General features: G+C 32.5%; 14 protein-coding genes and 1 non-coding gene across 21 annotated transcripts; 5 read left to right on the forward strand and 10 right to left on the reverse strand.

Moving 5' to 3' along the window:
* Positions 1–19,431: 19,431 nt before the first annotated feature.
* LOC130969021 (ABC transporter G family member 1-like) lies at positions 19,432–24,647 on the reverse strand. The gene is made up of 8 exons (XM_057894574.1): positions 24,433–24,647; positions 22,242–22,321; positions 21,617–22,087; positions 21,283–21,369; positions 21,072–21,197; positions 20,805–20,999; positions 20,616–20,705; positions 19,432–20,361 (listed from the first exon to the last, which is right to left on the reverse strand). The coding sequence occupies exons 1-8, from the start codon at positions 24,479–24,481 to the stop codon at positions 19,762–19,764; spliced, it is 1,698 nt and encodes a 565-aa protein (XP_057750557.1). The 5' UTR covers positions 24,482–24,647; the 3' UTR covers positions 19,432–19,761.
* Positions 24,648–29,624: 4,977 nt separating this feature from the next.
* LOC130970177 (7-deoxyloganetin glucosyltransferase-like) lies at positions 29,625–31,345 on the reverse strand. 2 transcript variants are annotated; one of them, XM_057896170.1, is made up of 3 exons: positions 31,007–31,345; positions 30,782–30,928; positions 29,625–30,695 (listed from the first exon to the last, which is right to left on the reverse strand). In XM_057896170.1, exons 1-3 carry the CDS (start codon positions 31,287–31,289, stop codon positions 29,749–29,751), a joined length of 1,377 nt encoding a protein of 458 aa, XP_057752153.1. In that variant the 5' UTR covers positions 31,290–31,345; the 3' UTR covers positions 29,625–29,748. The 2 variants fall into 2 exon arrangements, with proteins under 2 accessions (XP_057752153.1, XP_057752152.1); XM_057896169.1 differs by having other exon boundaries at positions 30,782–31,345.
* A 6,262-nt stretch (positions 31,346–37,607) lies between these two features.
* LOC130965861 (metacaspase-3-like) lies at positions 37,608–39,638 on the forward strand. Its single transcript, XM_057890623.1, has 5 exons — positions 37,608–38,177; positions 38,417–38,747; positions 38,986–39,103; positions 39,300–39,482; positions 39,568–39,638. Exons 1-5 carry the CDS (start codon positions 37,628–37,630, stop codon positions 39,625–39,627), a joined length of 1,242 nt encoding a protein of 413 aa, XP_057746606.1. The 5' UTR covers positions 37,608–37,627; the 3' UTR covers positions 39,628–39,638.
* Positions 39,639–41,311: 1,673 nt separating this feature from the next.
* LOC130972334 (U6 spliceosomal RNA) lies at positions 41,312–41,414 on the forward strand. Its single transcript, XR_009083519.1, has one exon. It is a non-coding gene; the product is annotated as a U6 spliceosomal RNA (small nuclear RNA).
* A 29-nt stretch (positions 41,415–41,443) lies between these two features.
* Positions 41,444–46,261, reverse strand: LOC130967345 (outer envelope protein 64, mitochondrial-like). Its single transcript, XM_057892157.1, has 13 exons — positions 45,840–46,261; positions 45,367–45,519; positions 45,146–45,270; positions 44,835–44,960; positions 44,215–44,397; positions 43,977–44,118; positions 43,471–43,639; positions 43,025–43,159; positions 42,715–42,915; positions 42,493–42,620; positions 42,364–42,415; positions 41,882–41,951; positions 41,444–41,775 (listed from the first exon to the last, which is right to left on the reverse strand). The coding sequence occupies exons 1-13, from the start codon at positions 46,082–46,084 to the stop codon at positions 41,693–41,695; spliced, it is 1,812 nt and encodes a 603-aa protein (XP_057748140.1). The 5' UTR covers positions 46,085–46,261; the 3' UTR covers positions 41,444–41,692.
* Positions 46,262–47,133: 872 nt separating this feature from the next.
* On the reverse strand, positions 47,134–51,614 carry LOC130967871 (probable protein phosphatase 2C 9). 2 transcript variants are annotated; one of them, XM_057892908.1, is made up of 6 exons: positions 51,331–51,614; positions 51,033–51,127; positions 49,572–49,811; positions 49,010–49,286; positions 48,233–48,326; positions 47,134–47,637 (listed from the first exon to the last, which is right to left on the reverse strand). In XM_057892908.1, the coding sequence occupies exons 2-6, from the start codon at positions 51,066–51,068 to the stop codon at positions 47,634–47,636; spliced, it is 651 nt and encodes a 216-aa protein (XP_057748891.1). In that variant the 5' UTR covers positions 51,069–51,127; positions 51,331–51,614; the 3' UTR covers positions 47,134–47,633. The 2 variants fall into 2 exon arrangements, with proteins under 2 accessions (XP_057748891.1, XP_057748890.1); XM_057892907.1 differs by having other exon boundaries at positions 48,172–48,326; positions 51,331–51,612.
* A 10,524-nt stretch (positions 51,615–62,138) lies between these two features.
* On the reverse strand, positions 62,139–63,650 carry LOC130967245 (uncharacterized). The gene has a single exon (XM_057892061.1). It carries the CDS (start codon positions 63,648–63,650, stop codon positions 62,139–62,141), a length of 1,512 nt encoding a protein of 503 aa, XP_057748044.1.
* A 141-nt stretch (positions 63,651–63,791) lies between these two features.
* LOC130967246 (uncharacterized) lies at positions 63,792–64,763 on the reverse strand. The gene has a single exon (XM_057892063.1). It carries the CDS (start codon positions 64,761–64,763, stop codon positions 63,792–63,794), a length of 972 nt encoding a protein of 323 aa, XP_057748046.1.
* Positions 64,764–65,955: 1,192 nt separating this feature from the next.
* LOC130967739 (tobamovirus multiplication protein 1-like) lies at positions 65,956–69,761 on the forward strand. 3 transcript variants are annotated; one of them, XM_057892728.1, is made up of 11 exons: positions 65,960–66,340; positions 66,706–66,796; positions 66,892–66,944; positions 67,630–67,722; positions 67,827–67,898; positions 68,016–68,088; positions 68,275–68,320; positions 68,393–68,456; positions 68,609–68,662; positions 68,916–68,993; positions 69,161–69,755. In XM_057892728.1, the coding sequence occupies exons 1-11, from the start codon at positions 66,176–66,178 to the stop codon at positions 69,251–69,253; spliced, it is 882 nt and encodes a 293-aa protein (XP_057748711.1). In that variant the 5' UTR covers positions 65,960–66,175; the 3' UTR covers positions 69,254–69,755. The 3 variants fall into 3 exon arrangements, with proteins under 3 accessions (XP_057748712.1, XP_057748711.1, XP_057748713.1); XM_057892730.1 differs by lacking the exon at positions 65,960–66,340 and adding an exon at positions 66,368–66,609 and having other exon boundaries at positions 69,161–69,761; XM_057892729.1 differs by lacking the exon at positions 68,609–68,662 and having other exon boundaries at positions 65,956–66,340; positions 68,393–68,433; positions 68,923–68,993; positions 69,161–69,760.
* Positions 69,762–70,391: 630 nt separating this feature from the next.
* Positions 70,392–77,982, reverse strand: LOC130966226 (calmodulin-binding transcription activator 2-like). 2 transcript variants are annotated; one of them, XM_057891012.1, is made up of 12 exons: positions 77,796–77,982; positions 76,237–76,553; positions 76,065–76,153; positions 75,705–75,747; positions 75,216–75,393; positions 74,982–75,101; positions 74,543–74,838; positions 73,865–74,398; positions 72,658–73,349; positions 71,702–72,287; positions 70,870–71,190; positions 70,392–70,788 (listed from the first exon to the last, which is right to left on the reverse strand). In XM_057891012.1, the coding sequence occupies exons 1-12, from the start codon at positions 77,836–77,838 to the stop codon at positions 70,687–70,689; spliced, it is 3,321 nt and encodes a 1,106-aa protein (XP_057746995.1). In that variant the 5' UTR covers positions 77,839–77,982; the 3' UTR covers positions 70,392–70,686. The 2 variants fall into 2 exon arrangements, with proteins under 2 accessions (XP_057746995.1, XP_057746994.1); XM_057891011.1 differs by having other exon boundaries at positions 70,392–70,791.
* A 4,572-nt stretch (positions 77,983–82,554) lies between these two features.
* Positions 82,555–84,235, forward strand: LOC130968315 (alternative oxidase 3, mitochondrial-like). Its single transcript, XM_057893516.1, has 4 exons — positions 82,555–83,057; positions 83,319–83,447; positions 83,536–84,024; positions 84,108–84,235. Exons 1-4 carry the CDS (start codon positions 82,713–82,715, stop codon positions 84,165–84,167), a joined length of 1,023 nt encoding a protein of 340 aa, XP_057749499.1. The 5' UTR covers positions 82,555–82,712; the 3' UTR covers positions 84,168–84,235.
* A 252-nt stretch (positions 84,236–84,487) lies between these two features.
* LOC130968316 (alternative oxidase 3, mitochondrial-like) lies at positions 84,488–87,422 on the forward strand. Of its 2 annotated transcripts, XR_009081582.1 has the most exons (5): positions 84,488–85,455; positions 85,555–85,683; positions 85,774–86,262; positions 86,461–86,585; positions 87,404–87,422. XR_009081582.1 is itself a non-coding variant. In XM_057893517.1 (4 exons), exons 1-4 carry the CDS (start codon positions 85,204–85,206, stop codon positions 86,518–86,520), a joined length of 930 nt encoding a protein of 309 aa, XP_057749500.1. In that variant the 5' UTR covers positions 84,488–85,203; the 3' UTR covers positions 86,521–86,629. The 2 variants fall into 2 exon arrangements, 1 of the variants encoding a protein (XP_057749500.1); XM_057893517.1 differs by lacking the exon at positions 87,404–87,422 and having other exon boundaries at positions 86,461–86,629.
* A 345-nt stretch (positions 87,423–87,767) lies between these two features.
* LOC130968317 (uncharacterized) lies at positions 87,768–91,420 on the reverse strand. Its single transcript, XM_057893518.1, has 4 exons — positions 91,256–91,420; positions 89,956–90,110; positions 88,800–89,120; positions 87,768–88,723 (listed from the first exon to the last, which is right to left on the reverse strand). Exons 3-4 carry the CDS (start codon positions 89,112–89,114, stop codon positions 88,082–88,084), a joined length of 957 nt encoding a protein of 318 aa, XP_057749501.1. The 5' UTR covers positions 89,115–89,120; positions 89,956–90,110; positions 91,256–91,420; the 3' UTR covers positions 87,768–88,081.
* Positions 91,421–92,564: 1,144 nt separating this feature from the next.
* LOC130967247 (uncharacterized) lies at positions 92,565–94,441 on the reverse strand. The gene is made up of 3 exons (XM_057892064.1): positions 94,191–94,441; positions 93,635–93,864; positions 92,565–93,457 (listed from the first exon to the last, which is right to left on the reverse strand). The coding sequence occupies exons 1-3, from the start codon at positions 94,439–94,441 to the stop codon at positions 92,565–92,567; spliced, it is 1,374 nt and encodes a 457-aa protein (XP_057748047.1).
* A 1,477-nt stretch (positions 94,442–95,918) lies between these two features.
* Positions 95,919–96,626, reverse strand: LOC130967248 (uncharacterized). The gene is made up of 2 exons (XM_057892065.1): positions 96,519–96,626; positions 95,919–96,470 (listed from the first exon to the last, which is right to left on the reverse strand). The coding sequence occupies exons 1-2, from the start codon at positions 96,624–96,626 to the stop codon at positions 95,919–95,921; spliced, it is 660 nt and encodes a 219-aa protein (XP_057748048.1).
* Between the last annotated feature and the right edge of the window lie 5,033 nt (positions 96,627–101,659).

Here is a 101,659-nt window from a genome sequence, read left to right on the forward strand (position 1 = left end):
AGGTAAAGTTAATTTGACGTGGAGTTAATAACTAAGAATTGTTAGATAAAAATTTAGTCAAATCAATTAAATTATCTAAAAACTCTCAGATATCAACTTCACGTAAAACTTACTATATCTAAATTTCTACCTAAAAAAATATATTCTAAAAATACCTAATTAATAATCACAAATCACAATTATTTTCCCCTAGTAATAATTTGAACAGAGTGTTCATTATCATTGCTAGTAAAATCAGAACTTTTAATTTTATAATAAAAGTAAATTAAAAAAAAAAGGTGAAAAGGAGAGGGTGCAGGCATAGGTGGCGTCGGTAGCAGACATGGACAAAGGGTTTGGGTAAGTGTGGTTGGGACATAGCATACTGTTTCAGCAATGAACCAATTAAATGACATTACTACCCTCTAATGGATAACTCTAACTTCGTCAATGTACTTAATTAGTACTAAATACTAATACGCACGCACATAATTAAGCATGCCTCTGATCTGGACCGGTTCATTTAATCAAAGTGCATGAATGGTACAGTTACCATGTCCAAGTCCTATTTAAAGTTGTGACGTTGATATCAATCAACCTAGCAAATAATTAAAAATCCTCTTAATTAATTTATGCATGGTAGGTTTGTACTTCATTCTAAAACAAGAACAAAATTATTGTACATGCATGGTAATGTTTTCTTACCCATCTATATTAATGCAAAGCTGTATAGTACTGAAGAAACAGAGATTAATAAGTGATAAGATGTCCAAATTAAGAAGAATTAAAACATCTTTCCATGTAAAAATATATATATATATTTTTAATGGAACACAATCTATCAAAATCAGAGAATCTTGAAATCACTCCTTTGTGTAGTTTTGCATATTATAATAAAGTATAATGACTAATTAGCTGGCATCGTATATAAATACTCTAAGCTACGTTGATGTCAGAGCACATGCAATTTAATTAAAAGAAAATGAGATGTGTATTAGTCATATGTAGTAATTTATATATGAGTAGGTCTGACCTAGAAATAATTTTCACATGCATACGTAGTAATTAAAATTTTAGTGCAGATAAGATGTGTATGAATTTTGAAGAGACCAAAAGCAATTATAAAAGTTAGGTCCTCCTTATATACAGTAGGTGTAGACTACTATTTAAATGATCATAATACATAGCTAGCTTTGGTGGACAATGCATGATGCATGCATCTTTTGTGAGACCAATCAATTATATTCCTTGCATTATATTGTGACATAGTCTACTTCAATTCCAGACTGGTCGGACAACGCATGCATACTATTGCTATTGCTGTGTGTTCAGGTGGATCATTTTCAGCCATGCAACGCAAGGAAAATGGATCTGAATATATATTATTGCATTGTTAGAGGTCTAGCATATTATATTTTACATTATAGTATTCTATAGGAGTGTCTAGGAGCTATTTTGCTTAGTTTCTGTGCCGTAAGCCTAAAGAGATGTATAATTCTCAAGGTTTTGAGAATCACATTGGTTATCAAACCGTTTTAGTTATTAGTTTATTGATTTAATTGGTGATTTAATTAAAAAAATTATTTTAAAATAGAATAATAAATAAATTATAAATAAACATTCTAAAATATAATTATAATCTAATATAAATTTTAAAATATTTTTAAAATTTAAAATATTACATAAAATATCTTGTAACTGACTATCGTTGTAATTGAGAAAGGATTAGAATTACCAACATTATTCTAAATAGAAACACTAACAGATAAATTATTATTCATAGATACATTATTATTAGCAATTGCTTTTTGATTAATATTATCATCCATAATTAAAATTAATAAATCATTCAATAAAATAAAAACAACAGCAGCATTGAGCAACAAACATATAAAGGGTGACACTAAATTAATCATCAACACCACCATATTAAACTCAACAATCACCATTCAGAATCATGATAATTCGTCTGTCCAAGGTTGAATTATTTTTTGTTTTTATGGGATGAAATATACGTCGACTTCAAAAGAAACGCGATAGTAAATAAAACAATATTTTTACGAGAATATGTTTTAGTATTTTTATTGGAACTGCGGTCTATTTTTAAAACATATGTTAAATAACTTTTGAGTAACAGGAATTTTTTTATAAATAAATAATTTAATTATTTTATTTATCAAAATATATAATTTATAGTTTATTTATTAATTTACTTTACATTTATTTATCTTGTTTATTGTGTAAAAAAAATTATGAATATATATAGAATTTAAAAAAATTGCATATATCTCGTTTATAATATAAACAAAATATATTTATAATTATTTTATTTAGACTCTAAATGAGTTATGTGTATTATTATTAATGGTAATTTTTTAATAATAATATTCATATCTTGTTTATAATGTAATATGAATATATTTTATTTATATGATAAAAAAATAAATTAATGTATTATAAATTAATAAATACAACATAAATTACATATTTTAATAAAAAAATAATTAAATTATTTATTTATAAAAAAATCTGAACAATTGACAACGAGATTTTTGTATACTATTTGCACCGCTTGTATTAGAGCACCACTTGTATCAGAGCACCGCCTGTGTCTTCAATTGTTCACTAGCACCGCTTGTATCAGAGCACTACTTGTATCAGAGCACCGAGTATGTCTTCAATTATTCTCTCTTTCACGCTCTGCATACTGCACCGTTTGTTGTTCACGATCCACGTTGTGTATTGTGTAATCAACTAAGCAAACATCTTAAACGTGTTTATTAGTGTTGTTCTCTTGTCATTGGCACGGGTCGTGGCTTGGAACTTTTACTTACTGTTAAATTAGACAAATTTAGAATTATTTTTGTTCTAATAAATAAAAAAATATTATTTTTAAAAATAAATTATTTTAACTTTAATTTTTGAATTTTTATTATAAATTTAAAAAATTATTATTTTTCTAAAAAAATTCGACTTATTCCTATATACTCTTGTATTATTATGTACTCTCAAACAACGATAATAATAATTGCTATTATTAATCTTTCAACCTTTATTCTCAGCTAATCTAATATTTATGAAGATACCTAGTGTAATTTGGGAGTACAACAAATTCATTTTAAACAAAAAAAAATGCATCTCAAAAATTAAAATTAAAATATATATTTTTAAAATAATATTTTTTATTTAATCAACTTTTATTTTTTTTTCAAGTTTATTTTAGAAAAAATGACGCTTTTCTTTTCTGCAAATGCTTAAATGAATTTTTATTTTTAAAAATAGTTTTCAATAAAAATTAAATAACATATATTTTAGTTTATTTAATGAAAACATTTTTAATAATTATTATTATAATTATATATATATTAGTAATAATAATATAAAGTATATATTTATGATTAATATAATAAATTAATTTATTTTTAATATTTTTATTTGTTACAAAATATTTAATTTAAATTTTTGTATATTTTATGATTAATAATAAAATATAAAAATAAATAAATTTATTACTTTAATCATAAATATATTATTATTATTATTATTATTATTATTATTATTATTATTGCATAATATAAAATATTTTAAATTTTTACATATTTAATCTAAACTTTTTATATTTCATGTCTAATAATATAAAATTAAAAATAAATAAAATACATTATGATAATAAATATATTTTATATTATTAGTTTTACTACTATTACAATGTTGATGATAATATAAAATATATATTACTATTAATGTGATAAATTTTAGTTATTTTAAATATTTTGCATGAATCGTAAAATATATAAAAAAATTTGAACTAATATTTTTGTAACAAGTAAAAATATTAAAAATAAGTAAAAGTTATTAAACTAATAATAAGTATATATTTTATATTAGTTTTTTAAACAATAAAATAATTATTTTTCTCTTTCCTGCAGAATTTTATTTTTTATATAATTTTTAAATTTTTGCAGATTTATTTAATAATTTAATTTATTTATCCAAGGTTTACCTCAAAAACTTGTGCAATATATGTTTTAGGTAAACATTTATATATAAAAATAATTATCACTAATTTACATATAAAAATAATTATTAAAAAATATTCTAATTATATAGACTAAAATATATGTTATTTAATAAAATAAAATATATTTAAATATCTTACATGAAAAGAGTATCAATTTTTTTTACTTTTATTATTTAGTTTAAATTTAATTATTTAAGTTTAAATTCCACTAATTTGATAAGCGTTCATTAAAATTTCAACATACAATTTTCTTTCTCTTTTTCGGTTTTTCGCTAGGATTATTAGAAAAATTATCATTTTTCTTCTAAATTTAATAAAAAAATAAATTTTTATTTTTTTACGATAAAAAATTCTACTTTTATTTCGTATTAGTTCACAAAATTCTTAGTTATTTAGTTATAAGATTCTAATATCTTTTAATATGTTATTTGATTCGACATAATTCTAAAAAGTATATACATATATTTTAGGAAAAAAGTAATATATAAAATTGTATAATTAGATAAAATCTTGTGAGGATCGTGGTGGTGTAATGCTCACAATGACAGATATCGTGGTGGTGTACCGCTTATTAGGTGGAGATTGTGGTGGTTTATCACCCACCAGCTTTTTAATAGAACAATATCCGAGTTAGTTATCAGATATGTTGGATTCTGACAAATTAATCTACACATGAGCTCATGACCAATAGGACAGACATACATCATTTGCATTTGACTGATTTGTTTTGGTTTGCTACTTGTCATAGTTTATTTACTTGTACATATTAAATGATTATATGCTAATTACTTTATTTGAATTTACTTATGTATTACTTAATTGCCTTGCTTGTGTTTGTATATTTGAGAAGTTTCTCATACTGGTGTCGCTTGATGCTGAGGGCTATTCTATTTAAAATTTGGAAAATGATGAGTTAGATTATAATTTTCTATGATAGTTGCCTAATTTTGAAATAGTGAAAACTTAGGATGGAAATAATAATGGGTGAAGTTTAAGATTGGTTAATGAGTCTCCTGTTATCTTATATTATATTTATTTGACATTTTTAATGTACTAAAAATCGATGGGTCGGGAGAGTTCTCATTCCCCATATATTTTTCAGATGTAGGTCCTAATGCTTCGCAATGAGCTAGAGTTCGTTTGCAAGACGACGAAATTATCTTAAGTTCTGTATTTCATTTTATTTAGATATATCTCTCTTAAAAAAAATTAAAGATATGTATGTATATATTAACTGTTTTTATTTAAGATAGGCTATGTTGTATATTTAGGAGAGATAGAAATTGTTATCAACTGTTTTTATTTCTATAATCCTAGCCGATCTAAACTTTGCGGATTTTCTCCAAGTGAATGCAAAAACTAAGTTAAAATGATAGACAAATTGAGCATGATCGCTCGTGACTCGTGAGTCGTGACTCTCTTTCTCTTCATTAGCGAAGGAATCACATCTTCACTCTCGATTTTGTATGCTCTAACTTTTAATGTTTTATGTTGCAACAAAAAAAATATTTGTATTTTTTAAACACATTTTTAAGTAGGAATTAGGCTATTATCCTGTAGGGATTGTAGATGCTGTTGGACACAAGGGAGGAATTTGGTTCCTCTCTACTAATTTAAAATTTTCTTGTAAAATTCTTTGGGTCATGAATCAATGTGTAACTTTGGAAATTGATGGTGGTGGGCGAAGATGGATCTGCAGTGCGGGTTATGGCAGCCCTCAAGCCAGTAATAGAGTAGAATTATGGAGTCATCTGCTTGATACTGGTTTGTGCATTCAAGACTTTTGAGTGTTCATGAGGTGAAGGGGATAATTTATATTCAAATCGCAGTAGTATCTTTGCAAGTACTCTAGATTCTTGTGGTCTTTTTTATCTGACAACCTCTGGAAGACGATTTACTTGGTTTCGTAAAATTCAAAGAAAACAGAATGGCGCCTTCTTTTTCCAGAAGCTTTTGTTGAAGTTCTCAGCCGTTTCCACTCTGATCATTGTCCCCTACTTATCCGATGTCAAGGAGTTTCTATCAAGAAAGGAAACTGGCCTTTTAGATTTCAAGCGGCATGGGCAACGCATCCTGATTACAAGGCCATTGTTCAGAAATCTTGAGATAGTACAGAATTTGGCATCCATAGGAAGTTGCTGGGGGTCCAAGAAGCTTCGTTAGAATTCAACTCTACGGTATTCGACAATATTTTTATTAAAAAGAGGGAATTTGAAGGTTATTTGAATCGTTTTCAATAGAAAATGGAAGCTGACGATGATCTGATTCAGAAGCACAAAGAGGAAGAATTGAGAGCTGAGTATAATATAATTTTGGCCCAAGAAGAATTGCTTTGGTACCAGAAGTCAAGAGATCAATGGGTTCGATATGGTGATAGAAATACTAGCTTTTTCGATATGCAAACCATCCTTAGAAGAAAATCTAACAAGGTTCATGGGTTGCTAGTCAGTGATGGGTCTTGGTCTGATGATCCAGAAGTTTTGTAAAGGGAGGTTGTTCATTTCTTCAAAAATATTTTTTGTTCTACTGAGCCTGTTGAGGTTAATTGCCTGGGAGAAATTCCTATGCCATCTCTTAGCCAGGATGTTTGTGATAATTTGTCTAAACTAGTAACAATGTTGGAGGTTAAAGAATCTCTGGATAATATGAGCTCGTTCAAAGCTCCTGGGCCGGATGGTTTTTAAGTTTTTTTCTTCAAGGAATATTGGGATGTGGTGGGTCATGAGGTAGGGCGTACTGTTCAGAAAGCATTCTTAGGGGAGACGTTAAGCCATTCTTTGTTGGAAACTTTGATTGTTCTTATCCCTAAGTGCGACCCTCCAACTAGATTGAAGGATTTTCGGCCAATAAGCTTTTGTAATGTAATTTATAAGCTAGTGACTAAAGTGCTGGTTAATAGATTACGACTATTTTTGGATGAGATTGTTAGCCTAACTCAGGGAGGGTTTATTCATGGTAGAAGAGCACCTGATAATATTATTGTCGCCCAAGAAGTTCTTCACTTTCTTAAGCGGACAAAGTCTAGAAAAGGAGCTATGGCTTTTAAGATTGATTTAGAAAAGACTTATGATAGAGTTGATTGGAATTTTCTTGAGCACACTCTTGAATCTTTTGGCTTTTCCTCTCTAATTATTCGACTTGTAATGAATTGTGTTCATGCATCAAATCTTTCCATCCTTTGGAATGAGAATAGATTGGACAGCTTCCAACCTCGTAGAGGACTCAAGCAAGGAGATCCAAATTCTCTGTATTTATTTATTTTGTGCATGGAGAGATTGGCGTGCTTCATTTCCAAACAAGTTGATGAGGGTATTTGGGATGGTGTGACTGTTTCTAGAGGGGGACGTAGAGTTTCTCACTTGATGTTTGCAGATGACCTCCTCCTTTTTTGTAAAGCGAAGAAAAGTCAAGTTCAGAATGTTGTGCACACCTTGGAGTAGTTCTGTAAAGCTTCAGGTATGAAGGTTAACATTGAAAAATCTAAAACTATTTGTTCTAGAAATATCTCTAATAGAAGGAAGGAAATGTTGTCTGGTGTTTCTCATATTCCTTTTACTAGTGACCTAGGCAAATACTTGGGGGTGAACCTTAATCATCCTCGAGCTGCTAGATATATTTTTTCGGACTCTTTAGAAAAGATCAAGAATAGGCTGGCTAGTTAGAAAGGTCGGCTCCTTAACAGAGCAGGCAGGCTTTGCTTAATTAAATCTGTTGCTTCTTCTCTTCCTATTTATCAGGTGCAAGAGACTCTTTTTCCTACTTTGGTTTGTCAAAAGAGTGATTCTGTGCTTAGACAATTCTTGTGGAAGGAAAAGGTGGGGGAGCGTTGCTTAAATTTGGTCAAGTAGAGTAAAGTTGTCACTCCAAGAAAATATGGAGGCTTGGGAATTCGAGATACCTAATGTGTAAATTTTGCTTTACTCGGAAAGCTTGTTTGGCAATTATTGCATAATAAAGATAAGCTTTGGGTAAGAATTATGTTGGCAAAATATTTATTTGGGAGTTCTTGCTTTTCACCCAATTTTTCTAATAATGTTTCAAGCACTTGGCGAGCGATTTATAAGACAATAGAAAAGCTTCGTGATGGTTTTGATTGGTGTACAGGCAGGATGTCTCAATCCTTTTGGTATCATGCTTGGCGACCATGTGGAACGCTAGCTCCTTTAGTTCCTTTTGTGCACATTTCTGATTCTCACTTGAAGTTAGAATATGTCTGGTACCATGGACATTGGCGGTGGGATATTCTTTGCACAATGATTCCGGAAGAAGTTAAACTTGATTTGATGCTATTTGATCCTATCAAGCAGGCAGGAGATAAAACAGGTTGGTTTTGGACAAACTCAAATACTCTCACCTACTCGACTAAAAGTGGGTATGAATGGCTATTGAAAAAGAAATTTGGCTGGAATGATAATGAAAATTGGCTTTGGCTTTGGCGCTTGAGAATACCGGAGAAGATAAAGTGTCTGCTCTGGCTTTGTCTCAACAACGGAGTTTCCACAGCTAGTTACCGGTTTCAAAGAGGTCTTTCTACTTCTGATTTTTGTCAGAGATGTTATCTTGCTCTAGAGGATATTAACCACCGCTTTAGGACTTGCCAAAAAGCTCGTCAGATTTGGATTAGCTTAAATTTGGGAATGACCGCTGAGGACTCTAGTTTGGATTTTGTGTCTTGGATTCGTTCTAACCTCAACAAAAATGAGTTTCTTTTTGCAGCGGCATTTTGTGGATTTGAAGGGATAGGAACAATGACATCTTCCACCAAGATGATTCATGGAGTAAGGAGAAAATTGTTCACTTAGTTAAACATGCTGCTTGAGATTTCTCTAATATTGTTATCAACCAAAAACATATTATTCCTTCTTCTTTGAAATATAACTGGGAACCACCTCCAATGAATGTCTGTAAAGTGATCTGCGATGCAAGCAATTAGCTGGCTTTGGATGTATTATTAGAGACAGCATGAAAATTTGGATAAAAGGTTGTTCTACCAGTATATCTCTTTCTAGTGTTCTCTGTTGTGAGTTTCATGCTATTTGGAAATGGCTTGTTATGGCTTGGGATTGCGAGTGCAAATAGGTCATATGTGAAACTGATAATCTTGATGTGTTTCTTCTTGTTTCGCGAGGCACAACCAGCATGATTAGGAATGACTCTGATCTGCTTGACAAAATTAAAGAGATGCTCCAGCGCAATTGGACAGCTACTTTAGTGCTCATCCAGCGAACAGCAAACAGAGCGGCTGATTTAATGGCTAAGACTGCTGTTTTAAACAAGCAGGTGAATCTAGGATGGTTACTGCCTCCTAATAATTTAGACATTATTATTAGAGAAGAGTACTACTCTTTTTCTTAGGTCTTTTTTGTGTTATGTTCAGTCACAAAAAAACACATTTATAAGTATTTTAAGAATAAAAAATAAATTATGCTAAATCATGTTGTAATTATAATTGTTATTTATCTTTTTTAGTTTTATACATTTTTATAAATAAAAGATTTTTACTTTTTTTTTAAGAGTTAGAATTCTTGTTAGACATTCTCCTAGTAATATAAACTTATTCGTTTTACTAAAATCTATAAAAAAATTTATTACTTGTTTCCACCGTAACAATTTTACCTAATATTTTTAAATTATGTATTTTAATAAAATTTTATAATTATATTTATATAAAATTATTTTTTATTATTTAATAATAAATTATAATATTTAATTTTATATATTATTAAGATGTTATTTTTATTTAAAACATAATTACTCAAACAAAATATACTTTTTAAAGTGAATATTTTTATGAGAATATGTTTTAGTATTTTCATAGGAACAATGGTCTATTTTCAAAAAACATGTGTTAAATAAATTTTTAATATGTGAAATTTTTTTAAATAAATAATTTAATTATTTTATTTATTAAAATATATAATTTATAATTTATTTATTAATTTACTTTATATTTATTTATCTTATTTAATGTGTAAATAAAATAATTATGAATATATATAAAATTTTTAAAAAAATGCACCTATTTTATTTACATATAATTATTTTGTTTACATTCTAAATAAGTTATGTCTATTATTATTAATCATAATTTTTTAATAAGAATATACATATTTTATTATTTATATGATAAAAAAATAAATTAATATGTTATAAATTAATAAATACAACATAAATTACATATTTTAATAAATAAAATAATTAAATTATTTATTAATAAAAAAATCCTGAATAACTGACAATTAGGTTTTTTTATATTATTTGTGTCAGAATACCGTTTGTGTTCCTAATTGTACTGCCCTGCTTGTGTTTACAGTTGTTCACGATTTCACGCTGTGTATTGTATAAGGTAAAAACTTAGGTGAAATCGATTTCACATGAAATTGATATCTAAGAACGGTTAGATAAAAATTTAGTCAAATAAGTCAAATCATCTAACAGTCCTCAGCTATTAAATTAACTTCAGGTGAAGTCGACTGCACCTGAATTTTCACAATTGTATAAGCAACTAAGCAAACATCTGACACGTGTTTGTTGGTGTTGTTCTCGTGTCGTTGGCACAGATCGTGACTTGGAACTTTGCTTATTGTTTTGTCGGTTTCACGGTAAATTAGACGAATTTAGAAGGATTTTTGTTTTAATAAATAAAAAATATTATTTTTAAAATTAAATTATTTTAACTTTAATTTTTGGGTTTTTATTATAAATTTAAAAAATTATTATTTTTCTAAAAAAATTCGACTTATTCCTATATACTCTTGTGTATTCGTATGTACTCTCAAAGATAATAATGGTTGTCCATTATTAATCTTCAAACTTTTCTTCTCAACTAATCTGATATTTATAAAGATGCCTAGTGTAGTTTGAGGACTAAATACCCATTTTGGTCCCTGAGATTCACGCAATTACTCAATTTGGCCCCCAAAATTTAAAATTATCTATACTAGTCCTCTAGATTCAAGTTCGAGCACCAATATGGTCCCTCGATTCTTTCTCGCCATGACTAGGCAAACGAAGTGCTGAGAAAACACCCTCCATGCCACGCTGGATGATGAGTAACCGACGTCGTTTACCCTTGGCGCCCAAACAAGTCAGAAATAAAGAATAGTGGAGGTAGAGAAGAAGAAGAAGACTTTATTTTTTGTCTCCATCATTTCTTCTCCCTTCATATACAAAGCTACGATATTTCTGACTTGTTTGGACATCCTCTAGCATGGCAGGGAGGGTGCCATCTCAGCATTCCGTTTGTCTAGTCATCACCGGAAAGAGTCGTGGGACTACATTGGTGCTCAGACTTGAATCTAGAGGACCAGTATAGGTAATTTTGAATTTCGAGGACCAAAATGGATAATCGCGTGAATCTAGGAACTATAATGGGGATTTAGTCGTAGTTTGAGAGTACAACAAATTCATCTTAAACAAAGAAACAAAAATGCATCTCAGAAATTAAAATTAAAATATTTTTTTAAATAATAATTTTTATTTAATCATCTTTTAGTTTTTTTCATGCTTATTTTAGAGGAAATGATGCTTTTCTTTTCTGCAAAATGCTTAAATGAATTTTTTTAAAAATATTTTTTAATAAAAATTAAATAACATATATTTTAGTTTATTTAATGAAAATATTTTTTAATAATAATTATTATAATTATATATATTAGTAATAATAATATAAAATATGTATTTATTATTAATATAATAAATTAATTTATTTTTAATATTTTAATTTGTTAGAAAATATTTAATTTAAATTTTTGTATATTTTATGATTAATAATAAAATATTAAAAATAAATGAACTTATTACTTTAACTATAAATATATTATTATTATTATTATTATTTAAATCTTTTTAGTTTGATATTGTACACTTTTATAATTATAATTGTTGTTTATTATATTTATTATTATCTTTTTATCATATAATTTATTAATTTCATTAGATAAAATAAATTAAACAAAAAATTAATCATAAATAATAATAATAATAATAATAATAATAATAATAATAATAATAATAATAAATTATAACATACTAAAAAAAAGTACAAAGGGTACTAGAAAAAAACATTATATAAAAAACATACCAAAAAGATATAAAAAAAATATATTTAAAAAATAATATTATAATTTAATATCATGTCTTTTTTAATAATTATCTATTTAAAAGTGATTTTATCTAATATTATCCAAACAATATTTATTTTACCAAAATCAATTTTGGTATAGAATTACCAAGTATAAATTATGTTGACGCAAATACACTTCTATCCAAAATCAATTTTATAAAATTACTTTTATTCATATTCTAAGTTTAACAAATACTAATTCAAACACTCACTACAAAATGGGAAAGAACATCTTCAAATTAATTTATCCTTTATGCATCCAAAGCAAAAGAGATATACATATATTATGAAATAAGCTTACTCTATATAAATACATAATTACTATACAAAAATTGAGCAACATCTTTTTTGCGAATTAGGAACCAAAAAGCAAAGCACCACTACACAAGATATGTGTCACTTAGTTTTAGTATTCTCACATGGTAGTATAGGTTTAGAAAGTTTTTCCAAAGGGACAAAAATTTAAAAATAGAGGCCGTAGCTTTGAAGTTGGCTAGTATTGAAAATCTGTAGCTTCAAAAATATACAGTGTAAGGGAGGATTATTATTGGCTTGCTAAGAGAAGTTTTTTTTGGAATGATAGTATAGATTGGAGCTGAATTTGGAAAATGCTTATAGCTGAAAAGGTTAAAGTTTTCATTTGGCTCTCCCTCCATGAAACCTTGCCAACTGAGACTTTTCGGATAAAGAAAAATCTCATCAACTCTGACAATTGCCCGAGGTGTCATTAGGAGGCTGAAATCATCTCTCATTATTTCTTTGGTTGTCCTTTATCGAAAGAAGTGTGGTTCATCTTTAATCCTTTTCTTTTGATTTCTAGGCCCTCTATGTCTTTCAAAGATTTGTGCCGTAAGGTTATGGTTGGTAAGGATTGTACGGCTGCAGCGGGCCATATGGTGGATATGGAGGAGTATTTAATTCCGATGAGCATTGGTCTGCCAAAAAATTTGTGCTTCTTGCACACCCAATTGCCTAAGATCATATGAATGACGCACATTATTACAACAACATATCCCCTATCTTGCGTTTTTGCTTGGGTTCCTCCTCCTTCTAACGGCATTATGATTAATTGTGATGCTAGCGTTCATTTCGACCAAGATATTGCCGGCTTGGTTGCATTCTTAGGGATTTGGTTGGTTCTTGGATCAAGGGATGTTCTGGTCTTTTTTTTCTTGGAGAATCTTCTGTGCATAGATTACAACATATTATGAATAAAATCATTAGCGATAATCAAAGAGCGTTTATAAAGGGTTGGCTTATTATCGATAATATATTGATTGCTCCTGAATTTATGCACACTTTGAAGAATAAGAGGTTTGAGGATGAAGAATTAACATTGAAAATAGACATGAACAAAGCTTATAATCAAGTTGAATGAAAATTCGTTTGGGCTATTATAGAGAAATTGGATTTTTTAGAAGGTGAACGGAGTAGATGAAGAAATGTATAACGAGTAACGACCATTTCCTACTCTGTTGCTGTGGAAGGACAATCTTATGGTTACTTTAAGCCATGTAGTAGATTGCACTAAGGCGACCCCCTTTTCCCTATCTATTTCTATTCTGTGTAGAAGGACTCTCCCATATGCTCCACGGAGGAGAACAGATGAATAAAATTGCTGGAATACGTTTGAACTATAGATGTCCTTACATGATTCATCTATTTTTTGCAGATGACTCAATTATATTCAGTAAGTAAGGCAACACCCCAAGTATGTGCTAACATAGCACAAATTCTACAATCTTATAGTGAGGTGAGTGGACAAGTGGTTAATCTACAAAAGTCATCCTTATTTTTCATCAAAAATACTATTCCGATCCTAAAACCCGAGATACTTTATTTGATATTCTCAACATTCCAAATATTGAAAACCAACATAAATATTTAGGTCTGCCCTCAGTGATATAGAGATCGAAGAAGGCAACCTTTAATTATATCAAGGATCGGGTAACGAAGAAATTACAACATTGAAAAAAATTCCTCTTATCAACTAGCGGTAGAGAAACATTGATTAAAGTCGTAGTCACTGCCATTCCAATATATACGTTGGTGTATTTCAAGCTGTCTAGGACTCTTATAGAGAACATACAGCATATGATAATGAGATTCAGGTGGGACAAAAGGAGAATAAAAGAAGACAACACTGGATTGATTGGGATATAATCTGTAGACCTCAAACTTAGGAAAAATTAAATTTCAAGGATTTAAAAGCCTCTAATCTAGCTATGCTAGGAAAATAAGGCTAAAGAATCATCTCTCGACCTCACTCTCTATTAAGCAAAGTGCATAGATACACTTCCTTTCTAAGGGCAGAAATATGCTACAATCCTTCATGGGATGGCACAATATTTTGGAAGGACGAAAAATTCTCGAAGAAGGCTGTCTATGGATGAAAGGACGAGGTGACAACATCAGGTTCTTTGAAGATAAATAGTTAAAACAGGTTGATTATAGCTCAATCCACAGCAGTACTATTTTCAATAACCAAATTGAATGGGTTTCACAACTAATAAATCACAATAAATACTGAAAAAGAGATATTATAGAAGCAACATTTCAGCTAAACATTGCATAGATTATTCTACAAACTCTAATAAGCAGAGGAGAAGATTCATTAACCTGGCCAGCAGAGCAAACTGGACAATACTCTTTTCAATCTGGTTACATCTATGCTTTCAGAATGCTCTATGATCCACCGGAATTGCCAACAGCTCTGTCACAATGTTCTAGATGTCCAAATTCTTCTGAATCGATGACCCACTGCTTGACCTCATGCTCTCAATCAAGACAAGTATGGTGTTTGGTAAGGATCCAACCATTAGAAATGGCAGGGATGACGATATATTCTGGAAATGGTAGGTGCATGTGAGTGGAAGGATGATGGGAGAAGAGGGAAGAAACAGAAAAATAGCAAAGGCAGCCTTCACCCTTTGACAAATCTAAAAAATACATAATATGAAGATCTTCGAAGATAAGAGTTTCTCTCCTTTTGAGATTTTTTTCATAGCAGATAAGATAGAAGAAAAATTTGTTGTAAAAATACTACATTGATAAAGTAACTAGAATTTTTAGTCTCGATTTTTTAAAATAAGTAATGTGAGAGTGTCTCATTTTATTTTATTTTTTATTATTATTATTGTGCTGTCTAAAATTAGACCACCTCTATTTGTTACTTAATTCTTTCGATTAATAATATTATATTTTATCTTTGAAAAGAAAAACACACTCTTAGTTAATTTCTTAGCTTTTTTCTTCTATTTAGCCGAAATTCTATGCAACTAAATAATCCACGTTACTTATTTGTATTTTGATTTATGGGTACATTTGGGTTGGGTTATAACTAATGGACTAGTTTCATTTTACATTCAATTCAATTCATACATGGTTGGTTGCGTTCTGGCGAGCAATATATATAATTATGAGATATATATTGTTCCTCAATTTTGTATATGGCCTATGGCATAGTATGCATTAATGAAAGGGGTCAAGGATGGATAACCATACGTGCAATTTTATGATTATTATTGTAGATGCCAATCATTGGAATTTGGAAGGTACAAGAATGCATTAAATAAAAATGAAACCCACCAAAACATCGCATTGGCACCAATTTTGACAAATTAATTAAAATGAATAAGTGCACTGTAGTAGTATGTATAGAATGGGTACCCCTACAGCTGTCTTACAAAAGAGTGCATTATTATTTAGGTTTAAAATTCTTGGTTGCCATAGCAATAGCATTAATTAATTAATTCTCGTATATATCTTTAGCCATGCGTGTGTGATAGATTCATATACGTGACTCGTGTCCAATTAGAAATGGGAGGGGACCATGCAATATATGCATGCATGGATATGGCATCAATTCTAATCTCATAAAAGGATGGACATACACACAAATGAAGTCACCTACCCAAGAAGATATCATAATGCGTCCAATTCTTAAATTAATTTTCAGAATAAGACCAAGTTGTTTGTTTGGAATATGGGTGGTGGTTGATACTTGATAGTAGTACGGCCAATTAAACAACGTCAAAGAAGCTTATCTTGTTCATGCTTTTCAGGGGATTTCTCCTACTTTTTTTCCGTATTGCCCTCTTCTCCAACACTGCAAATAAACAATCCCTAATTTTATTTAATTTAGGACTTGGTTGTGAAGAAGGTGCAACAAGCATACATGTTATTCCATTCTCTCCCTAGGTAAGGTTGTTCTTGGATGGATGAGGATTTATGAAATTGATAGAGAGCCACATATTGCTAATTAATTTAGTCAGTTCCTTCTTCCAACTTGTCGGTTTAATTTATCATCTATGTAACTTATTTTACACATGCAAAACAGAAGAAAGCCAGTGTCATACATTTTCCATAAAATTATTGTTGCTCACTGTCTTTTCTTGTCAAAATTCATCAACTACACTGACTTTTACTGTGCTTTCTCTAATGATCTACAAATTATGAGAGGTCAAGTTTATTAAAATAAAAAAAGTATAGATAGACAATAAAAATATTAAATTTACATTAAATAATTAATGATTTGTTTACTTAGTGGTTCACAACTTTCAGAAGTTGTTAGAGATTGGAAAGTATGTGTTCCGAATAATCACTAATTAATGATAATTAATTAATATAGAATGCACTGTAAAAATATTTATTGATTTGTTGTTAACTAGATTTTTATTGATTTTTTAACTGGAATATTGAATTAAATATACTTAGATTTCTATAGTTATATACTTATAGGTGTGTAGTTATTATTATGGGTAAAGTATATTTTTTATTTTTAAAATTTGATAAAAATTTTAAAAGTATTTTTAAATTTTATTCTGTCTCAAAAATTTTTTATTTATATCGAATATATCTCTAACGGTTAATTTTTAAAAACAATTAAGACAAATTTAACAACAATTTTATAAGAATAACTCTCAACACAAACAAATTAAACATAATTTTTATGTATTATTATTAAATTAGTCTTAAATTTTTTAAAAATTTAGCCATTAAACATATATTGATACAAATAAAAAACTTTTAAAATAAAATTAAAATAAAATAAAACTTAAAAATATTTTTAAAATTTTTATCAAATTTTTATCCTCTTACTATTATTGTCTTTAAAAGTAATATTAACTAACGCAGTGGTGTCGTTTATATATAATTGAGTAACCTTTTTCAGCTAAAAGTAGGGTCAAGCTTAGTAAGCCAATATTGAAACTATAACTAATCACTTATCAACTTGCTTCCTTCTAAATTCCAAGTCCATTGTGTATTATTGATTGTTTATTTTAACTTGCGACTTCATAAATAAAACAGGAAGCAACTTTATTTGACTTATTCATGCTCTTTTGTCGCGGAGCCAGCCTCCAATATAGTGCACTCACTCTTGTTTTTATCAAAAGCAGATACTTAAAATATAAAAATATAAAATATATATTTAAAATAATTTAATTAATAATATATTCATTTATAAATGTATAATAATTAATTTTTAGTATATCTGTAATTCATTTTTTTATTTTGATTAGATTAACCTAGAGAGAAACGACCGGATTTCCAAAATCAAAATATCCCCAAGTTTGTGATTTTTAAAGGATTCCTTCCAAGAACCAGCTTGCAATCTTGCATTGTTGGCCTTAATCAACAAAAAGAAAATGTGAACATATAAAAGTTGTGTATATAATAATATGGGTTGAAAACTTGAAATAATGCAAATCAATTATTTAGGACCCATTTGACTTCCGATTTGTCTTCTTCTTGCCATTAATTATTTCTAGAAAAAAGGGGACTAATTCAATTTTTTGGAAAGTGTGCAAAATAATCATAATAATAATAATAAATCTTTATGTGAAGGGATTTTATTGTCTTGATTTAAAAGTAATTAATTTTTTTTTTTACTTGACCAACATTTTTACATTAGAAAAACTTATCCAAAATAAAATAAGGGATCAAAGTTACGCTCATCTATTTCCCCCAAGAGACTGGAGAAATAAAATCCAAAGCCATCCGTATGAAATCTCAGTTGAATGCTTCTGATGATTGATGAACCTAAATCAATCACGGCCTTACTATTTAATTAACTTCTTTTTCTGTTAGAATATGCGAGAAAAATATAAAATTGGTGAGAATGTTTAAGAATAGCATAAAACTACTAGGAAAATATAAATATTTGAAGAAAACCAAAAGATATGAAATATATTATTATGCTCAATAATTTAATAAATAAAATAAGCCTCAGATTGATACATGGATGCTCCTGAACAAAACTATTATTTATTCCAAAGTTAGGAATACAATAATAGCAAATGGAATGAATGATTGAATGAAACCATAAGCATCACAAACGCTGAAAATTGAAATCAGCTTAAATCTCGAAATTGCAGCACAGGCATAACTAGGCCAAGTATATATGAGGTGGGCAAGCAGCAAAAGAACCTATCTCTATCTCATTTTTCGATTTTTTATTTTTCGTTTCATGCATATTTATCTGATATTTCTACTAGATATTAGTCCAAATTAAATTAATAAAATATATAGCCATGTCTAAGATGCAAAAGGATGATTAATATAAAACGAGCTGGTTTTATTACTTATACAGACATGATGAAACTAATATGGCGATTATTATGATTATTGGCTCACCAAATGCAAACACACCAACATTAGTTGTTGATGCACACGGGTGTGAGTTCTAATTTGAATTTATTATTATTAGAATAATTAGAGCCTTATCTTTAAGGTTTGCAAATTGTTTGCCTAAACTCTACACTTACTAAACATCTTGCTCCCTGTTAAGAAAAGTTTGAACCTATTGCGTTTCGTGCGCTACAACTATAGTTCCACAATAATAAATAATTAATTTGCACGGGTTGGTTCCCCCTTTAACACTTATTACTTTCTGTTGTGACTAAAAAGGAAATGTCTATATTTGTATTTTGTAATGGTAAAACATCATATATAACAAAATTATATTATTTATAGTTTTGTACCTTTTACTGTCTGTAATTGGTATCAAAATTGTTTCTTGTAATTTAGGTTGGGAATGTAGATGAAATAGAAATAATATGCTAATTTATACTTTTTATTTTCATATGTTAATTTAGACGTTTTTTGTGTTCTTTTATATGAATTGGCGTGTGAGTATCAGGAAAATATGCTATATATTATTTTTTATTTCTGAGAAATAAAGGTATATACTCATATTTTATTACTCAATTTTTTTAAGGTTGAACTACAAATTATTTACCATAATTACCAATAAATTATGAATAAGTATAAAAAACTAATTTTTAATTAATCAACATTAGCTAATTTTTTTATTATTATAAAATTATTTTTTTAAATCTCATTGGGGAGGAATTGAGGATCATAAACCTCAAACCTAGGTGTGGGCAATTAGGAGGCAATTCATTTGCCAATCAAACCAGGCCTCCTATCCACTAGGCCTGAACATGATCATGGTCATGTATGTGTTATTGGTCCCATCAAGTTTCATTTACTTTAAATAAGCCCATGTCATTGCATTGCAAAACTAGCAAGGGTTTGGACGTTTGGTGCTGGTGGCCTGGTACTGATGCAGTGCAATTCCAAATATATGATCCCAACCCAATGCAAGCCTAAACACTTATTAACATTTGGGCTTTCAAGCCTTTATCTTCTCTTTAATCTTGGTGATTGCCAAGAACATGACCCTATAAAAAACAATTATCCCAAACATGATAGCAAGATCAACCCACTTATTGTGTCCCATTTCCACTTGCCATATATTTCTCAGTATCTCTTTATCACCAATATAGGTGCCTCTGTCTCCACCTTGATCTCTAGCCAACGTTAATCCCAGAAACTCATTCTTGAACAATCCTTGGAATGCATACTTATGAAAAGAAACAAAGTACATGGGATATTTCCAAAATGGTTTTGGAAGATCATTTGGCAGCCTATAGAACCCAGCAGTTAGGATCATCACTCCCACAATTCCACCACAGATTGTGATTCCCATGTTGGGGTTGGAGAAAACACTTGAAACAACCATCATGAGGCTTTCAACCCACATCACACATGCAAATAACACAAAAGAGAAGTACATGAAGCGTTCAAAGCCTCTGTGGAGTCCAGAGAGGTAGTAGGCTATTACTCCCGGAATCAGTGACATTAATAGCACATATGGAACAGGAGATAGTGTTTGGCTGATCACAAATGCAGAAACACCATAATGGCCATTCAATCTCTCACGCTGGTATACCTAAAAGAAACAGTCACCAATATTGTAGATAGGGTGTTATATATATATATATATATATATATATATATATATATATATATATATAGTGTTTACATTATTGACAGGATTTGTGTTATGCTTACATTAATTGATTGAATTGAATTCTCTAGTGTAACAGGTTCAATTTACATATTCTATCTAAAACATCCATCAATACATCCTAAACTAGGAATTAAACCAATTATTCAACTACATTGTTGAGAGCAATTCTTTACCTTCATTTGCTCCACAAATGGGGGGAATCCACCAAGAAGGGTTATGAAAGTTAGGACTGATGCAACAAAAGAGACCAGAGATCCTCTAGCCTGCAATATATATGCATAATAAAAATAACTATTCATATATGCTGTGATGCTTCAAATGCCATGATTGCTTTGTTTGTGGTTTGTGTCCGTGTTCGTTACCTGAATTGATGCATCACTTGAAGTGACATCTAAGAAGATAGTGCCCAGACTTACAGCTGCTATGATAAAGATTGCTATGCGTAACCAGTAATTGCTTACATCACGAAATAAGTGTAGCGAAGATCTTCTCAAAAGAATGTTGCACTGAGTTATAAACGAAGCTTGTCTTCTTTTCCTCTCCACAAAACCATATTCCTGAATTCATCAAAAAGTTAGTCCTTCATGTACATCGCTGCTCTTCGATCAAAGAATGTGTTAACTGCATACTTTTTCACATATTGTTGCTACTTCCTTCCGAACTTGCTTACTAATTTTAGATGATGAATAAAACTTCACAAGGATCTTAACGGTATCTTCATTCTTCATTCCTATGTGGAAACAGTCTTCTTCGACCTAGAAAGAGTAAGACATATAAATTTGCAGTTGCCACAAATAATGCGCTCTAGTTAAGCATTGAAATCTTTAATTACTTTCTCACCATTTTGAAATCCTTGTTTATGATCCTCAAGAAATGGTCAGCAGGGTTGTGGAGAGGTGGACAAGGAAAGCCACGTGAAGCAAAAAACTATATTCAACCAAAATAGGGAATTTCTTTACATTAATAAAAGACAAAAAAAAAAAAACAAGATTTTCCTGATTGTCCTTTACAACATTATTCACCAAAATGCCTTGTCTCTACTTATGAAGTTACAACGATTTAGTTATTTACATTTTGCAATATAACTCTTGGAAAGTTACAATAATTTACACTGTAAGTTATAAATGTGGAAAGCATTGTGCTGCTATACATTTTTGAGAACTAAACAACGAACCTTTGTAGCTGCAGAAGTGGGGCCAAAATATACAGTTTCACCGCAAGAGAGAAGGCAAAGGTCTTGAAAGAGTTGAAAAAGCTGACTACTAGGTTGATGAATGGATGCAACAATGGTTCTTTTGATGCCATCTCTTGCCTTTAGACTTGCAATTCTGGTCATGACATAGTAGGAAGCAGCACTATCAAGTCCACTAGTTGGTTCATCAAGAAGGAGAAGGCTTGGGCTGGTGAGAATCTGAATGCAAATGCTGAGTCTCCTCTTTTGTCCCTCACTGAGGCCTTTCGACAAACACCCTCCAATCATTGTGTTGGTGGCATCTTGCAGACCCATTTGGGTGATTGTAGAGATTGCTCTCTCTTCCTTCTCTCTCTTCGACATTGAGTTTGGAAATTGAAGCTGTGCTGAGTAGTTCACTGCTTCTCCAACTGTCAGTGTTGCTAATACGGCATCATCATGTGTTACGTATGCCTCATTTCAAAATATAAACAATTAGTTAATTAAGTAACTAATAGGATTTAGAGAGACTAAACTAGATTGAACCAAATTGGACCGGATTGTAGTGAATCAAATAAAACCGAACTAACTTGGGCTATAACATTGAACGTTGGTGTGTTTTACTCACCGATGTTCCATAAGCCAGTGCTTCTCTCCGACCATTAATCAGAATCTTCCCTGTTTGCTTTGTGTTTGAACCCAATCTTCCTATGGTGTAAAAAATGTTGAGAATGCAATTGGTGTACTGATTTAGTTAAATTAGACCTCAAAATTTATAATTGTAATTCATATTAATTTTTAAGTTAATCTCCATTAACAATGTACTGATTTAGTATATTAACCTATTATAATAAAATTTTTTACTTAATTTTTATGTGATTAAAATTTATTAGAACTACAAAAATTTGATTGTTATTTTTAGAGTCACAAAATTTTTAAATTGAACTTGTCAGCATTATGAGGATGTTGGAGAGTCAATCAAGCTTATAAGAGATCTAGTAGGTTTTAATCATATGAAATTTGGGCAAAAAATCCAAATCTTAACAAATTAACATACAGAATCAACATGCTATTTATAAAAATTAATTCAAAGACTAACATGAGTTATTATTGTAAATTTCAGAGGTCAAATTGAGTATTAACTCTTCAATATTGTGTTTGGTAGTTAGAGATCAGAACACAAAATTTCAATCTCTTCGGTATTTCAAGAAAATAAGGAATCAGGAACTGAAATTTTTTTTAGAGACAGAGCTCAAACACAAAAGTATCGTTTTTGTCCCTAACGTTTGGGGCAAGTCCCAAAGTTGTCCCTAATGTTTCAATCGTTCTATTTAAGTCCTAACGTTTCAAAATTGACTCAATGTTATCCTGTCGTTAGGGATCCGTTAACAAAAATGACGGCGGGACAAAATTGAGACGATTTTGAAACGTTAGGGACTTAAATAGGATGAAAATGTTGGGGACAAAAACGATACATAAAAATAAATTTTAATTTAATTTTATCTTTCAATAATATCAATTTTTTACTGTACATAGTATTCAATTATTTTTAATTACATTTAAGTAAATTACACTTAATTATATTACTTTCATTTTAAATAATTTTTTTTATTTTAAATAATTTTGATACATTAGAGACAAAATGTATACTTTATATTTTATTGTATATATATATTATTTTTTTCTTTTACGCAAATTTATATACTAGTCATTCTATAAACATTTAATGATAACTAAAAATCTTTAAGAGTAAAATTATAAAAAAATTTATTTAAAATAAAAATAATATGATTAAGTGTAATTTATTAAAAAATAATTAAATACTATGTATAGTAAAAAATTGATATTATATATTGAAGGATAAAATTAAAATTTATTTCTATGTATAATTTTTGTCCCAACGTTTTCGTCCTATTTAAGTCCCTAAGGTAGCGTTTGGTAGAGAGACAGAGACTGAAAGACTGAGACTGAGAAACAGAGACTAAGAGACAGAAACCGAAATAAATTTAAGTATTTTGTTTAGTGCAAAGTGAGAGACAAAAATTGAAACAAGAATAAAACTCTAATTTAATTTGTACAAAAGATAAAATTGGAATTAATTAATTGAAATTATGGTATTTTAGGTATAAAATGTTATCAAAATTTTAGTCTTCCCGTCTCTAAAAATTTCAGTCCCCTGTGTCCCTACTTTTTGGAGGTACTGAAATACTGAAATTTTAGGTATAGAGACAGAAATTTTAATACCAGTCTCTGAACTAACAAACATGATACTTTGTCTCAATCTCCTAATCTCTGTTCCAATACCTCAAAACAAACGCTACCTAACGTTTCAAAATCGTCTCAATTTTGTTAACAAATCCCTAACGGCAGAACAACATTGAGTCCATTTTGAAATATTAGGGACTTAAATAGGATGATTAAAATGTTAGGAACAACTTTGGCACTTACCCAAAACGTTGGGACAAAAACAATACTTTACTCTTTTAAATTTTAAATTTATTTCTCAATCTCTATATTTATCTCAAAGAAACATAATACTGAAGTATAACTAAATTCAATACATTTTATATCAAATACAATACAGAGAATAAATTTAATCTCTGTCTCTCAATTTTTATCTCTGTCTCTCAATTTTTATCTCTCAGTCTTAGCCTTACTTCTAAAAGTAGATTTAAATACTAATATTGGTTATAAAAATTCTATCAGCTAATATATATATATATATATATATATATATATATATATTTGATATAAATAATAAATTTTGAATATATAGAATAAAAAAGTTATTTAGGTGGAGCCCTAAGAAAAGGAATTACCAGCTAAGGCATCAAGAAGGGTGGACTTGCCGCAGCCAGAAGGACCCATAATAGCCAAGAGTTGGGCTGGCTTGGCATAGCCAGTTAGGCCCTTCAATATTGGTTTCCGACCATATGCATATTTCTTTCCACTTGGAACACTCACATGCAAATCCTTCCATGTCAAAAATATACCCTCCTCCTCAATGGTAACAAATTCTTGTTTATTAATAGAACTAGGCTCATAGTAGTCAGGGAAGGTCATGCTCACTTATAATATGCTCTTTCATTACTGTACGCTATTTATCATACACACACAATGCTCTGCTCATTTGGCTTCTTCTCCAAACTTGCTATATCCTATGAAAACCTCTTAGTGCTACGGAACAATCAAAGCACATATATATCATTATTTCAATTTAATATTCATCTTTTCAATCCTCGGAATCTTTTATCTTATATCATCAAGGACAACCAGCACTAATGAGGGTAAACCAACCTTTGACTACAGAAAATGTTATGGATTTGATTATATATACATAGTACATCATAATAAAAATTAGAGTTTAAAAAAGCAATTCGATAATAAAAATTTTGAAATTAATTTCCTATACTTATTCTTAATAACATTATCAAAATTAAAATAACAATTTATAGAACAAAAAATTTTAAATATAAAGACTGAAAATAAAGTTAGTACGATTTTGCAGGTTGAAAATATAAAGGATAATTACGGTGGTTAAACTCAATTTGGACAAAATTTTGACTCAATTTTCAACTCGAGCCATCCTCAAATTTTAGAACAGTGCTATAGTGTGGAAGAGTTTTTTTCGCATGTACTAAAAAAGACGTGGCGTAACTGGAGTTTGATCGTGTGTTGAAGTTATTTAAGCACGCGCAAACAGTATTTATTGGGACATTTGTGAACGAGTGAGCTCATTATTCGACCAACTCAAGTTAGTTAGATTAATGTGTTGTTAATGATGATAATTATGGTGCTGGACTTTTTTGTTGTCCTTTGACATACACATTTTTTACTTGGATCATTATTTTTGTGGAGGCTAGTTGTAGATATAATTCTTATTTTTTGTTTTGCGAAAATAACAAAAAAAAGTCATGTTCTTTATTACCAGAAAGAAAAATACTTTTTATTATTTTGTAGAGTTTTGACATAGCAATGTTTAATTTATGAAAGATGTTTTAATTTTAAATTTAATTTCTGAAGAATGAAGATGTTTAAAAAATCTAATAGTATTAAACCCTATAATCATGTTATGTTTAAATAATAACAATAAATGCAGTTCATGATAAATATAATAATATTAATAATTTAACCTATGATAAAAGCTTAGGTTGATTTAGACGTGATTTAGTAAAATTTTTATTTTTAAAAATAACTTATAAAAATTAATTTTAAAAAAATATTTTTTTAAAATAATAATATTTATATTTGATAATTCATATAAAAAATAAGTTTCAATAAGTATAAGTAACAATAATTATGTTTAGTAAAATAATTTTTAAAATTTAAAAATATTATAATAAATATAAATATAAGAGTTAAACTTATGAATATTTTAGATTTATTAAAATGCAAGAATAAAAATATAATAATTTAAAAGCCTTTAATTGAATAAATGAGTTGTTTTTTTTTGTAGCAAAGAAAGAAAAAAATTAATATGGTAGGGTTTACATTGTAGGCTTTAAATTTTAGAATTTATAATTTAGAGTATAAAATTTATGTAAATAAATTTTTTTTGTTAAAACGAAAGCTAAATTATCATTTATCGAGTGCTTCTTATTCGATTGAAATTATATTTAATCTCAAAATCTACGTAAGAGGTCGTTCTTGACCAAAGTAAGATGTTATAATTCTCGACATACACTCACCTCTCACCAGAGAGTATATTCTACATCAAAACTCATGTAAATAAGAATTTTTTTTTTGTCAAAATAAGGACTAAAATATCATTCATCGCGTATCCCTCACTCGATTTAAACTATATTTAGCTTCAAATTTTTGTACCAATGTGTTGAATTAGATTTAGAGAAATTCTCTACATACAAATGTTTTTTTATACAAATCTTTACAAGTCCACCTTCTTCTTCTTCTTGCGCACGTTCTTCTTCCTCTTCTTCTTTTCTTTCGTTTCTTGCCTTCTCTTTCTCCTTCTTCAACCATTACTGCACGTTTTTACTGCACCTTCTTCTTCTTCTTGCTACACGTTCTTCTTTCTCTCCCTCTTATTCTTCTTCTTTTCTTTCATTTCTTGCCTTCTCTTTATCCTTCTTCAATCGTTACTGCACATTTTCACTGCACCTTCTTCTTCTTCTTCTTCTTCTTCTCTTTCATTTCTTGCATTCTCTTTCTTCTTCTTCATTTACGTGTTTTTCTCTCTGTTTTCTTTCTTCGTTATTCTCGATTTCCATTATTTTTTGACATCAAGCTCTGAAATCATTTTTGAAGAAGAAGAAGCAGCAGAAGATGAGGAGGAGAAAGAGAAAGAGCTCTGAATTATACATAAGGTGTACTTCAACAAATTTTGGGTGTATTTCTTAAATCCTTTGGGTGTAGTTTTTGTAATCCTTTGGGTGTATTTCTGTAATCCATTTGGTGTATTTCTATAATCGTTTGGGTGAATTCCTGTAACCGTTTGGATGTATTTCTATAATTCTTTGGGTGTATTTCTATAATCGTTTGAGTGTATTTTTGTAATCGTTTAGGTGTATTTCTGAAGTTTCATTATCTTCAAATTTGGCAAGAAATTCGTTTTCATGGAGGAAGAAAAATAAGAGTCATTTATAATGCATGGTGAGTAGCGCGTTTTGGAAACAGGAAGTGGTTGAATAACATGCGTTTATTTACTCTTAAATGTGGAAGTGTAATGTCTATTTTTTTGGTCTTGTACCAACTTGTAAAACTTGTAAGCCAAAAAGACTTACATGTATAATAAACCTCTTAGATTTATACTAATTTTCTAAAAAAAAACATGGAAGACCATCTTGCTGTCAAAAATTTTTGTAGTTGGATGTGTTGAATTGGTTTAATAATAAGGATTTTATAATAGAAAAAAATCTTGCACCAATATTTTCATCATTTAACTACATTTATTATTTCAATAATGAACAACTATATGATTTACTCTTCACAATTTCTTCTTCTCTATTATTTTTTTCTCTTCAACATCAACTTCTTCTTAAAATCTTAATTAATTGATTTTAAAATCCTAAACATCCATGAGAATTTCTTTCCTATTATTTTAATGGCATAAGACTATAAATTTAGAAACTTAAAAATTGTGTTATAAAATATAAAATTTTAGTAGGTAATAAAATTGACTATATTGTATTAACTTTAAGAATGACTATGATACTAATAAATAAAATTGTCACGAATAAATTTTAACAAAGACAAATCTTCATAAGTATTGCTATCAATGAGAAATTATTCTACTTTAAAGACAAATACTATTTTTTTTTCATAGTATTTTCTATCTCGGTAGGCTGAATATTAATCCGCCATTGATTAAGAGTATGTCGTTAGGCAATGAGATACTACATACATAACATGAGATTCAAATTTCTAATATTCACTTAAATGACTAACTCAAATTAGTTAAGATAAATACAAATTATTTTTAATTTAATATTTTTAATATTAAAAATTATTAAACTTTGATTTTAATTATAATTTTATAAAATATTTATAGTCATAATTATTATATATATTTGTTTAATTTTTTAATAAAAATTTTTATATATTTTTATGTATACTCACGAAAACACATACTAATACATCATAAAAATAAACTTATTTGCATAAAAAAAATTTCAGTGATCACACTTTTTCAAAAATAAATAATTATATTACTTATACAAAAAAAAAAACACTAGATACCAAAAATAAGGATGCCCATCATCTTAATTGCTCGGACAACATAAAATATAAATTTTTCATGCCAAAAGAAGGATAATTTACATATACTTCCAAAAAGTCCAACAATTTAATCAACATCATTAATCGTACGTTAATCTAATATACTTAATTTAAGTTTGTGCCAACACAACCTGTATTTTTTGCGCCCCTAGTTTTAAATCTGTAACAATGTCTGTGTAGACAAAATAAATATGCGTCGCAAAAAAATTACTCCACGTCTTCTCATCATATGCGAAAGGAAAAAGCCTTTAGCATGGCAGCATTAGCTCAAATTTTAACCGACCATGAGTCTATGACCAAAAGCTGAAACTTTAACCCAAAATTCAATGTTATACTCGTGGTTGAGGCTTGTGTTCTAGTGGCAAATATGTTTGCCACTTTTTTTTTTTTTTCCAGAAATTCAGAATGTCTGCCTCTTAAAGAGTCACGTTAAATTCTAACCTTAATGGTTGAAAAAGAGTTTCTAGTGTACTAGGTGGGAGTGAATTATGTATGAAAAAAAAATGTTGTATTCTGATTTATTCATTAAAAGCATAGTTATTAGAATCGGATCGAACGATCAATTCGACCAGAAAATTAATGAATTGGTGATTTAGCTGGTTCGGTTTGTATTTAGAATTGAATCTGCAGTTGACTCGGTCAACGATGGTCAAACCTGTTAAAAATCAATCGATTCATGCTTAGAATCACTGTTGACCTGCATAAATTCATCATACATCCGCGTGTTGCTGAACGCTGAAGGAGCTCCACATGTTTGCTTCAAGCCTTTAACAGTAATAAAAATTAAACTAAAAAATGTTGACTTTAAAGTTAGGAGACATTGTGGATGCAATGCTCCCTCCATTTATTCAAATCTTAAAGCCAACATTTTTTAATTTAATTTTTACTACAAAATTGTTAAAGGCTTGAAACGGACATGTAGAACTCCTTTGGTGGTTCGGTGGTGCGCGAGTGTATGGTGGACCCGCGCAGGTCAACAGCAGTCTTAAGTACGAACTGGTCAGTTTGCAATAAATTTGACTACCGTTGATTAGGTCAATTGCAGGTCCGGTCCTAAGCACGAACTGAACCGGGAAATTAAAAGTAGCGAGTTTTTCACTTTTTCGTGACTATGTGTTGATTCACATTCCTTAGTTTTACATTTGTCTCTGGGTAAGGAGAAAACTCTTGTTTTTTGCTTTTTTATTTTTTATTTTGGAAGGGTTCAGGGCTGTGATCTGTCTCATAAGTCATAACTTCTATTTGAAGAAGAATTGAACTGACACATATCATGCAAATAAAATAGCAGCCCTAATTTTGAGTGAATTACTGAACCATATAACAGCAACAACATCAAGAAGGAAAACTTAAACAACTACAACTAAGAAACTTGATCTTGGCCCTTTTTCACACAAAATGACTTATTGGCCTTTCAATTGCAAAAGCAAGCTGTTGTAGTTATTGTAAGAGGAACCACCAATTGATGTGGCTGCTTCAGCCTTGTGCTTCCACTCCATGGCCTTGTCCCTCATTTCTTTCCCTTTTTGCCCCTCCATGAGTTCCCTCACAAGCCCCTCAACCTGCTCTCTCTTAACATCACACTCAATCTCCATCCCAATCCCCCATTTCTTGCATGCATAGAAGCTATTTGTTTGTTGTTCTGCAAAGAAAGGCCAACATGCCATTGGAACTCCCTCACATATGCTCTCCAATGTTGAGTTCCACCCACAATGTGTTAGAAATCCGCCAATTGATGCATGACGCAGAACTTTCTCTTGTTGGCACCACCCCAATACCAATCCCCTCTCACATCTTTCAATCACATTCACATATTCATCACTTAATTTTCCATCACCATTATTATTATTATCATGCACAAGATTAGGCCTTATGACCCACAAGAAATGGTACTTGCTATTAACCAAACCCCAAGCAAATTCACTTAGTTGCTTTGGTGTCATAATCACTAAGCTACCAAAGTTCACATACACAACAGAACCTTTCTCTCTGTTATCCAACCATTCTAAGCATTTGCTGTCTTCCTTCCACAGATTCAGATCAATTGACTCCAATTGAGTATTTGAAGAGAGCTGTTTGTATAGCATTGATAATGGACCAATGGAGTAGACATTGGAGTATTTGGCTCTGATGGCATCCAAAACCTCTGATTCCAAGTCTTCAAAGGTGTTCAGGATAACCCCTTTGGCATGCATAGCAGTGTTCACTTTTACTATGTTGTAATTGAACATTACATCAGAAGGATTAGTAGTCCTAAGAAATGTGGGAAGGTCTTTTAGTCTTGCTCCTTTCATTGCTGGAATCCAATCAACTTCAGTATCAAGATATCCATCAAGCAGATTCTTCTCATCTGAAAAGAATAAATTTTTACTTTATTCTATTAAAAAATTGTATGATACAAATAAAAACTTGTCAAAATAGAATACGAGAGAGTACCTTTCAGTGGGAAGTAACCTCTTTTCTGAATCTCTTCAAAGTTAATGTATCCCAGCATGCCACAGGCACTAGGAGTGAAAAACACAAAGTGAGGGATGTGGAACTCTTGAGCAACTTTCAAAGTGAACCACATAGCACCATCAGAAACTATGCAAGTAACAGGAGGCACATCATCATGGTTTGGAGAAACAAGGCTGGCAATGAGTTTTCTGAAAGAAAACAAACCTTCAACAGGAATTGTTGTGCACAGTTGTGGGAGGTCAAGTATCCCTCTTTGGTTTCCCTCAGGCAAACCATCAGATATGGTGTCAAACCTGAAATTTTGGAGACCCTTTAGAGAGGTTAGGCCTCTTGATTTGAGCAAGCGGTCAAAGTTGAATTGTGTGTGGACAAAGGTGACATAGAAGCCACTGAGGTGAAGGAGTTTTGCTAGCTTTAGCATTGGGTTTATGTGGCCTTGTGCTGGAATAGGAACACAAACCACATGAGGCCTAATTGCTGCATCCATTTCCACTCAAAGTTGAGTTATGACTTCAATTTGAGTGTTGCATACAACATGATAAGTGTTGCTTTCTTGTGCTTCATTTTTATAGGAGAGTACTTTTTCTTTTTATTTACATCCTCTAAAATTTGAATTTCATTTTAGAGAATAAAGTGTGATCTCTCACTATTTATTTCATATGTAGAACTAAGAATAAATATGAAAAAAAAACTATTTAATGATAGAAAGATAATACTTTACTCTTTAAAGTGAAATTCAAACTTTAAAGGATCTAAATCCCTTTTTTTTCCTTCAAAATTTAATGATAATGACAAAACCGGGTCATAGGATTTACAAATGCAGCACAAATAATTCTGATTTTATATACTTCAATAGCCGCCATTGAAATGGATTTAAAGAATAAACTTTTAAAATGGTCTTCGAAAAATTTTGTAATGAACCGATAAATTAATTATTATTGTTACAATCTCGTCCAATTTGTATATCGTTTTGTGTCATGGTTTGTCTTTATTTTCACTTTTCATTTAGATCATGTAGAGGTAAGCTAAGGTTGATGGTTTGTTTCTGGAATATTCATTACGGCAGTTTTTGTCCATTCTTAATCTTTACAATAAACAATTTTTATTAATGTTGATAAATATTGGATTTTTACAGTAATTCATTATTTTCAAGTTCATATTTGCTTAAATTCTTTTATTCTTTATATGAATTTATTATGTATTTTTTATTTTATTCATATATTATAAAAATTAATATATGAATATAAATTATTTACGTCTAGATTTTAAATGTAATAATATAATAATTATCCGATTTAAAAAACAAGTTAATTTTATAACAAAGCTTATGCATGGCTAATTAAGATTTATATATAAAAACAAAAACAAAAACAAAAAATTAATCCTATATGGGGCTCATAAAAAATCTATATTGATCTATATTGTACTACCTTTTATTAAATATATGAATTTAATTTTAATATATTATTAATATAAAATAATTTTATAAGTATATTTAGTTACATAATATTATATTAATAAAAATAATTACTTTTTATTATATTAATGACATAAATGATCATTTAAAAAGACAAATGTAATTACACAATTCTATAAAATATTTTATATTATCAACATATCAAAATTAAATTCTAAATATATTAGTCTTTAATAGAATAAAATAATGGTTTGATGCTAAATATTTATAAATTGGATAATATTAGGTAATCAATAATTTTTTTGAACAACATGAACAACCACCAATCAAATCAAAACATATTACATCTCTAAATTATTCACCTAAATCTTAATATTAGAATAATCATCTCTATACTTAGTAAAATAAACATCTAATATATCCATTGTTCACATTTTTATTATCTACCTATACTTTTTTTTATAGATTACAAGTTAACCTTTATTCTTTGAAAATATTATTTGAACAGAAAAAATTAAATTATTTGAGATTTTAAAAAGTAGTCAATTAATTTGTCAATTTTATTTATTTAAAGGCATATATATTCAATGACAATTACTTTTAAAATTATTGTAAGGGTTTAGGATTTAATAATTTAATTCAATGCTGCTAGGAACTAATTAATAACATTAATCGTCATTAATTAGCGGTTATTTTTTTTAAAAGATACAAAACTAATGATAATTAATTGCTTCTTATTTTAATTCACCTTTTATCATTTATTATGCAAACATTAATTCCTCTTTTTAAAAAAAATTTTTGAAACTCTAAAAAATAAAAAATACCAAAACATAAGATAAAGAATCATCCAAATCCTAAAAAAATATACAAAACATAGGAAAAAGAATCATCCAAAACTAATAAAAAAATCATCCGAAATGTAGAAAAAAACATAAAAAACTAGTTGAAAAAATCATCCAAAATCAAATAGGAGGAGGAGAAGAAGAGCCGCAGGGTGGCCGGCAACGACGTCTTGGACGCGTTGCATGGATAATAGAGGAACTCACGGTGGCGTGTTGCGACGAGTGGAGGAGTCAGCATAGATCAGAGTAATTGATCGCGCGTCACGGATGGGGACCTAATGGTGGCTGCGTCGTGACGGATGGAGAGTCGTGGGGTGCGAGTGGCGAGCGATGGGGAGTCGCGATGGGACGCAAGGAGGGTGAAGTAGAAGCGTGATGGTAGCTGTCTTTCCTGCACGAACGGCAGATGAGGTGGCGGAGAAAGATACAAGGACGACCAGTGATGGTTTATCAAACAAACAGACAATTGGTTTATCAAATTTCGCGTGGTTCGTCTATGAAAAACATTAATACCCACAAATGAAGAAGAGTTTCTTTATTTAGAAATGATTATATTAGATGAAAAGGTATAAAACAAACATATTTATTGTATTTTTAAATTGAACATTTTCCAACACTATTTTGAATTTGCAATACTTGAGACATTGTCTGACATAGTGGGTTAAAGAAAAATATTAACAGATATTTTCACTTTATACCATTTTAATTATTCTTATTAAAAATAATTTATTTAATAAAAAAATTCTACACATTTTTTTCTTTTTATTGTAGATGTCATTAGAAAACTGCATACACGTCAAGAGATTAAAGAGAAAGAAAACCATACAAATTCAATACACATCTTTAGAAGAAGAACATACATACAAAGATGGAACAAACAACACAATAGAAAGTGCATACAACTCAACAATTCATAACGAACATGCCTTCACAAGAATCTAAGACAGAAAAAAGGACAACTAGCGCCACATAAGGAGACTAAATTTATCGACCAAAACAAATGTAAAAATCAAGCCACCAAATAAAAATATCATTTTATACAACTCTAACATTCAAATCTTTAGTACTACAAATTATTTTAAACAAAATACTTTTTAAATTTAACTTTAGTTTATACATATTTAATTTAATTCTATAAAACATAACCTTTTTAATATTTATTATATACTACCATTAATTTATCGTCCGCGTATATTATGCGAGTCTCATTGTAGTTAACATAATATCATTACATACAACTGATACCTTCCGTGATGGATCTAGTTAAGGTTTTATACCAAAATAACAATTCACCAACATCAATTCATTCCAAACGGATCTAGAAAATTTTAACAATGTGGTAAAATACACATAATGTAATAATAATTTTTGTAATTATGTTATATTATTGTAAAATATAATTAGTCTTTAAATTATTTAATTAACAAATTAAAACAATAAAATAATAATTTAAAACTTTTTTAGTCCCTAAAATATAAATTGAAATTTTTTATCATTTTTAATTTTTTTTATACAAAATCGTCCCTAAAGTTTAAAACCAAGTTTTAAAATCGTCATTTTTACTTAAATCTTAAAATTTTGGACCAAATTATATATAACAAAAAAATTATAAAATAAAAAAAAGAGAATGAGAGTATTTATGGTCCTGCAAATGTGGAAGAAAAGAAGAAGAAGAAAGGAAAGAAGAAGAGGAAGCTGTCCACGATCCACCTCTATCTCCGCTTTTGTCGCAAAAATTTTAAAACCAAGTCAAACGTTAGGGACAATTTTAAAACCAAATTAAATCTTATGGACCATTTTGTATGAAAAAAATGTTGGGAACCAAAAAAATTTTCGGCATATACATTAGGGATCAAAATCGTATTTAACCCTAATTTAAAATAATAACAAATAATTTAAAATTTATTCTCTTGAATTTTATATTTTCAAAAATTAAATAATTTTTTTATTGTCAATACAATCAAATATCTCTTTTCATATATGTTACTAAATATTCATTTAAAAATTTATCTCCCACATAATTATGAAGCAATTTTTTATGATGTTTATAGTAGAAATAGTTCTTTCAACTGATGCAGTTACTATGAGCAAAATTAAAACTAACTTAAAAAAATACTAATAAATAATATTTTTTCGAGTCTCAACTAATTTTTGAAAAATAAACACCAATTCATTTTAAATTTAAAAATTAATCATCAAAATACACATTAATATGAAGTTCTTAAGTCAAAAATTAAATAAAAAAATTAATAAATAAAATAGAACATTAGTAAAAAATTAGGGACTTTAAAAGTTGGGATAATTAGAGTAATTGTAAAGCTATAATTTATTTTGACTTCTAATTTTTTATGTTTTTATTAATTTTTTAATTTAATATTAAAATAAGTTTAATAAGATAATTTTTTTAATTTGGGATTAATTAACACAATAAATTTATATATTAGTAGAGTTAATTTTAATAAAATAATTTTTATAATAATTTAATATAATAGGGTCAATATTAATAATATAGTGGGAAAAAAAACTTCTTTACTAAGAATTATTCAAAAAAATTTAAAATTTCAGTAGGGACATTTGCCCCATTCCCTTGTGAATGAATCCGTCCTGATTCTAAATCACCACTCATTTATTTCAAGATTTTTAGCAGAAAGAAATATAAACAGTGACGGCTTCAGAATTTAAGTGATATGGGCCAGATATAAATATAAGAATTAAAATAATTTATAAAAATTGTTAAAAAGAAAGTAGTAGTTGAGACAACAATTTAATAGTTTTTTTTTTTTTTTGTATATTTCATTTGAGGTTAGAATTATATATATTTGACACTCAATTCATCCCCCTTAGTAGTTTTGTTCAATGGGCTTGCATGAGAACCACAAATTAAGCATCAGTCCACTGGTAATTGGACAACTCAAAACCAATCAATCCATCATTTTTGTAACAAAAATTAAGAGAAGAGAATTGTTAAGTAAAGTAAGATATTTGTTAATTTTCATGTATGGGTTTTTATAATGATATTTTTACATAAATATGTTAAAAATGATAGTGACATCATTAAAATTTAAAATAGAAATAACATATCCATTTTGTAAGATATACTTACGGTGAAAATTCAGATGAAGTCAAACTTCGCGTGAAGTTAATATCTGAGAGCTGTTAAATGAAAATTTAGTCAAATCAGTCAAATCATCTAACGGTTTTCAGGTATCAACTTCACGTGAAATCGACTGTACCTGAGTTTTCACGTATGCGTATTCATGAGTTAAGAAAATCATACTTATACAAAAGAATAAAATTTTGGTTCTTAGATTTTTGTATAATAATTTTGTCTATTTGATTGGAAAACTACTTGCATATTGCATACCATGCATGCCCCTTCTACAAAGAGAGTTGAGTTGAGTTGCATGCCTAGAAAAACTCAAAACAAACCATAATAACTGTGAAAGCAGCTCGTGATTCTGTAGTGTTGGAAAGTGGAAAATGAGTACCCGTGAAAAGTGAACAGCGAACAGTTTTGACTTTTGACATGCAACTCATGATAAAGAGTGGCTTCATGCCTTCATCAATCATTGGTGTTAATTTCCAACTCATGATAGAGATAAACACTACCACAGTCACTGCTTTGTAACGTTAAACAAAGCCTGTCACATTTTGTTTTGGCTTCAAACTTTGGTTGTCTTAATGAAAAGACTAATTGAGGGAAGGAATCTACTAGAGAGATGCCAGCTTTTCATTTTTTGAGAGGATGCAAAACGTGATTTTATAAAATTTGCTGTAATTTAGTCTCAGTTTTTTTAATGTTTGCCATTTTCAGCTCAAAAGATTTTTATTTTTCCTCCCACTCAATCATAGTTAGGCACTTTATATTCTTGAATCCAATAAATCAGGCCAAGTTGGAAGCCAGACTGTAATAAATTTTAATTTTTTTGTAGAGGAGAAAGAGAAATTGTAGGTTTGTAACCCATTTTGAGAAGCAAAAGAAATTAAAGTCAAGAGCATCTGGTTCCAATATGCCTGCTTTAGTTGTGAGAATAAAGAATAGAAAGAAGCATATATATTTATATCTTTACCAAGATGCTAATCAGATACGCCATTCAGTACAACACATATTTCTATTTTCTCACTGTCTTAACTCTTAAATTAAAGTGGTTGATCAATAATTATTATTCACTGGTGTGGGGTTCCCCTTATAACACAGAATTGACTAACCTTCAAATGGGACCCTGTCAAAAGTTAGCATTTGGATTCTACATTTTCTGTGTCTTTCTTTAATCATCAAAACACGCTATTTGGGTGCCACACTTTCTAGTTTTTGAATAGACAATGCAATGGACCACAATTTTCAGGCATTGGAAAAGTGTACTTCACGTTAATGTAAATGAAATGCATGCAAAAAGGTGATAGATATATTGTAGCCTAATCTGAAATTGCGTTTACCGTTCATTCTATTTAGAGCTATAGATTTCTTAATCCAACACTCTGCATTCATTATGTATATATATGTTGGTGATTCCTGCATAATTGGCATATAGCAGAAACTAATTATAATTATAAGTACTGCAAAAAATGGAAGCTTCACTTAAGAACAAAAGATACAAAAAGATTATTGTTTCATCCCCCACAAACACTACTATTCAACGTTGCTATGCTTGCAAAAATGTTTGTAATAGTTCTCAGCCTAGTGCAGAAGCAAGGTTCTTTTGCAGATGGTGTAAATCTGAGTGTGTAAGTGTAGTTACTTCAAGAACAACTCCATACCTGTGTTCTACATGCCACAATGTTAGTATTCCAACTCTGGGACAAGAGAAATCCAGGGAAGTGTGTGGAATATGCAGCCAAGTGAAGAAAATTGGAACAAAATTTTTCAAACATGGATATCCGGATAATCGAAACAAAATTGGAACTTTGCTAAGCAGAGAAGCACCATCTTCAATGGCTTTGTCTTCCTCCTCATCATCCTTCCCAGGCAGACATAGCAAGCGTGCGGTTCTCTGTGGAGTTTCTTACACAAAAATGAAATTCAAACTCAAGGGAACTGTTAATGATGCTAACAACATGAGGGAGTTGCTGATTAAGAATTTCAAGTTTCCAAATGAGTGCATAAGAGTCCTCACAGGTATCTCACAAACTTTTATCTGGCTACTATAACTAGCATGTAAAAATTATTCTCTGCTTTCTGTTCATTTCCATGTGACATATTCCTTTTCAACTTTAGAATACTAAGAGTTGCACCAATGCTAAGGGATTGAGATGGTGATTAATTCAACCAACAATAGTGACTTCTCATGCACTGCAAATGTTACCATGTCTTTTAGACCATGTTATTGAAATTGAATGAACTAAAATGAAATGCAGAACAAGAGAAGAATGCTGATTTAATACCAACAAAACATAACATCATGGAGTCCTTAAGGTGGCTTGTGAAGGACTGCCAGGCAGGAGACTCCTTGGTCTTTTACTTCTCGGGGCACGGCCTGCAACAACCGGATTTCAAAGAAGATGAGATTGATGGATTTGATGAAGCTCTCTGTCCGGTTGATTTTATCAAAGAAGGAATGATCATTGACAATGATATAAATTCTACCATTGTTTGGCCTCTCAAGAGTGGTGTCACACTCCATGCCATTGTTGATGCCTGTCACAGTGGAACCATTCTTGATCTTCTCTATGTTTATAATCTTGAAAGGTAACTACATTTTCAGTTTCTCTTATTTCAATTATTGATCTATTGTATGCTTATAATCATGATTCATAAAAATTAAGTACAATTTTGTGGGTTTCTACTTTTGTTATGTTTTGTAGACTTTGTTTAGTAACTAGTTAGGATAGAAAATACAAAGATGTAAGATAATTAAAAATATATTGCATTTGAGCATTTCAACCTCATCATAGCCCTTGTAAAAGTTTCTGTTGCATGCTTGAAGGAACATTTGGGAGGATAACAAGCCACCATCAAAGGAACCTATCAGAAAACATACAAGTGGGGGAGTGGCAATTTGTCTCAGTGCATGTGAAGATAGCCAATCAGCTAATGATAGCACAGTAAGCAATATTAAATTATGGTAATGCTAAGGAGACAAAAAAATAGCTCGAACTTATCTTATGCAGCATTTATTAATTCTAGCAACAATTAATGAATACTAAATAAGGCAAATTCTGGCTGGTTTCAACTTTTTTTTTGTTACCAAACATTTAAGATACTCATTCACACACTTGTGGGTTTTGGCAACCTACATAGGTCTTTGGTGGAAAGGGAATGAACGGTGTTCTTACTTATCTTCTCACAAAGGCAATAAGGGAACACCCTCAAATAACTTATGGGGCATTACTAGACAAGTTACAGATTGAAATTAAAAAGATTAATAGAAGTAGATGCCGTAGCAGCATCTTGCAACGTATCTTCCATCGTAAAATTGTACAGGTTTGATTTCAACTAATATTTAACTCTTTAGTTTCTTAACAGTTTATGATATAGTTTTTGTGATGAGACTAACTATACTTTACAGGATCCCCTTCTCTCATCATCAGAGAAATTTGATGTTTCTACAAAAATATTCGCATTGTGAGCATGTAAGAGGATCTGAATTGCTTTTTTTATTGCATATTCTTTGATTAATGTGGATCAGCATCTGTATCTAATTTGAAGCTTTGCACCAACAACTATGGTGTAGTGTAAAGTCCAAGTTTTTATTATGTTCGGTTCTAATAAATGATTGAAACGTTATGAATGAATGAATGAATGAATATTTTCGCTTTTCTAAGTATAGCTTAGTTAATTAGTAGTGTCGTGTAACCAACTTGGGTTGATCAAGTGGTCAGTTCTTTTGTTCGCTCAAATAAGTGACTGTTCAAATTCAGCTTTGGCATGCAGCAACCTATTGCACAGCAACAACGGACCTTTAAATGGAGTTCAAATTCGCATCTGATTAATTTTTGACAATTCAGTTATTAAATACTGTGGACAACAAAAAAAAAAAGGTTTAGTAGTGTTGTGTACCTCTTCTTTCAAATCTGATTGAAGAAGCAGTTGGTTGCCACCAACGAGAAGATGGAGGGCTTGGCGGTGGATCGGAGGAGTCTCCGTCGTACCCATTTCGCGCCAAATTTAGGTGTGTATAACGGTACACAAGCATTAAATAAGAACAAAAAAAAAGGAAAAACAAAAATTCTTGGTTATTTTTCTTTTAAACATTTTAATAATTAAAAGGTTAAATACACTGTGATTTCAAGTGTTCAAGTCAACCTTGAAAAGTGTTTGGTTAAAACACAAACTATACGTATACTAATTGTCTAAAAATTAGATGTGTTAAAATTTTATTTATAGAAAAATTATAGATATAAATATTAATATATTTAAAAGTGATCAATTTTACATATAATCTTTTTAATAAAATCGTAATATAGTTACAAAATTTTTTAAAATACTATTTTTAATTAACTAAATTATTAAAAATTTAAAATAATAAAACAATTTTTTAAAGACACGATTAGAATTAGATCTTTTAAGAAAAAGTTGAAACATTTAATTATTTTGATGGACCACAAGTCCACTACATCTCATCATTAAGCGGCAAATTTTAACCCTCCATTTTTCTATATTTTATATGAATAGTTGATATTTAAAAATATGAATTTTGTTAACATATGTTCTAAGAAAATATTTTACGGAAAAATTTTAATAATACTAGAGAAAAATGTTTTACTAATTATTGCAAAGATTTTTTTGATTTCAACATATTAAATACACCAAAAAGATAATTGAATTCTAAAATTATAACCAGGTTAATCATATCTTTTTAAAGAGCATTGCACTTTTTACTTTAGCTAAAATAAAAAGTTAATTCCCCGTGAGAATTTGTTACGACCCAACTAATGTTGAATTGCTTAATTAGTTGGTTAATCTATTAGAGATTGTTAAGAATATAAATAAGAGTAATTAAATCATTATATTGAGTACGAAAAAATTAATGAATTGGTGAATTCTTTAGAATTCTTTGAAAATTGGTAACTCCTTGCAAACAGAATTGCAACAGAATTATTGGGTTTGTTTGGGCTGAGCTTAACATGAATTTTTTTTTTAACAAAAGAACTGAATATTATTCCAAAACAAATAGGTCCACCTTTCACTGAAATGTGACGAGAACGTTTTTAATGTCCAATATTAGGTCTCACAGGTCTTCACTGAAATCAGCATGCTTTGCACGTTTGGAACCCTGGGATTTTAGAGCCTCGACAAAAATGTTTGGTGAGGTCCCTTCGGGGACATCCGATAAAATTGGAACGATATAGAGAATATTAGTATGGCCCCTACACAAGGATAACACGTGCAAATCGATAAAAAATGCTTGGTGAGAGATTAGGACAGGACATGTGATACAACAAGAACAAAGTGCTCTGTACCCGCCATAAGGCAAACTTGTACACACACTAATCTGGCATTATTGGCATTCACCAAATAAGAGTTCTAACAAAGATATACACAAACATGTAGAAACCAAAAATGCAGCACCTCATCATCATCAACAGAGGCTCATCTTTCTTTAACTCCTCCTAGAAAAAGGAGACAATCAATCACAATTTATACAAATTCTGAAATTCTCTCGATCATCTAGGTAGAAACAACACCAATGATCAAGCCATCGATTTTCTGACTCTTCTCTCACCCTTACTAGCATCCTTGTTCTGTGGTTCAAGAACTTGCGCATGCTTGAAATCTGTTCATCACAAAAATGGCAAGGGAAAATGGAACAGCATTATTAAGAATATAAACAAAGTTTGGACTATCTTCAAAAATATTTAAGTAAATAAATTAATACTCACCTTCAAGGGCCTCCTTATAGCGTAGTAGTGATTCTCTAGCAGCTCCACGTCTTAGATACGCCTTCACATTCTGCAGAAAACATAAAACGAGCTACACTTGACAAAACGGATACTTTCTATAGATGTATAAATATTAAGATTGTTAACACACAGCCCAACAGATGTGCATTAACAAGAAAAAGAATACAAGCAATTTCATAATCTCAAAGATCCCAGGAAACTATCGGAATATGGAAATGAACATTATGATCATTATCAAGAAAAAGAATACAAGCAATGAAATCAGGTCCATTTTGAACTTCTCTGGCAATTGCAAAAGACAGATGTGCATTAGGTAACAGGATGTTATCGGCAGTTCTCAACGTATTAGAGGGTATGGTAACACTTCAAATAGGTTATCAAAGTTTAGAAACCAATTACAAATCAGATATTAGAAAACAAGATTTGTAAAAAATGTCACTGTTACATGCTTATCTTCTCACCTTCTTATCAATCAAAATTGCATTATTGCAGTCATCTTCTGCTTGCTGAAAACTGCATAATTTCGTGGGAAGCCGTTTAAATAGAGAAATGGACAAAATACCAATTGACAAATAGGAGAAACCTCATACCATGCTAACTTTAAGTAAGCAGCCGCTCGGTTACAGTAGTAAGTCGCATTCATGCCATTCAGTTTGATAGCCTCAGTGTAGTAATTGAGTGCCTTATTCCACTGGCTTCCTTTAAAGGCTGCATTTCCCTGAAGAATATGTCTTTTATCAGCTTATATCATATTATCCACCTTGCACATATAATGCAAGCTGCTGCTCTTAAAGTAGCAAGATAGAACAAACCTTCTCCTTTAGAAGCTCAGAAGTTTCAATGTTGCCATTGGTATCTGGTAGTGGCAAAGAATAGGAAGCAACACTAACTTGCTCTTGAAGAGTTGAATACATATCCAAGACCGTATCAAGCAGAAATTTATCAGCCCCGTGGAATGAGATGAATGAAACAGAAACACAACCACCATTATGAGAACCTAATGGAACTGTAACCTGCAACAAACAGTATAAAAGTTAGCAAGCAGCTCAAGCAAGGTTTCAGAACAAATGAAACTGAGAAAAGGAACAGGATCAACTCTAGCACCTAAAGATAGTAAATTACCTGACAACATCCAGACACGCTAGCAATGCTCGACAATGCAAAAGTTCTGTCATGAAACTCAGAAGACAACCCTTTCTTTGTATTAAGCTTTAATGGACTGTCTGCTACAGAAGGAATAACGAGTATTCCATCATCCTGAGGGACAACTAACCAAAATCAGGATGTGTTTAATTGGATGGGATGGAAAGTAGACTTGCCAAAATTTTTTGGTCATTTCATTGTAAAAATCAGAGATCTAAGTAATTTTGGCATAAATAATGAAATTCCATGACAAGTCATGCCACTTATTCAAAATATTAAATAATAAGAACAGCTTACTACATTATTTTATTTTTTGTCTCCTATGATAGAATTAAGATTAACATCACTAAAATCTTCAATATTGATAACACTAACTAGAGAGCACAACGGATATAAATAAAGAATAACTACAGATGTTATAGTACCTTTAGTAGACTTTGAAATGCAGCTCGCATCTCAGTCCGGACTTTATACAAGGTTTTTATATTATCATGAGTAGTATTAATAGCAGCAATAACACGATCAAAAACATCACGACCTAATTTGGGTTTGATGGATTTGACCCAATCTTCATGATTGGTTTTAAATTCGTATCTGAAATCAGATGAAAAAACACATTTCTAGATTAAATACATGCCATAATATTATTTGTTTCTTATAGACAGAATACAAAACAATATAAGCATATAAATAAATAAGACATGATTTACACACCACAAAGCATTCTGCAGTTAAGAAAGAAGTAACCATTCATTGCAAAGGATGGTTCTTTGAAACTTAAGTTCAAAAATGTTTGAGAAAAATATCCCAGGCAAAGGCATCAATTAACAAACAAAAAAGTTTTTCTAATATCAAAATGAAGAATAGATAACCACATGGTACAACATTGTCTACTACAATAAACCAAATCATAAAGCATATAATAGAATACCCTTGTAATGTAAGCATAACTGAAGAAAGAGCTTTCAATATAGATGCTCCATTTTCTTGGTCTGTTGATGCTGGATGAAGCTTTAGGCTGGGCACTTTAGAAGCAATGTACGGACAAAGATTCATATGCTTTGGAACTTGATCTGCAAAACCAAAATGATCAAACACTGTAATTTATAACACACATTCTTTTGGGAGACTGGTTTCACCAATTAGCCTTCACAGGAAAAGAAACTTACACCCAGACATATTCTCAATAGCTTTACCAACAACATATACTGTTTTCTGTGTAGGGACTTTAGATAACTGAAAGAGATCATCAGCAAATATAATGCTTCTTGACCTTTTGGTCTCTGCAGAATTCAACTTAAGTAAAACATGTCCAACACGATGCAGGACAGACGGATCACGGGCAAACCATCCTGTAATGCAGTTATGCAATAAAGTAATCAACAAACCGAAGAAAAAAGATTAACCATTTTTGGAAAAAAAAAGATTAACCATTTTTGGAAAAAAAAAAATATTAACCTTTTTTGAAAAAAAAAAAAGGTTCCAAAAATGCTGATTCACCTCACTATGTAGTAATTTCTTATTAAGCTAATCATATATTCAACTGGGATGGACGATCAAGACCTAGAGCATATATATTCAAATTTCAAATATAGAAGTTTACTACCAGCCATATTCTTTTTTAATGATAGTACTCATGTAAATTTATTTAGTATTAAAAACAGGCACCTAATTGCTCCAGTTTCTTTTCACAAAGTTAGTCACAAGGAAACGATGACGCAGAAACTTATTATTTAAATATATAACCAACTAAAAGCATCGCAATAATTGCATATAATTATGCACTTACCCACAGTGTCTAAGCTCTGTGCATTTGGAAGAACTCCAACAGTAGAAACAGTACCATGAGATGACCGGAAACCAAAAATACCACAGAATGATGCTGGAATTCTCACACATCCTGTAGTATCAGTACCTACAAAGATCCAATATTCTTTATTTCTTCTATGTTTACATATAGAGATAAGAAATAAAATCAAGCAAGTAGTTTTGAAGCTCACAATTTATTATTATCACAAGTGTCAAAGGCAATAAACAAACCAATAGATTAGCAGTCTAGCACTTCAAGCAATTCAAGGTCCACTAATCACAAAGGCTTACCAATGGCAAAGTCAACAAGCTCAGTAGCAACTGCTACCGCTGAACCACTAGAAGACCCTCCCGGGATACAAGATGGCATTTGAGGATTCGTCGGAGTTCCATAATGGTTGTTCTCACCAGAAATCCTGACATAAAGAGCGTCTTAAGTAAAATCACATTTGAGCAGAACAAGTTTTTTCAGTTAGTACACAAAACTAAAGAACTTCTAACCGAGTCCCTACCCAATAGACAATTCATCCATAACGGTTTTGCCAACACAAGTAGCACCATTTTTTAACAGTGCAGTAACCACAACCGCAGTCTTTTCTGCCTCCTCATGTGTCCTCTTCCAGTCAGGATTCCCAAACCCCGTCACATAGCCCTTCACATCAAACCTTCGAACCAGAATAAATCTAATTAGACCCGATAAAAGTATCAACTCTATATCTCTAAGCAAACCTATTCCTTCAACCTAGACAAAGAAAACCAAAAAAGGTCCATTCCTTTATACAAACCATTAGAAAACCTGAACCAAAGCCAACATAAACATGAGCTGAAACAAGCATGGCCTTCATAACAAATCAAATGTTATATACAGATACAGCAAACTGTAGCTATCAGGTAATTTTTCACATGAAAGGGGAACTAAAAAAATATTAAAAAAAAAACACTCAAATTGAAGCAAAGCTAAAAAGTATGATGTGTAGAGACGAACATGTCGCTGATGGCAAAAGTTAGAGAAGAAAGCATCTGTTTGGCAGCAGGAGGTGGAGGCTGAGGAAATGGTAGAAGCTCGAAACGCTCAACAAAAGCACCGAAGTCTTGTTTGTGTGTGTTCCGGCGCCGTCTTCTCCGGCGTGTCTCTGCCAGAACAACGATCCCGGCAACTCCCACTCCGACGACCAACCAGAGCTTGGGGTTGGAAGCACGCTCCTTGATCAGCTCCAACGATTTGGACATGATCGAAGATCAATCAATCAAGAGAGAGAGACTAATTCAGAAGCAGTGTCAACGAATTTGTGTGCGTGTTTGAGAGAGAGAGGGGTTTTGGAAGGGTTTTAGCGAAGCGAGAAAGGAGTGAAGAGAGGTTTGGTGGCGGGTGATACTGAATTAGCATATAGCATCGCGTAGCGTATTATTCTTGACACAGAAAAAAAAGGTTAAGAATTTTCCTGAACGGCCATGATTTGCAAATGCAATCAAACTATTACATCATCATTTCTTCTTCTTTTTTTTTTGGGACAAACATTTTTAATTTTACTTTTACGCAAACAAAAATAGTTTAGTAAAATAATTAAATCTACAATACGACTTATTTTTGGAGACGACGACTAGATTGATAATTAATATAATCAATTTCGCTATCTTACCAACGACATTTCTATCCACTTCTGTCAACTTTTATTTATAACTGTGTTTAATAGATGTGTCTAATAAATATATTTTTTTTATAACTTTGTCAAATAGAAGTGTCTTTGTAAATATATTTTTTGGATGTGTCTCTTTATATATGTTTAAAATATAATAATTAATTATTATTGACAATAAATTAACAGATAATATATTAATACCCTATATTTTTTTTAATATAATTAATTTTGTAGTATATACGTAATATAATTATATTTTTTACTTATTTGTTTGTTTAAATTAGTGTATTTTATGTTTTTTTTTACACAAATAATCTTAAAATATTAACAAAAAATACAATTTTTTTTTATTATTTTTATTAATTTTTTTAAATTATTTTTTTATTATTATATTTTTTTAAAAAAATTTTATATAAAAAAAATAAATTAAACTTTCCTAATCTATTCTAATTTATCACCAAATAAAATACAAAAACACTAATTAATAACAACGTTCTTGCATAACCCTCCCAATAAAGTTGAAGCTGTTAAGACTAGGATAATTGTTCTTTTGTCACTACGAATAAAACCAAGTAATCATACTTAATCTTTCATTCATAATTAACATTTATAGCCTGTAGAAAGGGGATAAAAAGGGAATTGAAACAAATCTCAAACATCGGTATACTCACTTGAATTGCAGCTGAAGCAACTCAAGCTAGTGTCATTTGAAGTATATCATAAAACAAATGTCGAGTGTATAACTATGCTCATCTTCACACTGCTACTCCAGGTCATTAAGCATATTACAAAAGAAAAATTATGGTATGGAATCTACACAGCCAAGAAATCAAGAAATACTAAAAGGCACCACCTAAAATCCAATAACTTCAATTTTACATATCAAGAAGGGAAGGAGCAAAAGCTATTCTCCATAAAATACCAAAATGATATATATAAGTAGGTATGGAACTGCACCCCCATATTATGTACCCAAAACCCAAGTAGGTTTTTTTCCTTATTTCATCCCTTGAAACGAACTACAATGCATGAAATGTCATCTTTACTGTCTCTGTTCAATGCCTCAGTGGCTAGTTGTTTGGCTGCCCTTTGTGGATCCTTTATCCTTTTCGCAATATCTACAGCCTCTTGGTTTCCCATTACCTGGATTTAATGAAAAATTTTTAAGTACAAACATAATTACTTGTGTTGTGGAAGGCCAATTTTCTTCCCATCACTTATCTTTATCCAATTCATTTTCATTCTGTATCATTTCAAAACCTCATCAAATTCGTCCAGATTGTGCAGCCAAAATTAAACATGCTCCAATCAGATGCCAAAGATCGGGCTCCTTTTCCGTGCAAGGTGCACTTTAGAAAGTAAAGTGCAATATTTGAATAAAAAGTGAGAAACCAAAATATGGATTACTACATGTAGCATGGTTGAATGTTTAAATGTTACACTCTACCCTCTAAAGTGCATCCTGCATGGCAAAGAGCCGGATACCACCACCATTGGTATTTCTATTGGAGTTAATGTGGAAGAAATTTGTTGAATTTTGGAAAGAAATGGAATGAGAATGAATGTATGATTGTGGGGAAAATAAAATAAAAAACCAAATGACAAATTTATGTGATTTTAGAAGTGCATTTTTGCCTTTTAAGAAATAAGGGAAACAAAAAGAGATTAATAGAAAACCTTCCATAGACCATCACTAGCAAGTATCAAAAGCTCAATATTTGGGTTAATATCGGCATACTGGATGTCAGGATCCGATCGCAGATGTGTTTTGAGGTTTCTGTCTCCAAATGCTCGCGAAACTGCAAGCTGCCCATTCACCCTTGCAACATCTCCTGATATGATCCACACACAAATAAATTACAACAAAAATGAATAAGACTCGAACATAAAGTAGTGACACTATTAGGATGCGAGTGTGCATTGCCAAATATTTGGTCTCTCCTCAACATGTAAACCTTGGAACAAAATTGAATTATCAAAATGAGAGGCATATTGCACTGGGAGCACAATATGTCATAAAACACTGGTATTGAAGCCAAGTTTAGAATTCCATTTGCTACATCACTTGTCAATACAATTCTAGATCACTATGACAGATGTTTTAGCATCCCCTATGCAATTCTTGAAATTGGATGGTCAAACTAAATAAAATAGGATGCACAATCCCTTCCATCAACAATCAGATTACTTAGAGTATTGGCCTCAAAATATGTCAAACACATGTCAGATACATAATTGAGAAGATACTTCTAATTCCAAAAGACAGCAACTTATTGTTTCATTCAATTCATCCTTTCCATTTCTAATGAATGCATTGCATACAGTGAAATCAGAACTACTCCCCATATCACTCATTCATATCATAATTTGAGAAGGCACAAGACATGAGTTACAATCTCCCCCACAAGAATATTGTAATACAAAAAAAATGCAACTGAGATGTCATAGAAAACACAAAAATCAGCACTGAATATCAGTAGCAACAAAGCATAGAAATCAGGGTTAGTTGAAGAACCTGGCATGTTTGAGACAAAGCCACCTCTGTTCTCAATGCTGCCCCGCTCAGTATTAGGTTCATGGTCAGTAGTCATCTGTACAGCCACCCCTCCCCTTGACAGAACTGCTCGTGAATCTCCAACGTTGGCTACCCATAATTTCTGACTATTTATAAGAATTGCAGTCACAGCAGTTGACCCTCCTCGTCCCAAATCAGGACTGTGAGAAAGAATTGCTTGATCTGTTGTCTCATAAGCTTTAGAAATAGACATGAACGGATCTTCCCAAAAGTCCTTCTGGATAATCAATCATAAATAAAATTATGGGAAAAGGAATACGAAGAATCCACACAATATTCTTTTGACAGGAAAGGTATACTACTGGTTGCATCAAGACAGTCAACCAAAGTGGATTATCTTTTTACATGGTTGATATCTGTTGCCAAAAAAGTATGGGAAGTTGGCCAGTTGGTAATAGAAATAAAATTTTCAACTTATAATACTTCATTCGACATAAAATAGAAAGTGATAACAACAACAACAACAACGACGTTATATTTTCTGTTTGATCAAACAACTTACTTCATCCAAGATATTTGAAAAAAGATGCTTTTGTAAATATGCTGGTACGCTATCTCCCAAGTGTCCATCATATATAGCAAAAAGTCCCAGCTCTTGCCCCTTGAACTGGACAAATTTCGCTACATGATAGTCCTCCATCGGGTGGTTTGCTTTCCCTTTAACAAGGCTATAGCCATACTTGGTTGTAGACTGATGGCTCTTGCCCTTTCCAGAGTTACTTGAAGAATGCCCTCCAACCACCTAAAGATATGAAAGTTCAAATACAGTGAACAGAAGTGTTTTACGTCTTTTTTAACATATTTCAAGTTTCAACAATATGTATATTAAAGAAAACAAAAAATTTTACATCCATGATTACAACCGGGAGCACAAGTATAGATATGTCAAGCCACAACCATATTTAAATGGAGAAAAACAATCCATAGTCCCCACTCAAAGTTGAACCAAACCCCACTTAGCTTCAAAAGGTGATTGATTGCTTAGAGCATTTTATCTTGCATATCATTAGACACAACTGCCAGTTCCATCTTTACAGCGAGGGATAACAACATTTCTGAACCAGTTCTCTCATTTTATGGATTATTCAGCTCAAGAAACCAACCTATTCTCTCTCATGATGCACTAGCTTTTCATGATCGATATTTTCGGACAGCAAGTTCATAAACTCTGACATGACCAGGCCTATCTGGTATGCCCGAATCTTGGAATGGGACAACATCTCCTCTCTTACTAGGATTTTCTGTACTAAATACCAAACCAACAGCAGGTGCTCAAATGGAACTATTATCTATGTCTTTGTATTTCCACGTAGCTTTTGGTGAATATATGATAACGTGTAGCTATTACCTATGCCTTCAAGTTCCCTTGTTGCCTTGTACACAAATTGTGGCAAAAGATTAACTACCATAAAAATAGCTGGGCCTTTCTTGTGTTTGTTCAGGAAAATTTTCTTTTGAGAGCTTTCAATAACACAAAATACATGAAGCATTCTTCCGTTTCATCCACACGCACACCTTAAAATCTATGATTTACATCCCTTTTCCATAAATTTGTACAATAAATCCATGATACTTTAACAGTCCGCAACTTGTCCATATAAAGCCACTACTCAGACTCCACCTAACAGCTTATGTATTGAAAAGAATTGGTTCTTGGTAGCCATAATCACAAACAATCAACAATAATCTATATGATCCAATTCTTTCACCAAATAAGCTCAGGAAGACAAAAATCAAGGAAGTTCCAAGTCCATTCCCTATACCACCAGAACTTAATCTTCAAATAGACAAATGATACATGATATATAACCAGATCATATGCCTCCTAGGCTCTTCCATATCCAACCAAATCCCTTAAAACTTCAAGCAATAATATAAGCATAGAGATTAATTATTCTTAAGATTAAAAGAAATTAAAGTAGAGAAGTAAAATTATGATAAGAAAGCGGGAAGAATTGCTTACCCCTCTAACAGAGCTGAAGCAACAGAGACTATCCATATAATTCAGCCCCACCTCACCTTTTCCTTCTATTATTCAACATCTAATTCTTCTGCCGTCTTCAAACCACACAAATATACAAACAGCACAGAAAACCAAAGTCAAACAAACTCCACAACTCTGAATAAACAGGAATTAGCATCACAAGTCACAACCACCCCACCCGGATCATTCAAAACATTTTTTTTTAAAAGGCGGGATTTTAATTTACAACACCAACACCAAGATAATCAACCGGTAATCCAAAATTCACTTCACTTACCGAAAAAAATCTAAACTTTGTGCAACAAAAATAAGTTGAAAGATCTGAGGAGGAAGGGGTCGTCTCTAATTCTACCGTCAACTTTGAGGGGGAGAGAGAGAAAGAGAAACTAAGAACACAAAATAAGAACTAAAATAATAAGAAAAGGGGGATGATGGGAGTTAGAATAGGGTGAGAGAGAGAGAGAGACGATGGTTTTAAGAAAGAGTGAGAAAGTAACCGTCTGGAATTTGGTATGTGTGAAGAGAAAGAAGTGTTCGGTGTTTGCAAGCAGCAAATAGGGGAAGTGGGGATAATACATACGTAGGTTGCCCTTATTGACTTTTTTTTTTCTCCTCTCTCTCTCTCTGCGTGTTGATTTGTTTTTTATTGCTGACACTGTTTGTTTGATTATTACAGCTGATTTTGAGGTTTCACTCAATTCTTTTCCGTAAAACTGAAACCTTGTCATTGCTTTTGGTTGGGTTTCTCACCCCCCGGCCGAGTGGATCTTACCGTGGGCTCCACTCAAAAGTCGGCCGATTTTTTCTTATCAAATTAACTTCAATTTATTAATCAGTAATAAAAATTCAAATGCACTCAATCTTACGTAAAATTAATAATTAAAAATTTTTAAATATAAATTTAGTCAAATTATTTAATAATTTTTATTTATCAACTTTATTTAAAGTCAACGAAATCTGAATTTCTTCTTTAATCAATTTAATTTTAATGCATTCACTAACATAATAATTTAATTTTATTCATTTATATATATTAATAATATATCAAAAATAAATTCTTTAATTATTTATTTTTGTGGCATGTAAAAGTTTTAATTTTAAAATTTCTTAGGTAAAAAATTATTTAAATTGACCAATATAATTAAATAATTGTATAAAATTTTTAATATATCAAAATTAAATTTTTATTTTATATAAAAATACTATACTATAAAAGAGCTAGTGTACAATTTTTTTCGAAAATACATTTTATTTTATATATATATATATATATATATATATAATCATACAAAATTTGCTATTTCTAAGAGATAAAGTCAAGTCCTCTTAATTAAGTTATATACGACTTGTCATCTCAATTAATTTTATTTTTATATTTTTATAATATTTAATAAATAAAAATAAATTAATAAATATATTAATGTCTATTGATACACTAATATAAAATAAAATAATTAGATTCTAAAACATTTTGTGATGAACTTAGGGTTTTTAAGTAAAAATCATTAAATAAGTTTCTAAAAAAATTAATGATAAATTTATAAAAATTTGAGAATAAATTAAGTATGTCTAGAAGAATTTAGGTCTTGAAAGAGTTAAAAAATTAAGTGTGTTTCATCATTTTTATCAATCTTTTATAAATTTAGTGATGCAAAGATTTATAGATTTTTGAAAAATTATACCGTTGCCTCTTTTTTTTTTGTCATAATCAATTAGTAATTTATAAATTCGCTAATATAATTTTTCAGAGACTTCATTTTTTTTTCCAAACACCTCTAAGTCAATGTAAAATTTTCTCAAATACTTATCTAATACTTTTTTCTTAAAAATATATTACAAACATTTTTAAGAACTTGTTATTCCACTTTTTAATAGTGTCAAACATATTTTTAATCTTTTTCCTTTATTTATTTATTTATTTATTTATTACTTTTACACTTCTCAAAATGAAAAATAAAATATGCCTTTTGTCGGATGAAAGTAGAAAATTAATAACCTATCATAAAGGATAGAAATTATTCTTAAAAATGCTTAATCTTAACTATTTTTTAATTAAGTAAATTTTATGATGTATATAATAGTATTTAATATTTTTTATAAATTAAACACTATTTTTTAAATATTATAGTAATTATTTTGTAATTAAATATAAAATAGGATTTTAATTATTGATGATGATAAATTGGAAAAAAGAAAAACGCGTTAACAAGTCAAAGCTGAGGTTGCATATAGTTGATATTTTCTCACATGGGTCATTGAACCCTCCTGCTTGTACCACGTACGTGGTGGCATAAAAACCCGTTTGGTTAAAGGTACCAAGAGGCGATGACATAGAAATATAAACACATAAAATTATATCTGGTAAATAAAATATTTATTAAAAAATATTAAAATTTTAATAAAAATATAAATTATTTTTATTAATTTTTTGTTATTATATTTTTAATATTTTTTAAATAAAAAATAAAAATAATTAAACTTTTTATAATTTATTTTAATAATATAAAAATATTATTTTTTATATTTCTATTATTTATATTTTATACTTAATATATTGTCTTATCTTCTTCTTCTTATAACTAGAGGTAACATAAGTGATTAACAACAAATAAACACCACATATTTAAAACCTCTTTCCGTTTTGGGTTAAGAGAAAATATCTGGAGGGAAGAGGAGTTGCGGGGTTTAATTTTTGGCGCTTTTTATTTTTAATATGATTGTTTGATGAGTGTAATACAGTAAAATAAAGGTTACAACGTATTATGCATAGATATAAAAAGAGTAACGTTTTTATTGAAATCGGTATTAACATTTTTATAGAAATCGTAAATGACGCTTTTAGGAAGAGAGAAAATAAAAAGAAAAAACAAGAACCGATCTTTAATTAATAGCTAAAATTTATTGAAGAAATCGGCATTGCCAATTTTATTTGTTAAATATTTCAAATAAATCGTGGTTTTCATTTTCTTTAAAAAGGAAATTTTATTGTTTTTTATAAATCGGTAGTCTCACTTTATATATATATTTTTTTGTTGCTTACTTAAATTGTCACTCACATTTTATTCCAAATCTATCCAATCTCATATGGATACATTATACTAAATTTGTATCATATCTCCATATTACGCAAAAAGTTTTACTATAACCAAATTTGTATCATATCTTCATATTATTAGTTGTAAATTTTTTTGACAAGTTTGGTGTGCATGGTTGTTTTTTTGTAGAAGACAATGGTCGTGCCCAAAAACATTAAAGGAACATTTTTAAAATTGGACTGAACTATCAATTCATAAGGAGGAACGCAAGAAATGAATGATGTGTTTTTGTGCGATAATCTGAAATATTTGATTAGAAAGGATTAAAGAAATAAAAGAATTTTTTAAAATAAAAAAAAGGAGTTGAAAATATTATTCATTGGTCTTTTATGAACTATAAAGAGTGATTAGGTGTGAATTTTTTTTGTTATTGATGACAATAACAAAAATGACAGAAGAATATTTATTAATGTTTTTTATTTTGGTTGCTTTCTTTTATTTGTTTTAAATTGGTATTTTGTGTTACTTTCTTATGCTCTACTCGTTATGTTGAACTCTTTCTTTCAAAAAAAATAGCCGATTTTTTTATGCAATTATTCAATGCAACTGACAATTTCTTAGAAGCTCCATAGTCCATACCATCTTCCTGCACTTGTTTCAGTTCTTGATGGCATGGAATTTCCATCAGCCGAGTCAGCTACATTATGGACACCTCAATGGGTCTTCATGGATTATATTGGGAGATTTTACAGTTCAAGATCCAGCCATGTTGTTTCTTTTTTCGTTTTTACCGTCATTATTACTTTGAGGAGAAATTAAAGACATTATGTGATGTGTAAACTGTAAAGTAAACAATATTGATCACGGTATCTATACACAGTAGCATTTTACCTAACACTACTTAATGCTTTTCTAGTTATATGTATATTTAAATTTCTTTTAATGGGTTAGTGTTCTTTATTATTATTAAAGAAATTAATTTACTTCTTAATTTTTTATATAATTAAAAAATATTTTTTTCTTTAAAAAAATATTAGATTTACTATGAAAATCGATCATATTATTTGTAATTAAAATAACTTACTTTATTTTTATTATCTATTTATTTGAGTAATATTTTTTTTAAATTAATAATAAATTATTACTCAAATAAATAAATGATAATTAATTTAAAAATATATAATGACTAATAATTATTATTTTTTGAACAAATAATACACTATAAAAAAATGCTAAGTATCATCGAATTTATCGGCGGATTTATTATTGGAATTCGCCGGTAATTCTTTTACCGTTAGATTTACGACAGAATGCATCTGAGGTATAAACGGTTTTGGAAGATATTTACCAGCGAATTATTTTGTCTGACGCTAATTACTAGCGGATTTTGCATTTGAAATTTGCAATCAACACGATGAAAATAAGCAGTTTATGGTAACCGGCGGATTTTTTCGACGGTAATTTTGGCGCCATATTATGTTTTGTGATGTCTAATTATCGTAAGATTTTTTTGCCGATAAATTCGACTGTAAGTAATTTTTTTCGTAATTAGTGCACAATTAGTAGTTAAATTCATTTTTTTTTACAAAATTAGTGCGTAAAATCCTTAAACCCTATGAACCCCGGTAATCTTAATTGTCGTCGTCTTTCCCCTGCTGAGGCGGCGGTCTAGGTGATGATGTCGGTGCCCTACCAGCAGCGCCGCTACTTCTAGTGCGCATCTGCTCATTGTACACTACTCTCGCAAACGCTCTAGATTGCGGATAAAAGACATTCAAATACATGCTGACATGCCATCAGGTCAAATCATCATCCGTATGACAGGCAGTAGTGGAAGGACATCTAGTTGGGACGCATTAGAGAATTTCGACGCCGCGGTCTCTGTTGCTGGAGTTGGAGGGACATAGCAGAAGGAGCCACGTAGTTGGGATTCGGGATCATGATGAACTGCTGGTCTGGTGGACCCACCTGTGAGGGTCGACGGGGTAATCGAGGTAGAGGGAGATGACTAAGAAGTTCCTGGGGTACCGGTAGAAACCTTCCCTCTACCACGACCACGAGACTAACTCATGACACCTCTGCTACCTGTCGTCATGTCTCCAAAGAGAATACCAATTAACACTAATAAACACAGATTCTTCAATATTTATACTATTTTAAGAAAAAAATTGACATAACATTTCCTAAAATTGGATATATATCCACCATCCCACAAATCAAATCAATTTCAATCCACAACATTAGTCAAAACTCAGTTAAATTCACTAAATCTAAAAATATTAATACACATACAAAAGATAACAATTTATGGTAAATTTGTGTAAAAGTAAAGTTTTAAAGTATGATATGTAGTAATTAAAAGTAAGTTCACAAACAAACCAATGTGACATTATATCACTGCATACACACCAAAAATTCAATTATTATAATATGCATATTTTCGAACACTTGGTATTCAAAAGCATCAAACATATCAAATAACACAACCAAGCATTCTTTCAACTCTAAATGACAAGAAGTCAATATTAACAATATACTAGCTACAGTAATTTACAACATTTTCAGCAGAATATCCAAACAAATAATTTTAATTGATCACTTCATTCACAATTCCAAACACTCTTTAACAACTTAAAATCTAATACTTTATATCTAACAAATCTTAACAACCTAAATTCTCTAAAATTAAAAATTAAATCTAACTCAAACATAATACTAATTAATAACTAAAACATATAATAATACTACGGATAACTAAAACAAAGAGTGAAATTAATATTAAAATGAAGAATAACCTAAAATGTAGGAGTAGAGAAGAGAAAAAAAAGGGAGCAGCGACGGCAATAACGGTAGCAGCAACAACAGCAGTAAAAACGATAACAGCAACAACAGTGACGACGGAAGAATGTTGAAAGGTCAGTGTTGTTGGTGGCAGCTGGCAGAGGTGAATGGCACGGTGAGAGAGAGAGAGAGGTCGCGTGGAACAGATGTCGAAGGAGAGGGTGAGAGAGAGTGTGGGCTGCAGAGGGTGAGGCGTAGAGAGGAGGCGATGAAAGTGGACTGTCAGCGGTGGCAGGACTGACAGAACAGCGAGGAGAGGGTTAGAGAGAGAGAGTGGGAGGAAAAGAGAGGGGAGAGAGAGAAGGAAGATTCGAAATGAAAGAAAAAAGGTTCACGCTTTAAATATTAAGGTTCGTTATTATTGAATTTATTGGCAAATAAATTCGATAGTAATATTTTTCGGGTAACTAAAATACTGCACTACACTAAATTAAATTATCATTGAATCTATTGATAATAAATTCGTGCCAAATTTCTCATTTTTCTTTTAATTATTACTAGTCTAACGGCAAATGTTTGATACGATAAAATAATTCTAATTTTGTCTGTTAAACTGAGAGTAACACACGATGCTAAATCTGACAAAAAAAAATTTAATGGTACTCAATAATATTCTTGTAATGATGACTATATAGTATACTAGATATTTATTTTATATTATGAATGAATAGTAAATTTAGGGAGCTAGTGTAGTAAAGTAGCCTTATAATAGCATTATAGTAAGTGAGTATAATACTATAATATAACGCTCAGTAGCCACCTTTACTGTTCATTCCACTTCATGGTCGTTGTTGTAGTAGAAAATGAGTAAATCAAATCAAATAAAATCAATTTACTACTTTTTTATTTGTATTTGTTAGTAAATCAAATCGTATTAATTTGATTTACTTGAATTTGATTAATTCGATTTATGTGTATATATTTAAATTAAATTTGTCTTATTTATTTTACATAAATTTATTTAAAATAGATATATAACCAATTTCTATTCAATACATTTATATAATATTAACCTCTAATTAATTTATTAATGTAAATTATCCTCACAACATATATAAATATTTTTTATTATAGTTAATATAATATTTTAAAATTAATTTATGTAACTTAACTTATATCAACTAATATCATAGTATTCATATGAAGTTGATTATTTTAAAAATTAACAATCTAATTCATAACCATCAATTTTGAATAACAAAATGAAGAGGCATGTCCTAATACATTTTGGAAAAAGTAAAAAAATGTAATATTAAAAAATATTATTAAAAATAAAAAATTAAAACACTATAAAATTTAAATTAAGAATTAAAATTTAGGGTAAAAAATCTAAATAAACCAAGAAGAGCTCCAAATTACCCAAATCAGCCAAATCAAAAATCCATACCTGAATCCACCCGGACGAATTATTATATAATTCGAATCAATAAGATTCGAATTATACTCTCAAGTAATTCGAATTGATATAATTCGAATTATATGCATGCAACGAATTAAAGTAATTCGAATCGATATGATTCGAATTATACACATGCAACAAAATGAAGTAATTCGAAACAACTCGTTTCGAATTATACTTAACTAATTCGAATTTAGTTAATTCGAATTACTAGGAGAAGTGCACTTTAGAGAGGTTCGAATCTAGTTGATTCGAATTAGGTGAAAATTGATATGCATAGTAATTCGAATCAAGTTGATTCGAATTACAAGGGTTTCGGCTATAAAAGGAGTTCGAACCAAGTTCATTCGAATCACTTTCTCATTCTCCAACCCCACCAAATCCCAGAGAAAAAGACCAACGTTCAGTACGAGCAAGACCAGAGCGGCTTTTTTTGTCGATGGGGGACGATCCGGAAAGGCTTTATCGTTTGGATGGAGTAGCTCATATCGCCGGTGTGATCAACGACGAGGTTAGTGGTTTATGAAAGCGGTTTATGATAACGGTATTTGTTAATGGTTTTTGATAATGGTTTATGTTACTGTTAGTGGTTTAGGATAGTGGTTTAGGATAGTGGTGTAGGCTAGTGGTTTTTGTTAATGGTTTTTTATAACGGTTTATTTAAGTGTTAGCGGTGTAAGCAAGTGGTTTAGGCCAGTAGTTTTTTTCAGTGGTATTTGAAATTGTTTTTTGTAAGCGGTTTGTGTTAATAATTTTGGATAGTGGTTTCAGTGATGGTTAGCGGTTTGGGGTCGTGGTTTAGGTTGGTGGTGTAGGACAGTGGTTTTTGTTAATGGTTTTTTATAGCGGTTTATTTTAGTGTTAGCGGTTTAAGCAAGCGGTTTAGGCCAGTGGTTTTTGTCAGTGATTTTTGTACTCGGTTTTTGTTAACGGTTTTGGATAGTGGTTTCAGTGATGGTTAGCGGTTAACGGTAGTGGTTTATGATAAATGTGAAAATGCATCTGTTTTTGTTAATGGTATTTGCACGTGGTTTGAGTGAGCGATTTGTGTATAAAATGTTGGTTGTTTGTTTCATATATCTTTTACCCATCACGATTTATTTTCTGGTTCCTTATGAAATATATTGTATATGTTAGTGGTTTGTGCATCTGTTCTAATTATGCGGTTTATGTACTGGCCAGCCTCGTCGTTGCATATCCAGCGTTAGGCGGCAGCAGGGGATGCGTCTTGATGAGAGGTACGTTCCGTACTTGCAGATGGCCGAATTGTACCATCTTGCGAGACTGAACGACAGATGGTTCCGACTAGACAGCCCCTAGTCAGCGCATTCGGAGAGTGCACCATCACGCTTTAGGACGTCGCATACCAGCTGGGGTTGCCAGTCGACGGAGATTACGTTAGTGGTTGCCTGACAGACTTCCACCTTTACATTGAGGGTGGGAGACCTGCTTGGCAGTGGTTCCATGAGTTGCTCGGTGTTTTACCTCCCGAGAACCAGGTGCAGAAATTCGCAGTCAACTGCACCTGGTTTCAGGAGACATTTGCAGAGTGTCCAGACGGGGCTGATGAGGAGACAGTTAGGCGCTTTGCCCGGGCCTATATCATGATGTTATTGGGCACGCAGCTGTTTGCCGACAAGTCCGGCAATCGTATACACATCAGATGGCTACCTTATGTTGCTCGGCTTGAGGAGATGGGTCGCTACAATTGGGGGTCGGCGGCACTAGCATGGTTGTACAGGTGCATGTGCCGAGTCGCCAACAGACATGTGGTGAAGTTAGCTGGCCCTTTACAGTTACTACAGTCTTGGATCTTCTGGAGGTTTCCCACTCTTAGACCATCTGGGTATGATGAGATTAGCTGGCCCCTTGCCTCGAGGTACCGTTATTGTTTTGTACTATATATTCTTCTTGTATTTATTTTCGATTATGCAACCAATTTTTATGTTTCTCGTACGCAGATGGTCTGGTTACAATCCTGGGATTAGCAACAAGGGACCTCGGGTACAGATGGCTCGCATGAAGATCGACTTGTTACAGCCTCGGCAGGTAAGTACGCAGAACATATGTGTATCTGAAGTCGTTGTTTCAGTTTATAGTGTCTAACATAAGTGTACAAACGTTTTTATTTTGATTTTTTCAGTTCATATGGATGCACTATAGCGCACTCGACGTCATCCAGGTTGTCCATCCAGAGGTCTTGGAGCCTCAGCATACGATGTTATGGCGGTGTAGGACGTCCCTGATTTATTTTGCGGTTGTCAAGTGGCATCAGGTTGATAGAGTTTTACCTCAGTTTGGCGGCATTCAGCCCACACCGTCTCCCGCCCTGAACATCGACTTCTTGATGTCGAAGGACGGGAGAGGAGGTGACCGTTGGTTCCCGGCACAGTACGCTGAGTGGCATCTTCACTGGCAGGAGCGTGCGGAGCACATTCTACAGTTTGACATCGTGCCCGACCCCGGTCCGTCACATGATTTCTTGACATGGTGGTATCAGCACGGAAAGAGGTTTTTGTCGCCGGAGATGTTATTGGGGGATCCGAGAGGTATTCCTATTCCAGATGAGGCGACGCAGAGGGGTGCAGGCCGACTTCTAGATATGGACCGGGTCGAGGATGTTCCTGACAGACGTCGTATTGAGCGGAGAGCACGAGTTGGGACACGTCGTAGCCAGCGTGAGTGGAACTGGATGGATCGGGCTATGGATGACGTCGACGACCCAGTTAGGGGTGAGGGGAGAGTTCGTGGTCGTGGAGGCAGGAGGAGGGTGGGTGCTGCTATAGAGGGTGCCCAGATGCCTGGGGGAGGTGATGTTGCGGGGGTTGATAGGGCCCATCAGAGCGGGCATGATGGTTGGTCGCGTGGATCTGGTATGGGAGATCCCACGAGTCACACTGATGCTGGGCTTGGTGGTGGAGGTCTTGGAGATTATTTCGTAGGTGTTCCCGGTGATGATCATATCCTTCAGGAGAGTACTCCATGGGTGAGTCCGGGCTCGATGTTTGGAGACTTGCTTGCTAGTGATGGCATTGTGGCCGAGTTCGGTGGACCGCATTTCCTTGATGATATCCGGACCATCATGCAGGAGGATGAGGCTGCAGCCGGACGGGTTCAGACGACAGGGACACAGGCACCGCTGGATGTAGATCTGAACGAGCCTGCCACGGTAGCTCCTGCGCATCCTTTTGCCATGGGTGGGACCCCAGCATCGGCCCAGACTATTGGGTCACATTCAGTTGCCGGCCCGTTATCATCCAGACCCGTGCATGTTGCGCCTATGACCCTGAGACAGCCAGTTTCGGATGACAGCGACGAGTCGATTGAGGATGAGGAGCCACTTATTCGTAGGGGTTACCGGACACGGGTGCCACGCCGTTGCGGCACTGGATCGCACCTATTTAGATGATTTATGGATAGTGGTGTATGTCATGTTGTTATATTTATATTGTGTACCTTATTGGTTGGTTATCATTGTTATGGTATGTACTTTGTTGTTATGTTATTTGATGTTATGTTATGTACTTTGATGTTTTGTTATGTTATTTACTTTGATGTCTTCTACTTTTATGTTATGATATATAGTTTGATGTTATGTTATTCATTATCAGTCATCCCATGATATAATGTTGTTTGTTTTAGATATTAATTTCACTCATTTAAAAGACATTCAACAAAAATATTTGGTACGAATAACAAGTTTCATTACTCATTTGAAACAACTTAGTTGCACGGAGAACAATGGTTGCTAACTGAAGTAAAAGACAAGTGCTAATAGATTAACAAATAAAAACAGACAAACCAAATCTCCTATTGATTTCCAGCAGTCCTGCTGGGGCCTGCGGCTTGTGGACAACTACGCCTGGTGTGACCTGGCTGCCTGCAGAGGCCACATCTCTTTGGCCGGTTCGGATCTGCTTCATTCATGTTGGTGCGAATTCTTGTGGATCTAGGATGACCCTCCCTCGCACGCCTCATATTCGGATCCGGTATAACGGTAGGCCCGGCATAAGGTGGCCAGAAACCCTCTGGAATGGGAGGTGTAAATCCCATCTGATAGACACCGAAAACGAAACTCAGGCGATAGACCTCGTGGACGTAAGGCTGCCATGTAAGTCGTGAATAAGCACAGCATGCCAGTGCGTGCGGACAGGGAAAATGAAGTGCTTGGAAGTATCCACAATCACAAGTCTTAGACCCTAATGAGACCCTGTACGTACCAAGAGAGAATGAACCTGTCGAAGTCGTCTCAGCAACGGTGTACTCCGAGTTATCCCTGTCATAAACAGTCACCGTGAAGCACCTGGCTGTCTTCAGGTTGGCCTCGATACACTTTACTAGGTATTGACTGAATTGTTGTCCAGTACCCATCTGAGCCTCGGCCTCCCTACCCTTACGGACAAATAGCTCAGCTAGCCTTCCGTATGTGGCCTTCACCAGCGAGCAAACAGGGAGGTTTCTTACCCCCTTCAGGATTGAGTTGACACATTCCGAAATATTGGTCGTCATGTGCCCAAATCTCCGACCCTCATCACAGTACTGTGTCCACAACGAATACTCGATTCGGTTCGCCCAGTCACACATTGCCGGATTCTCAGAGCGCAGAATGTCAAACCAGTAGTCGAACTCCACTTCGGTCTTGGCATATGCGGCGTTAACAAGAAGCCTCCGGGCATCTTTTCCCTTGAACGTCAAGGCAAAATTCGCTGCAACGTGTCGAATGTAGAACGCCTGGTACGCAGCCGGGGGTAGCCATCCCCCATCCGGAGCCTCGAGGGCTGCCTTGATGCCGTTATGCCTATCTGAAATAGCTAACAGACCCGGCTGAGGTGTCACGTGCTCACGGAGGTGGGAAAGAAAGAAAGACCATGACTCAGCATTCTCACCCTCAACTAGTGCAAATGCCACGGGGAGGATGTTCGAGTTTCCGTCCTGTGCAATGGCGACTAGCAATGTTCCCCCATACTTCCCATATAGATGGGTGCCATCAATACTCACCAAAGGCTTGCAATGACGGAATGCCTGGATACAAGGGGGGAAAGTCCAGAACAGCCTATGAAAATAAACCTGAGACTCGTCAACCTGTCCCCCAACTCGAACAGGGCAAGTCCTGAGGACGGCTACAGTGCCAGGCATCGTCAGCTGAACTCCTAAAACCCACCTAGGGAGCTCATTGTACGACTCGTCCCAGTCCCCATATATGATGGCAACGGCCTTCTGCTTCGCCATCCATACCCTCATGTACGTTGGCCTGAACCCAAAGTGTGCGGCCGTGGCATTTTGAAGCACCTTGATGTTCACAGCTGCATCAGCCCTAACCATCGGCATAATGAAGGTGGATATCACATGGTAGTCCAGACTCCTATGGTCGCTGGAGATGGCACTGGCGAGACATGTATGCGGTCCGTTGTATCGCTTAACTTCCTAGATACCCTTTCGCTGTCGGAGACTCAACCGAATCAGCTATGTGCACCCATTCCCAAACTCAAAACACTTTCCCACATACCTGCGGTAGTCAGACTCAACGACCTTGTACTGGACCCCTCGGCGGATATTGTACGTCTTCACACTCAACAGCGCCTCATCTTTATCCTGAAATTGTTGGCCAACCTGGAACTCGTTCATACCGGCAGACCCCTCGGTATCTCTAGCGCCAAATCCTGAGGGCTGCAGAGCATTTTCGTCCTGCCGCATGGCATCCAGGTCCAACGAGGGAAAATGGGGTGGATACTGCTGTGTGCCAGAACTAGATCCACCTGTAGCCCTTCTCGGAACACTAGTTCCAACATCATCGCCGCTTTCATCAGCGATCATATCCGGCTCCACGTCATCGTCATCTGGATCATCAAACAAACCATCACCAACACCAGCCGGTGTGGGACAATGTACCTCGGTGGGAATATGCCCATACCGAACCTCGTCTCCAACATTGCCGCTCAGATCAACGGCAAACGAAGGGGACGCAACAGGCTGCATCGGTGGCTCATACACAGGAGCAGAGGATGAAGCAACAGCAGGTCTCGAGCTCGAGCCGGCAACCGCGGCTATAGTATTGGCATTCCGGTTCGAACCACCCGAGCTAGATACCACATCAACCAACTTTGCCAACAACTCTGGTGTCCTTACCTCGGGAAACTGCCTACGACAAAGAAACATAACCTGCAAGTCCTCGTCACTACCGATTGTGGAACAATCAAACTTCATGGTGTCATGGAGCACCGCTGTTGGAATGCGGTAGAAAAATTTCTTGACCCTTTTAACTCCTTCAAGACCAAGCTTCTCCAGCACAGAGCTAACAAGAGCATCGTAGGTGGTTGTTGGCGTCACGATAATACATAGGGGATCCTTATCAGTGAACTTCACGCCGGACCGAGTTTTTCTCTTAATCGACCCTCTGTAATGTACCAGAACTAGGAAACTCTCCTCACTAGCCATCTCCCCTCTTTGTTGAGAGCATGAGTTCACAGCATATATATACAGCTCTGGTTCGCACTATATATATAATTCGAAACAATTTGTTTCGAATTAACTAAATTCGAATTAGTTAAGTATAATTCGAAACAACTTGGTTCGAATTACTTTATTTTGTTTCCTTCCTAGTAATTTGAATTAACTCAATTCGAATTACTTTAATTCATTGCATGCACATAATTCGAATTATATCAATTCGAATTACTTGATAGTATAATTCGAATCTTATTGATTCGAATTATATAATAATTCGTCCTGGTGGATTCAGGTGTGAATTTTTGATTTGGCTGATTTGGGTAATTTGGAGCTCTCCTTGGCTTATTTGGGTTTTTTACCCTAAAATTTATTTAATATTTTTGCTTAATAAAGATCTTTAAAATGAATTCGAATTTTATCCCTTAAATAGTTTAATAGAAATGGATTATATATAGGGTTGGAAGTGAGTCAAATCAGTTCATGAGTCAGCTCGAATTCGACTCGTTAATAGCTCGATAAGCTAAACTCATAAGCTAGTGAGCCAAACTTGAGCTTAGAATTGAGCTCATAAGTTAAATAAGCCGAACTTAAACTTAGATAAGATCAATTCATTAGCTCATAAGCTGATTTAATTACATATATATATATATATATATATATATATATATAATTTATTGATAGATAAATAATATATAAAATTAATTTTTTAAAATATTTTTAAAATATGTAAATTATAATTTATTGATAAAAATTTATAGATTATGTTCTTATTATTTGAGCTGGTTCGTAAGTTTTCGGTGAGCCAAATTTAAACTTAAGAAATAAATTCGATTATTAATGAATCGAATGTGAGACAAACTCAACTTTTATGAGCCGAACTTGAATTTAGTCATCTCCACTCACTTCCAAGTTACAACCCCACTTATATAGATGAAAAGAAAGAATTTAAAAAAAATCCTTGAAGGAAAATAGGAAAATGCAAAATACGGATGAAGTTGAAAGGGTCAAATTGAAAGTAAATAAGGAAGCGTGTGCAGTGCACTGATTGATCGGAAGAATTAAGAATATGATAATTAATTAATTATTGATTTGATAAGGTCAATTCAAAAGAAGGGGCATCACAAATCACCATCATCACTTCACCTTTCTTTCTTCCAACAAAGCAAGGCATCGTCCTCTCACTCAACAAAAGAATATGCCACGCTTTCACACGTGTCTCAACAACGTCCTCCACCTGTCCCTTCTCCCCTCTCGCCACGTGTCCCACCGGTTCTCTTCTCATGAGTGATGAGTGACGAACACACACAAACAAAACTTCCTCTCTTCTTCTCCGTCTTCTTCCTCCTCCTCTTCCTCCTTCTTCTTCATCGCTTTCCTTCTGCATTTGCAGCTCCACGTCAATGGCGTCTTCACTGAGGACAAAGAGTTTTGTGTTCGGAGAAGGAGGACCTCAGATTGATGCTGTATCTCACTGGTGGAACGACGTTGATGAATCGGATGAATGGCAAAGAGGCATTTACTATGCTCTTTGTGCCACTTACGCCACCGTTTCCATTGTTGCCATCGTACGTCATTTTCTTTCATTTTCCCGGGAAAATAAAAAATAGAAGCTCTACCTCTCTCCTCAACTGATGACTGTTCACAACGTGAAATTGAATGGAATTTTTCAAGGATCTGCATTGGTGTTTTGCAATCGTTTTCAATCCCTTTTTAGGCTTCAAATTGTAGCTATTGTTAATTTTCTTTTGAATCTCGATGTTCAAACACTAATATTTCTCTCTTAGCATAACTGTTTTTTGCAAACCCTATGAACCTATTTAGCTGTGGAAAAATTGTTCGTTTTTGTAGATTATATTTAATTTTTTAGTTTAAGATGAGGATTGTATCAAAAGGATTCAATGATCATTGGTTTGATTTATGGTGATGTTAGGTGCAACTGGTGCGCATTCAAATGAGAGTACCTGAATATGGATGGACAACACAGAAGGTTTTCCACTTAATGAATTTTATTGTCAATGGATGTAAGAATTGTGAATTTCTTTTGTTAAGAGAGCTATATTAGCGTTGTATTCATATTTTATGTTTGCTGATTAATGAACCTTTGTTACATTTGCAGTGAGGGCTGTTATATTTGGTTCATACGAAACTATTTTTGCAATTAAACCCAAGGTAATTTCATTTTCAGAATTAGAAATACTGACACTTGTGCATTAATTCCCTTTCACTTCCTGGTTTGGTAAGTTAGAGAAAATAGAACGTATAGTGGTTTTTGCAAAGAATGAATTTGGCAAGTGTAAAATTGGGAAATGTGTTACGGAATTAATTGGATCAATTTAGGACTTGTTTTCTTTAAATGGGAGAAAAATCTGTTAGTACAATTGATGACTCTTAGAGGGTGTGTGTATGATCATTGATAAGATCCCTCGTGACAGGTACATAGACACTGAAACAAGATAGAAAAGTTATTTCTCTAGCCTTGACTTATTGTTCCCAGTTTCTGGATGGACAAAGACTTCAGTGGATTTTGTCTCACAGAGACATCTTACTTCTTTGTGTGTCTCTGATACTTCAAAAGTTTGTGACTTTGTATCTCCTATTTTTTATGTATTTCTGTCCCTACACGTTGACCATATGGGGGCTAAATCTATAGCACTTTTGGTACCCTTTATTATGAGAGATTATATTTTCTACTGTAATTTATGACAAGGAAAAAGAAAAAGTAGTTCAAGTAACTGCACAGATACAATATAATATCAGAAATTTTATTGTATCCTTTGTTTTTCTTTCATTTTGTTTCTGCCTACCTTGTTTCCTCTCTGTTCTGACCTTTTATCATATTATGTTATTATCGTAGTCACTGGAGAGGGTGCTAATGGAGATTCCTAGTCTTCTGTTTTTCTCTACTTATACGTTGCTTGTCCTGTTCTGGGCTGAGATATACCACCAGGTATAATTACTTACTTCTGGAAGTACTAAATAACTAAAACAACAGTCATTTTTATTAATTCTCTGTATATTATATTCTGTTCATGATACCCAAATGTATTTTAGGCAAGAAGTGAACCAGCGCAAAAACTTAGGCCTGCTTATTTTGTTATCAATGGGTTTATTTACTTCATACAGGCAAGCACTGAATTTATAGCCTTGTCCTTCAATTTTAGTCCTGAAAAACAAAAAGTGTTCTTAAATTTAGTTCAAAGAGATTGAGAGTGCTTTTATCTTCTGACCTGATAATTATAGATCTGCTTTTGGATTTTCATGAGCGTAAGCAGCGCTGACACTGGCGCAGAGATTGCTAAACTCTTCCTTGCAGGTTATTTACTTCTAAGTTCTATCAACTTTGTTTTGGTTGATGTTCTATTTAGCATGCAAAACTGGGGGGTGGGGGGAATGTTTTTGATATGTTAAAACATCTATACGGCTTGGAGTATAAGTGCCTAGAAACATCTTATGCGTAGTTGTTTAGAATTGTGAATTTCATTCTAATGCTGTGTTGCAGTTGTTTCATTTTGCGCTGCTCTTGGATTCTTGTTGTATGGTGGAAGGTAAGCTTTTCTCTTTGCAATAGCACCATTCTTCTTATGTCATTCAACACTAAGCTGCTTGCAATGGTTTAGGCTGTTTTTCCTGCTGAGGCGCTTCCCAATTGAATCCAGAGGTCGTCAAAAGAAGCTTTACGAGGTTCGTATCTAAACTTTGAGTTCCTCTAAGCTATTCAACCTTAGAAGAAAAATATACACTTGCAGTATCAAATACAGCCATGCAGCAAGTCTCACTGGGGGAAATTTCAGCAAACTCTGAAGTTTTCAGTGCCTAACTTCTCGCTTTTGCAGGTTGGCTCAGTGACAACTATTTGCTGTACATGTTTCTTGATAAGATGTACTATGGTTAGTTCCTTTCATTTTAAAAGCTATACTATGCGCTCTGTTCTCTTTAATCAATCACCGTTGGTTTTTTGTTACATCATTGGATCAATATATCTAGATGTGAACTTGGACAAATGTTTTTGGATACTCATGATGCATTGTTCTGATGATGTTCAAAAACTGACACCCCGACAAATAAATGGAAATGATGCAAGTATATTGTTGAATGATTTTTGGTTTTACAACATGGTCTTAGTTGTCACCTTCATTGTAGCTTGCAGTATCTGCATTTGACGAGGAAGCAGATCTGGATGTGTTGGATCATCCCATTCTTAACCTCATCTATTATTTGGTAGGTTTCAACATGATCTTAGCTTAGATTATCTTTCTTATAGAGGGGATCAAATCTTATTACATCATGTGACAAATTAAAAAGGCTTTCTGAACCTTCCATGTAGTAATGTAGTACTTTCTAATGGTTATCTATTTTTTGTTTAATTGTTGTTAATGTGCGTGCAGTTGGTGGAGATTGTTCCATCAGGGTTGGTGCTTTTCATACTGCGGAAGCTGCCACCAAGAAGAGTTTCTGATCAGTATCATCCAATCAGATGAGACTTTAAGCACCAATCGGTCTCTTTCCCTTTTCTCACAAGTAGATCTTTTCTCTTATGTCTCAGATCGTCCATAAAAGTAATAGAACTGTTATGTATATTCGTAATTTGATTTTATTGAATTAACACCAATTATTCTCTAATCTGTTTCAGTTCAGACCATTTTTTCTAAAAGAAAAATATATACATAAAATTGGAACTTTTTCCATGAAAAATTTCACCTATGTTTACCCTAAACAAACACAATTTGGAAGGAGAAATATAGCAAGAAGAGAGGAAAAGCAAAATTTGACCGAGACGTCTGCTAACAATTGTTTTCTGTTTATAGATTCATAAACCAAACAAATAAGCTTCGAACAGAGAAAAGGTCTTGACTAAAATTTGGATTCCAGCATTTATAGCATAGCGCCTGACGGATACAAATAGCCCCTATTGACTATTAGATTATGGCCAATTTTGATAAAAGAAAAGAAAATAATATCTGAAAAATTATAGTGAAAAACTGCAAGCTGAACCCAATTATTTTTCTTAGATTTCAATTCTGTTATTGTAGGAATTTATAAGTTCACTATTATAATTTTTAGAAATTATTGGATAATTTTTTTTCCAAGGGTTTATTGAAAATTTATGAATTCATTTAAATTTTTCAAGAACTTATTATTATTATTATTAAAGTAAAAGTAGAAATTTGTTGTGTTTGGATGTTGAAACGGGATTTTCATATATAAAATATAAATGTACCTTTTTATTGAAACAAAAGTAATTAAAAAAAATGAACTAAGGCCTTACTTTGGCAGTAAATTTTTTATTAATAGTGAGGGAGCTGCTCATCTACATAACCAATAATAAAATAATTTCTTTTATTAATTTATATTCTTACTAATTAAAAAGTTAATAGCATTAATAGTTTAAAATAATATTCAATTTTTTAATATAAATTCCTTTTAATAAGTTACAAATATTTAATATATTTTAAATATTTAACTATATAATATAATATAATAGTTTAAACTCAAGAAATTTGTTTATGAACATGTATTAACCCAACAAGATCAAGATCAGCAATGAAGTATAATTTTTAAACTACCTTTGTGTTTGTATAAGTCCCCGCCCAACTATAATTAGGATTTCCTTGCGTATAAAAAGTAAAAACCACCATATATAAAAGTCAAACCATATCTAAATTACAGTATATGACCTGTGACAACTATCAAACCTGAATGTATTCTAGCTTTTACAATCTATTTTGAATTCAGCCAGGGGTCCAACAAGGATTTTGATACAGAACACGACAGCCAAGGACCCAAGCAGAGTTCTGATTAGAACTATATACAGCAAGAGATGTTAGAGCTGTTCCAATGCCAAATAAAACCAACTGGCCATGTATGTATTTACACTGGGAAGTGCAGTAGTAGTAGTAACCACTGCAGAGGATCAATCATATGCTATAGGCAAGAAGTTCTCATCGTCCAAAAGCATATCAATATCAATCAAATCCGCCACCCCATCAACAGTGTCTTCCGAATTGGTATATTCCTGCTAGATAGTAAAAGAACCTATGATTAAGCTAGATATTCAGAGTTTCGTCATTAATCCATATATTAGAAAATATAATACCTTGGTTTGACGAAAGTCCTCTACTACATTCAGCACCCGCCGGTATTGAGCACGTGCCTCCGGGTACTGGACCATGGATTTCACCCTTGAAAGGGCCTTTTGGAACCTTTCTTCACTTTGCTTCCTTCCTTCTTTGAGAACATCATAGTCATCCTCTTGTGAAGGATTGCTTGGTGGGTTGGGGACCATGTTAAGGGTATCTGGTCGGAATCCACGTAAGCCTCTGCCCTTACGTCTCCAGCGTAATATGACCTTCTCTAGGATTCCAACAGACCAGATTAATTTGTATTGCTTCCTTACCTGGTGACCTCTTACGTGGGCCTTAACAACATGGAATTCAAGTCAGTGACAGGATGTCTCAAATGTACAGAGGCACAAAATAAAAAAGAAAAAAGAAAAAAGAAAAAATCAACTTGTGAATAATCCAGAAAGAACACCCGGGAAAGAAATAACGCATAAAATGACTGGAAGGATGCGACTAATACAAATCTTTTTCAAATCCCTGAATTTTCCTTACAGGATAGAGGTTGGAAACAATATAAATGCCGATGTTAGAAGTAATCCCCATGAAAAGATGTGTAGCAGTATTTTTAACAGGCAAAAGAATATAGTATTCCCAAGTGAGTTCTCATCAAATGAACTCCATTGAAAATTATAAAGGTTGCACTTCCAATATCCCAAATAACAGAAAGAGAAATAGGATAGTTCGAATTGAATCCAACACCTAAATGCACCCAAAAAAAAAAAAGAAGAAGAAACCAACATCTAGAATATCCAGTGTACTCGAGAATATATGAAAAGACAAATCAAGAATGAGAACAGAACAATTAACCTGGATTTTGACAACTCTTTGGCGAATGATCAGGAATTCTTTTCTCTTCTTCCAACCACGAAATTTTTTCTGAATTTGTATTGCAGCAGCATTCACTAAACCCTCTCCTTGTCCAGATTTGCAAGCCCTAGAAGCTATAAAGGAAAGAACTTGTTGATCTGACAATCCAAACTCATCATCGTCTTCACACTGAGCTAACTGCTTCCTCTGAAATGACTGCATCCTAAATACTTGATGTATGCGATCAGCGGCTTGTGTAGCATTACGGACAGCAGAAAGAGAATCCTTAAGGCAGAGAGTATCCGATACATCACCATAAAGTAGAGGTGTTGCACTTCGCTCCGAAGCTGTCTGCACTGCTTTCCCACCTAAAGTTTTATTCCTACCATCTTCACTTGGATCATCCATGGTAAGTGACGCAAGGTGGCTAGTTAATAATGACTCTCCAAGAAAACCAGAGATTCCTTTATGTCCATTGCTAGAAGCAAGATCAGCAGCTGTTCTACCAGAAGGAAATGCTGGACTTGGATCTGTCAATGCTCCAGCTGCTGCACCCATGGAGACAAGGACAGCAACTGTTCGCTCTCTGAGCACCGGACAAAAAATTACATAAAGATGTGTTATGCTGAATGAACATATATTTTGCAATACTTTTGAGAAGTACTACTATGGAGTTTTACTAATACTGACAGCATAACAGTATATAGTCTATATAGAGATTAGAAAGATCAATTGACCACAGCAGTTGCAGTAAAAAAAAACGTGAATGAACTTGTGATGTTTAACATAAAAGATGTTTAAATATGAAGGGGAAAATTATGGCCAATCAAGCAGTTTCCAGAACTCTATCAAAAAGGAATAATCAAGGTAGTAAAAGAAACGTTTACGCAAAGTAGTAGTTGCAACATATGCACAATCAACTCAAATCAACAAAGAAAACAATGTTGATCCCTTACCTGCCACAGGATGCAGCCCAATGTAAAGCTGTCCATCCATTCACATCACGGAAGTTGATATTAACCCCAGCAGTTATAACTGGAGTTATGGCCCAATCATAACCAAGAGCAGCAACTAAATGTAACACACCCTGACCATCCTTGTCTAATACATTTGGCCCTTTACCACCTTCAGTTACCTTGTGAAGAAGCCATGAGTAGAGCTTCTCTTTAATCTTCCTGTGAAACACATGCTCCTCCAATTTGTGTTGTGATACACTCAACCCTGCAGTTGCCTCTTCCTTATGTGAATATTCCTCTTCCTCTTTAAGTGAGATGAGCTTAAAAATTAAGTTTCTTGTCTCCATATAACCCTCAAAATCTTGATTAGTAGATAGCACTGATTTCAAAGAAAGTAACTCATCAAGTCGCAAATGAAGCATCATTTCAGTTGAACTGTAGAAAAAATCTGCAAAATCTACATTCCTAGCAAATCCCTCTCTGAACTCAAATTCCCTCACTTCACTACAAGCAAACCTATTGGAACAGGTCACATAGAAAGGTACACGTCCAACCTGATGAGGTGGAGCTTGACAGCACATAATTCCATTGGCTAAAATCTCAGCAGGAACCTCCACTTCACCAAACATACAGGACCAGTGACAGGCTTCCACCTCCAGTTGACTCTTCAAAAATGCTCCAATAATCAACACCTGTGTGATAACGAATAGGATAGGATGTAATCAAACTACAGGTGCCTTCTTTACACTTATATTTAAGCAAAGAACAAGGAAAAGGAATAAATATAACCAGTAGTTTCTTGGCAGGAAAGAGTAAAACCATCCTTCACATATAATAAAGTACTATAGAAGACAGCAAATTAACATATACATCATAGAATACAAGAAAGGAGTAACAGAGGACGAGATATGGCACGGAAAACATCCAAAAACAAAAGCGCGTAAGACAGGGTCAGTTGATATCACATGCAAATAAAAAATGTGTTGGAAAAAAAATTCAAAAAAAGATTTTTAAAAAATCAATCAAATCTTCACTTATCATATTTTTAGCACAGAACATATGAGATAAATATATTATTAGAGCCAACAATAATTGGCTAAAAAAGTAGTTATATATCTCTGACTAAATCTCAAATCAAAGTCACCTCTGTGGTCTCTTTCTTATTGAAAGAATTAAATAACATGATAAGTTGATAACTAACAAGTACCTCAATCTCGGAATCTGCATAAGCCCATTTAGGTGAAAAATCACTTATGCTGAACAGCTGATCTTGGGATAAGGACAGGTTCAATGATGTATCATCTATTACATGCCCACACTCATCTGTGCTCCATGAAATACCAGGGGAAGACTGCAGATGCAGATCATCCACCTCTCCAAGTTCTTTAGTAATCCACCTTGAGAAGCTATCAACCTTCTTCAGGTTCTCCTCTCCATCCAGTAATGAATGCTTTGCATTCAAGGAATAGCCAGCACTATCCTCCCGAGGAAGTTCATATTCACTGTCGGATCTTGGTGCATGCTGAGATTGTGCATCTGTAGACTGCTTTGGGAACTTCTGTTGCACAGGTTGCTCTTTTAGCTCTCCATTAGAAGTGAACAAGTCAGGGCAAATCTCTGGAATTGCATTATCAGTTTCACTCCCAAATAAAGCCATGCTATAATCAGATTCAAATTCCAAACCCAACGATTCGGTTAGGCTCCATCTTGGCAAAGGTCCAGTATTCTCATCAAAAGTAATCTGATAAACAATTAAAGTAGCATATGCACGTGTTATACATTGCTGACAAAATCTAAACTACTCGTCTATGTCCTGAGAACTGCAATTTAACACAAGCAGCAATGCAATTTTATCAGAAGATTGCATGTAAGGAGGAGTGAGTACCTGCCAATTTGACTGGGTAGACTGAGAACCCCTTGACTCCTCATTGAGGCCACTTTTAGATCCGAAGAGATTCTCAGGAATAGCTTTTTCTTGTTCAAGGGTGCTTCCCATTGAACCGGATGAAATGGAAGAACAAGGTGTATACAATCCAACAGATTTCTCTGTGATAGTGTCCCTTAATGGCATGACATGTGATTTTCGGTCCTCAATGTAAGCAGTAATACCTAATCTAGATTTATCCCCTTGGACATGTGGAATGTAGTCTGTTACAGAAATTGTTGATTGTCCATGATCACCTGAAATATTTTATGAATACACAATAGAGATTCCCAAAAAAGGTTACAAGTCGAGACTTTGACTTTCTTATTAACATTAGGCGCGGAACTTAAGTTAGAAGATAATCATGCAAAACAAATTGAAGAAAGGAAGACAAGTTAACCTGAAATGGGATGCATAAAATATGATCTATTTGAACAAGTATCAAGGCTATCCATTGCCTGACCACTCCCCAAAGAGTTGCCAAACGAGTGCATTCCAGAACTTGCTTGACGAATATCCTCTGGTATGAAATTTGATCAAAGCTTTTAAATGGTAAACAATGAGCCATGGACCAAACTCCAATGCAGAAAAAAAAAATGTAACAGTACATCAAGATATTTAAAGCCTTGATTACCAGAATCAGCATCTTCACATAATGACGTCAAAGTGCTAGTCGGACTCATGGAATCTGTACTTCGAGAAGGCATGCTGTTATAACTTGTGGGGAAGCCAGATAACACAGAACTGCCCTTCTGGGATTCTGACATAGCCTCCTCTGTATCAATATTTCTACCGATATTGGTCTTGTTAACCTAAAAAAAAGGAAATTAAAATAATAAAGAACCCACAAAATATCAATTAATCCAAAAATCGAGTCAATACCAGCTTTACAAAATTAAGAAATAATATTAAGTCAATAAAATATTATTTTTAAGATTCTTTGGTAAAGATATATTAACAAAAAAAAATTATCTACTCCTAAAACTGACGCAGGTTAAAAAGGGGGTGGGGTGCAGGGGAACTTATAACAAACAAAACAAAATTACCAACAGCAATAACAACAGCATCTCTCTCAGCCACACACAAATAAGGAGGAGGGAGAAGTACAAGAAGAAGAAAATACCTTAACATCCAAATAGTGGACAAATACTATATGCATCATATCCCTGCAAGCAAACAAATTAATCATAACATTGTACCTGATTTTAAAGAAAAATAATATTTACTTAAGCAGAACTATATTGAAATTTGAAAACTAAAAGAATTTCTAAGAAACAGAAACAGAAACAGAAATTAAATGTGCAAGTGTATATTACTATATTCACTATCAACAAATCTTTTCAAGACTAATTACAAATGCAACAATGTAATACTTAGAAAGAAAACCGAGCCAGCAACTGCCATGGGAAATATTGATGTACTTTAGTTTCAACATATCAATTCTCATAAAATATTTTATAATAAATAAATAATTCATACTCACGGTTCAAGCATCCAATAGCTACGCCTCTGAAAATTTTCATTTTCTTCTCCATGGGCATAGTAGCAGTGTAACACATCAACACTTCCCACCTAAATTTGTAAGCAAATAAATAAATTCCCTCTTACAAAAACTTTATCAATCACAAACTCGAAACAGAAGTATGTTTACTAACCTTCAACTTCTCATGAGCTTCCTTCACAGTCTTTCCGTCCTTTTTCTTTCTCCAATTATGTCCATCCTTTCTGAAGTATCTCAAAACCTTCCGATCAAAAAGAAAAAGCGAACCACCTGCAATCACCACACATGTGTTAAGTACATGTGATGAGAATTCAGCAATAAACTTATGAGCAACACATTTTAGAACCATACTTGGTGGCCTGTTTGGTGGTTCTGATGTGATATGAAACATACGATAGTTACGAAGAATTTCACATATTTCTGCAGGGCGCAACCACCGATGCTGTGCTTCAAACTGCAGTTGCTGAAGATCTGCAAATTGATAAATGATATAATATGACATTCAGCTAAGTATCTTTTTGAATACTAGATTAATGACATACAAGGGCAACGATTAACCACAGAGGTTACATGCATTAGTAAGAAAATATTTAGGTTCTATTTTTATTTTCATTCCTTTTAAGAAAAAAATTGTCTCGCATGTATAAGAAATCTAACATTCAATATTCATGCTATAAAACACCTGTACGAGACATGATGTGGACCGGTGCTACTAATTTAAAATTCCAATATGTGCTTCATATCCTATATTTCGCAACAAATGTATCATTGCCACTTTGAGTTAAAAATGGTAATCTGCATGGATTTATTATTGATGCATTCGTATTAGGGGATAGGAACTGATAACAGATGAAGCACTATAGCCTACAATTTGGGTGAAAGTGCTGAAAGTTGACATCTCAACTACAAAATCCATTTCAACACTAAAACAGAAAAATAATGAAAGAAGGAGCAAGCCTGCTGGAAATTAATCATCAAGAAAACTAATAAAAAGCAATAAAGCGGAAATTTTCTCCGAAATATTCAAAGGGGAGTTTATATCTTGCCATGTAAAACTTCTGTGAACCACATAAATTGCTGTGCATTTGTTTGTTCTTTATTCTACTTTTCATTTGTTTTCTTGATTCTATATTGGCACAAATATTCCAACCTAACAATGCCCTCAGCAGCAGTGCTCTATACAATTTTTTCTTTTTTAATCAACACGACCCAGCCAGCTAGAAAATCAGATGCTCAATGTAGCAGAATTTCTTAGACAACATAGATTTTTTCCCCAAAAGAGACACAGAACTACAGAAGCCTGTCTGCCAATTAGCATAGACTATCCCAATTCTTCCACAAAAATAATAGCTTTCTTCGGCGGATACTCAATGAAACCTACCTCTGCTACTGCCAGACATAGTGGCACAAATGGCATCAATGACGCCTGTTCTCTTCTTTCTTCAATTTTCAAGATACTAAACCCAACTGAACTAACACATTCAAGAAACAAAAAGACACCAACTTCTACAGAAAGCTACAGTGACGGACAATGGTAAAACAACAAACCAAAATAGCCGAAACTTCATGAAGCTGCGTAAAGCGGCAAGAAAATGAACAGAAATTACAGTATCCAACAATTCCACAAATCGTAAAATAGATATCAATATAAGATATAATTTAAAAACAACAAAAAAACCAATCATGCTATCAATCAATGACGAGAAATCTGACCTAATCGAGGACCAAGTCCAAAAGAGGAAGAACGCTCCGCCATGTCGAAGTGTCGAGAATCAGCTAGAGACACACGCGGTGAGAGAAATAAGAACGAGAGTGTATCTTTGAATGAATTTCAGCGAAAGAAAGAGATTTTCTTCTTAGTGTCCGTCTGTCTGCGCTTTTTCGCTCTTTCCAGTCAGCTTCTTCTGCACCTTGCTTTCTCTCTCACTGACGTAGAAAAATTTATAACCCAAAATACGCACATTTTTTTTTTTTCAGAAATGAAAAGTATTCTTTTCTTTTTTTTTTTTTTTTTACCAAATGATAAGTATTCTTGTATAATGAAAATATTAATAAAATATTATGAATTTACTGCTATTTTTAATTTAAATTTTAAAAATATTAATAAAATAAAATTGTAAATACTAAAATGAAAATTAATATTCAATTGATAAAATAAATAATACAAAATAAAAATATTTTTTCAAGATATAAAAAATCCTTTTTTTATTCACAGAAACATATATATAGTAATTGAAATTATTTAAATAATTTAATATATTTAATTAAACTGTTTAATAAAAAGATTTTTTTGGTAATTATTTAATGAGTAAAGTATATTTTTGTCTCTAAAATTTGACAAAAATTTTAAAAATATTTTTAAAATTTATTTTGTTTCAAGTTTATTTTATAAATTTTTAATTTACATAAAAATATTTTTAAAATTAAATTTTAAAAAATTTAAGACCAATCTAATAATAATGCATGAAAATTATAACTAATTTACTTATATTAAAAATTATTCTTACAAAATTATTATCAAAAATTTATAAAACGAAATTAAAACAAAATAAAATTTAAAAATATTTTTAAAATTTTTATCAAAATTTTAAATATAAAAGATATATTTTATCCTTGTTTAATGAAAAGTTGATGAGTAGATTATTTTAAAGAATATCTGTCGCCAATAATTCTAAGAGCCGTGTCGGGTAGATGGATACCCAATTGGTACCCTTAAGCGCATATTTTCGGATCCTGCGCCGAGTGTTTCTGACAAGAGAATATATGCTCCAAAAAAAATTTCTCTCACTTTTAATAATGTGGTGTTAAACTTATTCTTAAAAGAGGGTGGGTTGATTAGATGAGTAAAACATGAGTGAGATTCACAATTTCTTCTAATGATTAGATGCGCAGGGACAGAGCTACATGGGGTAATCGGGGCACTTGCCAACGCTTTCATTTCAATTTTTTTTTTAAAAATACATATTATATAATATATCTCTATTTTTAATTTTAAATAATTTTATTATAAATAAATTAAATTTAATTATTTAAAACTTTAAATTTATTTTATCTTTTTATCATTTTGACTATTAACTAATTTAATCAAATTTAATCTTTTTTCATTAAATTTCAGTCGTCACCATTTTTTATTCTCTTAAATCCTCTCTTCATTTTTATATTTTCAACTTTCTTTTTCTATTCTTTTTTTAGTAGTTATCTTCTCTTCGTAAAAAAATAAATTTAAATTTTTTATTTTTTTATATACCTCTTTATAATTCTATATATCTTTCAATTTTATTATTTCTCTTTTTTATATTTTCAATTGCAAATTTTAATTTAACTCATTATAATTTAGGTATTAATCTAATTTTTTATTCTCTTCATGAATTTATATATTTTATTTTATTTTCAATTTAGTGATCCTTATTAGGTTGACTTTTTTTCATATGAAAAAAATTTTCGTGTAGTGCAATGAAATGGACAGATAGAAACAATTTTCACTACTATGGTGTCAGCATAAAATGCAACCTGCGTTTTACCACTTTTTTTTTTGGTTATGAAATTAAACAAACACAACCTGCTTATGGATTCCTACTTATCGTATGCAGGTATCTCTCTTTCCTAAAGGGGTAACTAATAAAAAAGAATTTATGATGCAAAATTTTTTATAGAAAGGTCAAGCTAATGGTAGAGGCCTGAAATGTCAAATTTTTTTATAGAAACGTTTATAATCTAGCTAACTAAAAGGTTTCACTCCTAAGAAATTTAGGGGCTCGAAATTAGAGATTCTTTTTGTGCTAATATTTCTCTTCTTGAAAAGCTATCTTGATTCTTGACAACTTTTTTACCATCCTAAAAGCTGTGGCTTTAACTGTTGACGGAGAAATACAATTCTTCTAAGAATGAATGCTTCAGTTGGTCTCGAGGCAGGGGATCTTATGTTTGGAAGAGTATATGTCGAGTTCGAGATATCTTAAAGGAATGTTTTATTTGGTGTATTGAGAATTTAGAATAGAACTTTTAGTTTTCTAAATGAAAAAGAGAGAGGCGACTGTGTCATGAGATAGATTATGTTAATATTTTTTATTCGAATATCCGGATCTTGAACCTTTGGTCATCTGGACAGTGAAACCTTGAAAATATCTATTTTCCTCTTAATCAGTCTACAGAGCAACATCAACTCTTACAATTCGGATGTTCAAACTGGGTCGGAGGTTGGTTGTTGTTGGACTGGTGCGACTTCAAATATTTATAACGCTCGTAGTGGTTATTTGTGACTTAGTAAGATGTTTAGTTGGGAGGATAGGGGGAATTGACTTTGACTTTGGCGTCAACGTATTCCAGAAAAGCACAAATTATTGGCCTATCTATGTCTTCGAGAGGCTCTTCCTTCTGCTGCATTTCGTTTTAGGAGTGGTATTTCGCTCACGGATAGCTGTTCACGATGTTTTTCAGGTCAGGAATCGATTTTACATTGCATTTTTGATTATCCAAAAGCCCAGCTAGTTTGGCAAGATTTGGGATCTCTGATCAACCACTGGATTTGATGAGTTAGTTCTGACATAATAGCAAATAGCGCCCCTTTAGATTATTTTCTGGTCTTTGGTGGATTTGGCGTTCGAGGAATTACAAGATCTTACATCCACACGAGCCTTGGCCTACGAACAAGGTTACTAGTATGACTTTGTCCTTGAAAAAGGAGTTCATGAATATTTTTGAGTTGCAATGAATGTCTATCCCCTCCACTATTATTGGCTCTTGGATTCCCTCCTCGGTTGGTACCTTTCTTTTAGCCTGAAACTCGAGACAAAGAGATATTATATGTGAGATAGGTTGTTTGGAGGCCTTTATTATTGTCAATAATTTTATAGGATTGCTCTGATTTTATTGATCCTTTAGTGTTAAAAATCTGAGATATCATGTATTGAAAATAGTGTGCTGATCTTCGATTGATCTTAAAAGATGCAAACACAATAACAGACATCATGTTAAAGACTCCAAATTATTTTCTATTTATATAGCACTAATAATAATAATAATAATAATAATAATAATTAAGTAACTATTTTATTCTATTCTAATATTTATACTTCTAACATAACAAACAATCTCAAGTAACTATTCTATTCTATTTTAATAACACAATAATAAATCATTAATCCTCTATTAAATATCTATATTATACTCATAATAAAAATAATTAATTCAATAATTTTTATATATCTTCAATATTATACTCATAATAATTATTTTATTATCGTACCTACATCTTAACAAAAATTAATACTACAATAAATTTATTACTAACAATTAATATTAATTAGTTTATTTATTATCACACGTATAATCTAAATAAAAAATATTACTATAATAAATTTATTAATAGCAATTAGTATTAATTCTTTTATTATCATACCTACACATTTTAATAAAAATTATTACTACAATCTATTAATAACAATAATTAATTTATTATCATACATCCATAATCTTAAAATAAATTATTACTACACTAATCTCTAACATTATTACTATAATTTATTACTACTAATCTCTAAAATGATCACTATTATTTTAATTAAATTAAAATATTTAAAAATTATTACTACACTAATATCTAATATTATCACCATAATAAACTACTAATCTCTAACATTATCACTATTATTTTAATTAAATCAAAATATTTAAAAATTATTACTACACTAATTTCTAACATTATCACTATTATAAATCACTCATTCTTAATATTATCACTATTATTTTAATTAAATCAAAATATTTAAAAATAAAAACTTACATAATTAAGATGATCAAGATAATTAGTAATATGGAATTCCAGACGATTGACATCTTTTATTTTCTTTTTTCTTGGTATTGTTGAAGGTTAGTGGTCTATTTTTTTTTTCTTTAATGGTCCGATTTCATATCAATGGAGAGTAAAAGTGAAGGTGGGGTTAAAGAATCAAAGAGAGTTGGAACGAAAGTGAAAGGAGGAGATGGGATATTCAGATGAGAGCGTATACAAGCAAGAAGGATTAAAGTGCATGCATGTTTGACGCGTGACTGGGACACAAATCGAACAGTCCGATTTGTGTACCTTAATTAGACTGTTCAATTATTGAACTCCAAATCGAATCGTCAAATTTTTTTATTAAAACCATCACATTCTTGTAAACCTTCCTACACTCCGATAACCTGATTATACTCCTTGTTTCTCCTAATATCAAAATTAAAAAACTCTATAAGTACCAACAAGTTTGGTCCTTAAAACAAAAACTGTTTGATTAAGTAAAAATTGTTGTGCCCAAGCGCAGTCAGCGCAGACCAACTTTTGTAGATCGTGGCAGTCATACTACATGAAGCCAATCAGTGCCGGGGCCAATAATCCAATCCAACGGATAAAAAATGTAGCAGCCAGATAGAAATAATTGTAAAAGCACATGGTCACGATCCCTCTGACCTTCCTCGGACTTTTCCTCCCTCATTCATGGAATAATGAAACTATTCTCTTCAAAATGGCAAATTCAAAATTGAACACAAACATCGCTAAACAAATATCTGCAACTTGTCAATAACACTGCAGTATAAATTGCGCCAACTCCCACCTAATCTGCTCACACACATCAAGATTCTAGTTAATTCAACATGAAGTACATCGTTTTAGCAAGGTCAACGGCACGAGCTCTATTCACCGGTGGCCGGATCTACCACCGCCAATTCTCCACGGTGACGATCGCCAGACAACTGGAGAACGTGGAGGCCACACACCACCATGGTGGCAGCGCCTTCGGGGGAAGCGGAAGCTTCTGGTGGCGGAAGATGTCCTCCCTGCCTGAGATAAAGGATCAGCATCACTCAGAAGAGAAGAAAAAAGAGGACACCACCACCACCAACAACAACGAGAACGGCGTTGTTTCTAGTTACTGGGGGATCACGAGGCCTAAGGTTCAGAGGGAAGATGGTACCGAATGGCCTTGGAACTGTTTCATGGTAAGCATCTTGCAACAGGACACTGATCAGTTATGTATTTTTTTTTTTGGAAGATCTGGTGCAGTTAACTTAACCTGAAGTTATAGTTGATAGTCCTTAAATAATTTGATAGATTTGACTATTAATTTCATACGAGATAGTCCTTAAATAATTTGATAGATTTGACTATTAATTTCATACGAAGTTAAGTTAACTGTACCTGATTTTTTGCCTCGTAGTTTGTCCTGTGAATCTGTGATAACTGATGTATGCCACTTTCAGCCATGGGACACTTATCGCGCAGATGTGTCCATAGATGTGAAGAAACATTACGTGCCAAAGACGTTTTCGGACAAGGTTGCCTTCAGGAGTGTCAAATTTCTCAGGGTTCTCTCAGATTTGTACTTCAAGGTCTGTCCTACAAATGATTTGATTTGATTTGATTTGGTGATTCTTTGGTAGATAGAATTTAAAGAGATGTATATGATTGTAATTTCAGGAGCGGTATGGATGCCATGCCATGATGCTAGAAACAATTGCAGCTGTGCCAGGAATGGTGGGAGGGATGTTGTTACACCTCAAGTCACTAAGGAAGTTCCAACACAGTGGCGGTTGGATCAAGGCACTGCTCGAGGAAGCAGAGAACGAGAGGATGCACCTCATGACCATGGTTGAGCTTGTGAAACCAAGCTGGCACGAGAGGCTTCTTGTTATTACTGCTCAGGGAGTTTTCTTCAATGCCTTCTTTGTGTTCTACCTTCTCTCACCAAAGACCGCACACAGGTTTGTTGGTTATTTGGAAGAAGAAGCTGTCATCTCTTATACACAGCACTTGGATGCAATTGTAAGTGGCAAGGTTGAGAATGTCCCTGCTCCTGCCATTGCCATTGATTATTGGAGGCTTCCAAAGGATGCAACTCTCAAGGATGTTATTACTGTCATTCGCGCTGATGAGGCTCACCATAGAGACGTCAATCACTTCGCTTCTGTAAGTCTCAATCAACAACTAACTCTCTATCTTACACTTCCATCAAACATTCTTTCATTTCTTTCCGCTTCTCCTTTATGCAGGATATTCACCATCAAGGAAAGGAATTGAAGGAGGCTCCAGCTCCTATTGGTTATCACTGAGTCATTATTTTTGCTTTATAAACGATTTCTGTATCCAAAGGTTAAATAAAATGTATCCCCATTGTGCATTTTCGGACCAAATAATTCATTAATTAATTCTTAATTATAACATAGGAGTCATAATTGATTGAGTGGCTCATCTCACTCTGATAGGGTAATTTTGAAATATGCAAATCAAGTCCGCTTGAATTGATTTAGTTACAATCGTAATCGACCCAACCTAGAACAAGTATGCATTATGATTTATTTTTATGAACTACAAAAAAGGTCTAAAATTTTATCTTTGTTACTTTAAAGAAAAAAATTTTAACATAAGATAAATGAAAAAAACTAATGCGAAATTCGATTTTACATAAAACAAAATTGACCTAACTTAGGCCTATTTGCATCTGATTCAACAATGAAATTGAAATTGAATACTTGTTCATGTTAGTTTATCTTAAGCACTGAAGCTATTCTTGATGAAGCATGTTGAATAGTAAATAAAAATATCCAATATCATGTTGAAGACAGGGCAACAGTATACAGTGTATACGGAATACGGCCTCTCTTTCCCTCCCTCATTCACAGAAATCGGTACAACGAAACTTCTTAGCAAATAATCTGTTAGTTTGATATATTGGTTTTAAGAAAAACTTGGTGGACAAGGTTAAAGGAAGGATATTATAAAATTAACAAACCAGTCAAAAGTTGAAATGCTAGCTTCAACTTTCTAATATTTAACTGCCAATAACAATCACACAACTATGTTGATTCTTTGATGATGTCTAGTTCTAGAATCCTCTGATTGTTCACTTTTATATTTGTTTACTTATAGGATTAGTTTGCTGATGGTTTCATTACAATATTTTATCTAGTCTGGAAGCTTCATAATCATAATTTTCCAACAATAAATTAATATATAATCCCATCATCTTGCGGAAATGGCAAATTTCAAAGTGAACAGATATCTGCATAATGATGCATTCATGCATATATAAAATGGAAGAGTCTCAGCCACTTTGGTCACACACATTGAGATTGAAGCTCTCTCAACATGAAGTATATAACTCTAACAAGGTTCGCGGCACGAGCTCTGTCTAATAGTGGCCGGAACTACCAGCGCCACTGCTTCTCCTCCTCCACCATGCCTGAGATAAAGGATCAGCAGCACTCGGAGGAGAAGAAGAGCGAAGTCAACAACAACAATAACACCAACAACAATGGTGTGGTTTCAAGTTACTGGGGGATCACAAGGCCAAAGGTTAAAAGGGAGGATGGTACTGAGTGGCCTTGGAACTGTTTCATGGTAAGAAACTAAGAATCTTGCAACAGAACACAGTGTATATGTAATGTCTATTATTATAGTTTGATGAGAGAGGATGTTTGTAAATGATGTCTCTTTCAGCCATGGGACACTTACCACTCAGATGTGTCCATTGACGTGACCAAGCACCATGTGCCAAAATCCTTTGCAGACAAGTTTGCATACAGGAGTGTCAAGTTTCTTAGGTTTTTCTCAGATTTGTACTTCAAGGTGTGTGTGATTATTCCACATGAATTTGAATATTCTGTTGAAATAATAAAATAATTAAAAAGACTAAGCTCCTAACAATTATAATTGCAGGAGAGGTACGGGTGCCATGCCATGATGCTAGAAACAATTGCAGGTGTCCCTGGAATGGTAGGAGGGATGTTGCTGCACCTCAAGTCTCTGAGGAAGTTTGAACACAGTGGAGGTTGGATTAAAGCACTGCTTGAGGAGGCAGAGAACGAGAGGATGCACCTGATGACCATGGTGGAGCTTGTGAAACCCAGCTGGCACGAGAGGCTTCTTGTTATTACTGCTCAGGGAGTTTTCTTCAATGCTTTCTTTGTGTTCTACCTCATCTCACCAAAAGCAGCGCATAGGTTTGTTGGGTACTTGGAAGAAGAGGCTCTGATCTCTTACACACAACACTTGAAGGCAATTGAGACTGGCAAAGTCCAGAATGTCCCTGCTCCTGCTATTGCAATTGACTATTGGAGGCTTCCTAAGGATGCAACTCTCAAGGATGTTATTACTGTCATTCGCGCTGATGAGGCTCACCATAGAGACGTCAATCACTTTGCTTCTGTGCGTAAAAACTCACATGCAGTTGTCTTCATGTAAAGTTGATAGTTGAGAACAAATTGTTATCTAACCGTTCTCGACTTTCAACTTTACATCAAGATAACTATAAGTGAGTTTTCAGCTCGTCTCATACTTATTTTAATTTGTTTCCATATATTTACTTGCATTTTGGTCTTATATATTATATTCTTCCCTATGCAGGATATTCATCATCAAGGAAAGCAATTGAAACAGGCTCCAGCACCTATTGGCTATCATTGACTCATTATTTTTGTATTCTTGGACTAGAAAAATAAAAGCTAGCTTTTGTTTTCTTTACCATTTTTGTAAGTCAAGGTTCAATAAAATGTATTCCCATTTTCAGTGTGCATTTTGAGACCTAAAATAAAGTTTAGAGAAAACAAAAATAAAAAATCAAAACCTCCTTCCTTTCTCCTATTAGGGGCCCTCTCAGTTCTCCTTCTACTCATTCTTTTTTCTCAACTAATTACTACTACGAAAAGTGCTAAGGATTATGCATATAACACAATGTAAAATGCTAAAGATGCAAATAAAAAATTCATATATTTTTCATAATGCAACTAAGCACATCTAAAGTTATCTATACCTACTAAAATATCTAACTATGCACTCTGAAAGTCACCACCAAAATTAGATAAAAAAGAAAAATAAAATGTCTATTTTATTCTTAAACTACTAATCATGCTCTGGTATGCAAAATAGTTGGGACAAAGTGGAACTACAAAGAGAAGGGATATTATAGTGCAGAAAATGAGGGTTTACGAAAGAAAATAAAATGAGAAGGGAATTAGAGAGTTCAAACTCTTAAGAAAGGAAAATAAATCAAAATCAAATTCAATTTTATTAGAATTTATTGCCATGTGGGATTTGAATGTTGGTTGACTAGTAATTGGAAAAAAGGATATTCGTGTTACTTAGGTAGCGTTGGAAGAAGGACTGAGACTGTGAGATAGAAACTCCAAAATAGAGACAGTTTCTGTATTGTGTTTGATATAAGATGTATAGAACTGAGTTATGTCTTAATATTTTATTTGGTTTAAAATAAAAATAGAGACTGAAATATATAAAATGACTAAATTACCCTAACTATATTTTGTTTAAGCTCTTTCTTTCTTTGTTGCAGATAGTCCAGCTGGCTGCAAAGATTAATTTCATGGATGAAAAATCACCGAAAAGGTTCTTGTTAACTATCAAACTACCTTCTAATGTATCTAACTTTGAAAGACCTGCAGTTGATGACTCAAGTTTCATATTTGCATTAATGTAGTCACAACTCCACTGATCAAAATCTGTTGAAAGTGGTAGTAATAAAGATTTTAAGCTAATTTCCATATATTGATTGAATAGGTTAGATGTTTATGACAATCATGATTTGGTAAAAAGTGCTGCATTATTTTACCAATAGTTTCTTATTTTATGGCAAAAGATGTACAAAAACAGGCATCAGATTGAAATGTCTTATAAGTGGAAAATATTTGGCTGTGATTTGTTGCAATGAATTGTTCTGAATGTTGTTCTTTGTTTCATCACCTCTGACAGGTATATGAGTTTTGTTAATAATGGCATTTAGAAGTATAAGATCTACAAGTAGTTCCAATGGCACCAACAATTCTAATGCAATTGGAGAACGCTTTTGCGATTGTGGTTTGAGAATGGCTTTACAAGTCTCAAATAAGTGTCACCTAATATATACTTGGACAGAAAGTCTTAAATCAACCTAAAGTTCCAAAAGACTACCAAAGACCACATAATAAGTTTCACAATATACCACAACAGGAGACAATCAGCACTAATTCTATTTCTATCTTAGAATGGATCGCACTAATGCACTCTTCTGAGAATCTGTCAAACTCCAGAAGCTCTTCTCCAAATTTGAGTTATCAGAAAACTTCAACACGACCTGCACAACCTCATCATCACTGAATCCAAGTTGTTCAAGCTTCTCACCAATCTTAAACCTCTCATTCACACCTGAAATAGCATCAGCAAGAATTTGGACATGCTTCTCTTGGGCAGCAATAGAAAACCGCACACATTCAACCATCCTCTCTAGAATGTCATTTTGCTTCCTCTTCTTTCCTGAATGCCTTGCGCTAGCTGCACCAGCCTCAGAGTGTGAAGCTGCTCCTTGCTCTCCATCAAAGCTTGTATTTGCTGACACCTCAAATTCGTCCAATCCAGGACTCTGATCTTCCTCTTCTTCGTGAACTTGTTCCTGTGTGTTGAAACCATTTATTGCACCTACACCTGTGGCTCTATCCTTTCCAAATGTACCCTCTAGAATTCCTGGACTCTGATCTTCCCCTTCTTCATGAACTTGTTCCTGTGTGTTGAAACCACTTACTGCACTTACACCCGTGGCTCTATCCTTTCCGAATATACCCTCTAGTCGGTGGAACAAAGGGAATGGCTTCCCAACAGTGTAGAACTTGGTCGGGTGTGCCTGCGATAAAATAAACATAAGTTAGTCTACATACTCTACAGTGACAATTCAATTAAATTTAGGTAAATTTACACACGACCTTCGTCCACGCATCAAGAACATCTTTACTGTCTACTTCCACACACTGTTTTTTAGAATTCCACCCAAATCCACTGCAAGCCAACATCTCAGAGGCATATTGATACTTCTCCTTCAATCGCTTATGCTTATTTTTGCAATGTTTGGCGGTTATGGTACAAGTTGGGAAGGCCTCCAGCATCTTTAAAGCTAGTTTTTTAAAAGTTCCTGGTTTGAATTGTCCAGAATCGGTTTTCAGACCATCAACAACGAACTCCTTCATGAAACCCACAAATGCTTTGGTTTCTTCATCACTCCACATGCGCTTGTTCATTCTTACCTAAGAAGAAGTGAAACAGGAATAAGTTATACAATCCAATTAAGTCTTATAAATACCAAGTAAGTTTCAATGACCATGTTACAAAGAACAAGTCTTAGAATGGAAAACAAGAATACAAGCTGTTTTCATGATATTAAAAATGAAATTCACATTTGGGCACATATTTCTTATCAAGCTGTTTTCATGATATTAGAATGTTAACCGAAGCAATTCTCGTTCTCATAATTTTGGTTAATTAGCATCTGACTATCAAAGGCATGTTTGCAAGTTGAAAACATTTAACAACACAATCATGCTTTTAAAATAAAATACTATGAAACATCAATCATGAAAGAAACTAATATAGTATGTGGAGCAGACATTTTTGATGAATTAGTATTGCAGCAGCAAGCACATCAAAAGACAAAAGATTGTCCTCTATGGCTCTATCAAGAGAGAAATAAATTTGAATCATCACTGCATTTTAATTTTCTCATCATCACTGCATCTGACTTTTTAGTAACAAATTCATCACAGATTAAAATTATAACAAATCCAGAATGAGTAACATACTGAAATATAGAATTAATCACAAAATTGAATACAAAGAAGACAATCTTATTGCAAATACAACTTCTGCGTAAATGCGAGTAATTAATCGTGCAAGTAGTTAATTGCACTGATAGTAAAAATTCATACACCCAGAGAAGACAAGTTCTGTAGTTACAAATTCATACAACTGCAAACAAACAAAAAAACCAAGAGAAGACAAGCTGCAAAAGGGGACCCATATAGAACCCATTACAACAACACAAAAGCGAACAGAGAAGAGAGGATTGAAGAGGAGACCACACACTGAAAAACGACGCGAAAACAGCGGCCACGAAGACGAAGGTTCAACGGCGACTAATCTTATTCGCTGTAGGTTCGACGACGACGAGGTTGTGGTGATCCTGGCAGCAGCGACAAAGCAGGGGCTTCCGCTAGGTTCTTCGATGGTGGTACAGAATCCTGTGTTGAAATAATTAATTTGGATTGAAGGTATTTTTGAAAAAAAATTATTAATTAAATTTCAGTCTCTACCTCTAAAAATTTCTCTTTTTTTTTTTAAATATTGAAAGAACTGAAATTTTATATTTTGATAGGCTAACAAACATAATACTAAGATTGAAAATTAGTTATTGAGATAAAATATATATTAAAAATAAGAAACAATATATGTATTTGTGTATAAATATATGGTAATTACTGATTAGTTTTGAATATACACATGATATTTAATTTTATATGAAATTAAGACAATTAAAAGCATAATAAGATAATTAATAATTGAATGTTAAATCATCTTGAATATTGAATCAGTGATGGCAGAATAACTATTCACTATTTAGGATTTTTGGATCACAAAGTGATCATAATTTATTAAATTATTTCAACTAAGTAATAGAGTACTTCTATAAATTAAAACACTTCGAAAGTAAGCAGAGGGAGTTGAATAATTTGAGAGAGTAGTTTGAATATAAATAATTATCCGCTGATTTTTATTTCCCCTTCATCTAACAAAATTATATAAAGGTGTTACCAAAAGTTCACCAACATATACGAAAAGTAAGGTTCTATATACACGTGGAGTATTATATTTACATTTTTTATTTTTTAAAAATATCCAATTCGGTTTGTAAAAAAATTGTAGTGAAGCACTCTAATTTCTAGCAAATTTTATTTACTAAATCGATTTTTAATATTTGAAAGAACGGACAAACAATTTGTGTTAAATGTATACATAAAGTATATGTTTTATTGGTCACATCTACACTTTTATCAACAGAAATTTGTTTCCGCTAAAAGAAATAAACCCGTATCACATTTTCTTCATTTTTTTTTGGTAGAAAGAAAGGATCTAGGGTTCAAAGCAAACTACAAAACAGAACTAAATATCAAGTTAGGGGGCATTGAAACCCCTTTGGCATCATCATTCAGGAAGACTTTGAGTTCCTCCATGGGTTGATCGACAAAAAATTGAAAAAAAAAAACTTCATCCTCTTTTGCAGAACCAAAAAAACCCATGCTTCACAACAACTTACATGAAAACAAAGCCCTAAAACCCTATTTCATGAAATCAATACCCAAACTCAAAATAGCGGGAAATATGTTACCTTTGATCGTGTCTCGGGTGAGAGCGGTTTCTCTATGATCACTTTTCTGCTGTGCGTGTTGAACGAACACTTGACCCAATCCTTGAATGTTCGTCACCTTCAGCTTCAGAAACACAAATTGGATGAAAATGGAATACAATATGACAATATGTTCAGTTATCCACTTTCATTTTCACCTTTTTACTGGGACTCTCCTAGGTTACCAAAATGCCAACAGTTAAGAGAAAGCACGAACCCTCACTCTTATGGTTTTATTTTATATTTTTTTCAAACTATTTTTAAAATTTAACCCAATCGCCAGATATGTGAAAGAAAACGTGGCAGACCCGGCCCAATTCCAAAACTCAATCACGACTCGAGATATATTTTACTGAATTTAAATTTATTATTTTTATTCAATATTATTTTTTAGTTATATTTTGGGTTATTCATTGTGAAATTATTTTTATAGTAAAAATATATATTTTAAAGTAAAATTAATAATGTTATCAACGATGAATTCAAAAAATTTTAAAAGTGAAGGCAAAATAATATAGTAAAATAATAAAAAATATTAATATTCATATATTTAGATATTTAAATTTTTGGAATATATTAATTAGTTAAATTTTTAATAAATAAATATAATTAACACATTTAAAAGTATATTAATTTAAAAGTTTTTATTTCAATATTTTAGTAATATTGTATGAATAATATATTTAGGGTAAAAAACCTAAATAAACCAATGGCAGAACAAAATTACTCAAATCAGCCAAAACAAAAATTATTTCAGTAATCCACCAACGAACAAATAAATATAATTCGAATCAACATGATTCGAATTGCAAATTCAAGTAATTCGAAACAACTTGATTCGAATTACCTTTGAAAGGAATTGCATGTAATTCGAATCAAGTAGATTCGAATTAGGTGATGATAAATCGAATTGACTCGATTCGAATTAGTAGGCAAACGTAACTCAATGGAGTTCGAATTAACTTGATTCGAATTATTCACTGTTGGTCATAAAAAGTAGTTGGAATTAACTTGATTCGAATTACTAGTTAGCTGCCTATATAAGCAGTTCGAACCAAGGGAGAAACGAATTAGTTTCACTTCCTCATACCCCCCCAAATTCCAGAGAAAACGATCCAGAATCTGTTCGACAAAGACTCGAGAGGCAGATTAAATTATTTAGTAGTTCACGGTCGTTAAAAACAGCTGAAATACAACGCATATGCAAGTACGACATTTTTTCCCTTAAAAAACTAAAACTCGATACAACGGACACTAGTAAATCAAACAACACAAAACCAACCCTACCCATCTATGACTGTATACCTTGGCTACCTCCGACCTGTGGGCAGCTCTGACGAGTGTGTCCGGGTTGCCGACATAAGCCGCATCTCTTAGGCCGGTTTGGATCTGCCTCGTCCATGTTCGTCCGTATCCGAGTAGACCTGGGACGACCCTCCCTTGCACGCCTCTTGTTCGGGTCCGGTATCACCGTCGGTCCATCATATGGTGGCCAGAAACCCTCTGGGATTGGAGGTCTGAATCCCATCTGATAAACACTAAAAACGTTACTGAGTCGATAGACAGGGTGGACGTAGGAGTGCCAAGTGACTCGTGAGTAGGCACAACATGCCAGTGCGTGCGGACAAGGGAAATGAAGTGCCTGGAAGTATCCGCAGTCACATGTCTGAGATCCGAGTGAGACCCTGTAGATACCAAGGGAGAAAGAACCAGTAAGAGTGGTCTCTGCGACCGTGTACTCGGAGTTGTCTCTGTCATACAAAGTAACTGTGAAGCACCTTGCCGTCTTCAAGTTGGTCTCGATACATTTAACAAGGTGTTGACTGAATTGTTGTCCAATACCCAGCTGGGCCTCTGCCTCTCTCCCCTTGCGTACAAAAAGTTCGGCCAACCGACCATACGTTGCTTTCACCAAGGAGCATACAAGAAGGTTCCTCACACCCTTGAGGATTGAATTCACACACTCAGATATATTAGTCGTCATGTGACCGAATCTCCGGCCCTCATCGCAATACTGTGTCCACAATGAATACTCAATCCGGTTTGCCCAATCACACATCGTCGGATCTTCCGAGCGAAGAATATCAAACCAGTAATCGAACTCAACCTCCGTCTTAGCATAGGCAGCGTTAACGAGAAGCCTCCTTGCGTCTTTACCCTTGAAGGTGAGGGCAAAATTTGCTGCTACGTGCCGAATGCAGAAAGCTCAGTATGCAGCCGGAGGCAGCCAGCCCCCGTCGGGAGCCTCAAGGGCGGCCTTGATGCCGTTATGCCTGTCAGAGATAACGAGCAGACCCGGCTATGGGGTGACGTGCTGACAGAGGTGGGAGAGAAAGAATGACCAAGACTCAGCATTCTCACCCTCGACTAGTGCGAATGCAACAGGGAGTATGTTGGAGTTCCCGTCCTGTGCAATTGCAACAAGCAGAGTACCCCCATACTTGCCATATAGATGCGTCCCATCAATACTAACCAACGGCTTGCAATGACGAAATGTCTCGATACACGGTGAAAAAGTCCAGAACAGTCTGTGAAAATAAGCCTGAGATTCGTCCAGTTGTCTCCCAACTCGAACAGGGTAGTCCGAAGAACTGCAATAGAACCAGGCATGGTCACCTGCACTCCTAACACCCACCTTGGGAGCTCGTTGTAAGACTCATCCTAGTCACCATAAATGAGTGCAACAGCCTTCTGCTTCGCCATCCAGACCCTCCTGTAGGTCGGCCTGAACCCATAGTGCGAGGCAGTCGCATTTAGGAGCATCTTGATGCTAACGGATGCATCAGCTCTAATCATTGGCATAATGAATGCCGATATCACATGATAATCCAACCTCCTGTGATCGTTGGAGATAGAGCTGGCGAGACAAGTATGCGGTCCATTGTAACGTTTGACCTCCCATATGCCCTTGCGCTACCTGAGACTCAGCCGAATCAACCATGTGCACCCATTTCCGAACTCAGAACACTTGCCAACGTAACGGCGATAATCAGACTCCACAACCTTGTACTGTACACCTCGACGGATGCTGTAAGTCTTCACACTTAACAGGGCATCCTCCTTATCCTGAAATTGCTGACCAACCTGGAACTCTGTCATACCAGCTGATCCTTCTGCATCTCTAGCGCCAAATCCTGTAGCCTCCCCAAGTACCCTCGGCTGCCTCATGGCATCCAGGTCCAAAGATGAAAAATATGGAGGGTACTGCTGTGTGATGCGTGAGCATCTTGTCTATCTTTTCCTAATAAATTTGCATCTAAATTGTTGAGTTTAATTAAGAATTAATTATATTTTAGCCACTATGGATGCTATTTTGAGTTTTGTGCAATTTTATTTATTTTAGGTAGCATTCGGAGGGATTTGATGAAGTTTCTGCAGAGAAAAAGAAGAAACCAAAAAGATGACCAGCGAAGACCGACGCGGACGCATGGCTCACGCGACCGCGCGGAATGGAGAAATCGCAATCCCGCGATCGCGTGCTTGACGCGAACGCGTGGACTGGAATCTGCACAAATGACGCAAACGCGTGGACGACGCGGACGCGTCACATGCGCGATCTGCAAAAATACAAATGACGCTGGTTACGATTTCTGGACTGTTTTTGACCCACTTTCCAGTCCAGAAAACACAGATTAGAAGCTGCAGAATGGACAAAGCAAGTGGTCCCCACCCATCAACTGAAAATCTGTTAATTAATTCAAATTTAAATTCAAATCTTATCTTTTAGGAAAAGATATTATTTTTATTTTTAGATAATTAAATTTTAAATTAATTATGATTAGTTATAAAAAGAGGAGACTTCTCTTCTTTTAAGATCACATTAAACACATTACATTACATTAGAAAGATTCCATTAGGGAATTCTATACAAATTTACATTCTACATTCCATGAGCAACTAAACCTCCACTGTTAAGGTTAGGAGCTTTGTCTATTTGTATGGATTGATTTTATTACTTTTTCTATTTTAATTTATGTTTTGGATTTATATTTAAGAATTGTTTTTCGCTCTTTATCTTATGAATTTGGGTGGAACGGAAGTATGACCCTCTTTCTATTTGAGTTCTTGTAAAACTTGGAAAAGCTCTTTACTTGAACAACAGCTTGAAAACATATTCACCTAAATTTTAATTATTTGGATTTAATGGGATACGTGACATATAATCCCCTTATTTTTGGGTAATTAGAATTTTTGTGGCATATAAACTGAAAATTGATTTTTATCCTCTAATTGGAATTAATTGACCAAGGAATTGGCAGTTGATAAATTTTAGAGGAGACTAGGAAGGTCTAAGGAATTAGGGTCTAGTCACATATAGTTTGCCATAAATGAAATCCTACATAATTAAAATAGTTAATAAGAAAAGTTAATCTCGAAAAATAGATAACTCTGAAGCCTTAACTGTTTATCCATATTTTATTCCCAATTTATTTAATTGTCTATACTTTTGATATTTTGAATTCGAACTTAAACCTTTTGAATATCTCAAAACCAATTTTTGCTTGCCTAACTAACCCAATCAATCAATCATTGTTGCTTGATCCATCAATCCTCGTGGGATCGACCCTTACTCACGTAAGGTATTACTTGGTACGACCCGGTGCACTTGCCGGTTAGTAAGTGTAGGTTATAAAAAAATTCCGCATCACTGTGTGCCAGAACTAGAGCCACCACCGGCACCGGCAGGCTCACTCGCTCCAATATCATTGCCACTATCATCAGCAATCATATCCGGCTCAACATCATCGTCCTCTACATCATCAAACAATCCATCTCCAGCCCCAGCCGGTGCAGCACAGTGTACAGAGGTAGGTACAAGTTCCGTTGTTCCAACCTTGTCGCCAATACTGCCGTTGAGATCAACAGCGAACGAAGGGGAGGCGACAACCGGGGCGGGTGGCTTGTAGGCGGGAACTGAGGAAGATGCAACGGCAGGTCTTGAGCTAGAACCGGCAACCGTCGCTAAAGTGTTGGTATTCCGGTTTGAACCCCCCGAGCTGGACACCACATCAACCAGCTTTGCCAACAGCTCCAGTGTCCGCACTTCGGGAAATTGACGGCGACAGAGAAACAAGGCCTGCAAGTCCTCATCACTCCCGATCGTGAAACAATCATACTTCACGCTATCTTGGAGCACCGTGATTGGAATGCGATAGAAAAACTTCTTAACCCTTTTAACACCGTCCAGACCTAGTTTCTACAGTACAGACATAGCAAGGTCATCATAGCTCGTCGTAGAACTGACGATAATACAGAGAGGATCTTTATCGGTGAACTTGACACCTAACCGAGTTTTCCTCTTAATCGATCCTCTGTGGTGAACCAACACTATAAAACTGTCCTCACCAGCCATTTGACCTCTCAATATTGAGAGCAACTCACGTTCATCACATATATATACAGGTTTGGAACACACTAATTCGAATCAAGTTAATTCGAACTCCATTGAGTCACGTTTGTCTACTAATTCGAATCGAGTCAATTCGATTTATAATCACCTAATTTGAATCTACTTGATTCGAATTACATGCAATTCGTTTCATAGGTAATTCGAGTCAAGTTGTTTCGAATTACTTGCATTTGTAGTTCGAATCATGTTGATTCGAATTATATGTATTTGTTCGTTGGTGGATTGCTGAAAAAATTTTTGTTTTGGCTGATTTGAGTAATTTTTTTCTGCCATTGGTTTATTTAGATTTTTTACCCATATATTTATTATTGTTATTAGTGTCTAATCAAGCATTTAATATCCGTCAAATCATATTTTTATTGATCATTTTGTGGAAAAGTTTTTAAATGTACCTGGAACATCGATATTTTAATTATCTTAACCATTGATTTTAATTAATATATATTATATATATTTTTTATAATTAAAATTAACGATTAAAATTATTAGAACACTAGTGTATTTGATACAGTTGAAATTTTCCTATTTTATATATGATATAAAAAAATTATAATTCAATATCCAAAAAATTGATAAGAAGTATAATTCAAATAAACTAATTTAGAATTTTTGTTTTTTGTGTCTGAATTTTTACTAAAATTATTTGAGAAACACAAAAATTTATAAAAAAAATAATAATTCAAATCAAATAATCACAATTTTTTTACATATAAATATAGATAAAATAATATTTTTTTATTAAAAAATATTTAAATAATTTTTTGATATTTAATTGCAAAATTGATATTTTATAATATCATGGTAAAAATTTGTTGACTAAAATAATATTATATGTATAAACAAAACCAAATTAAACAAAACAATAAAAAGTAAATAAATTATATATATTATAAAAAAATATTAAATACTAATAATTTCATTTATATTTAAAAAGTTAAGATTTATTTTAGGTAATTAAATAATTAGATTATTATTAGTTATTATTATTATTTGTTTTAAATTTATATAATACAATAATTTTTATTATTGTGTTAATATCTAATAATATAAATATTTCTTATACATGATATTTTTTGAAACGTGGAGACAAATAAATTATTATAATGAGAGAAATTATCTACATATATAGTTGTTATTTGTTTTTTAAAATACAATGGGAGCAATTGTCTTCACAAAAATATATATAGATCCATTAGTGAATGTCATATTATACTTCTATATTTTAATTAATATTTTTTATAGAATAAAATATATTTTTTGTTTTGGAAGTTCGTCAAAAATTCAAAAATAGCTTTAAGTTTTATTTTATTTCAATTTTGTCTTTGAAGTTTTCGACTTGCATCAAATATACTCCTGACAGCTAAATTTTTAGAAAATTTAGGATCAATCCAGCAATAATGCGTGACATTTATGTTTGATTTGTTTGTGTTGAATGCTATTTTTGTGAAATTGTTGCTAAATTCATCCTAAATTTTTTGAAAAATTAGCCGCGACGAGTATATTTGATACAAATTGAAAACTTTTAAAATAAAATTAAAACAAAATAAAATTTAAGAATATTTTTAAAATTTTTAACAAATTTTAAAGCCGAAAAATATATTTTACTCTTTTTTATATTATACAGTATTATTTTTGTTTTAAAATAATTTATTTTAGTATAAATATGATATATCATTTGTTAAATTTATTTGTTAAAAGTAAAATTTTATTAGTTTAATATATATAAAATTTACAAATTTATATATACTAATTTTATATTATGTTAATCTTCGGTTTAACTTAATTTATTTCAAACCATTTTTAAATTAGATTAAAATATGTCCGTCACCTTTTTAAGGTAGGTCCAAATCTAATTAAATTAGTCCAACTCATAAACACTTCTAATTACACATATTAATTTTTTTTAACGGAAATTAAACTTTATTAACGGAGGGATGGATGTGGCAAATGGAACATACATTTTATGTATATATTTAACTTATTAAACAATTAATTTATTAATAGGTAATTTTTGTTTTGTGTGTGATCTTTTATTTATATATTTATTCATTCTTTTTTAATATTTTATCTTTTAAAATTATTCTTAGTTAAAGAAAAAAAAATAAATAGGTCCTAATGTTTTGTTTTACAAACATTTTTATTTTTTATTATTTAAAAGTTCTTTTACATCTTTGACCCCTTTAAAAATTGGATATATATATATCTCTCCATTCATATGAGTTTATCAAACCTAATAAAAATATGTAATGTGATTTTTTGTTGTGCTGACCTAATCATTACAAATACATACGTAGAGAAAAAAATTTTAAAATGAGACAAATTAGTCCTTTTTTTTTTTAAATGACGTCGTTTGATTAGTAACTCTAATCATTCAATTAGGGAACTTCGTGTAGACTAGTCATGAAGAGTATTAATTGCCGTAACAATGACCACAAATAGAGTATTCTCAAGTTTAAAAAGAAGCATAGGTGGGACAAGACAAGAAAATTCATTTTCAAGTTTGGTTTCATGTGCTATGCATGCCGAAGAGCTGATGGACGACGCCGCTCCAAAGTGTTTTCTGTAGAGTTTATGCAATAATGTGTATGTCAAAGACCATGAGCAACTTTAACAGATTCTTTTTGGATTGTCCATTTTATAAGGTAAGTAAAATAAATTGTTTTTGTTTGATTTGAAATGAGTTTAGATAGTATATAATCTTAAGTTTCGTTTGAAAGGGAGACTAAGACTGAGAAATATAGTCTAGGAGATAGAGACTAAATTAAGTCTTTGCATTGTGTTTGGTGTAAAATAGACTGGATTGAGTTATGTTTAAGTATCATGTTTGATTTAAGATAAACATAAAGATTGAGAGATAAATTTAAAATTTAAAAAATTATATGAGAATATTTTTGAAAAAAAAAATGTTGTTAAAATTTTAATTTCTAGTATCAGAATTTTTAGTTTCTTCTGTTCCTACTTTTTAGAGGTAATAAAGGGATTAAAATTTTGTGTTTTAATTAAAATTTTTATTTCAGTCTATGATCATCAAACACAATATTAAATATCAATTCCTCAGTTTAAATTCTAGTCTTTAAAATAAACACTGTCTTAAAAATTTTGACTTGTTGTACTGAAAAAATAACTGCATTACAAAATTTTTGTTCGGATTGATGGACATGTATTAAAATTGAGAGTACTTATAAAAGCACTGGTAGAAAGCATTTGGATAGGAAGGATATATTTTTTTTTTTGTGACTGGATAGGAAGGATATTGAAATTATTAAAGAGGATGATTGAAAATAGAAACTAAATCATAAGAGGACTCTTTTGAAAAAGAAGATGGTTATTTTAGAGAAAAAGAAAAATCTATTAATTTAATGTATTGAGATAGTTGTACATGTTGTTTGTTTTGCTTTTTTTATTTTTAGTGTTTGAAAAATGAATTAAAGAAAATAGTTGTTCTATTATTTGTTATGTATTGAAGCATGTCATTTAGATTATATGTCATGTCATTTGTAATTGACTTGTCTAAAATGCAGTTTAAATTATAATGTCAATATGTTAGAAAAGAATAAAAAAGATAGATTCAAGTTACATACATAAACTCTTAATTTTGATGTTGAATAACTTGAAGAGGAATTAAAAAAAATAATTTATTCCATTTTAAAATCACCTTTTTTACATGTGCATTTATAATAGCTATATTAGTATTATAAAAGTTATATTACACATTTTCATTAGGTCTAAAATATATTCAACTTTTAAAATAATAAAAAACTTAAAAATATTTTTAAATAGTAAAAAAAAATTAAAGACTTATTTATTTTTTCTCCTTTTATTTATTTATTTGTTGTTGTTGTAGTTGTTATTGTTTTTTTTATAAACATAGAAACGTCTTTTAAAAGTTCCTAACATTATCAAATTAATCTCTTTATAAAAACTAGTGTGTTAAAGCATTAAGATGCTTACAAATCTATTAGGATCCAGTACGGTTTTAGTTTTTAAGGTTTAGGTTAAAATTTTTTTTAACCTTTTTTTGCAAATCAAATATTTCTAAAATTTAACTTAATTTTAAAATTATCATTCGGATCAAAATATCCTTCTTTTTTTTCACACAAATACTCAGTTTTTATTCTTCTTTTTCTTCTTTTCTATCACAGCAGCATCTCTTTTTTTTTTCTTCTTTTTCATCACAATATCAGCATTAATAACAATAAAATCAAAAGCAGAAACAATGTAATAAAAACATAAAAAAACAAAAATAGAAATAGAAATAGAAACAGAAAAATCAACAACAATAAAATTAGAAGTAGAAGAATGAAATCAGAATCATAATAAAAAATAGAAACAGAAAAAACAAAAATAGAAGAACAATGAAATCAGAATCAACAATAACAATAGAATCAGAATAAGAAATAATATGATTAACAAAATCAACAAATCAACAATGTAATTAACAAAAGAAACATAAGCAGAAAAATCAACAATGTAATTAACAAAATCAACAAATCAGAAACAGAACTGAAACCCTAGGGAGGAGCAGCGACGAGGATGCGAAGCAGCGTTGAGTAAGGAGCAACAGCGACTGGCGAGCAAGCGAGGAAGAGGAGCAGAAATGGCGACGCAACAGATGTCCTCCCTCGCCGATTTGTTGGCGTCGAGGTCGAACACTAGTGTAGGAGTAGAAACGGCGACGCGGTGTGCGATGTCCGTCCTCCTTCGCCGGTGTCGTCGCCACCTTCCTCTTCCCCCTTCTTCTTCTTTCCTTCCTCGTGGTTCTCTTTCTCTCCTTCGTCTGTTCTTTTTCTTTTCTTTTTTTTTTTATTTTATGATTTTTTTGTTAGGGGTAATTTTGTTCCAAATTTTAGGATTTAGGTAAAAAAGGATATTTTTAAAATCAAGTTAAACTTTAGGGACGGTTTTGTACGAAGAAAAATGTTAGAGACGAAAAATTTTTGGCTTATACCTTAAAGACTAAAATCGTATTTAGTCCT

This window comes from Arachis stenosperma, chromosome 3 (genome assembly GCF_014773155.1).
Source record: "Arachis stenosperma cultivar V10309 chromosome 3, arast.V10309.gnm1.PFL2, whole genome shotgun sequence".
Classification (NCBI taxonomy): domain Eukaryota; kingdom Viridiplantae; phylum Streptophyta; class Magnoliopsida; order Fabales; family Fabaceae; genus Arachis; species Arachis stenosperma.

Bases quoted from the DNA above. Each gene is read 5' to 3' on its own strand.
- LOC130967245 (XM_057892061.1), bottom strand. From the start codon at position 63,650: ATGGTTAGGGCTGATGCAGCTGTGAACATCAAGGTGCTTCAAAATGCC.
- LOC130967247 (XM_057892064.1), bottom strand. From the start codon at position 94,441: ATGAGGCAGCCGAGGGTACTTGGGGAGGCTACAGGATTTGGCGCTAGA. The intron at 93,865-94,190 runs GTAGCGCAAGGG...GTTCTATTGCAG, and splicing joins TTGATTCGGCTGAGTCTCAG to TTCTTCGGACTACCCTGTTC. The intron at 93,458-93,634 runs GTGAGAATGCTG...TTCGGCACGTAG, and splicing joins TGCATTCGCACTAGTCGAGG to CAGCAAATTTTGCCCTCACC.
- LOC130967248 (XM_057892065.1), bottom strand. From the start codon at position 96,626: ATGGCTGGTGAGGACAGTTTTATAGTGTTGGTTCACCACAGAGGATCG. The intron at 96,471-96,518 runs GTCAGTTCTACG...TCTGTACTGTAG, and splicing joins AAGATCCTCTCTGTATTATC to AAACTAGGTCTGGACGGTGT.
- LOC130968316 (XM_057893517.1), top strand. From the start codon at position 85,204: ATGAAGTATATAACTCTAACAAGGTTCGCGGCACGAGCTCTGTCTAAT. The intron at 85,684-85,773 runs GTGTGTGTGATT...TTATAATTGCAG, and splicing joins TCTCAGATTTGTACTTCAAG to GAGAGGTACGGGTGCCATGC. The intron at 86,263-86,460 runs GTGCGTAAAAAC...TTCCCTATGCAG, and splicing joins ACGTCAATCACTTTGCTTCT to GATATTCATCATCAAGGAAA.
- LOC130970177 (XM_057896169.1), bottom strand. From the start codon at position 31,289: ATGGATGCAGCAATTAGGCCTCATGTGGTTTGTGTTCCTATTCCAGCA. The intron at 30,696-30,781 runs GTACTCTCTCGT...TATTCTTTTCAG, and splicing joins AGGTTACTTCCCACTGAAAG to ATGAGAAGAATCTGCTTGAT.
- LOC130965861 (XM_057890623.1), top strand. From the start codon at position 37,628: ATGGAAGCTTCACTTAAGAACAAAAGATACAAAAAGATTATTGTTTCA. The intron at 38,748-38,985 runs GTAACTACATTT...GCATGCTTGAAG, and splicing joins TATGTTTATAATCTTGAAAG to GAACATTTGGGAGGATAACA. The intron at 39,483-39,567 runs GTTTGATTTCAA...TATACTTTACAG, and splicing joins TCCATCGTAAAATTGTACAG to GATCCCCTTCTCTCATCATC.
- LOC130968317 (XM_057893518.1), bottom strand. From the start codon at position 89,114: ATGAACAAGCGCATGTGGAGTGATGAAGAAACCAAAGCATTTGTGGGT. The intron at 88,724-88,799 runs GTGTGTAAATTT...ATTTTATCGCAG, and splicing joins TTGATGCGTGGACGAAGGTC to GCACACCCGACCAAGTTCTA.
- LOC130968315 (XM_057893516.1), top strand. From the start codon at position 82,713: ATGAAGTACATCGTTTTAGCAAGGTCAACGGCACGAGCTCTATTCACC. The intron at 83,448-83,535 runs GTCTGTCCTACA...TTGTAATTTCAG, and splicing joins TCTCAGATTTGTACTTCAAG to GAGCGGTATGGATGCCATGC. The intron at 84,025-84,107 runs GTAAGTCTCAAT...TCCTTTATGCAG, and splicing joins ACGTCAATCACTTCGCTTCT to GATATTCACCATCAAGGAAA.
- LOC130966226 (XM_057891011.1), bottom strand. From the start codon at position 77,838: ATGGCGGAGCGTTCTTCCTCTTTTGGACTTGGTCCTCGATTAG. The intron at 75,394-75,704 runs GTATTTTCTTCT...CCTTTTTTTTAG, and splicing joins TCCACTATTTGGATGTTAAG to GTTAACAAGACCAATATCGG. The intron at 72,288-72,657 runs GTAAGGGATCAA...TCCGGTGCTCAG, and splicing joins TGGGCTGCATCCTGTGGCAG to AGAGCGAACAGTTGCTGTCC.
- LOC130967739 (XM_057892728.1), top strand. From the start codon at position 66,176: ATGGCGTCTTCACTGAGGACAAAGAGTTTTGTGTTCGGAGAAGGAGGA. The intron at 68,457-68,608 runs GTTCGTATCTAA...TCGCTTTTGCAG, and splicing joins GTCAAAAGAAGCTTTACGAG to GTTGGCTCAGTGACAACTAT. The intron at 68,994-69,160 runs GTAGGTTTCAAC...ATGTGCGTGCAG, and splicing joins TTAACCTCATCTATTATTTG to TTGGTGGAGATTGTTCCATC.
- LOC130967871 (XM_057892907.1), bottom strand. From the start codon at position 51,068: ATGGATAGTCTCTGTTGCTTCAGCTCTGTTAGAGGG. The intron at 48,327-49,009 runs GTTCTTCAACTA...GGATCATATCAG, and splicing joins CTTTGTCTCAAACATGCCAG to GAGATGTTGCAAGGGTGAAT. The intron at 47,638-48,171 runs GTTTTCTATTAA...CATTAAATCCAG, and splicing joins CTAGTGATGGTCTATGGAAG to GTAATGGGAAACCAAGAGGC.
- LOC130967345 (XM_057892157.1), bottom strand. From the start codon at position 46,084: ATGTCCAAATCGTTGGAGCTGATCAAGGAGCGTGCTTCCAACCCCAAG. The intron at 45,271-45,366 runs GTAGGGACTCGG...TCTTTATGTCAG, and splicing joins ATGGATGAATTGTCTATTGG to GATTTCTGGTGAGAACAACC. The intron at 41,776-41,881 runs GTGAGTATTAAT...TGTGATGAACAG, and splicing joins CTATAAGGAGGCCCTTGAAG to ATTTCAAGCATGCGCAAGTT.
- LOC130967246 (XM_057892063.1), bottom strand. From the start codon at position 64,763: ATGGCTAGTGAGGAGAGTTTCCTAGTTCTGGTACATTACAGAGGGTCG.
- LOC130969021 (XM_057894574.1), bottom strand. From the start codon at position 24,481: ATGGGTCCTTCTGGCTGCGGCAAGTCCACCCTTCTTGATGCCTTAGCT. The intron at 22,088-22,241 runs GTGAGTAAAACA...TTTTGAAATGAG, and splicing joins CACTGGCTTATGGAACATCG to GCATACGTAACACATGATGA. The intron at 20,706-20,804 runs GTAACGAACACG...TATATATTGCAG, and splicing joins CAAGTGATGCATCAATTCAG to GCTAGAGGATCTCTGGTCTC.